This window comes from Gavia stellata, chromosome Z, assembly GCF_030936135.1.
Source record: "Gavia stellata isolate bGavSte3 chromosome Z, bGavSte3.hap2, whole genome shotgun sequence".
NCBI lineage: Eukaryota > Metazoa > Chordata > Aves > Gaviiformes > Gaviidae > Gavia > Gavia stellata.
Window position 1 is genome coordinate 11,898,703 of NC_082637.1, and position 126,624 is coordinate 12,025,326.

At 60.0% G+C, this 126,624-nt stretch overlaps 11 protein-coding genes across 12 annotated transcripts in view; 5 read left to right on the forward strand and 6 right to left on the reverse strand.

Annotated features, from left to right (window-relative positions):
• The first annotated feature begins 19,147 nt into the window (after nucleotides 1-19,147).
• Nucleotides 19,148-33,519, forward strand: LOC132320772 (receptor-type tyrosine-protein phosphatase kappa-like). The gene is made up of 26 exons (XM_059834145.1): nucleotides 19,148-19,216; nucleotides 20,100-20,342; nucleotides 20,914-21,204; nucleotides 21,463-21,560; nucleotides 22,102-22,294; nucleotides 22,516-22,627; nucleotides 22,760-23,006; nucleotides 23,257-23,296; nucleotides 23,813-23,918; nucleotides 24,099-24,157; nucleotides 24,435-24,595; nucleotides 24,736-24,823; nucleotides 25,441-25,511; nucleotides 25,934-25,970; nucleotides 26,726-26,823; nucleotides 27,018-27,134; nucleotides 28,253-28,410; nucleotides 28,490-28,625; nucleotides 29,366-29,515; nucleotides 29,692-29,791; nucleotides 30,328-30,407; nucleotides 30,974-31,108; nucleotides 31,563-31,688; nucleotides 32,292-32,449; nucleotides 32,714-32,849; nucleotides 33,436-33,519. The coding sequence occupies exons 2-26, from the start codon at nucleotides 20,102-20,104 to the stop codon at nucleotides 33,508-33,510; spliced, it is 3,213 nt and encodes a 1,070-aa protein (XP_059690128.1). The 5' UTR covers nucleotides 19,148-19,216; nucleotides 20,100-20,101; the 3' UTR covers nucleotides 33,511-33,519.
• Nucleotides 33,520-35,850: 2,331 nt separating this feature from the next.
• On the reverse strand, nucleotides 35,851-42,771 carry LOC104253375 (uncharacterized). Its single transcript, XM_059834342.1, has 10 exons — nucleotides 42,660-42,771; nucleotides 41,086-41,328; nucleotides 39,431-39,721; nucleotides 38,933-39,030; nucleotides 37,367-37,559; nucleotides 37,034-37,145; nucleotides 36,655-36,901; nucleotides 36,365-36,404; nucleotides 35,972-36,083; nucleotides 35,851-35,893 (listed from the first exon to the last, which is right to left on the reverse strand). The coding sequence occupies exons 1-10, from the start codon at nucleotides 42,769-42,771 to the stop codon at nucleotides 35,851-35,853; spliced, it is 1,491 nt and encodes a 496-aa protein (XP_059690325.1).
• A 2,473-nt stretch (nucleotides 42,772-45,244) lies between these two features.
• On the reverse strand, nucleotides 45,245-54,661 carry LOC132320676 (uncharacterized). The gene is made up of 9 exons (XM_059833409.1): nucleotides 54,550-54,661; nucleotides 49,833-50,081; nucleotides 47,648-47,938; nucleotides 47,307-47,404; nucleotides 46,875-47,067; nucleotides 46,132-46,234; nucleotides 45,676-45,722; nucleotides 45,452-45,523; nucleotides 45,245-45,315 (listed from the first exon to the last, which is right to left on the reverse strand). Exons 1-9 carry the CDS (start codon nucleotides 54,659-54,661, stop codon nucleotides 45,245-45,247), a joined length of 1,236 nt encoding a protein of 411 aa, XP_059689392.1.
• A 13,147-nt stretch (nucleotides 54,662-67,808) lies between these two features.
• TESK1 (testis associated actin remodelling kinase 1) lies at nucleotides 67,809-78,881 on the forward strand. Of its 2 annotated transcripts, none has more exons than XM_059833602.1 (10): nucleotides 67,809-68,027; nucleotides 74,989-75,110; nucleotides 75,249-75,297; nucleotides 75,527-75,673; nucleotides 75,849-75,931; nucleotides 76,272-76,362; nucleotides 76,610-76,693; nucleotides 77,166-77,255; nucleotides 77,418-77,568; nucleotides 77,810-78,881. In XM_059833602.1, the coding sequence occupies exons 1-10, from the start codon at nucleotides 67,809-67,811 to the stop codon at nucleotides 78,850-78,852; spliced, it is 2,079 nt and encodes a 692-aa protein (XP_059689585.1). In that variant the 3' UTR covers nucleotides 78,853-78,881. The 2 variants fall into 2 exon arrangements, with proteins under 2 accessions (XP_059689585.1, XP_059689587.1); XM_059833604.1 differs by having other exon boundaries at nucleotides 67,996-68,027; nucleotides 77,954-78,881.
• Nucleotides 78,882-81,454: 2,573 nt separating this feature from the next.
• CD72 (CD72 molecule) lies at nucleotides 81,455-84,849 on the reverse strand. The gene is made up of 7 exons (XM_059833410.1): nucleotides 84,765-84,849; nucleotides 84,590-84,679; nucleotides 84,277-84,366; nucleotides 83,424-83,738; nucleotides 83,029-83,177; nucleotides 82,532-82,683; nucleotides 81,455-81,596 (listed from the first exon to the last, which is right to left on the reverse strand). The coding sequence occupies exons 1-7, from the start codon at nucleotides 84,847-84,849 to the stop codon at nucleotides 81,455-81,457; spliced, it is 1,023 nt and encodes a 340-aa protein (XP_059689393.1).
• A 1,120-nt stretch (nucleotides 84,850-85,969) lies between these two features.
• LOC132320678 (B-cell differentiation antigen CD72-like) lies at nucleotides 85,970-89,268 on the forward strand. Its single transcript, XM_059833411.1, has 7 exons — nucleotides 85,970-85,998; nucleotides 86,495-86,703; nucleotides 86,814-86,909; nucleotides 87,887-88,201; nucleotides 88,332-88,480; nucleotides 88,713-88,813; nucleotides 89,121-89,268. The coding sequence occupies exons 1-7, from the start codon at nucleotides 85,970-85,972 to the stop codon at nucleotides 89,266-89,268; spliced, it is 1,047 nt and encodes a 348-aa protein (XP_059689394.1).
• Nucleotides 89,269-92,178: 2,910 nt separating this feature from the next.
• LOC132320679 (B-cell differentiation antigen CD72-like) lies at nucleotides 92,179-94,072 on the reverse strand. The gene is made up of 5 exons (XM_059833413.1): nucleotides 93,922-94,072; nucleotides 93,716-93,811; nucleotides 92,780-93,094; nucleotides 92,501-92,649; nucleotides 92,179-92,268 (listed from the first exon to the last, which is right to left on the reverse strand). Exons 1-5 carry the CDS (start codon nucleotides 94,064-94,066, stop codon nucleotides 92,179-92,181), a joined length of 795 nt encoding a protein of 264 aa, XP_059689396.1. The 5' UTR covers nucleotides 94,067-94,072.
• Nucleotides 94,073-95,124: 1,052 nt separating this feature from the next.
• Nucleotides 95,125-98,205, reverse strand: LOC104258702 (killer cell lectin-like receptor subfamily G member 1). Its single transcript, XM_059833227.1, has 6 exons — nucleotides 98,157-98,205; nucleotides 97,582-97,692; nucleotides 96,982-97,062; nucleotides 96,152-96,300; nucleotides 95,829-95,932; nucleotides 95,125-95,320 (listed from the first exon to the last, which is right to left on the reverse strand). Exons 1-6 carry the CDS (start codon nucleotides 98,203-98,205, stop codon nucleotides 95,125-95,127), a joined length of 690 nt encoding a protein of 229 aa, XP_059689210.1.
• An 85-nt stretch (nucleotides 98,206-98,290) lies between these two features.
• Nucleotides 98,291-102,141, forward strand: LOC132320680 (uncharacterized). Its single transcript, XM_059833415.1, has 11 exons — nucleotides 98,291-98,310; nucleotides 99,000-99,067; nucleotides 99,204-99,294; nucleotides 99,341-99,762; nucleotides 99,881-99,955; nucleotides 100,069-100,146; nucleotides 101,082-101,132; nucleotides 101,212-101,247; nucleotides 101,335-101,379; nucleotides 101,568-101,711; nucleotides 101,804-102,141. Exons 1-11 carry the CDS (start codon nucleotides 98,291-98,293, stop codon nucleotides 102,139-102,141), a joined length of 1,368 nt encoding a protein of 455 aa, XP_059689398.1.
• An 11,920-nt stretch (nucleotides 102,142-114,061) lies between these two features.
• Nucleotides 114,062-121,611, reverse strand: TMEM8B (transmembrane protein 8B). The gene is made up of 13 exons (XM_059833421.1): nucleotides 121,578-121,611; nucleotides 120,724-120,913; nucleotides 120,001-120,208; nucleotides 119,713-119,846; nucleotides 119,320-119,579; nucleotides 118,706-119,061; nucleotides 118,297-118,393; nucleotides 117,965-118,088; nucleotides 115,416-115,558; nucleotides 115,047-115,225; nucleotides 114,812-114,958; nucleotides 114,621-114,737; nucleotides 114,062-114,397 (listed from the first exon to the last, which is right to left on the reverse strand). The coding sequence occupies exons 1-13, from the start codon at nucleotides 121,609-121,611 to the stop codon at nucleotides 114,062-114,064; spliced, it is 2,325 nt and encodes a 774-aa protein (XP_059689404.1).
• A 4,844-nt stretch (nucleotides 121,612-126,455) lies between these two features.
• The window catches only part of TAF1C (TATA-box binding protein associated factor, RNA polymerase I subunit C), a 4,517-nt gene continuing 4,348 nt past the window's right edge, over nucleotides 126,456-126,624 (forward strand). The window contains exon 1 of the mRNA XM_059834122.1: nucleotides 126,456-126,587. Coding sequence (XP_059690105.1) covers nucleotides 126,456-126,587 — 132 coding nt within the window. The remainder of the gene's footprint in view (nucleotides 126,588-126,624) is intronic.

Here is a 126,624-nt window from a genome sequence, read left to right on the forward strand (position 1 = left end):
GGTGGGTTGTACCGGGCCAAGTGGCCTGGAACTGCCACGCTGCAGGGCTGGGGCTGTGCCTGGCCACGGCCAGGGGAGGGGGAGCAGGGTACATGTGTGCCTGCAGAGCAAAGGGGTGCGTGGGCTCGTGAGGAAGGCGCGTGGATGTTCAGTGTTACATGGGTTGGGGATGGGTAGTGCCAGTCTGTGTGGAGATGGGTGCTTTGGGGGGTGGCCCCATGCCCTCCACACTGAGCAGGGAGCCAGTGCCTGGGAAGCCCTGGGATGCTCAGTGGAGGGGGGTTGGAGGGGAGGGGGTGAGGGCAGGGTCCCTGACTGAGCTAGGGATTCTTTTTGGAGTTGGGGGCAGTGCTCCCTGCAGGTAGATCGGGGCTTGCTCCCAGAGGGAGCTGGGGAGGGAGGGGTGGTGCTCCCCTTGGCATAGGGTTTCTGGTTTTGCGGAGCAGTGCCATGGGGTTGGGGGGACGAGTGTTGTGCACGAGCACAAGGGGCTGCTGGGGGTCCTGGGGTCCTCAGTAGGGGCAATGCCAGTCAACCCCTTCCTTGCCATGTTCATGCCACCTGCTGGGGTGGGAATCTTCACCTGCCCGTCAGGTGGGGAACAGTGTTAATGAAAGGCCATGCCAGTATTTGGTGCCTTGGCCGGGTTGACGCTGCTCACAGCGTCCTGCCTGGGCTGGCTTCCCCATGGCGAGGGGCTCTGGTCTTGCAAGGTTACCTCCTGCTTGTACATTGCTTAGCAGACGTTGCACCATATTTAATTTGTATTTCCCCATTAGAACGAGGTGTCTCGCCTTTATTTATTTCTTTATTTATGATGCATATTAATAAAAAAGGTGCTGATTGAGCTCCGTGCTATGCAGCCTTGTGATTTCAACCCGACCCTGGGAAGGGTCTGAGGGTTACCTGTGCTGGGACATTGCACTGCAGGCTTCATCCTCTCTCCACCGCAGCCAACACCAGACCTTCAGAAGGAGATAGGTTGCCCCAGCTATCAGACCTGTCAGTTCAGGCTTGGGGGAGCTACATCACATCATCAGATGATGGTATGTCTCAGGGAGGCAGTGTTGTTCGATGTTCCTTGTCTTTATTCCTTGTGTATGCTGGCGGGGGACCAAGGAGGTTTCAGACAAGACTTCACACCATTTCAGTCCAGCATCTGCTTCCCCAGGGTGCTCCAGGCGTTGTAGGGCCTGAGCAGCATGGGAAGGAGGTGGTGAAGGACAGGTTGCAGGTCTGGGACCCAGAGCCTGGGAAAACCTGGCCATAAGGCTCAGTGGCTGCAGGTCACTCCCAAGGAAGGGCTCCGGGGCTATTAAACTTAGACTTGCACGATCGTTGGACCTCCAGATCCAGCGGGAATGAGTCCCAAGAGCCCATCCCTTCCCTTTACACCTCGGTAGCACCCAGGAGAAGGGAAAAGCTCTGCTTGAGGCTCCAGCTTTTCCTGCAAGGACACCGTGCTGGAGCTTGTTGCATCCACGTGGACAAACAATCTGCAGTGGTGAAGTGAGTCAAAACAGATGAAAAAAATCCACAAATGGAGTAGTGTAAGCCCCTGTCCCAGCTTGGAGAGGCACGGAGCGGCCAGGGCCGGCACACGGGCTGCTTTAATAAACTTCTCAGAGGGGCTAGTGGTCAGGGCTGTTTACAAAATGCACAGGGCCAGGCTGCTCTCCCCACGTGCACAGGCTGGCCGAAATGGGGAAGGGGACCATGTGCCGACACACAGCCCCATGGGATGCTGAGTCAGCCCCAGGGTGGGAGAGGGGATTTCCAGCTGCCTGTGCTGCCAGCACCGATGTGGAGCAGCTCGCTGGGTGCTTGCTGCTGGGGCAGCCTCAGATGCAGGGGAGGCATAGTGAGGTGGTTAGGGTGTCAGAGGCTGGATTTGGGGTTCCTGCTGCAGGGTTCACAGCTGCTGAAGTCTTCGGGGTCATCTGAGTAAACTCAAGGAGGTCCCAACTGGTGACTATCAGATAGCCTGTCCCAATCAGGAACTGGCCATGGGGCATGAAGCCCTTGAAGCCTGTGAGGCTGGAGGGCATGCAGCAATGTGTATGGGGCAGTGGCTGCCAGTGCTGCTGCTGTGGCTGGCTGGCCATGCTGGTGGCCAGGTCCTGGAGGGTCAGCTGCAGGATCCTGATGGGGACATGGGGCCGTAAGCACCACTGAGGGCAGGCTGAGCAGGGAGAGGAGCTGCTGGGTGCTGCTGTGTCCTGGAGCTGGCCCTGGTCTGGGGAGGGCAGCTCAGCCAGCCCCGGATACAGGGAGCTCAGCATCCCTCGGTACCCGTTTGGCTGGGACATAGCAGCAGAAAGGTGGGTGCTGTGGGGTGTGGGTGGCAACGGAGAGAGGGGCAGGTGCTGGCCCACAGCCTTGTGAACACCTCGAGTAGATGGGAACAAGTAAGACGGTCATGCTGTGTGCATGACACCTCCTGGACGCTTCCCTGAACCCAAATACAGCAACCCTTTGCTAGCAAACAGTGCAGGTCCCTGGCCTTGTTACTGCACCAACTAGTCCCTTCTCAGCCTCACGGTCGCAGGCTGCCTGCCAGGGCCAGCCCCACGTCCCCCTGCCCTCCGCGGGCACACGGCAGAGCAGTTGCCAGCCCCAGCACCAGTGCCCACCATGCACGTGCTAAGGAGCAGAGTGAGGCCGGGGGCAGCTCTGGACAAGCAGCGAGATGCACGCTCAGTCCTGTCTGTCTCATGTCACCTGTGTGGGGTCCTGGAAGAGCGTCCGTGTCCTTCACTCCTGCTCCTTGCAGGCAGCTCTCAGCCACCGCTCAGCGAAGTTGCTCCTGGTCTCAAAGAATCACAGAATCATTAAGGTTGGAAAAGACCTGTAAGACCATCAAGTCCAACCATCAACCCAACACCACCATGCCCACTAAACCATGTCCCCTCGCAGGTCTCAGAGTAGGTCTTAGTGAAGAAGTGCTGGGCTCTGGGGATGAACCCTTGGAGTAGAGCATCCGGCATGCAGGAGGCAAAGAGGAACCCAGCTTCATGGTACAGGGGTCTGCTTTGGAGTGGTGGGGGGGGTACTGTGGGACCCAGCGGTGGGGGAGGTAAAGGCATGGGGTGACAACGTGGCTGGGAGTGGATTAAGGGTGCAGTGGGAGTCCAGATGTGGATGACAACCTGAGGGACATGCACTAGCTGAGAGGTGGAGACCTGTTGGTGCCGAGTGCTAGGGGGTCCTGGAGGGTCGCCTTGGACCTTCTCTGCCCAGGTCATCAGGACCTGGCTCATCTTCAGGGCAAAGGCTGTGACCATGGCCCCTGGATGCCAGCCAGGGCTGAAGCAATGCTGTCAGCTCTCAGAGGCTGCTGTGGGAGACTGGGAAGGGAGGAGGCACCTGAGCACCAGCAAGCTGCCTTAGGGACAGGATGGGAGAGCTGAGATGGGAATGCTTATTTGGGCAGGACAGGCAGGGAGAGGTGGGACAGGGATGTACGTGGAGTCAGGACGGGCAGGGAGAGGTGGGACAAGGATGCACCCTGGGCAGGACAGGCAGGGAGAGGTGGGACAGGGATGCACATCAGCAGGCAGCCCCAGGGTGAGCACAAGGCCCTGGGAGTCTGTAGCCACAGCAAGAGAGCTGTCTTCAGAGGGGGAACCCTATGGCTGAGCCAGGATGTGATGAACAGTTTCTAAGGACAGACCTGCAAGCCATGCCAGCCAGCAAGACTCACAGGAAAGCAGAGGATGTTTCTTCGAAGACTCAGTAGCAGCCAGTATCAGGTCTGGGAGAGGACTGTGACTGTCATGTCACCGCGACTGCATGACATCTGACAGAGGACAAAGAAGGTACCGCAGTAGTGTGGCAGCTTTTCAAGGCACTAAAAGCTGACCAAGCGGGGAAGTGTCAGCGTGGTGGGAAATGGGCTCACGCTCTGCTGTGATTGACCCTTCTCTTGCAAGGGCTGCAGGCAGCACGGAGCTTGAGGGCAGCAGAGGGGCAGACGTCTGCACAAGGGAGCATGGGGCGCAAGCGGGCACATGTGTGTCCAAAGGAAAGGCCCACGTTTTGGGGGAGAGGAGGGAGTGCCTTTCCTTCCCATGCCCCTCCTGGCAGCCAGACCTAGTGCTCACCCTGCCACCGTCCAGCAGGCAGTGACACATCCCCAAATCCCGCAAGGGTCCATGCAGCAGCCATGCCATATAGACCAGGAGCTGCCAGTCTGGAGATGGGCACACATGTGGCTCTGACACCTCTGTGACCACTGCCTGGGGGACATCAAGCCGTGTATGAGCTCATATTAACCCCTGAGAGCTTCGTGCATGCTCAAAGCAGCTGAACATCCAGCTTTTAGGCTAGACCAGATGCAGCACAGCCCGGGGACAGGCCACAGTGGCTATCCCAGCCTGGGGTCACAGAAGCTGCTTCCCAAGTCCCTGGTTGGCGTTGTCCAGCTCGCGGCAGCAGCCCAGGAGTGCTGAGGCAGGACCAGATGCTGGGGTGCAGCCCAGTTCTCTTTCAGCTGGAGGAAGGACAGTGCTCTGGTTGCGGCATCATCCTGGGACTCAGCACGGAAATCGGCATCTGCCATGCAGACTTCCTTCCTCGGCCCGTTTGCTGACTCCCTTTCTGCCTCAGTGACCCCATCTGTACAATGAAACCCACGAGGTTTCCTCTCAGTGAACTTCAGTGGCAACGTTGCTCGTGAGTGGCTTTCACAGCCTGGAGCCCCTGTTTCCCCCCGCCGCGATGCTCATGGGGAAAGAGCCAGTCTCTGCGCACCAGCAGCTGCGTGCAGTCCATGGGTGACAGCGCAGGGGAGATTTAGGTGAGGACTGGCAAGCTGGGTGCTGCTCCTGGAGAGCATCATGCAGGGGAGTAGCACCTGTGGGTGCAAGAACCGACTTCCAGCTGCGGGCAGGAGGCCAGGAGCCGGCAGGACCCCCTTCTGCAAAGTGTGGCCCCAGCGATGGGGTCCCCGATTTAGAAGAGGGATGCAGACCCCTTTGCACTACAGCTACACCTTTGAGAACAGGAATCCTGAACAAAAGGAAGAGGTAGGGTGTAGTAGTACTGCCGTTGGTCTTCAAGCATCCCAATGGCTGGTTTGCAATGCCAGGCAGAAGCAAGAAAGGCGTTGGTGTGTGGCTCCTCTATGTGCACCACAGGGCCGGGGGGGAAGATGGTGAACTGAGCTCTGTGCAGGACTGGACTGAGCACGTTCTCAGGAAAGGGCAGCCTGCTGGAGACAGCCACATGCTTCGTTTCCATGACCCTGCGTAAGCACCAAAGATTGGAAAGTCCAGTGGCATCTTGTTCAGCTTCAGAAAGGGGAAATGCATGAAATGAGGAAACTTGGATAAAATGAAACTAAAAGAAGCAGCATGGTCACACAGTGTCCAGCAACATTGCAAAGACTAAAGGCAGCCTTTCAGGGCTCCTGGTATCAAAAGGCAGAGAGGAAGCAGCAGGGCTAACTACCAGGGCCAGAGGTTATTTGAAACAGAGAGGACCCTTCAAAGAGCTGAAGGCCTGTCTTGATGACAAAAAATAGTATCAGGCAGGTAAGATGTAAGAGCTCTGTAAGACAAGCAAAAAAAGAGAGCAACGAAGAGCCTTTAGAAGCAGCCATCAGTCCTTTTTGCAAATCCTTCAAGAGTTCCAAATCTGCCACGAGGTCTGTAGGGTCGATAGGAGAGTGTGTCCTCGCAGCAGAGCAGTGGCATTCCCCCGGGGTGGCAAGTGTGCTGCGAAACGTGCCTCAGATGCCAGCGCTCTGTGAGGTTTGTGGCAAAATGGCACACGCGCATAGCAGCGTGCCTGGACCCTGGCATCACAGCAGGACGCGGCTCCCTGCCTACACCCTGCTGAAATACACCCTGCTGAAATACACCCTGCCGAAATACACCCTGCTGAAATACACCCTGACCATCCTCCCAGCTGTGCCAGATCTGCCGGGTGCGCTCTGCGACCGGGTGACACAGGGGAGGCAGCGGGACCTGCCAAACCAAGAAGGCCAGGGACACCTGTGCCCTGCCTTGCTTCAAACAAGCCAAAGCTGTCTTTGTGGCTTTGGGTTTGCCTTGTGTGACCGGCACACGCAGCTGCTGGACCCGCTGGGGAAGGTGGCGCTGGCTTGCAGCACCCCTCCGTCCTCTGTGCAAGAGCCCAGGTTACACTCAAGGCTGGATTTTTCCGATGTGGAGCAAGGGGAAGTGTGAAGAGTGAGAGAGCGAGAGGGCTTCCTGGCAACTGCTTGGGCCACACTTCCTCCATGGCTTTTGAGGTTTCAGATGGTGTAATGAAGGGCTTTTGGACACGCCATATACTGTTAACATGGGAACTGACAACCGTCGGGAGTGGTGCACAGAGAGACTGGTGATGTGGGGTTTTTTTAGTCTTTTTTAATTTATGGAATTTCCCTACTCATTTTCCAAAGATCCTCCAAATGAGGAACCTATTCCTACCGATACAGTTTGCTGTTGCAGCCCCTTAATTATTTCTTGAAAGACGCAGAAGCACCAAGGGGCAGAGAGAGGTGATGTCTGAGTTGGTGCTGTTGCTGGAGGCAGAGGACCAGTTGCTCCCCCCCACCCCACAAACCTCCCACCCGAGGTGGAGCACAGCCACCTCCCAGCTACCTCCCAGGCTGTGCCCTGCTGCGATGCCAGGGTCCTGAGTGTGCTCTTGCAGCCCCAGGGCACTTCTGCTAGGGCAAGCGCGTTTGAGTATGGTAAACTCTCTATGGGTGAGCTTCATAATCTGAGCAAAGGAAATAAAAAGGGATGTTCCTGGGGGGGACCACTGGCCCTGCCAGCTCTCGTGCAGGAAGAGGTGAAACATAGACAAGGGAGAAGAGGCTGAGACTGCTTTTCTGAGCGTAGGGGAGCACAAAGAAGGTGGCCAGGCAGGCTCCAGCTCTGTCCCTGAGAGGTAAAAGACTGCTGGAGTATCTGCTCTCAAAAACCATCGTTGCAGAAAAAAAAATAAAACAAGACTTCTACCACGTTTTGCTCTGGGTCAGATTTTTGGGGTGGCTGGGGAGTGTGTTTCTGGAGAGGGCCACCCCATGCTAGTCTGCCTGACGCTGCCAAATAAAGGTGTTGCAGAGTGTGCACATCAAGCAAAGGATGTGCACCAGCAGAAAGCAGAGCCTGACCCCGGGCTTGGGAGTTCCAGGCCTTCCTGAAGAGCACAATAAAGACGAAGGCCATCACAAGGGGCTGCAGCACTGTTGCAAAGCCTCAGAAGAGATTTCAGGGCTTGTTTTTCTCCCAGCTGCGTGTTTCAAACACATCCAGTACATTCAAGCACATCAAGCACATCCAGCAAGGGCTGCTGCATGGCTGGGGAGGCTGGAGGGCAAATTCATCAACTCTTGCCCTGGGCCACCTCTGACGGTCAGGTCTGCTGCCGTGGCCCGTGCCACCAGCCTCCAGCCACACAGAGAGATTCACCAGCAGCCCCTTCCCTGCCCACTGCCATGCCTGTGCCGCCTTCTCACCCCTTCATGGTCATTCCTGCTCCCAGCACATTTCAGCAACACAACCTGCCACAACACTTGGGCCCCAGGTCCCCAGGGCTCTCACCAGCTTGTTCCTGAGCATCTGCTCTCAGCCCAGTCTTGAACACCCAGCTGCTTCTGCCAAAACCTTAGCTCTCCTGCCCATGGCAGGCACTGACAGGTAATTAGATCATCAGCGCACTTCAGAAGTCCTTTTTATCACAATCCTTCTCAGGCAGTAACAAGGTGAGGGTTGTCCTGATGTAGTCTCTGCTTGACTTTACTGTATGAGTACGGAAGCTACCTCTTCCTGCAAAACCCCAGTCATGAACCAGCACAGCTCACAAGTCCTTCTGGGACCACTGAGATCTGTGCTGGGAGAGGAGGCAACCCCGCTGTTGTGGCTTGTAGCTGCTCCTGCCAGAAAACCTGAAAACTGTAGTTCTCAGACAAGAGATGAGGGAGCAGCAAGGCTGCAAAACGGGAGTGAAGCTGCCCCAATGCACAGAAGAGAAGAACGAAAGTGGCACTGACACTGGCGGAGGTTCCCTCTCCAATGAGGAAGCCTCTTGCACCGTATGTGATTTCTCTGCGTGGCTGTTTCCTTTCTGTGCTTGCACCTCTTGTAATCAGACGTGTGTGCTGTGAGGCAACTGGAGGGGCTGAGACCTCAGTCCTGCCCTGGGAGCATACTCCAACATGGCCCTGCGATGGATATTTCTCCTGGTCCTCACACCTCTGCTGGCAGCACAGGAGCAGGCAGAGCCAGACCCCAACCTCTCTGGAGAACCCCAGGGAACAGGTAAGAAGTGCTCACTCCTCTCCCTGCAAGAGAAGGTTTCGCTGCTGTCCTGCAGCAAGGTTGCTGTGTATCTATCTTTACCATGTGCAGGATGCAGTAGCTGTATCAGAGAGGACTGGAGCTGATGTCCATACCAGGGCCCAAGGCACTTGGGCACCAGTCGGGTTGTGGCAGGGTGAATTTCTGTTTGGGGATGGAGGGCAGCAAACCTCAGTGTGCTGGGAAAGCCTCCGCAGGGGCTGTATCATTCCTCCATGGAGCGGGCAGTGTCCCTGGGAGCAGCAAGTGGCTGTCTCTCTTCGCAGAGTGTGCAGATGCCATGTCCTCACCGCAGTGGAGATGGGTGCTGATGCCCAGAAAAGACCTGGGGAGCTGTGAGCTGAGCCCCTGTGTCTTCAGGACATTCTTGGGGGCAGGAGTTACAGTGTGCTGGGATTGCTTTTTAATGGGCTTCCTTGGTGCCGGAGGGGCAGGGCACCCCCAGAGCTTTGCTGGGCTTTTCCTATGCTGGCTGCACACTTCCAACCCAGCAGAGTCACTCAGTGGGTATCTGCAGGCTCACATGTTATCTGACCTCCCAGGAGGCTGGTGAATCAGTCCAACGTGGCACTGTCTGGGGTTTGAGCTGCGGTCCAGGGGCAGTGACTTTGCTTTGCTCTGCATCTATCTGAATTGGAGTATTTCTCCAAACTAATCTTGCTGGAGCTAGACGATAAAAATCATTACACTAACATCTACTCCTTTTGTCCCGACCCACTGCAGGGATGTGTCTGTGCTGACGCAGGCTAGAGAAACCTGCTGATTAAGGACCCTGGCTATGATAGGGGCCAGGGAATCTGATCAGGATCTTTAGTTGCTGATGTGAAGTCACGGCAGGGTCTGTACTGTGTGATATGAGCCACAGAAGCATCTTCCCAATGGAAATGTGCCCATGTGGTTGCACGAAGCTTAAGCACAGCACACTGTCCCTCAAAAACCAAGGGCTGAACCTGCAACAGAGGATATCCTCCTGCCCAGAGTGGCTTCCCCTTGTCCAGATCCACCACTGAAGCTGTTCTCCCAGGCCAGCATGTGCGACCATGCCCAAACGTTGTGTGGCTGTCCAGCTTGTCTGCACGGTGCACACTAAGGCCAGGACCTGGCCATACCACGTGCGGTGGGATGCAGCGGGGACCCAGTGGCCAGCAGACCCTTGGCATGCTCTGCACATCTCGGTCACGCAGCCATCCCTGGAGGAGTCTGGGGCTGCCTGCGGCAGAGATGGTATTGCTGAGTTTGCACCTTGGTGTTTGTGAAAAGAGGAACCAAACCGAAAACATTTGGCAGCCGCACCCAGGAGCGCGAGCAGCCCTGCCTGCACCCTCAGCACGTGGGCTTATACCATCCCGGGACCTATGCTGAGGTCCCCACCTGATGCATTGGGGGCCTTCTCTCACTGAGGGACAGGACAAGGGGGATGGCCAGGATGGGGCAGGAGGGTCGCTCCCATCCCTGTTAGGGTGGAATGGGCCTTGGTGGGGCAGGTAGTGATGGTGGGGCAGGGTAAAGCCATTGGGCAGAGAGGGAGGACATGGGGACAGGACACAACCCAAGGGTCCACCTTCCCAAGGGTCCCTGAGCATCTCCCATGACCCTGGCCGATGTAGGGTATGATCAGGGAGTGGGAACAGCCCAGTGGAGACAGTGGACAAGCTGCTCCCGATGCACATTGCTGTCCCCTTCCAAGCACCCACAAAGCCCCTTTCCACGCTTTGGGGACCAGGGTGCTGGGCAGTGCGGGGCTGTCCCTTTTCAGCAGGGCTCTTGCACACCAAAATCGCTGGACCAGCTTCCCCTCCCTCTCCCTGTCCCCCAGCATCGAGCGCCAGCAGCGCCGGTTCCTGAAGAGCTGTAGGCATGGCAATAATTTTGGGGAAGGGCCGTGGACCACGGGCCTGGCACTCGCCAAGGAAACGAGGGCAGATGGCAGAGCTGTGTCCCAGCGCTGGGCGGGAGGTGAGGGCACACGGCGATGCCGCTGACAGCCCGTGGAAAAGCAGAGCAGCTGCAGGCAGAGGATGTGGTCGATGTGTGTGGTAAAAGTGTGAGCCAACACAGCACTGCTGCTCAGCTCACCCCGCCACGGGGGTACCGTGCACTGAGCAGGGTGCAACGTCTCATTGTCCTATTGTCACCTTATTGTCATGCTGTGCTGTTCTTACAGGGTTTTTCTCCCCCCTGAGATGCTGCACCTGTACAAAAGCCCCATCCCCTTACAGTCCTGGTGCTCCTGGGAGGCAGGTGGAGAAGCTTCTAGGGGATGTTTTCCCTGCAGAGGCAGGTTCTGTGATCCAGGCTGTCCCCAGCCCCTTTCTCATCAGTCTTGCTTGACGTTACCCAGTGGTTTAGCAGCAGCTGACAAGAAGCCCTAACTAGGAGCGTAGCTGCAATGTCCCGTGGGTGGGAGGGTGCCAGGTAAAGTAAGGCCACACTCAATCCAAAAGGTTTTGTGTCAGCGGTACTCGAATTTCAAACAGTGCCTAGAGTAAATCCTGCGGGGAACACAAATGCTAAGAGACGCTGCAGAGGAGCGTCTTGGGTCTGGGCAGCCTTGGGGCTGTGAACTGTGTGCTCTGCTGTGATTCCACCTCCCATTCCTTGCTATGATTCCACCTCCCATTACCAAAGTATGGATTCAGGAAACCAGTATTTCACCTCCTGTTCTTAAAACCCTGTCAGATGCCCTTTTGCATGGCAGAGCAGTACAGGTTAAAGCACTGCCATTTCCTGCTTTTCCCACGGTGCCTTGTTCAGTGACCTGCTTTGCCACCTCCTTTCCCTGGCACAGCTCCCAAGCAGAGCAGCCCTGAGTGAGGTCTCTCTGCCCCTTCCCCACCCTCACACTGCCCATCGCTCTTAAAGACCCACTTAGCAGCCTTGGTTGCTGATGATGATGAGTACAGGGATGCTTTAAGACCTGTGCATGGCTTCTCTGTGGCTTGCAATACCACTCTCCACTGGTGGAAACGGTGGTTGCTTTTCTTAGCTCCTCTCAGCAAGCACATGGCATCAAACGCAGCAAGACTCCAGCGTGCTTTGCTGTCACCTCTGTTAGCTGCTGAGCTGCCATGCGAAAAGGGTTGAACTTTGTCTGCTGCTCCTTAGATTTCACCTTGCCTTTTATTCTTCATGTATGGGATAATACAATGTAAGAAAGTACATCTTTTGCTGGTAAGCAAAGGGCTGAACCCAGGAGCCTGACCTGAATCACCAGCATAGCTATTTCTCCTTTCTCCTGATTTCCCCCGACCTCTGCTTCTAGGGCATGCTGGGGCTTTGTGTTGCCTGCCAGACTGGTAACTCCTTTGCAGCAGGGACAGGCAGTCCAGATATTTCTGTAAAATTCTGACTATATTCACAGTTATTAAACAATATTAACAAAGAGGGTATTTCATATTCAATAGCATCAACGGAAGAAAAACATAATAGTTAGTCGCTGACTATATGAGGTGAATAGACTATCCTTTTGTTACCACTCCTGCCTAGGCATTCAGCATTCTCCATTTTGCAGTGAGCACACATCGCATGTTACAAGAGGTGCCTGTTTGGTCACGTCTACACCATATTTTCCATGCTGAAATTTCACTTGTCTCAGCCTCTTTCCTATCGCTGGGGGCAGAGGGCCTGTGGGCAGCTATCTGCATACCACAGTGCAGGGGGAAAAACAGTGTCTGATGACTGTTTCTTTACTCTCCCGGATGCTGTTAGTCCCTACAAGGCTAAAAGGTGAGTGTTTCTTTCCCCTTTCTCTCTGAGCACCCTCCCTTCTCCAGCAGTGCCCCGTCCCCCCGTGCACAGGCATGTGCATCCATCTCCATTGCACAAATGGTGAGCTCCAGCCTGGTGAAACTGGGGCAGATCCGACACCCTCTGATTCACGTGTGTCATGCAGCTTCCCACGGCCACCACCAAAGCACACAACCAACCACCCTGGGTTAGAGCAAAGGCTCCTTTCCTCCAAGGGGCTCTTTTCCCACAGCAAATGTTACGGAGTGGTTGGGGACAGAATGTAAGAAAGAGGGCAAGGACAGAGGTGTCCACCCTAACCTGTGCATCTCTACTGCACCCAGCAGTCATGGATTAGCTTCTCCCACTGAGTCTGAAGTGGTAATCACATGCCTGCCAGGTTTGGGCTTATTGGAGAAGTGAGGTTGAACTGGGTTGTATTCAGGGATGTTCTTGAGACAAAAATAGATATGGACTGAAAGTGTCTTCTCTTCCCCCTTCTGTTGGGGAAGCAGACTTCTAGGCTTCACCCTCAAGCAGTCACCAGAAATGCCACCAGGAAGGGCTCTGAGTGGCTGCAGGTGCCTGAATGCGGATGGTGTTGGTGCTCTGACACCCTGCATGTCTTCAGCTCCTCTGCAGCAGCAGGGGTGTGGGTAGGAGGCAAGCCCTGGAGGGGCTGTGATGGCACGGGCGCTGCTAGCAGGATGCTCTGTGTATAGGAGGTAAACAGGCTTTGGCAGCCTCCCAGGCTGCCTCTCTCGTGTATGCTACCCCTGTGCAAGGCGAGCAAGCTCATTTTGTCATACCCGTCCCTCTGTCAGACAGCATTAATTCCCAGGCTAATTTCTGAGGCTCACTCCCCTACAGCAGCGCTCTCCAGGCTCTGGCTCCTCTGAGGATGGGGATGAGCTGTGGGCTCTGCCTGCCTTTTCTGATGTCTCCCACCCTGCCTTCGGGCTCTGCCTGGGTCTCCCACCCTGCCTTCGGGCTCTGCCTGGTGTGGTCCATGCCCAGCCTGGGTCTGGGTGCTGTATCAGCCCCTGCCTGCTCCACGCATGAGCGCGACAGGGCCACATCTGGCAAGCCAAAGTGCTCAGGGGAGACTGCGGGGAATTAAAAAGTGGCTGAATGCTCACCCCCACAGCTCAGAGGGCTCAGAAAGGAAAGGATGAGTGGCAGAGGACGGGCAGCCCCACGGCGCTTGCAAGGGGCTCTGCAGGCACAGCTGGGTCCAAGAGGGAGCAAAAGGGTTTGCACGCAGGACTGCTCATTGACGGACTCCTTGTGCCTGAAGGACAGATGTGGCCACTGACACACGGCTGGCACACGTGTGGTCTGCGCGGAAGCATGTTTCAGCCGTCTGCCCTTGCCTGATGCCACCCTGGAAACCATGACAGATCACAGCAGCATCCCGCCACCCCCTCCTAGCAGATGCCGACAGGAGGACTGGGGAAGCCCTGGAGAAAATCTATGCCTCTGCCAGGCCTTTTTCACCTGAAAAAAAAAAAAAAAAAGAAAATGGAAAAGATACTGGCATCTCTGGCAAAGGATTAGGGCTGATAAATGACCAGGTTTAAGAGAATTGATTCATTGGGGTTCTGATGAAGGTGGCCAGCCTGGTCAGAAATACGTGGCTGTTGTGCCAGCTCAGTCTAAGGGATCCCTTCACACTCACTTCCAGCCAGGCAGCCTTACACCTATTTACTTGTACGTGAACCACCCATAACTAAGGGCTGAATCAATCCTAAGTGCCTGTCAACAATAATTAGTATAATGCTGAATGTGCCTGATTTGAGCATGCAGAGGCTTCACCTTTTAGTAAAAAAAAAAGTCATAAATTTTAAACAAAGAGTAATTCTCCTTTGTACTACAGTAAGTCTGCACTGTATTACACCTCTAAAGCAGCAACCATGAGATGTGGCCTTTTTAAATGTAGCGTTACCCCTGGCCTCTGTAAGGAAGCACCATACAAGGCCAAAAAATTCTAGAGAGCTTCCTTCATGGTTGCATCAGCAGCAAATGCCTTGCTACATGAAGGGCACTAGAAGTTTCGCTGCGAGGCTCAAGGAGGGCTGGGAACAAGGCAGAGCTCTGGCGTACAGCTGCAACCACCCCTGCCAGCAGAGCATCGGTGTTTGTTGGAAGACATTGTCCCAGATACCTCTCAAAATCTGCACCTGTGCCAGCGGGCTGCATGCGAAGGAGAATTTCTCTTTCCCTCCTCATTTCCTGCCCAGCAGGTTGCCATGTCCTGTGCTGCCGGTGGGTTTTGTGTCACTGCGGGGACCGTAAGAGCTACCAAGAGGTATGGAAGCACTTACAAAAGGAAAAGCGATGAGCCCGCTTTGCACTGAAGGTCAAGACTGGGGCAGTCTGGGAGAGGCCAGCCGTGCCCTCGAGCTCTTGCAGCCCCCTCGGCTCCTGGGGCTGTCTCCGCTGGAGGGGTTTCATCCCCTCAAACTGCCTCTTGCTTGAGGTCAGGCCCCGCAAACCTCTTTTCACCCAATGATTGTTCACGTTTCTGCTGTGACTCTAAGCTGGAAGGATCCCCATCAATGAATAAACTTTGTACAGGCACGGTTTTGGGCCCTGAAATGCAAAACGGAACGCTGGAAATGCCTTCACGAGTAGCTCTCACCTGCCTGAAATAATTGCTGCTCAATTTGCCAGTCTGGTGGAATTCTATTATTTCATTTATTTGTCAGGGGCTTTGTTCTGGCTGAGGTGATGCAGCTGTTGTGGTCTGTTGTCCTGCTGCACGAGGAGTGCAGAGCAATCATGGTTTCACGGCGAGTCCTAATGCCATCTGGGTGTGTCGGGAGCCCGTGTGAACTTGCTGTGCCTGCCTGGCTGCACCCGGGTAACTCTGGGCAATGTTTGGGTACTTACAGCTGCCTTTGTTGGATGAAGAGAGCTCACACAGAGGTACATTTCTTACTACATGAAAACTGGTATCTGGTCAGAGGGTAGAGATCCAAATTGGTGCCGTGCAGAGACACAGCAGCACTCCTGTCTAGAAACTAATGGAAAACAAATATGAAGATCTACTTCCACCAATTGCCCAATCTACATGTTGCAAAATGCAACTAAACATGCAGCTGGTGAAGTGTGTACCTGCAGTCCCTGTCAAGTCCTTTCTGCCAAACCAGATGTGAGGGCATTGCCGCCCTGGGTGAGGATGGGAGGGATATGGGACAGGAGGTATCCAGTCCTAGGAGCCAGTCAGTATTTTGGGCAAGGGACAAAGACGAGAAAATGACAAGTGTATCCTGCAGAGCAAAAGCAAACTGGCAACTTGAGTGAGCTTTTTGCTGCAAATAAATTGTGCAGATGGGTGTGAGCAGGTAGTGCCCAGCAGGATGACGGGAATGCAGAGACCCACTGGGTCTGGTGCCCCTCCACAGCCCCTGTCTTTGGGGCAGAGAGCGCAGGAGGGAGCAGCACCCACTGGGCTGCTGGATCCCGCTGGCTGGGATCCCTCCGCAGAGCGTTGGGTGGGCAGGAGGGCCTGCGGGTAACCCTCCTGCACTGCACCTGGGGGTGCAAGGAGGGTTAATGCACCTGGGGTCTGGGGCCTCATCCTGGGAGGTGCTCGTCTCTGCCTCCCCTCTGAAGTGAGGGGGACCAGCACCCCTCTGGACGGAGCCTCCTCACCCCCGAGGACGCTGCCGGAGCCCAGTGATCCTCAGGGCTCTCCCTCATGGCCTTTGCACACAGGAAGGTGTAAAGCTCCCTCCGACTGGGACCCCAAGCTGCAGGTTACCCCAAACCAGAGCAGCTATGCCTTGAACGATTTGGTGCAGCTGAGCTGTGCTGGGGAGTATGTGCCACCGGTCCCCCAGATCAGGTACATTGCCAGCGGGACCCAGACCTTGTGGAACGGGACTGCTACCTGCAAGGGTACGCACAGCCCCGCATCACCCTGACCCCGGGGTCCTGGGCTGGCAGCAGACCCTCCATGACATGGTCGTGCTTCAGCCCCACACGGGTGACAGTCGGGGAATTAGAGACCTGGATGCCTTGGCTTTCCCCCCTGTCCTGGCAGTGCCGGGGCACCTTTTGTCTCAGCACCTTGCTGTGGGCAGCTGCTGGGGGTCTGTGCTTCTGGGGAGGGATTCAAAGGCAGGAACAAGGGTCCTGGCACTGGGGACTACTGTAAGCCCCATGCCTTCAAATGGTGCCTGGGCATATGGCCGAGGTGATGGGAGTGGAAGGACCTCTGTGTGAAGGCTGGGGAGGAACCCAGTCCCTGATCAGCCTTACCCAAATGGAGCCTGAGTGGGGAAGCCTACCCATCTGTAGGGATCGATGGGCCTGCTGCCACCCTTAACTCTGCTCTAGGCTGCAAGAGAGGGATTTGGAGTTGAATCTGGTAACCAAAGGAGATGGACACCGGCACAGTCAGGGCAATAGACCCCACAGCAGGCCCCTTCCCATAGTGCTTACACCTGCTCTTTATCCTCTGTGCAGAGAGATGCCAGCAGCCCCAGTGGGACTCGAGGCTCCGCTTTACCCCAAAGCAGAGGTTTTATGGGTTCAATGAAGAGCTGACGCTGAGCTGCTTTATGGAGGACCTTCCTCCCCTTGCTGTGATCAGATGTGCAAAAGGGACGTCTCCAGGTTGGAAAGACGCTTGGGAGGTGAAGGACATTCAGGGAATATGGCATGGGGTGTCAGAGAACCTGACCTGCACCACGGGTAAGTGGGGGAGCAGACAGTCTCCCCTACTACATGCGCTTGTCCCCAAGGAGGGACCCTGGACATCCTGCTCTATCCATGAGACCCCTTGGCCACAGCTCAGAGATAGGACCCAGTGGGAAGCAGTCTCCAAGATGGGGAGAGACAGAAGCCTTTGGTGTGCGACAGGTTCTCTCACTGTCCCTGAATCTTCTCCCAGTCTATTCCTGAGTTGCAGGCCATGGGGAAGTTGGAGGAGGCCAGATCCTACCCCTCAGCTCACCTCTCCCAGTGTCCTGTATCACCACCTTGCCCAGGCAGATGCTCCTTCCCTGCACTTGGGGCCCTTGAGTTTCCTTGTGGTGTTGAACACTGACACCACAGTCAGTCATAGCAAAGCCTTGGTCCCCCTCATGCCTGAGCACCCCCCGGCCCTTAGAAGGACTCTCACACTTTCTCCCTGACAGGAAAGTGCCCAAAACCCAAGTGGTATAAAAAAGTCCAGATTGCACCAAGAAAAAGCAGTTACGAAGAGAATGAAGAATTGACGCTGACCTGCCCTGGAGATTTCAAGCCGTCTTTCTGCAAGGTCAAATGTGCAAGGCAATTTCTAAAAGCGCATTCTGGAAAACCAGTCTATAGAACTGCCTGGTGGGTCAAGAACAGCACAGGTGCCTGGATGCATATTGAGAGGGCCGTAGGGTGTATTGGTAAGTGAGGCAGTAGCAGCTCTCCCATGTCCCCTCTCCACCTTCACTCTCCATAGCTGGTTGTGACATTGCCCAGCTGAGCTGCAGGCACACCACAGTCCCTCCTTAGTGCTGTGTTGCCCATACAAACGGTTGAAGCAGACAGCCCAGGCGGAGACAAGAGATAAGATAGTGCCAGCCAAGCAACCTGGCAACTCCTGCAGTGTTTCTGAGAAGTACAGAAGGAGACCCCCCCTCCCAATATGCCTTGTGACGGGTCATGTCCTGGCTGATGGACGTGTCACCTTCCCCCTCCCTTCAGGGGCTGGAGGATTGCTGGGGACTGCTGATACCCCACCACCTACCCCTGCCACACCTCCTCAGCACTTTACACCCCAACTAACACCCACTTTCAACTCTGACAGAAATGTGCCAAAGACCCCTATGGGACTCAAGTCTCCGTATGGAACCAGACCAGGAGAATTACAAGAAGAATGAAGAAGTGATGCTCAGCTGCCCTGAGGGTTTCCAGCCACCCTTCACCCATGTCAAATGTATGGGAAAAGTCCTGTTCATTAGCAACGGGAAACCTGTACACAGAGAAGCTTGGAATGGAAGGGACAGCAGAGGCAGATGGATCAACATTCAGCCCACCTTCAGCGTGGAGTGCGATGGTAAGGGAGGCATCAGGAGCTCTCCTGGCTGCCCCATTCTGCCCTTCCCGAGCAGGGGAAGGCAGGCTGTGCGTGCACAGGAGGTTCCAGGCTCTCTGCCTGCCTGGGGAAATGGTCGGTGCTGCTGAAGGCAGTGTCGAGGCAGCCCAGGAGCCTGCCCCGTACTTGCCCCGGGGCTCCAGGGGAGCCTCTGCAGAGCTGGGTCTGGTGCCAGCCTCAGTCCCTGAAGGTCCCGGCAGGAAGGGGCTGTGGGATCAGGGTGGGGGGCAGTGGCCAGAGCTGCCCATGCCAGGCCAGGTCAGAGCCACCCTGCAGTGCAGAGGTCTGCTTGTCCCCCTGCCTGCCCATGCAGGTGAGGGATCCTGGGGACATCTCCTGCAGCCCCAGGAGCTGGAGCGGAGGGGACCGAAGGGAGGTCAGCCCTTGGCATTGGGGCTGGAGGCTTTGGGGGATGTACCTGGGGGAAAAGTGATGCCCTCCCTCAGAGGATGGGCATTTGGGGCTGCCCTGGGAAGGGACAGAGCTGTGCTGAGTGTGGGGACGACCGTGCGCAGGTGGCCCAATGCTCAGGGGAGGTGGACAAGGAGAGGCAACGTGGGAACCCCCCTGCTGCGGGCTGTGCTGTGGCCAAGAGTGTCCATGGACACAACAGTGGATGGGGGAGTTTCATGGATGAGTCATCCTTCACGCTTTGGGTGCACAAGGAGAGCCCGCTCCCAACACTCGTTGTGACGGGTCATGTCCTGGCTGATGGACGTGTCACCTTCCCCCTCCCTTCAGGGGCTGGAGGATTGCTGGGGACTGCTGATACCCCACCACCTACCCCTGCCACACCTCCTCAGCACTTTACACCCCAACTAACACCCACTTTCAACTCTGACAGAAATGTGCCAAAGACCCCTATGGGACTCAAGTCTCCGTATGGAACCAGACCAGGAGAATTACAAGAAGAATGAAGAAGTGATGCTCAGCTGCCCTGAGGGTTTCCAGCCACCCTTCACCCATGTCAAATGTATGGGAAAAGTCCTGTTCATTAGCAACGGGAAACCTGTACACAGAGAAGCTTGGAATGGAAGGGACAGCAGAGGCAGATGGATCAACATTCAGCCCACCTTCAGCGTGGAGTGCGATGGTAAGGGAGGCATCAGGAGCTCTCCTGGCTGCCCCATTCTGCCCTTCCCGAGCAGGGGAAGGCAGGCTGTGCGTGCACAGGAGGTTCCAGGCTCTCTGCCTGCCTGGGGAAATGGTCGGTGCTGCTGAAGGCAGTGTCGAGGCAGCCCAGGAGCCTGCCCCGTACTTGCCCCGGGGCTCCAGGGGAGCCTCTGCAGAGCTGGGTCTGGTGCCAGCCTCAGTCCCTGAAGGTCCCGGCAGGAAGGGGCTGTGGGATCAGGGTGGGGGGCAGTGGCCAGAGCTGCCCATGCCAGGCCAGGTCAGAGCCACCCTGCAGTGCAGAGGTCTGCTTGTCCCCCTGCCTGCCCATGCAGGTGAGGGATCCTGGGGACATCTCCTGCAGCCCCAGGAGCTGGAGCGGAGGGGACCGAAGGGAGGTCAGCCCTTGGCATTGGGGCTGGAGGCTTTGGGGGATGTACCTGGGGGAAAAGTGATGCCCTCCCTCAGAGGATGGGCATTTGGGGCTGCCCTGGGAAGGGACAGAGCTGTGCTGAGTGTGGGGACGACCGTGCGCAGGTGGCCCAATGCTCAGGGGAGGTGGACAAGGAGAGGCAACGTGGGAACCCCCCTGCTGCGGGCTGTGCTGTGGCCAAGAGTGTCCATGGACACAACAGTGGATGGGGGAGTTTCATGGATGAGTCATCCTTCACGCTTTGGGTGCACAAGGAGAGCCCGCTCCCAACACTCGTTGTGACGGGTCATGTCCTGGCTGATGGACGTGTCACCTTCCCCCTCCCTTCAGGGGCTGGAGGATTGCTGGGGACTGCTGATACCCCACCACCTACCCCTGCCACACCTCCTCAGCACTTTACACCCCAACTAACACCCACTTTCAACTCTGACAGAAATGTGCCAAAGACCCCTATGGGACTCAAGTCTCCGTATGGAACCAGACCAGGAGAATTACAAGAAGAATGAAGAAGTGATGCTCAGCTGCCCTGAGGGTTTCCAGCCACCCTTCACCCATGTCAAATGTATGGGAAAAGTCCTGTTCATTAGCAACGGGAAACCTGTACACAGAGAAGCTTGGAATGGAAGGGACAGCAGAGGCAGATGGATCAACATTCAGTCCAGCGTGGAGTGCATCGGTAAGGGAGGCATCAGGAGCAGGATGATACTTTGGAGGGGGGGGGTGCTGGGAATGTGTCTGGGTGAGAGTCAGCATGGGAAGGTCATGGTTTTCCCCTGGGGCCAGTGCCGTGCGGTTTGATGACCGCGGAAGCAGCTCCTGCAAGACCAGGATGAAATGTGTCCCATTGTGCTCTCCTGTGTTACCAAAGGATGACTCCAACCACACAACTCAGAGGGTGTGAGGGCAGAAGGACCCTTTTGTTGCTCCCTGTAAGCTGTGATGTAGCCCAGCTGGTGACACACTGTCCTGTGCTTCCCACTTTTTCCCCCACCATGTCCTGATGTGTGACTGAATGGGGGCAGTTGCCTCACTGGGGGAATTCTGCCAAAAGGTCATGTCCACCTTCTGAGCGCACCATGAACCCAAACTCCTCCTGATCCCCTACCAGAGTTGGAGTGACCAGTTTTCGCCTCTCGCTTTCTCACCCACCCAACTGGATGGGGAGCTGGGCTGTCTGACCGCAGAACCCTTGCAAGGCTGGGAGGGGAAGGGAAGAAAGTGACCCTCTGGCAATGTTTCCTTCACAGAGATCCTCCAGGTTGTCCCCGAGACCTTGGAGATTTCCAGCACCAGCATCAAACTGAACTGGACCTGCAGGCTCACCGACACCTGCCAGCGCATTCGGGCCAGGTGCCGGCTGGAAGAGCGTTCCTCCCCTCCCTGTAAGGCTGAAGAGGTGAAGGGAGAGGAGATGTTACGCGGCCAGGAGGGAACATTTACATGCCCCCCTCTGCAGCCCTTCACTGTCTACAGAGTCACCATCTTCCTGCCCCCCAGCACGATCCTGTACACACGGCTCCTCACGACAAAGGAAACGGGTACGTGTCCTCCTACATGAAATGTAAAGATGGCCTTTGCCCGTCAACTCAGTCTGATCATTCACTCCCTGCAGTGACAGTCCTGAGATCAGGGCTGCTCGGATCCTGTGGGGCTCAGAGAAAGGGGCTGTGCAGGGCTCTGGAGCACAGCATGTTCCCTCCTCACTCTCCCCTGGGCCAGGAGCTGCCTGCACCCTGCTCTGGGCTCAGCCCCTCCTCACTGGCCCCGTGCGTGACCCCGTCCTCCTGTGCTTCCAGTGCCGGACAAACCCAAGAAGCTGTGGCTGGATCCCAGCACGGGGTCCCTCAGGTGGGAGCCGCTGCCTTCCTGCAAAGGGGAGATCATCGGATACCAGGTACCAGGGGACCAGGGACTGCCCACAGTCCTCCTCACCTTGCCAGGTGCCTCCCTGCCTGGAGCTCTGTGCAGGATGCCTAGGGGAGAGTTGGGAAGGGAAAGCCATGATGACCTGCAGGAGGAAAGAGAAGTTCAGGGCTCCTTTTGTGGGGGATGTCACTACGGTGGCTGCGGTGTTGCAACATCATGCCAGTGACCTGGCCTCAGCCTCTTTACACCTATATCTATCTCTTCAAAGGAACCGCCTCCCTCTTGCTCTCAGCTCTTCACAGAGCCCTGGTCCTTTGCTGATGGAGGCAGCCCCTCTGACGTCTTCAGCGTTGGCTCCAAATGCCTCCTCTCCTCCTCTGGCCTGCTTTGCGGTCCGCGCATGGGGCCAAGGCTCCTGCTGGTTCCGCTCCAGGAGCCTTCCACAAGCGGGGCAGTCGCAGGGAAGGGCAGGCTTGCAGGGGTGCTTCGCTCTCTCTCATTGTGCTGTGGGCAGTTTCCCAGAGGGCAGCTGGGAGCTGCCACCCTCCAGCTCTGCCTCCTGTCCCCAGCTGAACGTCACGGCCAGGAGCGCGCAGGACGGTGCCTTCCTGGAGGTGCAGCGGCTGCGGCTGAGCGGCTCCGTCACTGAGCACCCGCTGCCCGAGCACAGCCCCAGCAACAGCTACGTGGTGACGATGCAGGGACTCACGGCCGCCGGAGCCGGGGCTGCGTTGCTGTGGGAGTTTCAGACCAACAGCTCGGGTAAGGCTTGTTGTGCCCCGGTCCCTCCAGAGCGGCCACAGCGTGCACCCTGGCTGAGGCAGCTCTCTGTCCCCAGCCCCGTGGCCGCCTGGCCGGCATGGAGGAGCCTGGGCACAGAGGAGCTGTGCTCTGCAGCCTGCATCGCCCGGGGCTGCCCCTGCTCCCCACACAGCCCCTGCCCTGCTGCCCGCTGATGCTCGTGCCCCGCTCTTCCCCTCCAGACACTCCGCACCCTCTTGACATCGGCTGCCACAGCGCCCGTGACATCTCCCCAGCCCAAGGGACAGCCGTGCTTCCACTCCGCCCCATCGCCCAGCTCCCCGAGGCGGCCAGGTGAGTGCAGCCCCCGGCAGCTCTGCTCTCCGCAGCCCCGAGATGGGTTTCCCCACCTGCAGCGTCTGCCCGCAGCCGCCTCCATCCTGCTCTCCCCGTCTGCCCTGGCCCTCTCACCACCCTGCCTTGCAGGGAGTACCAGCTCATCGTGGCCATGACACACAACGGCACGGCGGTGGAAGGCGCCTGCTCGGGGGAGCCGCAGCCCTTCAACGCCAGCCGGCAGCCCGGTGCCTACGTGGCCGCCGTGCTCAACCTCACCGCCCCCACGGACTTTGTGCTGGGCGACGGGACCCGCGGGCAGGGTTACCACAACGCTGCCCTCCGGCCGGGCTCGGACTACACGGCCCTTCTCCGCCTCGTCCACCGCTCGCAGCAGGTACCTGTTGTGGGGGGCTCCTGCTCCCCGGGGACGCTGCCAGCCGGGGCCACCGATGGTGAGCGGCAGTGCTGCACAGACTCCACTCCCGGTCCCGGCGCTGAAAGCCCAGGTGCCTTGGCAGAACAGTGTCCCCGGGGTCCTTGGCCACAGCTGGGACTTTTGGTGGTTGTGGCTGGGAGGTCTTTGCCCCCAGGGTGGGCAGTGGGGCAGGAGTGGCCTGAGCTCTCCCGCCTGTCTCTTCCAACAGGCAGAGAAGTTCACCTGCGTGTGCTACAGCTTCTCTACTGGTAAGTGGGCTCCTCGCTCCCTGTGCCCGAGCCTCTCCCTTTTCCCAGACTGGCCGCTTCCCTTGGAGAGGAGCTGGCCCAGCACAGGATTGGTGGGGTCTCATTGTCCTACTTCCATATTTGTGGAAGTTCTCTGAATCTTGAGGCTATCCGTGGTAGATGGGATTTGGGCAACCGCGGGCCACTTGGGCAAGTGTGGCACTGATGGCAGCTGGACACTGCATCATCCCTGCCACGATCACATATTGCATCTTAGTCCTAGTGCAACCCCAGAAATGCAAAAAATACCTCACCAGGCTCTGGCCATGCCTGGGGCAGCCAGGGAGACAGGGTCCACGCTGAAGGGTATCACACCGAGCACCAACCTACTGTTTCTGCAGCAGCTTAGCTATTCTCCCATGCAAATCCTGTGGGGGGAGATGAGGGAAGCTGCTTTTCACCCCACACCCCTATGGGATCTCCTGACGCCTGGTTCAGGCTACGTGGGAGCATGACTCTGGGCTGTGCTGGTTGCAGGACAGGAGCCGGTGCCTCTGCTAAGCAGGATGCCCGTGGTTATGGCAGTAGCGCTTGTCATTGCATTCCTGGCACTGGGGATTTTGCTGCTCTTCGTGCTCTTCAGGTCAGTATGTGCCTCACCTCTCCTGCTCTCTGTGAGGCATCCAGTACCTCACGCTGCCAGGGAGTGTCCAAGTGGACCCTGAGATAAAGCAAGGTAGGAGGCAGGGCTGTTACACAGGCAACAGCCTCTCCTCTGTCTGTCTCTTCTGCTCATCTATGGGCCTGATTTGCTGTTTTGCAGGCGAAAGTACAACAGTTCAAAAACCTCGGAGAACAACAGCACTATCCCCCTGCGAAGATTTCGAGGAGGTGCAGTATTAGCAGAGGGCCTGCATGCCTTTTCTGGACAGGCTGTCTGTTAAAAGCACAGGCAGGGTGCTTACAGGGTCTGTAAGGTCCTTACAGGAACAAGGGGACCAGGGCTGGCTGGCGTGGGTTAAGGGACACCTCCCAGGAGAAAGGGACATGCGTGGGGAGGGACAGTCTAGGGTTCGGTGGGGTCCTGACCACCACAATGCCAGCTCAATCCCAGCTACAGAGCTCCAGGGCCAGACATCGGGTGCATGCTCAAGTCCTGGCCTCGTGGTCTCCATAGGTGCGTGCAAGCTGAACACTCAGATCCCGGTGGAGGAACTGCTGGAGGCTCTGAAGAGGTTTAAGAGGGCAGAAATAGAGGCAGAGCAGATAGAGGATGAATCAGTCGACAGCCATGGTGCTGGGCGTCTGAGGGAGTATCAGGTCTGGTTTAGCTTTGCTTTCCCACCTGTCTGCACTGTCCACGCAGTGCCAACCCCTTCCTTGGGTGTGCAACGCAGCTGGCCTTGGCCAGCCTCAGAACACGTGCCAATGCAGAGTGGGCTTGTCTTCTTCCTCTGCAGCAACTGTCCTCCACTTTGTTGCATCCCTGCGATGCTGGGAAGGAGCTGTGTAATCAGAGCAAGAACCGCTACAAGAGCATCATCCCATGTAAGCAGAGCTCTCCAGGGGTTGGCACAGGCACTTGGAGGTGGTTGGGCAGTACAGGGTGCTGGGCTGGTGTAGGTGCCCCTTCGGCTACTCAGCAATGCTGAGCTCCTTGCCTCATCCTCTATGGCCGCTGAACCCCAGAGGGATTTTCCAAAATTGTCATGTTGGTCCCACTGTTTTATATCCAGTTGGAGAATCCTTGTTCTGCTCCTCAAATCTTCCTACAAGCTTAATCATTCATCATTGTATTCCCGTTCCTGCTCTTAGTCATTGCTGAACACTGCCGTGTCCCATGCAGGTGTGGCCATTTGTGGAAAAGCAGAGGGAGTGGCCCAATTTCTATCAAAACTTAAAGCTCCTCTGGGCCCCACATGGTGTGGACATTTAGCCATTGCATTAACAGTCTTCCCCAAAAACACATTGCATTTTCTGCTGTGCCATGTCACCTTTTGTGTCATTAGCTGTTCTTTACCTCTGAACATGTCCTGAGGCCTGGAGTGCTGCTGAAGAGGGAGCAGACAGTCCTGGGCTTTCCTAAATTACATCCCTCTCCTTAAACAGTCATTTTCTTGCTGCCCCAAAGAGACAGTCCACCGACTCCCACTCTTCTCTTTCAGACGATCACTGCCGTGTGGTGCTGCAGCCCTCTGACACGGGGAATGGCTACATCAATGCCAGCTACGTGGATGTAGGTAGCAAGGAATTGCTGCCCTGGGCAGGGTAGAGGTGCCTGAGCACGGTAGGAGGGGTGCTTGGCTGTGCTGGGTGCGGACGGTCCTGCTCACATGGGTGGCCCCCGGGTCTGGCACTTGTTGCCCTCAAGTGCTGGCAGATTTTGGGATGTCACTTTCCTTGCGTCCTCTCTGAGCTGCCCAGCGTACTCTGGGTTTGTGTGCAGTTCTTATCCCTAATGAAAAGGGACCTGTGTGGGGGGACAGGAGCCAAGATGCAGCCCCTGGGTACCCACTCTCCGTGGTGGCCAGGAGTGGTGCCGTGGGACACGTGCCGAAGGCTCTGGCCTCTGGTGCCTGTGGCGTTGGGTTCTTTGTCTCATTCCGTGTTAAACGTTTAACCCGTGTGATCAGAGCTGTTTGAACCTCTCCCCCACAGACCTACCGGAGTCCACGCTTCTTCATTGCAGCTCAAGGTGGGTGCTCCCAGCTTTCATGCTCAGGAGATGCCAGTCCCTGCCCTGAGCATTTTGGGGAGTGCGGACTGGTACAGCAGCCTAGGAGCTGTTAATGGCTCAGTCCAAGGCCCTGTATCTCTCGGGCCTCTGTCTTGGACAGTGATTACGGCTGCTGTAGGGCATGGAAAGCCTCAGTGGCAGTTTAGCAGTGGCCAGCTGGAGGCAGTCCCGGCACTGCACAGGCTGAGGACATGGTCCTTCCACCCACAAGCCTGGTCTGTTCCCTTTGGTGGCTGGCATGACAGGGACAAACCTGCAAATACCTGACACGTCTGCACTCAGTGCACTCAGAGGCTGTCTCCAGTGGTGCAAAGCCGAGATGTGTTAGTCTGCTCTGTGCAGCATGCGGTGGGGATGTCTCAGGCTCCTTGCAAAAGCTGCAGAAATGCTCTTTAAGAAATAGGACCCTAAATGCGGGAGCTGCTCATGGTCGTCTTGAGAGTCTGGATGGGGAAGCATCAGTGAATCCCTGACATACCCTGGGCTCACCTGCCCTCCCGCTTCCCTGTCCCAGTTTCTAATACGGGTGATGATCCAAGGTGCCCAGCACCCCCTGCCAGGTGCTGCTGTGCCCAGGCTGTGCAGTGTCAGTCCCTGAGCAGAGGGAAGCCCAGGGCTGCTCGTAGCCTGGGAACGTCTGAGCTGTGTCTGGGAGCAGCTACACCCCCATGGCTTGGGGTTGAGAACACAGGGTTCTCCTCTTCCTCCCCAAGGCCCCTTGCCTGGGACGGTGCTGGATTTCTGGCAGATGGTCTGGCAGGAGAAGACCTCAGTCATTGTGATGCTGACGGGCTTAGTGGAGCAGAACAAGGTAGAGAAACCATCTCAGCCTGTGCTCAGCTTGGGCCTCCCCAGAGCCCAAGCTTCCTTGCCTGCTTTGCTTTGCTTTGCTTTGCTCCCAGTGCAGCTGTCAATGAGGGCAGAAAGCAGCTCCACACCACTGCTGGCTTGCAACGCTCCCCTCATGAGTTTGCTCGTGCTTAGCAGTCTCGCTGCTGTTGACAGACCAAGTGCGAGCAGTATTGGCCAGAGCAGGAGCAGGTCTACGGGGACTTCACCGTGACACTCAACAACACCAGGACCACCACGGGCCTTGTCACACGCATCTTCTGCCTGCAGAAGGTAAGCCTGGCGTGTAGCTGAGGTGGGGATGCAGGATGGTTTTGGGTTTCAGCAGCTGGTGGGAGCTGTTGGCCACAAGACACTGTGGGGAGCCCTGCCTGGTCTCCAGAAAGGGCAGGTCAGCATTGCTATCACTGGATGCCATGCCAGGGCATCAGCCCCAGGTTTGTGTACCAGGCAAAGGCAATCGGTCAGCTCCAGTGGTCACTCCAGCTGAGTCTGGACTGATGATGCACATGGGCAGATCATGTATCCTTGAGGGCTTAGGTGAGGTCATAACAAAGGGTATAAAAGCAGCTAAAGGGTATAAAATGGCATCTCTGTACATCCAGGATGATGGGACAGGTGCCTGCCTGTCACCTGGACCAGTCTGCAGAGGGTCCACACTGAAGCTCCGTGGTCACTTACAGCTCCTAAACCTGAACAGATAGTTTATGATTTAAGATAATTTACGTGATGACATTTCGCAAGACGGGTACTTCTGCTGAAGTTATACCTCAGATAATAAGCAGAAACTGAAGGAGCTGCAAGGAGGGGAGAACAGGTACAATATAAAGAAATTGCAGCTATGCATATTCTTGTCTTTTCTTGTCTTGCCCAGAGCAAAGTCTAGCTGAAAGGTAAAGCTCCAAGAGCACCTGATAGCGGGACATAGCAGTTCATTAGTTCAGGCCAAATGAATGTGATGTTTGGGGAAAAATACATGATGGGCTGGTAACAAAAGTGACTACATTCACATCAGTGCGGTACCAGCCTTAGGAAATATCTTATTTGGGGAAGCAGGGCTTTTCAATGACTGTGGAAACACTCTACGCTCTATTTTTTTTTCCCCTCTGGGGCACAAGCTGCATTTACTGCCCTGAGTTCACTGTTCACAGCATGGGGAAGAGGAGAACAAAGTGAATTGTGTGGCAGTGTGCTGGTGAATTTGCCCTTTGCCATCTGATGAGCTATAGTGGAGCAGTCATTGTGGTAGGGGTGCTGGGGGGGGACACTGTGTGCTTTTGCCCCCCTGAAGTGGTTTTGTCCACTGCTCCCTACTTGTTGGCATGCAATTACTTCACGCAAGTTTCCAGGTTGGTTCCTGCTTCCTGCTCCCAGCCATGTCTCCTTTGCAGGCAGGCTGTGCTCTCCCAAGAGTGGTGGAGCAGTTTCACTACCTGCTGTGGCCAGACCATGGTGTCCCCACAAACCCTGCTCAGCTCCTGGGCTTAGTGGAGGTGGTGAACAAGAAGGGGTTGGAAGCACCTGCTGGACCTGTGCTGGTGCACTGCAGGTACTGGGACTGGGAGCGCTTGGGTGCTGGGGCAAGGCTGGCCAGGGCAGCACTGACCCCCGATTTTCTGTGTCCTCAGCGCAGGGATTGGGCGAACAGGTACCTTCATTGCCCTGGACTTCCTCCTGAAGATGGGTAAGGCCGAGGGGAAGGTGGATGTGTTTCACTGCGTGCAGAGGCTGCGGGAGCAGCGCGTCAGCATGGTGCAGACAAAGGTGAGGAGTGTTACTTGCTCCCTGCACACTGTCAGGCTGCAGATCTGCTCCCCACCCTTCCCAGGGATGTGGCATGCAAAGACACACTGGCCATGCCCTTCATGGTCTAGCCACAAGGACTGGAGCTGCCAGGTGATGGAGACGGCAGGACCTTGTTTTCAATGCCATGTCCAAACCTAGTCGGGATCCATGTTCCCTTGAGACCCTCTCAGGTGCCAGCAGCATTCATATGCACCAGTTGCCCTGGTATAGAAGGGCTGTCTTGTAGGCAAGGAGCATGAACGAGAGTCCACATGTCCTTCAGGCTTTCTGGATGTCTGCCCTCGTGGCATCTTCTAGGCAGCAGTGTCCCAGTCGAGGGACTACATCCCCATGGTCTTGCTCAGTGCTGGGACCCTTTGGAGGAAACTAGGCAGGGTAGGACCATCCAGCTGTTTGTAGGATTAACTAGTTCACTGATTTTCTGGGTTTCCTTCCCCAGAGCAGAAGTCTGGTCTGAGAGGGAGCATTAAACCACAGGAAGATGGTCTTGGCTGGGTTGTTGCAGTTGCTGGCTGTTTCTCAGAGCAGGGCTGTCTGCACTGAGAGGTGTCTGGCCTCAGGGCCTGACAGCAGGAAGGTGAAGGGTGGACCTGGCTCATTCCTGGCACAGGTCGATGCCAGTGAGCTGGTGGTCTGGAGTCCCAGGGCTCCTCATGGAGCTGCTCCAGACTGTGGAGCTGACCCATGTCCTCATGCAGGAGCAGTACATCTTCCTGTACGAGGTGCTGCTCGAAGGCTTGCTCTGCGGCAGCACCGGGGTCCCAGTGGAGAGCCTCACCAGCCATGTCCGCTGCCTTCGAGAAGCTGAGACCTCAAGGCACAACAATGTCCTTGAGAAGGAGTTCAAGGTACCACCAGGATCTGGTGCACTGGGTGTGGTGCTGCAGGGACTGGTCTGCGGTGCCTCCCCCCTACTGCTCCCCTCCCCAGCTGTGGGATGGAGATGGGGGAGCATTTCTCTGGGGTGGCTGAAGAAGGGGAGGAGCTGACAGGCAGGACTTCCTTGGCTGAATCATCCCTACAGGCCCTGCGGAAGTTTTCCGAGTTGTTCCAGCTCCTGCCATGCAGAGAAGCGGAGAAACCCAGCAACCAGCCAAAGAACCGCAAGCCAGGGATCCTGCCAGGTACCACTGGCAGGGCCGGGCAGCCCCTTGCTCTGTGACCCAGCACCTGAGAGCAGTGGGGGGGGAAAATGCTGCCCTGCTGCTTCCCTCCCCAGCACCATGCTGCTAGCAGGTTCTGCCCAGGGTCCAATCGTCATTTTCTGGTTGGTAATAAACATAGATTAGGCTGGTCCCTCCATGGGAACAAGACCCTATCCCTGCTTCCTTCTGGGCTTGCTGGAGGCATGTGCTCATGGGGTACACCTGGCATAAACATGCCCCTGGATCTAATCTGTCCCAGAGGAGGAGCCCAGATGAGGCATCAGGGAGCAATGAGGAGGGTGGACCTGCTGCGCCTCTATGCCTCCGCCCATGGGGTTTTGGACATCCCACGTCAGGCAGCCCTGAGCTGTCATAGCCATGGGGCTGGTGGGGCCTCTTCATCCGAGCCTCTCCAGCTGTGCCGCAGGGAGCCACGCTGACCCCACCACTTGCAGGCAAAGTTGTGTGGGGAGAGGATGGCTCACCATTTCACTCTCTGCCCCTTGCCTCTGCAGCGGATTCCTGCCGGCCCATCCTGATGTCCTCATTGAACACGGACGGCTCACCAGGTTACATCAATGCCGTGTTTGTCAACGTAAGGCTCCAGCCCCAGCCAGGGGTGGGAGCTGCTGACAGCGGCAGCCACCCCCCCAGGCACCACTGCTTAAGGCAGGGGTAGACCATCCCACCCTGGTTTGAGGTGTCCCAGCTCTGGGGCTTCTTCACAGTGACTACTTCCCAGCAGCTGGGGCCCGGCTGCCAGGAGATGGCCCCCGTGATCAGCCTAAGCCCTGCCTGCACAGGCAGCTCAGCGGGCACAGCTGCTGGCTTTTGCCTGCTGGGAGCAGAGCCCGGGTGTGATGAGCTGAGAGGGCAGCGAGGTGCGAGCCTGCTCCAAGCAGAGCCCGGGTGTGATGAGCTGAGAGGGCAGCGAGGTGCGAGCCTGCTCCGAGCAGAGCCCGGGTGTGATGAGCTGAGATGGCAGCGAGGTGCAAGCCTGCACTAAGCAGGGCTGGAGTGCCCTGCATCTCCTTGTGCTCTGCCCCGGTCTGCAGAGCCCTGGCTATGGGGAGGTGAGGAGCCGCTCCAGCTGTCAGAGGGGCTCTCAGGGGGATGGATCGTGTGACTTTGTCCTCCCCCACACCCCGGTGTGTTTTGCAGACATACATGGAGGAGGACAGACTCATCATCACCCAGCTGCCTCTGCCCACCACACTGGTGGATTTCTGGGCTCTGGTCTGGGATTACACCTGCACATCGGTGGTTGTGCTGAACCAGATCCAGGAGCTGGATGAGGTCAGCAGCCCAGGCGCAGCCCTCCCCTCTCCCGGCTCCCCATGGGCTGGGCAGTATGCTTTCCGCCTTTGCCCCTGCACAGCTCTTCCCACGGAGAGCCCTGCTTTCTGCAGGAGCTCACGGTAAGCTTGTGGGCTCCACCTGGGAGAGCCCTGAGGACAGTCCCAGCACCATGGCACTACAGAGGTGGGGTGTCCCCAGTCTTACAGCAAGGGAGCATCCCTCAGGTTTTGCTTACCCCTGCTCAAGCGTCCTCTCTGTGGGAGTGTTATTTTTCTGACTGCAGCACCACGAGTTGGTCCCCAGGAAACGGCAGGCAGAGCACCCACGTGCACGCTGTGGCTTATGGGCGAGGGGCTGGTGTGAGCACACCCGTACAAGGTGCAGAGCTCTGCCACGCGTGCAGGATGGGGCTATGTGTGATCACATGCGTGTCTTCCCCCCCCCACCGCAGACATACATGGACTTCTGGCCCACCCAGGGCGAAGCTGCTTACGGCCGTTTCCATGTCCACCTGATCTCAGAGGAGCCCGGAGCTGGCTTCACAGCCTGGACACTTGCCCTCACCAACAGGCAGCAGGTGGGCTCTTTGCACAGAGACAGCGAAGTCCTTTGAGAACAGCCCTTGCAAGAGCTGGGAGGACCAGCCTGGCTCCAGCATCAGCAAGCTTTGATTTGGGGTCAAAGTCACAGCTAGGGAGGGCAGAGTCCACAACAGTCAGAGGGATCTGATGGGGTCCTGGAAGGGCACTGGCCGGAGCAGGGCCTTTCACCTGGGGAGAGAGGTTAGTCCTAAGAGGGTGAGGCTGCAGGCAGAGGTACAAGGCAGTGGTACGTTTGTGTACCTTTCTAACTCGGAGGACAGCAGCTGTGGATAGAGTTTGTGCATCTTGGTGGTGGTTCGTGGATGGGGACAGCTATTACAGGTAGCTGGGAGCTGGACTGGCATAAGTCTGAGCTGCACCTGGTGCTCTGCTCTTATCTTGTGCTCTGTCTGTCTGCTGATCTTGGCGCACTCAGTGGAGAAGGGCAAAGTCTGGGACTGGGCCATCCCACTGTGGAGCTGCTCCCTTGATCCAGTGTGCATGGCTGAGCCAGGACTGATACACGCTGTCCCTCCCTTCCCTCCATGAAGCCAATGGGTTTCTTCTCTTCCCAGACCACTGTCTTTCTTCCCCACTAGCCCAAGAAGTCTGCACTGGAAGTCCGGTTCTGGCAACTGAAGGACTGGCCCATGCAGCAGCGTCTTCCCTCGCACCCTGCCACTGTCATCAGCCTGCTAGGGAAGGTGGAGACTCACCATCGGCAGAGCCAAGATGGACACATCCTCGTCACCTGCTGGTGAGCAATGTCTCTCGGAGGAGCAGCTGTGGCACAGAGCTGTCTCAGCCCAGGCTGCCTCAGTGAACTTGGTTCACAGCTCCATCTTGGGTGGACACACGGTCATGAATTCAGCTGTGTTCAGGGAGGAAGGCTTCACTGTGGAGGCTGGCTGGGTGCAGATCATCCTGATAGCCTGCATATCTAGTGGGACACCTCTGAGGCTCTGAGGCTCAGCCCTGGTGATCCCAGAGCAAGTGACTCTACCCTTGCTCTCCTCCGCAGGGATGGTGCCAGCCGGAGCGGAATCTTCTCTGCTGCTAGTTTCCTCTGCGAGCAGATCCAAAGCGAGGGGCTAGTGGATGTATCCCAGGCTGTGAGGATGCTGAAGAGGCGGCGGAGACAGCTGATTAAAGATGTGGTAGGTGCTGACTTCAAACCCAGTTAGGATGGCAACACCGGAGCAAGAGCCATAGCCTGAACTGTCCCAGCAGCTGCCCTAGCACCTATGTGCTCAGATCATGGGGGGGCAGCAAAGGCAGATGAGACCTCTGAAAACCCTGTTTTCTGCCGCTGGGACATACCCACTCACTCAGGGGCAGGTTCTGCAGAACTGCATGGGCACCAAAGCATTCTGCAGGCTGAGTTGCCCCTTTCTGGTCCACCTGGCCTGTGCAGAGGGGGACTGCACGGGTGGGTGCTCAGGTGCCTGTTCTGCACCGACCTCACCACCCGGTCTGGGTGCTAGAGGCCATCATAGGGTGAGCACCCCAGATGGGAGTGAGTAGCAGACGCTTCATGCAATGGATGCTGGCTCTCCTCCTGAGACCAGCTGGCTCCAGCATTGGGGTAGCCCAGCTCTTGGCTACTGGAGCACGTGCCTATGATTCCTCATCAGGGGAAGGTGGGCTCCGACTGGAAGGAGGAGAAGCTGTTGGCAGCCAAGACTGGTCTTCCACTGCAGGTTTTGGTGCACCAGGTTCTCATGCGTATACTTCTGTCCACAGGAGCAGTATGGGTTCTGCTATGAACTAGCCCTCAGTTACTTGAATTCATTTGAAACCTATGGGAATTTCAAGTAGAGGCATGGCCACAGGCCTTCTCTGGCCAGGACTTTGACTCTCTTGACAGCCCTCCATCGGTAACAGTGGAAACCAGAGGAGACGAGGTGGGGTGTGCACAGCCCCAAGATGCTTTATTCCCCTGAAAAGCCACCCCAAGGGTCCTCTGAGGCTGGAGAGCACAGGCTGGACTGTCTCCAAATTGTGGTCAGGCTTTGAAGTGGGAACCTGACCCTTTGCGCAGGGTTTGTGCAGGAACTTACCTGGAAACACAGCCTGAGTATGCAGACCAGAGCTGAGGCACTAGGACCTGTCTGTGCCAGGGATGAAGAGAACCAGCTGTCCCATCCAGGCTCCCTTGTCCCTTCAAGCAGCCCCAGGGAAAGTGAGGTAGCTCCACCAACACCCAAATTGTGTTTTGCCAGGGGAGCATTAAACCTCTGTAAGATCCATGGGGCTCAGGAGCACAGGCTATCTGTCCTACTTTGGGAAAAGCATGAATCCCAAGGCCAACAAGAGCCAAGGGAGGGACAGTCCACAGCCCTGTAGTGCTAGCCTGGTCCTTCCCACCCCACGCAATCCCTTTCTGCAATTCCATCTGCCTGATGCTGACCTAGGTGCCACAGCCCTGCCAGGTCCAGAGAGGCTCCCTCACCAGCCTGTCTGGCTCCACCATGGCAATCACCAGTTGTAGCAGCTCAACTCAGATACCCTGAATGTTATTCTGGCAGTCTACAGCCCAGGAAAGGCTGCTGCACCATGGAGACTGGTTCTGCTTTTGCTGCTCAAGGGCAAGGGGCCTCAGGGACGGGACTGACCCCATGGCTCTGTTCTGCATCTCACCAATAAAGGTTCTGTGCTGGCCTTGGTGGTGGTGGTGACCTGTGATCTTCACTTTTCTTCGAGGTTTGACCTGGCATGGGGGCCGCAAAGGAGCTGAGAGCATGCAGGTCCCTCAGCTCTGGCCTCAGTATGGGCATAGAACACACTTCTGCCCAAGACGTGCGTTGAGGGATATCACCCTTCACTGATTCCCACCACGCACCCCATCTAAACGCACATGACAGCTGCCCAGCACAGCGCTGGGGTCAGGAAGGCTGTCTGGCACCACTTGGGGACACGGGGTCACAGCAGCCCTGCTCATGGCCTCCCCTCAACAAGGTGCAGTCAGCTCCCTTGCATGGGGATGTGACCCCACAAGGGCAGTGAGGGGACCAGGCAGGAGCTGTAGTGGGGCGGGCAGCCCCCTCCAAACCTCAAGTCTTTATTGGTTGTCCAGACAGAGCAGGCAGAGTCACGAAGGCAGCCCAGTCAGCAGAGCCCTGGGTTTGGCTTAATATCAGCAGACAGAGCAGGAAGAGGGTTTGGGAACCCCAGGCATGGCAGGAGCATGGACCATCCCTCAGCATGAGCCTATGTGAGTCAGTGAGTGGGAAATCTGGTGTACAGTTCCTGCTTCCAGGAAAGCAAAAATGAAAGCAAAGCCTAAGAAAAGGAACTACAGAAAGTCACATTCAAAGGCCTTAAAACAGCGGTCAGTGAAACCTGGGAGGTGGAGGGGGTAAGGAAAGAAAAAGCTCGCAACCCTCCTTGGCCTCCTGTTTTCCTCTTGCTCTGCTGAATTGGATGGGACCCCCCGTGCTGGTCACAGTCACAGGAGAGCCAGGGGGCCCGGCAGCCGTCAGCACAGAGCTGGCATCATCCTCCCCATCTTCTCCGCTCCCTTACTGCTCTGAATGTCTCCAGTGGTCCTGAGCAGGGGCTCCTCCTTTACCTGTGGAGACCAAGGGCACCCTGGGCAGAGGCTGCTGCGTGCCCTCGGCTGTGTGGGGACCTCACGCCACCACAGCTGCCTGCACACACGAGTGTCCGAGACAGGCTGGAGCACAGGGCAGCGCCTGCCACAGCCCGACCTCTTCGTCCCAGCTGTGCCCAACCCCAGAGGTGCCCACCTGTGCCCAGGTGAGAGCAGCAGTCCCCCAGCCTGACCCTCCTGAGACCCCTCCCAGGAGATCTCTCCCCTGGGGGGGGTGTGACACAGCCATAGGTCCCTCAAAGGCCTGAGCTATGAGCCACCCTTTGGGATGCCCGTCTTTGCCCGCCCCTGCCCCTGCTCCAGGCTGGGAGCACTGCCTGGAGCTGCGCTCTGCTGCGGCGTGGGGCTTAGCAGGCAGAGCCGTCCTGACCATCCCGGCACCACGGGGCTGGAGCAAGTGGGGAGGAGTGTCAGTGAAGAGGATGAGCAGATGTTTCTCCTGAGGCCAGGCTCTCCTGGGAGATTTCTGCTCTCCTTCCAGCTGCCACCCAGCCCTACAGCCCTTTCTGTGATGGCAGTCCAGAAAATTGCATTTTCCTACCTTTTTAATTATCCTCCTTAGTTTTGCTGGGCAAAGACTTCCTTTTCCTGGAAATGTAAAGGGAAGTCCGCAGTAAGAAAGTGGTGTTGCCCCGTCCCTGCTAAACCTGTCCCCTTCCTACTCACCTGGAAAGCACCAACCACAGGATCGCTGCAGACAGGAGGAGGAGCACCAACAGCACAACCATCCCAATCACAGTCCCATGCCACTGACCCGGACCCGGAGGCTGCCCTGCAACTAACACACAGCCAGGAGTGGGTGCTACAGCCTGGGCCACTGCCGGCAATGGCCCCAGTGGTGGCAAAGCGTGTGTGCAAGTGTGCAGATGTGTGTCGTGGCTTAGGTTTCTTCTGGGATGGAGGATCACCCCATGTATGGTGAATAAAAGGTTTCCTATGCCCCCATGGACCCCACCGCTCCTATGCTGGGCCAGCTCCTCTCCACGGGAAGCGGCCAGTCTGGGAAAAGGGAAGATGCAGGAGAGAGGCTCGGGCACAGGGAGCGAGGAGCCCACTTACCAGTAGAGAAGCTGTAGCACACGCAGGTGAACTTCTCTGCCTGTTGGAAGAGACAGGCGGGAGAGCTCAGGCCACTCCTGCCCCACTGCCCACCCTGGGGGCAAAGACCTCCCAGCCACAACCACCAAAAGTCCCAGCTGTGGCCAAGGACCCCGGGGACACTGTTCTGCCAAGGCACCTGGGCTTTCAGCGCCGGGACCGGGAGTGGAGTCTGTGCAGCACTGCCGCTCACCATCGGTGGCCCCGGCTGGCAGCGTCCCCGGGGAGCAGGAGCCCCCCACAACAGGTACCTGCTGCGAGCGGTGGACGAGGCGGAGAAGGGCCGTGTAGTCCGAGCCCGGCCGGAGGGCAGCGTTGTGGTAACCCTGCCCGCGGGTCCCGTCGCCCAGCACAAAGTCCGTGGGGGCGGTGAGGTTGAGCACGGTGGCCACGTAGGCACCGGGCTGCCGGCTGGCGTTGAAGGGCTGCGGCTCCCCCGAGCAGGCGCCTTCCACCGCCGTGCCGTTGTGTGTCATGGCCACGATGAGCTGGTACTCCCTGCAAGGCAGGGTGGTGAGAGGGCCAGGGCAGACGGGGAGAGCAGGATGGAGGCGGCTGCGGGCAGACGCTGCAGGTGGGGAAACCCATCTCGGGGCTGCGGAGAGCAGAGCTGCCGGGGGCTGCACTCACCTGGCCGCCTCGGGGAGCCGGGCGATGGGGCGGAGTGGAAGCACGGCTGTCCCTTGGGCTGGGGAGATGTCACGGGCGCTGTGGCAGCCGATGTCAAGAGGGTGCGGAGTGTCTGGAGGGGAAGAGCGGGGCACGAGCATCAGCGGGCAGCAGGGCAGGGGCTGTGTGGGGAGCAGGGGCAGCCCCGGGCGATGCAGGCTGCAGAGCACAGCTCCTCTGTGCCCAGGCTCCTCCATGCCGGCCAGGCGGCCACGGGGCTGGGGACAGAGAGCTGCCTCAGCCAGGGTGCACGCTGTGGCCGCTCTGGAGGGACCGGGGCACAACAAGCCTTACCCGAGCTGTTGGTCTGAAACTCCCACAGCAACGCAGCCCCGGCTCCGGCGGCCGTGAGTCCCTGCATCGTCACCACGTAGCTGTTGGCGGGGCTGTGCTCGGGCAGCGGGTGCTCAGTGACGGAGCCGCTCAGCCGCAGCCGCTGCACCTCCAGGAAGGCACCGTCCTGCGCGCTCCTGGCCGTGACGTTCAGCTGGGGACAGGAGGCAGAGCTGGAGGGTGGCAGCTCCCAGCTGCCCTCTGGGAAACTGCCCACAGCACAATGAGAGAGAGCGAAGCACCCCTGCAAGCCTGCCCTTCCCTGCGACTGCCCCGCTTGTGGAAGGCTCCTGGAGCGGAACCAGCAGGAGCCTTGGCCCCATGCGCGGACCGCAAAGCAGGCCAGAGGAGGAGAGGAGGCATTTGGAGCCAACGCTGAAGACGTCAGAGGGGCTGCCTCCATCAGCAAAGGACCAGGGCTCTGTGAAGAGCTGAGAGCAAGAGGGAGGCGGTTCCTTTGAAGAGATAGATATAGGTGTAAAGAGGCTGAGGCCAGGTCACTGGCATGATGTTGCAACACCGCAGCCACCGTAGTGACATCCCCCACAAAAGGAGCCCTGAACTTCTCTTTTCTCCTGTGCAAGGTTGGACTCTGAAGGCTTTGTCTACACCAAAAGGCAAAGACAGAATTCCCACAAGGGATACAGATGGAGGCTCTCTATTTGCCAATGCATCATCTGAATTTCTCCTGTGATCCCGGGCCATCCTCAGTGCTGTCAGGGTTTTTATAGAAATGGCATCTTGGGAATATGCCAAAAAGGAGCTAACTGAAACCAGAAAAAAGGGTTCTTTTCACAAACTGAGGTGTCTGGGAGTAGGGAAGCAGCTGGAACAGACCTGCAAGCCATGCCGTCAGGGCCCCTGTTTGCTGGTTTCTCCAAGAAATAGCTAAGAGCGGCACAAAGAACCAGCATGTCTGGGTCCCTGTCACCCCACAGTGAGGTCCGTCCTCAGAGAGGGCATAGGGCACACTGGTAAGGGTCTCACACCCTCTCGGTGCTAGAAAGCAGGTCTGCACTGTGGAAAGAGCCTCAAACCCACAGACAGAAGAGGTGCTTTGAGCCGCGCACTGAGGAAAACTCAAAGGAATGTTGCAACTCTCCCAGAAGAAGAGAAGTTTTCAGAGAATGACTCAAACCACAGGCTTACCTGTGGCAGGAACCGGAAACAAGCACGCAAGAGGCACAGGAAACCCTGGGAGGCCACCCCAGCAGACACATCACCAAGAGCTGCACACCAAGCTGCAAAGTCTGCCAAACCCCAGGCTGAGCAGACCCAGGGAGGAAGCCCAGAGGGGGGGGAGCACCCACCACCTCTCCGGGCAACTCAACAGCACAAGGAATGTTGAGGGTGAGACAGAAAATGCTCCTGCTCATCACAGACAGATATTCACCTGGACTGGCTGGGAACTGAGGGTCATCACGGCTTTCCCTTCCCCACCCTCCTCGCCCGCCTGCACAGAGCTCCAGGCAGGGAGGCACCTGGCAAGGTGAGGAGGACTGCGGGCAGTCCCTGGTCCCCTGGTACCTGGTATCCGATGATCTCCCCTTTGCAGGAAGGCAGCGGCTCCCACCTGAGGGACCCCGTGCTGGGATCCAGCCACAGCTTCTTGGGTTTGTCCGGCACTGGAAGCACAGGAGGACGGGGTCACGCACGGGGCCAGTGAGGAGGGGCTGAGCCCAGAGCAGGGTGCAGGCAGCTCCTGGCCCAGGGGACATGCTGCAAAGGGATCCCCCAAGCAGGGTTTTGTCCCCTACAAAGGCTGCAGGTCTCGCACCAGCAGCAGGGGCAGCAACGGTGTGGTGAGGAGCGGGAGAGTGAGGAGGTAACGTGCTGTGCTCCAGGGCCCTGCACAGCCCCTTCCCCAGAGTCCCACAGGCTCCAAGCAGCCCTAAACCCAGGACCATCAAGGCAGGGAGCAGATGATCAGGCTGAGTTGCCAGGTGAAGGGGATGTTTATCCACCTCCCCGACCTGTGACACAGCCCAGGACTGTCCCTTTTCTCCTATACTTGTGCGCACATACCTGTTCCCTCCGTCCTGACCAGCCATGTGAAAAGGATGGTGCTGGGGGGCAGGGAGATGGTGACACTGTAGTCGGTGAAGGGCTGCAGAGGGGGACAGGTGAATGTTCCCTCTTGGCCGTGTAACATCTCCTCTCCCTTCACCTCTTCAGCCTCACAAGGAGGGGAGGAAGGCCCTGCCAGACGGCACGTGCCCTGCATGTGCTGGCAGGCGTCAGTGAGCCTGCAGGTCCAGTTCAGTTTGATGCTGGTGCTGGAAATCTCCAAGGTCCCGGGGACAACCTGGAGGACCTCTGTGAAGGAAACATTGCCAGAGGGTCACTTCCTTCCCTTCCCAGCCTTGCAAGGGTGCTGCAGTCAGACAGCCCAGCTCCCCATCCAGTTGAGTGGGAGAGAAAGCGAGAGGCTGAAACTGGTGACTCCAGCTCTCTGGTAGGGAAGCACGAGGAGTCTGGACAGGAACAAATGTGGGTGAATGAGTGGACTGCTATTGCTCAAGGCAATTTTCCCCACCAAGTCAAGACTGAGGTGTCTGTGGGTCCCAGCATCTCTAGAGTCCAACAGATGCAGCTCTTAGAAAGACCTACCCTTTTCCTGCTCTGCATAGATCCCAGGAGAAGGGTTCATTTTCCCTGTTAGTGTATTGAGAGATGGAGCTCTAGGACAGCAGGCAGAGTAGCCCTCCTACACCAGATCCCCAGGAAGGGCATAAGGGGAAAAAGGGCCCCAAGCTGCTTCCCCCAGGCCTCCCAAGAAAGGCCAGGAGAAGCAGAAGCTCCAGGGACTGGAGCACCCATGAGGGGCTCATACTATGCACAAAGCTTTCACAGGGTCTGATGGACCAGCATTTGACCCTGGTGCCTTCTGGCATCATCTAAGAAGGCAGGGCTATTTCACGTCTTAGGAACCTTCCACATGAGGACAGCAAAGCACCCAAGGGGACCAGGCGAGACACCCCGAAAGCCTGGGCCATGCATGGAACTGTCCCCAGGGGGCATGTCACAGGAGAAGCATCCCCTTCCCCAGACCTCCCCATACTACCCATGCCCACAGCTGCCTGCAGGGAACCAGCCCCGAGCCCTCTTCCTGCGGCCCAGGTCTCAGGGCACTCAATGAGCTGGGGAGCATCAGAGGACTATTGTTTTCAAAACTTCAGGGACCTCTCACCAGGTTCCCAAATCAGCCCACTACTGCCCTGTTCTCCCTTGAAGAGGACCAAGCTGTGAGAAGATGGTGCAAGACTGTGTCCACCAAGAAGGGGTGGTGGGAGGGGGACCAGCCTACAGTAAGCAAGCTGTGACACTCACAGCTGCACGGTCTGAGAGGACACAGGCAGCAGAGCCCTCTGATCCCCCTGCCCCAACCGTGATGCCATGCAGACCGCAAACTCCACGACACATAGCTCTCCCATGCTGCTTTCCTTTGTGCACATGCTGTTGCCAGAAGCCCTCAATGACACCCTTATCGCCCGCACCTTCAGCAAGAACCTCCCACCCACTGGTGAACTGCAGGCTGCCTCGACACTGCCTTCAGCAGCACCGACCATTTCCCCAGGCAGGCAGAGAGCCTGAAAGCTCCTGTGCACACACAGCCTGCCCTCCCCTGCTCGGGAAGGGCAGAATGGGGCAGCCAGGAGAGCTCCTGATGCCTCCCTTACCAGTGCACTCCATGTTGGACCTAATGCGGATCCAGCCACCTCTGCTGTCCCTTCCAAGCCAAACTTCTCTGTATACAGGTTTCCCATGACTGATGGACTGGACTTCGCTCGAACATTTGACATGGGTGAAGGACGGCTGGAAACCATCAATGCAACTCAGCATCACTTCTTCGTTCTTCTTGTAATTCTCCTGGTCTGGTGCCAGCTGGAGTCTCGAGTCCCACCGGGGCCTTCGGCACATTTCTGGCAGAGGTGAAAGTGGGTGTTAGTTGGGCTGGGCGGTGATGAGCTGGGGCAGGGGTGGGTGGTGGGAGACAAATCACCAGCAATCTCTCCAGCCCCTGAAGGGAGAGAAAAGGTGACATGTCCATCTGCCAGGGTGTGACCCACAGGGAAGGCTTGTTGGGAGGGGGCTCCCCTTGTGTACCCGAACCGTGAATGATCACTTATTCATGAACCTCCCCCATCTACCCTTGTGTACAGGGACGATACATTCCCTCCTCTACAGCCCACAGCAGGGAGTTTCCCAGGACAATCACCCCTGAACTAGGAGACCCCCTCCAGTCACTCATTCAAACATGTCACCCACCCCAGCTCCGGCTGCCCTTGATGGCCCACGGTTCACCAGCCCTGCTGGGGTGCATTCTCTCCAGCCATGGCTCACCCCTTTTACAGGGATCAGAGATGCCCCTGTTACCCTTCTGGGGTCTCTGACTTGGTTCAGTCAGTCCCTTAGCTACTCTCCTTCTTCCACACACCACCTTGCATTGGGAAATGGGGATGAGCAATGCCTTTTCCATTCACATCCCCTGCTTTACCACAGCCTCTGCCCCTTTTCCCTGCCACAAGCCCTGCTGCCTCCTCCACATCCCCTCCTCACCACATTCACCATCCCCTGGGCTGAGCAGGCACAGCCTGTCCCAGCAGTTTGCTGAGTGCTGCAGGGGGAGGCTTTGTGGCAATGATTCCTACAGGCAGGGATGTTGGCACCTGGGAAGGTGCACATCCCTGTTCCAGCCTCTGCAAGGGCCTCTGGGAGGCCTCAAAGCACTTAAAATGCAAACTTTCTTCTCTCAAAGGGGCAGGGAAGGGATCTTACAAGGTTCAGACCACCTTCTGAGCAGCCACGAAGAAGTACAAACGTGCTGGTGAACTAGCCACTTAGGGCCAGGCTTTGCTCTCAAACAACCCTGATTACAGAAGGCAAGACATGCCTTCTGCCCTGCTCTCTGAAGACCCTTCCCCTGATTCACGATGCGTGAATTCATGCCTGATTCATGCCTGCAGCCTCCAGGAAACCACTGACAAACAGGCTCGGTGCAGGGCATGACCTATCCCTGACCATCCAGCCCCAGCCCAATCCCATCCTTCCCACAGCACCCCCATTGCACCCACACCATAGCTCTTGCCCCCTGGGATCTCCCAGAGGCAGCAGGCACCCCAGCTGACACAGCCCTAAGGGGTGCGTGCCCCTGGGCTCCAGCCCAGGGCTGCATGCGGTGAAGTTGTATATCAAACTTGCAGGGGGAGAAGCAGCAAAATCTCTCCAGGGGAGAAGAGGAACCGCTTCTTACCTGTTCCCCAGGGCACTCCTTGGACCTTGGGATGAGGTTCTTCCTGGCCCTGTGCTGCCAGCAGAGATACAAGCACCAGGAGAAATCTCAGAGCCAGCAACTGCAGAGCCATGCTAGTACAAGGTCTGCAGGCGGGACTGAAATTTCAGCCCCACTGAGCCTGGGCATCCGCAACTGACTGCAAGACTTGCAGCCACAGGAAGGAAACAGACACATGGGGAAATCTTATGAGATACAGGAGGCTTCCTCTTTGCGGAGGGAACTTCCCATCCAGATCAGTGCTGCTGCCTTTTGCTGCCTTTTTTCCCCAGGGGCATCCAGGCTCTGGTACTCAACAGAAGAACCCCTGTCACCAGGATCCCAGAGTTTCTCCCCAAAACCCTCCTAGTTACCAGAGTGCGTTCAAGAAGCACTGCTCCTATTTCTGAGGCAAATTCCATTCCCAGCGCCACTGGATGGGTTTTAGAGTTGTGATGAGTCACTGTACTTCCCCTCAATGATCACAGGAGATGGAGGACCCTTGAGAAAGCACAAGAAGAGCTGGCAAGAAGCGGGGGTAGGAATGGGGACATGAACTTCAAGGAGTACCTCAAGGCCTGGAACAGTCCTTGGTCCTTCTGAAAGACACACTCATCCCACACCCTCTCGCATCCTTCCCTGCTCCTCCATCCCCAGCCTGGCAACACTCCTCTGTCCCCAGGTGTGCAAACTACCCTGCCCTCCAGTGCCAGCTGAGTGCCTGAGGAAACTCTCAGAGCTACTAAACCATCTCCCTTGCTTCTCAGCAGCTCCTGCTCTTCTCTTCCTCCAGAACCTCCCATAGGCCCACCTGGGATATCCCCGATCCCAGAGGGCTGGGTGATCAGACACGGGGGCTGCGGAGGAGCAAGGACCACACTTGTCCCTCAGCTTTGCCTGGGGCACAGGCACAGGACACACTCCTGCCCAGGACATACTGGGGGGACCACCACCTCTCACTGGTTCCCATACGCACACCCCATCCAAATGCACATCAGAGCTGCCTGGCACGGCCATGTGGGTTTGGGGAGGCTGTCAGCCACAGCTCCAGGCTACAGCAGCCATGCTCATGGCTTCCCCTCAACAAGGTGCAGTTAGCCTAGCACCCCACAGGGAACACGACCCCACAAGAGCAATGAGGGGACCAGGCAGGAGCTGGCGGGCAGGGTGGGGTGCGGTGGGGTGGGTGGGCAGCCCCCTCCAAACCACAAGCCTTTATTTCTTGTCCAGACAGAGCAGGCAGAGTCACGAGGCCAACAGCCCAGGGTCTGACTGCATATGGGGATATGGAGCGGGGAGTGGGCAACCAAGGAGGTGGCAGGAGCACAAACCAACTGTTTCCCCATATCCCAACCCTGCACATTCCCCTTTCTCAACCAGCAGCAACCACATGGGGCTAAGCTCCCTCTTCCCCTCACTGCTCGATACCCATTGAGAGCAGCTCCATCAGGCATGCAGGTCACACCAATGAGAGCCCATGGGAAGGAGATGCTTTGGTCCCAGGGACCAGTTACAGGTACCACGATGATGGTCAGACACCTCATATGAAGGACTGTCAAAACATGTCTTTACTGGCACATGTGGGTCATCCCACACTAAAAAAATGTCTGGAGAAGAGAGTGGTTGATTGTCTCATCATCTTCCACCAGCGTGCTCCTCACCAAGGAGAGCCTTCAGGCTGCACCTCAACTCCAGGCTGCACCAGGCACCTGCATCCCACAGTGTGGGAGATGCAGTGGCTGCTGGAGGCTGCGCCGGGGCAACAGCAGCAGCTGAGATTGAGCAGATTCCAAAGGCTGCAGGATGGGGATATCCCAAGAGGGCCAGGGCCAACTGCACCTCACAAAATGGGCACCAACACCAACAGAGGGGTTCACAGACCAACACAGAAGTCCAGCTAGGCCTAGTTGAGACCGTCTTTCTTGTCGGATGGGGAGGGGGGAAAGTAGGAACATGAAGCATTGCACTAGGAGCGTGCAGCTCCTCAGGTGTGCTTCCTCAGGGCTGCCAGGAGATGGAAAAGCCTAGCGCAAGCTCCTCTGTGAAAATTCATAGGGACAGGGCTTTCACACACAAAACAGGGAGGAACCACAAGACAGGAGCTGTCGCAGGGTAGGCAAACCAGAACAATTTATTGGTTGTTCAGACACAGCAGCACAGCTGTGAGGGCAGCGCAGTTGGGTCAAAGTCAGGCAGAGGCTGGGGTCTAGGTGGATATGGGGATACGGAGGGGAGAAAGAGGGGCTGGGACCCAGAGAGCTGTTTTGGTTTCAGAGGACAGTTGCAGGCACCAGGATGTGGGTGAGATGGCTTTGCCAGAGCACTGGAGGATTACCAGAAAACATCCTTGCTGGCACAAGCAGGTGGTCCCAGGCTTTGGGCTTCTCCTTCTCTGTGACAGAGGATGCTGGAGCTTGGTGAGGGAGGAAACCTGAGGTCAAGCAATAACCCAGCACAAGCTATATGAGGTCCTGCTTCCAGTGGTGGAGGACCGAGCCTCAAGAAGGGGCTATGGGAAGTGTCATCAGCACTGAGCCTCAGATATCCACCGCATCTTCTCCTCTCCCTCACTGTCTCACTGAGGGCTCCAGGACAAGCGAGGGCTGGGGCAACGGCTCTCCAGCCTGGCCACCTTCACCTGTGGAGACCAAGAACACCCAGGGCAGAGGCTGCTGTGTGCCCTTGGCAGCGTGCAGAGCTCATGCTGCCACAGCTGCCCCTCTCCACCCTCTCCCTGCCATGTGTGGGAACAGGCAGGGCACTCCATCTCCTACCTGCATCTTCTTCTGCCCAAATAGTCTCCTTGATCACACAGTAATTATCCAAGTTTTCATAGGGCTGGAGCTCTGGGGGGGGCAACATGACAAAAACAGCCTGAGAGACCCAGGGGCTGCGGGAGACGGAGCAGGGCAGACCCAAGCAGGCAGCAGCACTGGGGGCTACTCTCCTCCCAGTTCCAACCCCAGCCCTACAGCAGTCTCTGTGATGGGGACCCTACCTGTGTAATGATCCTCCTCGGCTTTGCTGGGCAAGGCCTTCCTTTTCCTGGGAAGGCAAAGGGCAGTCCTGAGTCAGGGGAGAGGCTGACATGGCCCAGGGTCCTGCTGAACCCAGCAGCAGAGGCATGGAGGGCTCTGCACACCCTCCCTCTGGGCCTCTCATGAGCTGGCAGGCATTGCCCATCAGCACCCCAGGCGACAGCAGCAGTGGCAGGAACAGCAACAACGGAGCGGGGCTCTTAGCACACACGGTCCCTGCCCCAGCCCTGAGGAAGATGCTTATGAGCCCCAGCCGGGAGCCCTGCAGCCGAGCTATGGTAGGACCAGCCAGCTGCACCTTCCACACCTGGAGAGGGATGGGAGCAGCTGGGGGAACCCCTTCTCCGTCCCCAGCCACCCCACAGCATAGCATGACCTGAGGCAGAGCAACAACTCCAAGTCTCCTACCTACTCACCTGGACAGCACAAACCACAGGATCCCTGCTGACAGTGGGACCAACACCAACACCATCACCACTACCGTGACCGCCAACCGAGGCCACGGGCCCAGAGGCTGCCCTGCAACTAACACACAGCCAGGAGTGAGTGCCACAGCCTGGACCATGTGCCAGCAATGGCCCCGACCTTGGCGTTGGGTGTGTGCATGTGTGTAGACACATGTGTCCAGGCTCTGCTGTCCTGGCTGCTGCAGGGACAGGCAGCGAGGCACAGTCTTCCCCTGCTCCCACGTCTGCTGGGCAGGGCAGGGCAGAGGGAGGCTCTGGAGCACAGGGACTTGCACCATCTCCCATACACAACAGAGGGTCTGGAAGCCCAGTCAACCAGCCTGTGGACAGCAAGAGGACACACAGGCCCAGGCTCAGCAGCCCTAGTGCTCTCTGACATCAAGCCCCCCCTGCCTCCGTGCACCCGAGTGCAGGGATGGGTGTCTTTGTCTTCAGTGGAAGAGTAGAGGGGCCAGCTCTGCTCTCACATGCACGAACAGGTGCATGAAGCTCTGGGGACCAGGCAATGCACCCCCTCGAAGCAGGACTCACCCAGCCCCACAGCCCCCACTGCTGAGTTGGGCTCTCGGGGTGACCACGCTCTCTTGGTGGGGACAGAGCGGGTGCACACACAACTCCGAAAGCTGCTCCAGGCTCAGCACTCACTCCCAGGGAGGTCACCTCAGCCAGACCCAGGGCAGAACAACCATTACCCGAGACATAGGTTTGAAATTCCAGCAATGAGGCAGCCCCAGCACCAGCCACTGTGAGGCCCTGCACCGTCACCGTATATTTGCTTCCAGGTGTCTGACGAAGTGGTGTGTACTGAGTGACAGACTGGTTCACCAACACCTGCTTGAATTCAAGGAAGCTGCCATCGTGTGCTCTTCTGGATGTGATGTTCAGCTAGAGGAAGGACAGGGAGCTGGTGGGGAGCTGCTCCTGCAGCTCTGCAGAGAGGGGCTGCTACTGCTGGCTGGGGACAGGTCCCCTCCTGTCCCCACCAGAAACACCAGCAGTGTAGAGCTGTGGGCCCTGGCTGAGGAGGGTTCACCCCTCTCCTCAGACTGCCTGCACAGAGCTCCAGGCAGGGAGGTGCCTGGCAAGGTGAGGGGGACCACGGGAAGTCCATGGTTCCCAGGTACCTGGTATCCGATGATCTCCCCTTTGCAGGAGGGCAGCGGCTCCCACCTGAGGGACCCCGTGCTGGGATCCAGCCACAGCTGCTCCGGTTTGTCTGGCACTGGAAGCACAGGAGGACCAGGTCACGCATGAGGCCAGTGAGGATTTGTCCCCCACAAAGGCTGCAGGTGCCGCAGCAGCAGCAGCAATGGTGTAGTGAGGACAGGGAGAGTGAGGAGGGGACGTGCTGTGCTCCAGGGCCCTGCACAGCCCCTTTCTCTGAGCCCCACAGGATCCGAGCAGCCCTGATCCCAGGACATCACTGCTAAGGCCACCTTTACATTTCATGTAGGAGGACACGTACCCGTTTCCTTTGTCGTGAGGAGCCGTGTGTACAGGATGGTGCTGGGGGGCAGGGAGATGGTGACACTGTAGACAGTGAAGGGCTGCAGAGGGGGGCATGTAAATGTTCCCTCCTGGCCGCGTAACATCTCCTCTCCCTTCACCTCTTCAGCCTTACAGGGAGGGGAGGAACGCTCTTCCAGCCGGCACCTGGCCCGAATGCGCTGGCAGGTGTCGGTGAGCCTGCAGGTCCAGTTCAGTTTGATGCTGGTGCTGGAAATCTCCAAGGTCCCGGGGACAACCTGGAGGACTTCTGTGAAGGAAACATTGCCAGAAGGTCACTTTCTTCCCTTCCCCTCCCAGCCTTGCAGCTGACCTCTGTCATCCCCACCACTCCCTCACTAGCTTGTCCCTGGCACGGTGCAGACAAGGCCATCCCGCCTTCTCCAAGACTACACTCAGGCACTGCCTGCACCTTCCTCTGGCCCTGGACGGTTCCCAGGGGTACTCTGGGTGCTCCAGTGATTGTGGGAGGGTAAGAGCAAGTACTTGTGGCCTCTCTGCAGCCACCACCCTGGGGCTAGCAACTGATCTGGTGACTGCACCCTTTCATACCAGCAATGACTTAGCCAACAAATCCAGCAGCCAAAGCAGGGCACTGCCCTCCTGCTCCTGGGCTATCGTGCCCTTCTCCAGGCAGACCCATCTGGCTGTTCTGGGCACGCTGCCTGGGGCCCTATGGACAGTGGCGAGGACTTGACCCCCTCGGTGCTGTGCAGGGTGCCCCAGCTGCCAACAGCACAGACAAAAACCTGGGATGCATCAGCAGCAGTTTTCTCTGGAGTGAATGCCCACGCCATGCCCTGACCACCCCGAGCACAGGGCACTAATGCTGTGGGACATATGCAGCACTGTTCTCCGTGCTTGGGGAGAACAGACTGAGAGCACTGGGAGAGTGGCTAGTTCGCTCACTTACCCACACAGGTCATGTTCCCCTCCATCGGGTGCCAGTGGCCTGTGCCATTCCTCACAATCCAGCCACTGCGAGGAATCGTGGAGACTTTCCTTGGGTTCAGCTTCACACATTTGATCTCCATGGGGGGAGGCCAGTGCCCCTCAGGGCATCTCATCTTTACCACTTCATTTGGGTTGAAGGTCCCCCGTTCTTGGTCAAAGATAAACCTGGGATCCCACTGGGGCTTCTGGCATTTCTCTGCACCAACAAGAAGGGAAGGTGTTAGCAGGGCAGAGGGTGGCCACGCAGGGCATGCCAAGGGGTGGAGCAGGGGATCCCCTTCCCTGGCACAGCAGGGTGAGGGACGGAGCTCCAGCACACCATACGGAGCAGCCCTCCTGCACCACATCCTTGGCAAGGGGATGAGGGCAAGGAGGGCCCCGAGCTGCTTCCCCCAGGCCTCCTGGGAAAGGCAAGAGAAGCTGGAGTTCCAGGGATTGGGGGCACCCACAAAGGGCTCGTACTATGCACAAAGTCTGCGCAGAGACTGATGGGCCAGCATTTGACCCCGGTGCCCTGTTTGTCCCTCACGGAGGACAACAACCCCTGAGTCCTCCTGAGAAGGCAATAAAGCCTAAGCCCAAAAGCTGGCTGCTGCAGTGATGGCATGCAGCAGAGACTGGGAGACCAGCACATGAGGAGGACGCCAGAACTTTACCCTGCCTGCACAGGCGGAGAGGACACAGGGAGCAAAATCCTGTGATCCCCCAGATCCTGATGCAATGCTTTTGCCACAAATGCCTGTCAGACCTACACCACTGTAGCCCCCGTCTTTGCTGCACATGCTCTTGCCAGAACCCTTCAGGGAGACCCATGTCACCCACGCACCTCCACTGGGAACCTCCCACCCACCCATGAACTACAGTCTGGAGCCCGGCATGCCGGGCTCCTTGCCCTGGCCTGGCATGGGCAGCTCTGGCCACTGCCCCCCACCCTGATCCCACAGCCCCTTCCTGCCGGGACCCTCAGGGACTGAGGCTGGCACCAGACCCAGCTCTGCAGAGGCTCCCCTGGAGCCCCGGGGCAAGTACAGGGCAGGCTCCTGGGCTGCCTCGACACTGCCTTCAGCAGCACCGACCATTTCCCCAGGCAGGCAGAGAGCCCGGAACCTCCTGTGCACGCACAGCCTGCCTTCCCCTGCTCGGGAAGGGCAGAATGGGGCAGCCAGGAGAGCTCCTGATGCCTCCCTTACCATCGCACTCCACGCTGAAGGTGGGCTGAATGTTGATCCATCTGCCTCTGCTGTCCCTTCCATTCCAAGCTTCTCTGTGTACAGGTTTCCCGTTGCTAATGAACAGGACTTTTCCCATACATTTGACATGGGTGAAGGACGGCTGGAAACCCTCAGGGCAGCTCAGCATCACTTCTTCATTCTTCTTGTAATTTTCCTGGTCTGGTGCCAGCTGGAGTCCTCGGCCCCAGCGAGGCCTTTGGCACGTTTCTGGCAGAAGTGAAAGTGGGTGTTAGTTGGTCTGGGAGGTTTCGAGGAGGGGCAGGGCTGTGTGGTGGGGTATCAGCAGTCCCCAGCAATCCTTCCAGCCCGTGAAGGGAGGGGGAAGGTGACACATCCATCTGCTAGGATGTGACCCCTTGGCAAGGCTTGTTGGGAAGTGGCTTTCCTTGTGGGTCAGTGTCAGCCAGGGCTGGGGCCTGACAAGGCAAGTGATGAACAAAGATGTGCCAGAATTCAGTGGGGGAATGGTCTCAGACATCAAAACCAGGAAGATCTGAGTGGCCCCAATCAGGCATCAGAAGTGCATCCCTGGACACAGTGGTGATGGTGGAAGCTCAGAGATGGATGATTGTGGCAGGATTTGAGCACAGAGCTCCGTAAGAGGCACCTCCTGACACCCTGCTTACCAATGCACACTACGTTCCCCTCAATGTGGATCCAGGCATCACTGCTTTTCCTCCCCAGCCACACATCTCTATTTAGAGATCCAGAATAATTAAATGGCTGCGCTCCCCCTGCACATTTGACGTGGGTGAAGGAAGGCTGGAAACCATTGTTGCAGCTCAGAGTCACTTCTTCGTTCTTTTTGTAATTCCCACGGACTGGTGCCATCTGGAGTCTCGGGTCCCACCAAACAGGCCTTTGGCATGTTTCTGTCAGAGGTAAAATTGGGTGAGGAGTATTTTTGGGAGGTGACAAGAGAAGGCTTGGGACGGGTCTCTGCTCCCCGTGACTCTGAGCAGTCACTCATCCTGACACACATAAGTCCCTCTACTCCCACGATGTGCCCAGGCACTGTTCAGAGGCACAGGGCTTATCGTCACCCCTATCTCCAGGAATCCCAAGCCTCCCCTGGGTTCTACCCACCCATGGGGTGCTTGAGACCCCATTCTCTTGCCCCACTCTATGCCCAGGTGAGCAGTGCAGCAGTGACAGCCTCCCCCACCAGCGCTCACCCAAACCCCAGAGAAGCTTCCCAGGGAAACAAGGAGCACAAAGTGCCAAAGCTTCAAGCTGAACCCCTCCAGCTACTCCTCCTCCTCCCAGCTTCACATGTGCAGCTCTCCATGTGGAGGCAGGAGATGCTGGCCAGGAAGGGTTCCCACCTTTGAATCCCTCCCCAGAAGCACAGATCCCCAGCAGCTGCCCACAGCAAGGTGCTGAGACAAAAGGTGCCCCGGCACTGCCAGGACAGGGGGGAAAGCCAAGGCATCCAGGTCTCTAATTCCCCGACTGTCACCCGTGTGGGGCTGAAGCACGACCATGTCATGGAGGGTCTGCTGCCAGCCCAGGACCCCGGGGTCAGGGTGATGCGGGGCTGTGCGTACCCTTGCAGGTAGCAGTCCCGTTCCACAAGGTCTGGGTCCCGCTGGCAATGTACCTGATCTGGGGGACCGGTGGCACATACTCCCCAGCACAGCTCAGCTGCACCAAATCGTTCAAGGCATAGCTGCTCTGGTTTGGGGTAACCTGCAGCTTGGGGTCCCAGTCGGAGGGAGCTTTACACCTTCCTGTGTGCAAAGGCCATGAGGGAGAGCCCTGAGGATCACTGGGCTCCGGCAGCGTCCTCGGGGGTGAGGAGGCTCCGTCCAGAGGGGTGCTGGTCCCCCTCACTTCAGAGGGGAGGCAGAGACGAGCACCTCCCAGGATGAGGCCCCAGACCCCAGGTGCATTAACCCTCCTTGCACCCCCAGGTGCAGTGCAGGAGGGTTACCCGCAGGCCCTCCTGCCCACCCAACGCTCTGCGGAGGGATCCCAGCCAGCGGGATCCAGCAGCCCAGTGGGTGCTGCTCCCTCCTGCGCTCTCTGCCCCAAAGACAGGGGCTGTGGAGGGGCACCAGACCCAGTGGGCTGCTGTTGCCATTGCACACCCTCCTGACTTGACCCCACAAGGCAGCTGCCAGCACCAACAGTCTGCCCTCAGACCTGCACATGCATGTTCACAGCATTGGCCACAATGACCCCACTCCATGCACCCAGACTTTTCTGTGCGCTTCACCCAAAATGAACCTGCCTTGTCCTACCCTGGTAGACAAGTCACCCAGACTTGCTCACCCCGTGCAAACCAAGTCCATGAGGAGGCATCGGGGTCGGAGGTCGCCTCCCCTAAATTAGGATGAAACACCTCTCCTCAGCTACACGCATCTCTACAGCTGCCCGCTTCCTGCCAGCCAGCACTGATGGGGCTGCACTCCCTTACACTGGAACAGGGGCATCACCACACTTCCCTTATCTGGTGGCAGGTCTTCATGCCATCCTCTCAACCCGGCACCCTGGGCCCTCCACCACAAAGGACAGTGGCCACCACCCCCGTCCTTTGAGACCACGTGTGTTGTCCAGATAGGAAACTTCTTCCCCGCAGCTGGATCCCTCCCAGTGCCCTCAGATCACACACTTCACTGTGACAGCCAAAAGCCTTGACAAACCTGAAACCCTTGACTCAGTCCAAGCCTAGTTAGGCATCCCCAGCATGCACCTTCCCTCCCATCGTTAAAACCCCCTGAAGCAGCGCACACACCCTCACACTCCTGCCCCAGGGTCCTTCCCCCCCCCCAGCAGAGTCCGGGCTACCTGCCCAGCACCAAGCCTTTGACCAGGGACACCAGCCAGCCAGGAGGAAATCCCTCTGCTGTGGGAAAATGAACCACGCTTCAAAGAGCAGATTTCCACCTGTGGGGAGGAATGTGGTTTTCCTATTGGTACTTGTCAGGAAACAGGTCCCGAAGGCTGGGTGTCCCTGAGATGCTCTACGATCTGAAAGGCTAGCCAGAAACACCCTTACACAGAAGGAGGACGGGGGATGCAGTAAGAGCACAGCCTGGCTCAGTCAGAGGCTGTGGTAAGCAGGTTGCACTCCCAAGGGAGTAGGAATCAACAAGAAGGGCCAGTGAGGAAACAGCTGGCAAGGCCAAGCCACAAGAAGGGGCATAGCAAGCAGGAGCAATGGGAGCACGAGGCTGTCTCGTGCAGACCTCAGTGGGGAAAGGAAGGTGAGCAAAACTGGGCCATAGCAAGTAATGTCAACTGTCAGCAAGTAATGCAAGCCTTTGTTGTCTAGGTCTGCTCTAGAAAATGCATGTGGGTCGTTCAGATGTTGATGGCTCTTCCTGAACAGCAAGGACACAGGCCACAAAAAGAAAGTGAAAAAAGCACATGTCTATGGCAGTCATGATTCCGTGATGATACTTGCAGAGCACCGACTGCAGCAAAAGCAGGGGCTTTCCTCTCAGTGCAGGTGGAGGCAAGCTCAGCCCCTGCCTGCAGCTCTGCCAGGCCACCCATAATCCAGACTCCAACAGCCTCATTTGGTGCTGCAGACATCAGCGGCATGGTACAGGACAATGGTCAGAACCCCAATTTGGTGCCCCACACCTCTTCTGCAGACACAGATTCAAGAAAAATCCTCCAGCTGCCCAGAGCCAATGCCTCCCCCGAGCCCATCACAGCCTCCTCCAGCTGGGACCCCTCAGGCCAAGGAGGGGAGATCCATGACTATCAACAGGGCTTGTCCGGGATGGGCTGTGGGGAATGGGAGAACGGGGCAGGAGCTGCTACTGAGTCGAGGGGAACAGGCTCCATCCTGCCCCTGATAGCTGAGGGCTGCCCATTGCTGGAAGGGTAGCATCCCTCCAGCCACCAGCGATGGGTAATGTGACTCATGACCCATTCGGTGACTTGGCAAGCCACTTCTGCTCCCATTTCCCTGCGGAGAGAATGACTCACACCTCAGGCCCCCTAGCCCCTGCTGCAAAGAGCAACCGCTCCCGCTGTGCTCCATGGGAACCTCGACAGGTGCCGGCAATCCCAGGGCACAGCACACAGTCTCTGTAGAAAAGCCCACGTTCTCCATAGGAAAGCCCTCATTCTCCATAGGAAGAGGCCAGCAGAGACCCAGGAGGGTCTAGCCCTAGCCCTCCTGGCACAGAGAAAGAACAGAACACTGGTAAAGAACAATCCCACCGAACTACAGCTCCCCCAGCCCAGGGACTCCAGGAGAGAGCATGCATCCCAGCTAACATAGGGATCCATCTCGCAGCTCCCCACATCTTTGCTGAACACCACCCCCCCTCTTCCCTTCCGGTAGGGATGCTGCCTGGATTGCACCAGGAATGGCACCACTGCTCTGACTGTTCTGGCTTCATCTGTCCACCGTGCAACAAGAACGAGCCACGTCCTGCTCCCAGGGACACTGCCCACTCCCCGGAGGGACACTGCAGCTCCCGCACCCATGGAGGCTTTCCCAGCACACCGAGGCTTGGTGCCCTCCATCCCCAAACAGAGCTTTGCCCCAGCACAACCCAACGGATGCCCAAGTGTCTCAGGACTGATGCAGACACCAGCTTCAATCCTCTCCAACACAGCCGCTGTGGGCTGAACAGAGTAAAGCCACATAGCAAACGTGCAGGGAGGAGCAGCAAAACCTTTTCTGTAAGAGAGAGGCGCAACCCACTCTTACCTGCTTCCTTGGATTCCCCCTGGTTCTTGGGACCAGGGTTCTTTTGGCCCCATGCAAGCAACAGAAGGGCAAGGACCAGGAGAAAGGCCAGAGCCAGTCCTCGCAGGGCCATGCTGGCACGAAGTCCCCGGGCAGGGCTCAGTCTGAGCCGCTGCGGAAAGGTATCTGTGTAACCCAGCATAGGAGAGGTGCAGACACAGAAATGAAACAGCCACGTAGGGAAATTGCATGTGGTGCAAGGAGCTTCCTCTTTGGAAAGAGAGCATCCCACCGGCCGCAGGGCTGCTCCTCACCCATCTGCCCACAGGCCGTGGGTCCAGGCTTGATGGGGTCTCCTGGGTGCCTCGTTCCAGCCTTTGTACTGGTTACTTCAGGCCCCCGTAGCCCTCCTCCCACAAACACCCCCAAAACTTTCTCAGGTCTGCCTCACTCCTCTGTCCCTCCAGATCCAGCGGTGGATGTTGAGGAAAACACCCCGGTTCATGTGCCCACGCCCACCCCAGGCTGCTCTCATTATGCATCACTTTTGCCTTGAAATCTCTCTACTTGTTACCTTGAACTGTCCCAGCTGCACCAATCTTGCTGTTGAACCCCACCAATAGGCCTTCCAGATCTGAGAACCTCCTGAACCAGCCAGATGTGGCCCATCTCCTTTCTCCTCCAAATCTTTCCTGCTACCCTGCTCTGAGCTCCACTTCCTCAGTGCCTTCTAGGATGTGAAGTGCCCTCAACATGGACAGTGCATACCGCACTGTGGGTAGGAGGGTCTTCCTGGAGCTGGTTGGAGAAGACTTATTCCTGTCTGTGGCTAGGCCAGGCAGGGTCTTTGGGTATGGGAGGGATTTCCCTGGGTGTTCCTCTTTTTGGGCCATAACCCCAAGACCAGCTTGCTCACACTCCCCCAGTCTCCTGTCCCTGAAGATGCCACCACCAAGCTCATCTCTGAGCCTCCTTTCCAGCTCACACACCGTTGCATGGCCTCAAGCTTCCATGAGTCCCGGCTGCTGTGCTATTGCAGCTCTCCTGGGCAGATCTTTCAACTCTGTGGTTTATACGGCCTCTCTGTTTCCCTGGACAGAGGATCATGATTGCTCTACGGTCCAACACAATCAGTGTTCTGGGAATGGGTGCTGTCACCCAGGGTGCTCTTCACCACCCGGCTGGGACTGGTTGGCCCAGAGCTCCATGGCAGATCCTTTCCCAGGCACCACCATGGCAGATCCTTTCCCAGGACAGTGCTTGGTGTACCTGCATTACCCCGGTAGAGCAGCAACACTGAGGGGTTTCAGGAGGCTCGGTCTCTCCTAAGATCCATTCAGGAACATCAGTACATCAAGTCCAGCTGTCTCACACACAGCTGTTTTGAGATCAATGGGGTAAAGTCTTCTAGCAAGCTTGCTGCAAGAGAAGCAGCAGCACTAAGTCATGTCCTCCCTCTTTCCTTGGTGGTTCCCTGGGCTTTGGGAACCAGGCTTTTTTTGTCCCTGTGCAGCCAGCAAAGGTGTAAGCACCCAGGAGAATGGCCACAGCCAGCACTCACTGGGTAATGTCCTCATAAAATCCCAGCGCGTTAGATGTAGACACTCTCACTGCCTCCCTTTGCCACATGAAAGAAGCAAAAACAGTGAAAGAAAACAGCCAAGCTACAAAAATGTTCATGTGGTGCAAGAGGCTTGCTGTGGCAGCTGGTGTGAGTATTTATTTTCTTTTCCCCTACCCTGAAATGCAGTGGAGGAAATGCACTTCCTCCTTAGAAATGTATAATTTTTTGAGATTTGTTGTCTTGGTGTATAGCACGCACTAGAAAAATTTTGGAGAAATACTGAAAGCCAGCACACCTAGTCATATGCCTAGCTCTTTCACAGTCTAACATTAGAGCTGCTAGTTCAATTCATGATGCCTTACTTCACTGGGAACCACACAGCAGAGTTCAAATGAGAGAAGGTTGCCAAGGGACTGTCAAGTCACACAGCAACTCATGAATCCAAGCTTGGCATGGCATGATCAATGGGAGGTGATGAGCTCCAGCTCTGTGAGACCACTCACTGAGCTTCCAAGAGCACATCACGTGTGGGCTGCACATATTCTGCGTACACAGCTCTAGCCCTTGCATCAGGACTAAGCCTCACAAAGCAAGTTTTACTTCTGATAGGGAAGAACGCTGAGGGCTCAAAACCATCCACAAAACCACAAGTAAACGAGAAGTAGCTGTGGCTTTTGAGGATCAGGTTTTGTGGAAAGCACTGCTGACATATCTACCACGTTCCCCTATAGTAAAGTCTATTCTTGTGTCAGACCTCACAAATAACAGAAGTATATTTGGGGCTCATCCCCGTCCCTAACACATACCTGTCCTTGAGGGAGCCCAGTGTGGGGCGTATCTAGAAACCATCAGACACGGCCATGGTGATGGGGGTGGGCTGAGGCCAGGCTGGGACGTCATTCCCCAGGTGGTGGGTCAGGATCAGGCCTGGGGAGGGCAACCCAGTCAGATCCGGCCCCGAGATGGCCAGGCAGGGGTCTGGTCCCTGTGCAGAACCAGCACATGACCCGGTGAGATCTGGGGGGCTGGCTCCCAAGGCTTCCTCTCCAGGACGCAGCACCTGCCTCAGTCAGGGCTGCAGCCTGCGTTGCTAGAGCCCAGAGGATCTTCTGTCAGGGAGAGCTGGAAAATGCCCACAGGATCCCGGCTAGAGCCCTGCCCCAAGCCCTGCTGTGGCATCTTCCTCATCCCTCCAGCAACCTTCCCAACCCTACCAGCCCTGAATCTTCTTCCACGCGGGGATCTTGCAGTGCCATGGTGGGGACAAAGGCCAGTGCACCATGCCACCCTGAACTTAGGAACCCTCCAGCCCCTTCCCCAAGGTGACGATAAAACCCAGACATCCCTGTCCCCTACAGCACATCTCCCCCAGAGCTGAGGGGACAACCCCCAGACCTACGGGCAGCAGGAGGGTAAGGGGAGCCCCAGTAGTGCCAGGATGCAGAGGGATCCCTCCAGGATGACAGCCTCGTCATGACGGGTTATCACAGTCTGCCTTGGGCCCAGCAAAACACCTGGGAGGTCTGCATGGAGCTGCGCTGGCCTGGGATAGGGGTGGCATTGGGGCATCTTGGCCATCACCCAGTTGGCGGCAGCAGCCAGGGCAGGGACTCCCTCTTGTGGCATTGGCCACCCAAGGCTGCCATCTCTGCTCCCGAGGTGGCTTACAGAGCTGCCAGGTCTGCCCCCCCTGCCATGTCCTTCTCCCCAGAAGCATGGACCCAAGCCAAGCAAGACTCTCTGCCCTGCAACTGCTGCCTTGAGGCATGTCCCTCTGCAGTGACAGCCAGCCCACGGCCCCCCACCCAGCCTGCCCAGGCCCATCTGGCCTTGTGCTGCAGCCCACACCTACCCCAAATACACCCCCGCTCCCCTTCGCTCTCAGACTGCAACCCTTTCCCATCTGGCTGCACATTTGCTGACCACCCAGAAAGATATTTTTAGCACACAAAATTGGACATAAGCAGTTCGCAGCTGGGAGCAGGGTGGAGTAAGGCTGGAGGGGTGTGGGATGCTGCGTTTTGGTTTGAGGAAGATGTGCTCAGAAATGGGGTTTCCAGCTCTGACCTCCAAGCAGTTCCACATCTGGTCCAGCCATTCCTGCTCCCATCCCCAGGGCCATCTTCAGCACGTCCCACCCTGGTTCTTGGACAGGGAACCTGGCTAAGCCCAGGAGGTGGGAATTGTAAGATTTGAAGCAGCATCTCAGGCCAGACTAGCTTTCCCCCCAAAACTGCTGCCTGAAGATGCTGCTTTCAGGGCAGGCTGTCTGCACCAGGACCAATGCTTCTGACCTCCTCTTTCTGCCTCCGTGTTTCAGACCCACATCCCCCCATCTGCCCTCTGGCAGGGGCAGCATATTGTGCCTGTGGTCTCTCTCTCTGCCTGAGTGGAGCAGCTCTCTATCTCCTAGACAAACCCTTTGCCCTGCACCTCCTTCATTGCACAAGCCTCTCTACATTGCCCCCATTCAAATGCTCCGCCCAACCCAATGTGCTGGCCCCACACGTCAGAGCTCTTTTTCATAGGCAGCTGATGGAGTGCATGTGTTTGGTGGAGTCATGAGTCTCTCCTTCCATACACAGGTCTTAAATAAAGGGCTTGGCATTTCCCCTTTTCAGTTCTCAGCCTGTACAGCTTCCAGAGGAAAGCAAATCCTGAGGAACCGCCTATGCCACCCAGGGTAGCTGGGAACAGAGAAGTGCCCAAAATATCCTGAGCCCGGAAGCAACCAGATGAATAGGGAAGAAAAAGCCAAGTAGCTGTTTCCCCAATGAACTGAAGTCAGTGGCCCAGTGGAGGGGGGAAGGTGGCACAGCTGGAGGTGTTAGCTGGTCTTCTGGGGGCTGCACAGCCCCATCATCATGCCTGGTGCTTCACCAATGATGCCTTGGGGGAGGCATCGCTGCTGCTGGGGGGACCCCGAGCTGGCACAGCTCCCGCCTGACCCATCCGAGGATGTCTGTCCATGTCCTGGCTGTGCTGTTGCCATCAGCAGCGTGCTGTGCCTCCCCAAAGCAGCTTCCCTCACACATGGGGCACTGGAAAGCCAAGGTCTGCGCTGGGCCCTGCTCACCCTTTTTCTCAGTATGTGCCTCTGCAGAACCCCCGGGAGCCAGCTGGCTTCCCCCAGCCTTCAGCCTCTGACCAAGGCTTGTGGTGGGGTGACTTGGTTCCCCACAAAGGCTGGGCAGGTGGAGGAGAAGGAGGGAGGCAGGCACTGCATCCTGGTACGTCAGAGAGAGTGGTGGGGATGGCACGGTGCCCAGGGCACAGGGAGCAGCTGCCCTTTGTTGTATAAACACGTGCATAAAGTCATGTGCATTTCCAGCCCAGGATCAAGCCAAGGGGGAACCCTGAGCAGACCTACAGCAGTGCCACAGCTGATGGGGGGTAAAGGGAAGGTCCCATCTCATGCCACAACCCACAACCTCCCATGGGGAACCCCCACTTAGCCTGGCCCGCTCCCCCTTGGCCAGCAGAAATCCCGTGGAGCTGATGGCCATGAGACAAGCAGGCTGGGGAGGCAGGTTCCCAAGCTGGAGGCAGTGGGGAGGGAAGTTGAATGCTGCTTCACCTCTGACACAGGGGACGTCAGGTCTCTGGCTGGCACTGGGAGGGGGATATCAGCCTCCCTCCGGTGAGCCTGGCGCGATGATGCCTGTGATGGTCCCTCTTCATGAAATCCCAGGCTACAGGGCATCCACACAGATGCTCCCGAGTGTCCCGTAAGAAAGGACTCATGGTGTGACTCACATGCCAGGCGCTGGACTGGTGGTGACACACTTGGCTCACGCACAGCCTGCAACACCGGGTCTCTCCTGGCTGTAATTACCCCAGGAGACCAGTTTGTCCAGTGCTGGCGCAACCAGCCACTGTAGAACAAGGGCTCAGCAGGGTGGGGTGACCAACCACCCATGACACAGGTGGACAGAAATTAGGCCATGGTAATCAAAGGTTTTAATGTGTTGTGGTGGCATGCAGGTGCTGCCTGGGAACAGGGCACAGCAGGATCAAACCCCTGCCCCATTCATCTCAGCTCTACCTTTTGCTGGAGCCAGCAGAGATCCCAGGTCAAGGCAGCACTACCACCACTTGTCCTGGCTCAAGTATCATTTGCTTCTACTGCTGCCAGCCTGGGACCATCAGCCTCGCATGTTTGCCACTAACACAGCTGAGTAGGACCCGCTCTCCTTCCTGTTTTTTACCCACCGTGGGGTACAAGGCTGCTGTGTGTGGACAGCCCTGCTCCCTCGCTTTGTTGTGTGGTAGAGATGTCCCCACACAGAACACCACCACACCTCCTTTCCTGGTCCTTGTCTTCGTGACAGACCCTGGCACACCTTGTCCGTGACAGACCGGTCCACGTACACCAGGGTGCAGGAAGGTTTTTTGGCCCAGGCCCCATGGAGAGTGCTGACGCAATTCCTTGGAGGTCAGGGTGCCTTGACTCATGGGAGAAGGCAAGAGATGAGAAAGGCTGGCAGCGCTGCTCACAGAGCTCGCTAAACCTAATGAGATTTGCAACAGCCGGGAGAAGCAATAAAGAGTTGTGCTTGAATCGGCTGCAAGCAGCAGCACGACGGCGACTTCCACGCCAAACACAGCGCAGCTGCCTTCCCTCCCCATACTGGGCCATGCTCCAGCCTGTGCTGCCTCAGCCTGTCCTGCCTGGACAGGGTCTGGACAGGGCTCGGGGACAAGGGAAAGGGCTGGGAAGTGCCCCCGGTCACAGGGAGCTCCCGATGTTGCTGGTGCGCAGAGAGCTGATGCTCCGCTTTCCAGCCCCTCTGACACAGGGGCAGAGCACCGCTGTCCACACATGGCTGTGGCATCGGTGACCTCCAGGCAAAAGGCTCCCATGGACATCCAGAGCCCAGCACCGTCACCCTGCTCCTCTGTGCCCTGGCACAGAGAGGGGAAGCTGAAGGGGAAGGCAGCAGCTACAGGAGGACAGGCACACTGCTCAGCTCTCCTCTCTGCGTGGAGGTGGCCGTGTCTGTGTTTCCTCCTGGGAACGGCGCCGGCCCATGACCTCCCTTAAACCTGCCCTATTTAGCACAAGCCAAAACTGTGTCAGGGAACCAGCCGGGCAGTGTGGATGATTACAGGGCCATGCTCAGGCTGAGGAGTTACTCAGAGAGGTGTAGCCTGAGTGACCGCTGGCTCAAGGGTGGGGAGCCCCTTGCAGCACCTACCTCTTGCTCGGGCATCTGGGAGAATAGGCAGGGCTCCACAGCCTCTACTTGGGGGCAGGAGAGCAGAGGGAGCTGAGACCATCTCTCTCACCCATGCTGCTGTGGCCAGGACAGGAAGCGCCCTTCCCGAACAGAAGCTCGGAGTTCACAGGGGAATGGTTCTCCAGCCTGATGCATTGCTTTCCTCTAGAAGGTTTTCCTTTTGTCAGCTCCAGGATGGGTAAGGAAGCCAGGGCAAGGCTGAGGATGTTGGTTTGTTAATGTAGGGTTTCTGGGGTGGACTGCGCACGTGGGTTTGTTCTGTAGGGTCTCTGGCAGGCACTGTGCTGAGCTATGCATGCCCTCACCAGCCTTTCCCTCCACATTGCTGTGCTGCTTCTGAGTTCCTCCCTGCAGCAACGCCAAGCCGTGCAGATCAAAGGGCAGCGATGAACCTCAGGTGAAGGCTCTTCCCCAGAGCCATAGGCCAAGACCCACTGAGCACTTTCAACCCTGTTCCCTGCCCCTGCTCTCCTGCAGCGGGTGCCGTGGGTCACAGGGCTGCTCCCACCAGCTCAGCCAAGGCCAGTCCTGGACCTGCTCTGATGTGGTGCCGCTCGGCCCATCACTGCAGCCAGACCAGCTGCTTGTTGTCTCTGCTCCTGGCTTACGTCTGGCAGAACCACAAGCGCTTCAGGGACGCTGCGCTGTGGCTGGGGAGTATTACAAACAGCCTGTCAAGAGGCAGGAGATGGAGCAAGGCTGGCACAGCCTCCTGGGATGAGTGTGGAGCTGCTGAGAGCCGCATTTCCCAGGGCCAGGGCAAGAGGGCAAGAAGCAGCCCTGTTACCTGCTGGGCAGCCTTGGAGGATGGGAGCACGGCAGGTTTTGGAAGTGTCGTGGTTTAACCCCAGCCAGCAACTAAACACCACACAGCCGCTCGCTCACTCCCCCCCTGCCCCAGCGGGATGGGGGAGAGAATCGGAAAACTAAAAGTGAGAAAGCTCGTAGGTTGAGATAAGAACAGCTTAATAAATGAAATAAAATATTATTGTTGTTGTTGTTGTTGTTGTTGTTGTAATGAAAAGGAAAATAACAACAACAAAAAATAAAACCCAAGAAAGACAAGTGATTCAAATGAAAGCAATTGCTTAGCACCCTCCGACCAATGCCCAGCCTGTCCCCAAGCAGGGGTCCCCCAGCCAGCTTTCCCCCTAGTTTATATACTGAGCATGACATCATATGGTATAGAGTATGCCTTTGGTCAGTTGGGGTCAGCTCTCCCAGCTGTGTCCCCTCCCAACTTCTTGTGCACCCCCAGCCCACTCGCTGGTGGGTGGTGTGAGGAGCAGAAAAGGCCTTGACTCTGTGTAAGCACTGCTCAGCAGTAACTAAAACATCCCCGCTTTATCAACACTGTTTTCAGCACAAATCCAAAACACAGCTCCTTACTAGCTACTGTGAAGAAAACTAACTCTATCCCAGCCAAAACCAGCACTGGGAGATAAGCTGTTCAAGCTGGTTCAGGAGCAGGGTGGGAGATGCTGGAGGTGGTAGCATTTCCCCCACCTGTGTGGCACAATGTGACCAGCTCCTGGTGACCAGTGAAACTCTGCAGTGCTGGTTCACTGCAAGGATGTAGTTGCGTTCACATGGCTACATGTCACAACACCGTGTGTCACAGGTGGTGCAGGCATGGCCAGAGCTGCCTGTCCCTCCTTTTCAGAGGTGGTGGTTGGTTTTGTTTTATCAGTGTTCTCAATGTTTTCAAATTCACAGCCTACAGGTCTTCCAGCAGGTATGCACACAGCTGGGCTCAGGCATCAGCTGCTCAGTCCCCTGCCACCCTGTTGTGCACCCTGGCAAGGTCACCGGGGCTTGTTTGAGAAGTAGAGCAGGAGGCTGAAATCACTGCCAACCCCTAAGAGACAAGGATGGGATGCGGATGCTGCCTCCACAGATGTCACAGTACCAGCACCGAGGCGTAAGAAGCATCAACAGGAGATAACAGGAGGCAGTGAGCACATGCTGCCAGGTGCTGTGCTGACTCTGCTTGTAGAAAATTTATGACCCAATGTCATGGTTTAGTCCCAGCCGGCAACTAAGCACCACACAGCCACTCGCTCGCTCCCCCCAGGTGGGATGGGGGAGAGAATCGGAAGAGTAGAAATGAGAAAACTCATGAGTTGAGATAAAGACAGTTTAATAGGTAGAGCAAAAGCTGTGCAAGGAAGCAAAGGAAAACAAGGAATTCATTCACTCCTTCCCATCAGCAGGCAGGTGTTCAGCCATCTCCAGGAAAGCAGGGCTCCATCACGTGTAACGGTTGCTTGGGAAGACGAACGCCATCACTCCGAATGTCCCCCCTTTCCTTCTTCCTCCCCCAGCTTTATATACTGACATCATATGGTATGGAATATCCCTTTGGTCAGCTGGGGTCAGCTGTCCTGGCTGTGTCCCCTCCCAGCTCCCCGTGCACCCCCAGCCTACTCGCTGGTGGGGTGGTGTGAGGAGCAGAAAAGGCCTTGACTCTGTGTAAGCCCTGCTCAGCAGTAACTAAAACATTCCTGCTTTATCAATATTGTTTCCAGCACAAATCCAAAACACAGCCCCATACAATCCAAAACACAGCCCCATACAAGCTGTTATGAAGAAAGTTATCTCTATCCCAGCCAAAACCAGCACACCCAACAATTATTTGCCACCCTCCTGCTGCAGACAGCCCCGCGTTGCTCTTGCAGCTGGAGTGCTGGGGAGGGAACGGGGCAGGCAGCAATATGCCTGCACAGTGGGGAGCTTACCAGTCCCTGCTCACGGCTGGACATGGGCTGCTGCAGCTTGCAGCCACGGTGCTGGGTGAGATGCGTGCACGGCCCTGTGCTCGCCAAGCTCAGCAACACACAGCGCTCTGGGAAATGTAGTCCTGCTGCATCGCCTGTACCGTGTGATGTTGGGCATAACCAGACTGCACATGAACCACTGGGTCTGGGACCTTCTCACATGTACTCTGGGCTCCTCACACTGACCAGGCCTCCTAGCAGGTTGCAACAGACCCTGCTGCATCCCCATCTCCTGTTTTCTATGGTGCAGAAGAGGGAGATGTTTGTCAGGGATCAGCCCTCTCATAAGCAGGGCACGGGCAAAGATGCAGGACACAGGCAGGTGCAGAGATCTGCTGGGTGATATGCGGTCATGTGGGAAAAGAGCAGAGGTTGTCGGGGGACAGGGGAGAGAGGATACCTGGGACGAAAAGGGTGCACCCACATTCTGGAAGAAAGCACCAGAGGGTGTAAGTCCTCTGAGTCAGTCAATGCTCCTTGTCCTGCCCACCTCTGGGTCTGCACAGCCCCTCCAGGCTGGAAATCCCTCCTGCAAGGAAGCCTTGTGCCTGCTCTCGCACAGCTTCAGGCACTCACTCCCTGCAGGCGTCCCTGGACCCCCTGCAGCAGCAGCCATTGGTTTTCCTGAATGTTTGCAGAGAAGAAGCCTCAGGTACGGATGGGCTCTCGCACATGGGTGCAGCAGAGAGGACTGTTCCAGGTCTGGCTCAGGTGCTCTGAGCAGGACAAGCCTTCAGTCTGGCTGATGCCAACCAGAGCTGTGCTGCATGGACCTGGTGCTGCAGGTGCTGGTGTGAAATAGAGGTGGGGGTGCAGCGAGCACCAGGCTTTCTGCATGGAAGCCCCCCTGCATCCCTCACTACCCTGAACACAGCCTGGCCACCCGACAGCTGTGGTGTGCCCTGATCCTTACAGGACACCCCCAGCCCCTGCACCGCTCCAGCACCAGCATCCCTGGGCTGTTTGAAGGCTCCTGCCCCTGCCTTGCCTGGGTGATGCACCATCCCCAGCAGGCAGGGAGATGTTTGTTAATCCCTGAGCCTTCTCCCGGTGAGAGGGGGAGGGTGCAGAGCCCAGATGGAGAAGGGCAAAGAGGACAAAGCCCCCCTCCTCTCCGCCCTGCAGCTCCACAGGAGCAGAGCACAGCCGGAGAGACCTCCTTCCTGCTCTTCCTCACTAGGTCTTGAGGAGCCTAATTCAGTGTTTTCTGCAGGCTCAGCCCCACCTGGCTTTGCACCCAGCTGCCCAGAGTGTACTTGCCTGCACCACAGGAGGGATTTGGGGCACTGAGGACCTTTAGCCATGTCCCAGCTCAACGCTGCTGTGCCAGGCAGGAACAGAGAGTGGTGGAAATAGCACAGTAGAGTTACTAGCGCTGATGAGAGAAGGGACCGTAAATCCTGCAGCAGCAATTTCCACAGTCAGGGCTGTCTCCAGGGCTTTAATTTATCCGTTACAACTTAATTGGATGCAAACCCTGTCGCTTGTAAGCAGCAGGAGCCCTGAACAGGCGGTGGTCCTGAGCTTCTCTCAGCAAGATGCCTCGCCAGGACTCCCCATCCCTGCTGCAGTGCCTTGACACTCAGGGGGCTGCGGCTCATGTGCACTCAAGGGAAAGAGATAGGCAATGTTCACTCTCCTTCTGGCCCCATCTCAGCTGGCTTTGCTCCTCTGAGCGGCTCCCTACATCACTGAGGAGCTGGAGGTCACTGGGCTGTGGGCACAGCAGGGTGCTCAGATTTCGGGTACCAGGCAGGAAAGGCACCCACTGCCATCTGAGCAGCTGCAGCTGGCCGTCGTGGAAGGGCAGAGCCTGCAGCCTCCTGTCCCTACACACAGACACTGGTCTTTCCCGTCTGTGACTATCACAGCAGGCCCGTGAAGCTGCTCCTGTCATTCTGTCAGGCTGTTGTGAGTGGGACGGATGCATGAGGCCTGGGAAGCCTGAGAATGTGGTCTGTTGCACAGGGTGTTTCCCCACAGCTGCAGCAGCCTCCCTGGCTTACGCCGTCAGTCACTCTGGCAGGCAGAGGCACCAGGCTGGAGAGGTACTGGTGAGGAAAGGGATGGCTCAGACCCCACCAGATAGGGACTGGCAGAGCCCTGTTCCCAGGCTCTGCCTCCCCACACGCAGGAAACTTGCCTCGCACCGTCCCACTCCCCTCTGTGGACCTGGAAGAGCAGAAATACCGTGCATTTCTAGGGGTGGGCAGGGGGCTGCTCCGACTATAAGGAAGACAAGCTCAGTTCCCCTGCTCTAGCCCACAGGGTTATTCACCTTCCTGGGACAAGGAAGAAAACCCAGCGCTCGTGGTCCGTGGTGTTCACACTGTGTTTGGTGGCACCTGGAGCACAAGAACTGGCCAAAAAATGCCACACCAGGAGACACTCCATGTGGCTGCTTTTCCCAGCAGAGAAAGCAGCTAGAGCGGTGCGGGGCATGTGGAGCCAGCCGTACTGCACAGGGAAACAACTGGAGCAGAGCAGTTGTGGGGTAGCTGCGGTGACAGGGCAGCACAGGAGGGTTGTAGCAGCGCCCAGGGAGGCAGCTGGGGCAGGGCTGGGCCAGCACAGGCAGGTAGATGCCGAGGAGAGCAGCAGCAAAATGTGTGGGACAGAACAAGGGCAGATCCAGCTGCAGGGACTCCCTGGGCAGGAAGGACAGGACAGATCAGCCTCCGAGCAGGGAAAAGGCCTGCGGGGGAGCGGGAAGCAGGAGAAAACCAGAGAGAAGTGGAAGAGCTCAGAAAAGGGAGAAATGCAAAGGGGTGCAACAGGCATTGGGCATACTGTCACTGAGAGGCTGCACTTCCCTGCTCCTCTGGAGGACAGACCCCACAGCCCCTGGGACACTGTCCAGGCAGGGGTGGGTGCAAGGGGAGAATCAGAGCCCCCACAGCTTCTATCCAGCCTAGTGATGGCTGTGAGGAGAGATCTGAGCCTGTACCAATGGGGTCCATCCTGGCATCGGCTGCTTGTATGGGGGAATTGCACCCACGACACTGCATGGGGTGGGGCTGGATACATGGGGAGATCAGATCCGCATGCCCGTGGTCCATCCACTCAGGGACTGGGTGCTGTGAGGAAAAAGAGTCCCGCGGCCACAAGGAGCATCCAGGCAGGGCCCAGTGGAGGAAGACAGTCCTGCATTTACAGTGCGCATCCAGGTGGGACCCAGGGGAGAAGGAGTCCCACCTCTACGAGGACCATCCAGGCAGGTCCCGGGGTGGAGGAGGATCAGAGCACTGCGTCCAGGGGGTCTGCCCAAGCCCTGCACCGGGAGCTCAGGGCCCCACAGCCCATCTAGGCGCGTACCGAGATGCCAGCTCGGCACGCACGGACCCTGCAGGGGCCGGTGCTGGTGCCTGCGGACACAGGGCTTGCGGGAGCCCCGCTGCCCGCCGCTACGGGGTGGGGGCCTCCGGCAGGTGTCGGCGGCGGGTCCCAAGGAGTTAAGGGCTGTCCCCGCCCCGGCTCCGCCCCGCCGGTGCCAGCGCTCGGGGCGGCGGCGGCGCAGCGCCGGGCGGCGGCGGAGGTCGGGGCGCCGCTGCCGGGCCATGAGCGCCGTGCGCCCCGCCGCGCCGCCCGCCCCGCACCGCCGCTAGCGTCGGGCCGGGGGCCGGGGGGGGGCAAGGCGGGAGGCGGCGGCGCCCCGGCCGCGGGGCTGCCCGGCCGCACCGCGCCCGGCCGGGGATGTGAATGGCGCTGGGGGTGCTCGGCGGGACCGACATGGAGTGGGAGAAGCTGCCGCGGCGGCCCGGGGAGGGCGAGGGGGAGGCGGCGGGGCCCTGGCCGGGCTGCGGGCGGCTGCGGCCCTCCTCGTACCGGGCGCTGCGCAGCGCTGTCTCCACCCTGGCGCGCATCGACGACTTCTACTGCGAGAAGATCGGGGCCGGCTTCTTCTCCGAGGTCTTCAAGGTGTGCGGGGCGGGAGCGGGGATGGCGGTCCCCGAGGCATCCCGCCGGCTTTGGGCGTCCCCCGGGGAGCGCGGCTCCCGGGCAGCTCTGGGGTGCGGCGGGGGGGGGGGTACGGCCGTCAGCCCCGGCAGCCGGGCGAGGCCGGGGGGGTGATGCGAGGCGGTGCCGTGCGGCGGGGACCGGGGTCGGCGGGGACCGGGGTCGGGTCGGCGGGGACCTGGGTCCCCCGGGGAGCCCCGTCCCCGCCGGGGGTGTTGTTCCTCCGTCGCTCCGTGCAGGGGGAGGGGAGCGCCGGCTCTGTTTACACCCCGAGAAGGCTGAGCGCTCCGGAGCGCTGCATCGAGGATCGCGGCGGGGCCGCGGGTGGGGAGGGCGGGTGGGCAGCCCAGCCCCGGGGACCCCTGTAAAAAGCCTGGAGCCTCGACCCCGCCAGGCCCAGGGTGTGCCTGTGGCAGGGGATGCAGGCAGTGTGTGCAGCCGGTCCGGGGTGTTTTCCAGCGTTGCTGGGCCTGCTCCAGCCTGCACTGGGCAGGTAGATGTGCGGGGCATCCCACCGGAGCCTCCGGAAGGTGTCCGGGTCTAAGGAGAGGGGTGTGATGCTCCAAATAGGGTGGAGGCTGGCCCCCGGCTGGGAGCCCGGAGCTGCCTTTGTCCTCCATCCTTTCTGGGACTGCCAGAGTGGGGACACCCGTCCCTGGGGACGACCCTGGTTAGGGGTGGGTGGGTGCTGGTGGGGAGCTCAGGTTCCCAACAGTGTGGCAGAGGTGCGTGGTGACAGTACCTTGCCAGCCCACACAGTACTGCCAGGGTCGAGGGCCCTGCCCCGATGCCACGGCCACCTCTCCCTGCCCGAGGGGAGGTGTGAGCATGGCTTGTTTTTGTCCTGGGCGTCACTTCAGGCGCCACAAGCCATTGGGCAAGGACTGCCCGTAAGAGCAGCTTTGGGCTGGGCAGGACCATACCACCTCCCACCAGAGTCACTGGGGTCCTGGGCAGCACTGTGCTGTGTCCCCTGCATGGGACCATGCTCCCACGTGCAGTACACCAGGGTGGCCGTGACCCAGCAGGACCCTGGGGCCCTCTCCAACCCTGCTGCTGTTCCCCATGCAGCAGAGAGTCCGCAAGACCCAGCTCCTCTGCATCCAGAAGAGAGGTGTCCTGCGAGGGGCTGTGGCAGGCATGCAGAGGGGTCCCTCTCCTCCATGCTCCCTCCTGCCCCTGCGGAGCCGTGGCCTCTCCGCTGGCCGGGTTCCTGCTATTGATCTCTGGCTTGGAGCGCACAGCAGCACCTCAGAGCAGAGGGAGGCATTTAATAATGTCAGGCGTGGATACAGCTCTTTAATAATGGATGCTTCTGTGTCTTGGTCAGGCCACGATCTCTCCTTGCCTCGCTGTTTCTGTTTCCCCAGGCCCTGCGGGAGCCACAAAACGCTCCTTCTCCCACCCGTTGTTCATGTTCTTGCAGAACCACTTGCACGTAGGATTTGGGGGAGCAGTGGAGGTTAGGGGGTGGGAGCAGGATCAGGTGGCAGGAGCCGACGTGTGTGCATGCCGGAGAGGAGGAAGGGGCAGGAGGGGGCCAGATGGGCTTTGTGCTCGTGCGGTGGGTTGCGTCCAAGATCTCAGCAGGATGGTGGGGCAGGCCCGGGATCTGAGCTGGGGTTTGGCTGCCTGAGCTTGTGAGGAGGAAGGAGCTTGGCAAGGCAGTGCAGGACCCGTTTTCTTCCCACCTCCCTTGTTCCTGCCGTTGCTTTCCATGGCCGTGGGCACTCATGGCTCCCTCCTCCGTCTGGCTGCTGGGTCCTGCTTCATTCCAGCCTTGGTGGGTGTGGGGGACGGGGAGGGGACCTGGGCATCTCTGTCCCTACACAGGTAGCTCAGCCCTGGTGTGCAGCCGAGCCAGAGCCAGGTGGGGTGCTGAGGTACCAGCACGGGTGTCTGATTGTGTTCCCAGCATTAAAGCCAAAGGGCTCAGCGTGTATGAGCCCTGGTGTCCCAAGCTCGCCCCTGGATGGAGCCTTATCCCACTCCAGTCAAGCGCTTCTCTCAGAAAGGCTGTCTAGAGTGGATAGGAGACACCAGTGATGAAAAGCTGCACTTTTCCCTGGGCTTTGTTCCCAGCTGATCCCCTGCTGCGCTGCAGAGCTGGGCTGTTTCCCTCTGGAGCAGCTGGTTCCCATTGCCTTTCCCTGTGCGATTTCAGAGACGCCAGGGCCACCCATTTTCTTGGGTACACGGGCATTGCAGCGAGCTGCCTCTCTTATCTCCAGTAGACTGAGCAGATTGAGCCGGGTGTGTTTGTGCCAGACATTTTCTCCAGCCCTTAAACCACTGTTGCATCTCTTCCCCAAATCCCTCTCTTACTTTCCTGTGTGCGGTCTGCAGCAGACACGGGGGCTGTGGGCAGCATCCTGGCTTAGCTCTCCTGGGGGCTGTATCCAGGCATCTTTGCTCACCGTACTCTCCACCTTATGCCCCGCTGTCACACATCCTCTTGGAGACGCTGCTTCCCAGGGTGCAGCCCTTCAGTGTGCTCAGCCCAGCGCCCCATTTCCATGGTGCCAGGGGGGATTAGCAGCTCCCAGCACTGACAGAGCTTGGGAGAGGGCTTCGGCGCCGCTGCCACCCACCCGTCTCTGCTCGCTTCCCCGCCAACCTTTGAGATTTTGTGTTTACTCCCAATTTACCAGCGCAACTAATGACACAACTCCCTCACTCTTATCTACTGCCCTTCACCAGTGGACCTTGCCTTGTTTTACAGAGGAGGGTGGAGCAGCGTGACACAGACAGGGAAACTAAGGCAGGCAGGGAGGAAGTGGATTTGCCCAGGTCAGCCAGCCATGGCGAGGCCGGGAGCAGCCCAGGCCTCACTGTTGCCGCTCAGGAGCCCCGGGCACTGGAAACGTGTTGTGCTGACTACCCTGGGACCCACTGGCAGCTCTCCTGCGCTGTCATGGGGCATGCTCCGGGATTGCTGGTGAGGGTTGGTGATGCCCCGGCTCCTGGTGTGCCCATGGTGCCACACCTGGGAGCGCAGGAGGTGAGGGCTGCTGATGCTGATGCATCATCAGGAGTGGGTGCTGCATGCCCTGCTCCTTTCACTTTCCCAGAGGAAGTCTGTCTTGACTGGTTCTGCCTTTTCTGTGTGATGAGCAGGTTTTCCAGTCCCCCCCGGTAAAAGACCAGTTGCGGTACCGGGATTCCCGCGAGCTCAGACGCAGCTGTCACGGGTGGCTATGGGGTTACTGGTGGTGTAAGCTCCCTTACCTGCCCTCCTGTCTTTCCCCGCTGGGCTCCCCAGGGCAAGGGGTGCAGGATGATGTCCCTGTGTGACTGTGCCTTGTCTGTGTCAGGCTGCAGCAAGGGGACGTGCGCTGAGTGGGGTGATGTGCAAACCTGTCCCTGGCATGGGGTGCAAGGGGCCTGGCTGCTGAGATTCCCCCGGGTGGGGGACTAGTAGGGGGGTTCATCCCACGTCTAGACAGGAGCGCCGGCTGCATGGGGGGAGCAGGCCGTCTGCTCGCTCTGATTAGCATGCTCTTTAAATAAGACTCTAATTTCCGCTGTTAAAAGAGCTCAGATCCCTTGTGCCCAGGCTGGGGCCGCAGCCAGCCCCGTCCCATCCCCCAGCCCTGCACGCTGGCAACAGATGGGATGGGGATCCACATGCCGCAGCACCCCAGCTTGGCCACGGTGCCCCCGCAAAGCACCCAACGGAGGGGCCGTGTGGGGTGCTGGGGGGCATTGGCGAGGGTTTGCATGGCTCCTGGGTGGGGGCCGGTGGCTTGTCCTCCTCTTGCACCCCAGCGTGGCTGCCCGGCTGAGCTCAGCTCCGGGGAATGCGCTGGGATTCCTGGGCGCCATGCCAGAGCACGGAGAGGAGAGGGCGGATGCTGTCCTGCCTGGGGAGGCTCTGCTGCCCGCTGCCTTCCCCAGACGGCGGCGGGGAAGGAAACCCCCTTAGCAAGGGGCTACGTCCCGCCTGGAGTCGTGGCTTGCTCCCTCCTCTGTTATGCCTGCTTCTGGAGGGTGGCTGGGGCTCTGTACTGGTGCTAGCACCTGGCTGGACTGGGTAAACTGGCCAGCACATGTGGGAGGCTGTGGAGAGCCCAAGGGAGCATAACCCTTTCCCTGCCTGCCCGGGCAGGTGCTGGCCTTGAGCCACAGAGCATGAGGGGGAGATGGCAGGACAGACCCTCACAAACAAGCTCAGGGCGCTGGACGCCCTTGAGGAGGACATGCCCTGTGTGCGAGGAGCTGTCCTGGGAGCCCCCTTCCTGTCCCTGGAGATGGAGTCCTGGAGCAGAGCACTGGGGCAGGGTTGTGCTGTCCGGGGGGCTCTTGGGGTCCCTGGGAGAAATCCCGTGGAAGGGGCTTTCATTGGACATTCCCTCCCCCAGGCTGCCTCTCCTCCAGGATTAAGGTGTTAGAGGCCGTGCGGTTGCACTCAGACCTGACCCAGCCTATTGCAATGGCAGAAGGCTTATTAACGAGGAATTAAGCCATGGACGCGTAGCGACTATATGGGGCTGAGCCAGTGCCTGCCAGGGGCTGCTCCCTGACGCAGAGGCACTGCTGCTGACGGGGACCCGGCCAGCCCCACGGTGCGTGGCCACTGAGTGCCAGCACTGTGCGTGCCACCCATTGTTCCCGTCGTGGGCGCATGGCGCTGGAGCCTCACCACCCACAGCCATCCCAGTGGGACCGAGCCTGCCTGCGCCATCAAGCCGGGTCCTGGCGCCTGGCAGCTGCCGGTGCCAGCCAAACCAACCCAGCCAGTCCTGCCAGCCCCATGCAGCGTGGGAAGGGCAGGCAGCACTGCTGCGGGGTGAGCTGGGTTGGGAGCGCTGGGCTTTGCTGGGCAGCATTGAGCGCCTGAGACTTGGCAGAGCCGGGGGCTCCCGCTAGCCTTGTCCAGGCTCTGACTCCCTTGGCCCCTGGCTCTGCAAGGAGCTGGAGGGGCGAAGGGTGGGCCAGGCAGGTCCCCTCCTTAAAGCCCGCACAGCCACTGAAACCAGATTGGGAGCCCTGTTTGTGTGTCTGGTGCTGCCTCCAGCTGTCCTGCACATGGGGATGGGGGGGAGGGAAGGCAGTGATGATGGGGATGGGGTGGGGGTTCCCCTTGCCCTGCCTGCTGGTGCAGGTGTAGGCAGGGAGCCCCCAGGCACCAGGATGTGACTGGCAGCAGTGACGGGCGCTGCAGGTGCTGGGGTGGGCTGAGCAGGGTGGTGGGCACAGGGACGGCCTGCGTTACCATTAGATGGGGAGCCCTGGGTGCACACAGGGCTGGAGGAGCTGTGCTCCCCACAGCAGGGACTGCGCTGTCCCCCTGGGATGGGCTCTCCCCGAGACCAGGCATTTTGTCTGGTGCTCAGTGAGGAGGAGGCATGGGGGAACGCATCCTCCCTTCTCCCCGCAGCGTGGTGGGGGGATGGGATGGGGACCCACGGTGGCAGGTGTCTGGGGTGTCCCCTTCTCCCTCGTCCAGGGTCTCTGGATGGCTCCTGCACACGGGCCAGGAGTCCTGGCTGGCTGGCTGGAGCACGCTGGAGGTGACGCAGGTGTAACCGGAGCGGGGTGCCCGTGGGCAGGCAGCTGCTGAATTATTCGTAGCCTCTCCATGAACTCAGTGAGCTGGTGGTGGCACAGCAGGGTCGTCGTCGAGGCAGGCTACTGCCTCTTGCTTCCACTCTGCCTGGGGCTGGTGTGGCCTTGGTGCACCCAGACTTGTAGAGGGATCTTTATAAAGCACTTACTCTACCCTACACCCTTTGGTGGGGGGGAGCTGCTGCCCATCCCCTGCATATTGGGTGCTGGATGGGTCCCCCTCTCAGCATGCACCCCAGGACAACTGCTCCCCAAAGCAATGTCAGCTGTGGGATGGGAAGAGAACCCCGGAGGGTGCAGCACACCAGCCTCTCCCCCGTTGTGATGGGGACAGGGGCCAAGCTGTGAGCAGGGTGCGGGCACTGGGGACCCTGCCTCTAACCAGCCCCCCATGTTTTGCCAGGGAAGGTGATCCCTGAGGCGAGGCAGGGTGTGGGGCTGGCCAGGGGCTGGCACCAGCACAGCAGCCTCAACCAGCATCGACTAAAAAGGAGAAGAGCCGGGAGCTGACGGCAGCACCATGGAATGCCTGTGCCTCCATGCACAGCTCAGCGTGTGCTGGGGGGCAGCTGGGATCCACTGGGTTGTCCCCCACACCGGCTGCTGCTCCAGGGGGGTCCCATCCCACCTCGCAGTGCCCATACAGGAGGGGACCCTCAGCACCGGTTTGGCCTCCATAGTGTGGTGCTGGGGCAGGGGATCCCGTGCTCATCCCTCGCCCCACACATGCCTGGGGGCTGCAGAAGGACGGGGTGTCCGTGCTTGGCCACGCTCCCAGCTGCTGTTCCTGGCAGGAGGCCAGGCACCCAGCTCGCATGACAGCGTCAGGCTGGGGACTGCTAAATATACAGCCTCGTCCAAGTGCCGTGCCCTGCCAAGCTGGGGTCATGCACCGCGGCAGCATTGGCCACCCCTGGGGCTGGTTCAGGGGGCAATGTGCCCCCTTTGTCCTCCACCCCATGCTGGTGGTGGTAGCTGGGTGGTACTGACCCTAAAAAGTCCTCCCTGGTGTCCCCAAATCCTGCACTGCCTGTCCTTGCAGCAGGGTTGGGGTCATAGCTTGCACGAACTGCCATTGCCTCTCCGGGAGGTCTGGGCAGTGTAGTGCGGTGGGGTGAGCACGATAAGCGGGGTGCCCCAGGGAGGATGGGGATGTGCGTCATTGACACTGGGGGTCCTTGGGGTACCGTTGTGTTGGGAGAACCCCATCTAGTCCTAGCGCACCTTGGGGTGCAACATGCCTCAGGTGTGTGGGGTGCTCAGCTCTTGGGCTGGGGCGGGTACCAGGTGCAGGCTGGTGTCCGCGGGGGCTGCGGACACATGTGGGGCTTAGCCTCCCCTGCACCCCCTCCAGGTGCGGCACCGCCAGTCGGGGCAGATCATGGTGCTGAAGATGAACAAGCTGACCAGTAACCGGGGCAACATGCTGCGGGAGGTGCAGTTGATGAACCGCCTCTCGCACCCCAACATCCTCAGGTAGGACCTGCTCCCCCACTGCCATCCCTATCGCCCCCCTTTTACCTAGCCTGGGTGGTTTGGAGCTACCACGGCACTGGGTGAGCTCCTGGGGCTGGTCCCTGCCGTGGCCACCCTTAGGTCCCTTCTGTCTTGCAGGTTCATGGGGGTGTGCGTGCACCAGGGACAGCTGCACGCACTGACGGAGGTGAGAGCGGGGCAACAGCCGTGAGTCTTGGGGTTCCTGCAGGTGTGGAGAGGGGACAGTGATGGCTATGGGGACACTTTCTCAGCCCGTGGCACATGTGCAGGGCAAGGTTTACCAGGGGGCTGTGCCGTGGGGCGGTTAGGGAATGCGTTGGTTTGAGAGATGGGCATCCAGCATTGTGGGAGGGAGGGGGGGCGCAGTGATGCGATGGCCCGGCTCTTCCCATCAGTACATCAACGGTGGGAACCTGGAGCAGCTGCTGGACAGCCCTGTGCCCCTGTCCTGGTCCATGCGTGTCAAGCTGGCCCTCGACATTGCCCGTGGCCTGCGCTACCTGCACTCCAAAGGCATCTTCCACCGTGACCTCACCTCCAAGGTACGGGATGCTCCAAGGCATCCCATTGCCCTCATTGTCCCATACCCACGTTGCTGCCCTATGCATGGCTGGCTGGGGAGCGGGAGGCTGCGCTGTGCCGGGGCATCCCAGGGGCAGTGGCCGGTGAGGCAGGGCTGGGGCAGTCGGTGTGACAGGGGTCCTCCTGTGCCCCCAGAACTGCCTGGTGCGCTGCGAGGCCAATGGCTACACGGCTGTAGTGGGTGACTTCGGCTTGGCGGAGAAGATCCCCACCTACAGGTGCGTGGGGCAGCATCCATCCCTATCGTTGGAGTAGGGGGGTTCCAGCCCACTTGGAGCAGGAGCTGGGGAGGGATGGACACTTGGGGTGCAGCTAGAAGAGCAGGGATGGGAGCGGTGGGGACTCATGGGGCAGATGGACACATTTGGAGCTGGCTAGGATGGGATGGAGAAGGGGATGGTGTGGATGAGGAGAGATGAGTTTGTGGGGTGCATGGAGGAGGATTAGCCCAGGAAGGGAGATGGAGATGGTGATTTGGGCTGCCCCCACGGGAGGATGGGAGGTAGGAAAGGGGCAGGGGACTGCGGGCAGCCCCTGACATCTCACTGTGTCCCCCAGCGAGGGCAGCGAGAAGGAGCCGCTGGCTGTGGTGGGCTCCCCGTACTGGATGGCGCCTGAGGTGCTGCGAGGGGAGATCTACAACGAGAAGGTGAGGCTCCATGGCTGCCGTGCACGGGGCTTTATCCAGGCTTGCGCTGCCAGCGGTTTGCAGGATTTGCAGCCCTGGGGGCGTTTGGGCACACAGAGGGACGGAGCTGGGCATCCCTCAGGTGGCAAGGTGGCAGGGCCCCTGGTGTGGCTCTGCAGAAAGGAGGGGGGCTGTGGGTTCACAGAATGGTGGGCACATCGCCTCGGGGCTGCAGGGCCCCCCCCCCCCGACTCTGTGCTTTTTGCAGGCTGATGTGTTTGCGTACGGCATCATCCTGTGCGAGACCATCGCTCGTGTCCCCGCTGACCCTGACTACCTGCCCCGCACCGAGGTGACTCCCTGGGATGGGGACAGGGAGGGAGGGTGGTGGGCAGCACCGCCGGGGCTGGGACCACTTCACCAAATGAGGGGGACCATCCCCCTGTGGTGGGCAGAGCCCCACGTACAGGAGCTGCCCCACATCTCAGGGCAGGGGTGCTGTGTCCCAAATCACAGTGTTGCCTGGAGAGGGATGCTCTCTGCCAGTAACCTGTCCTCAGAGCCCATAGTTGGCCTGGGTGGGAGAAAGGGACAGTTGGATTCAGGCAGAGAGCGGGAAGGTCCCAGCATCCCCTCGCCTTGCCCCAACTTGGGGTGACCCCAGGGTCCCTCCTTGCTGTGCCCCAGCCGAGGTGCTGCCAGGTCCACAGCACGGAGTGGCACGCAGTCAGTGCGGGGAGGGCTGGCCAGGCCATCCTGGGTCCCCCGGGCTGTGTCGTGCCCCAGGGGACCCAACCTCACTCTTCCTCCTTTCCCCGGTGCAGGATTTTGGCCTGGATGTCACCACTTTCCGCACCATGGTGGGAATCGACTGCCCGGTGGCCTTCCTCCAGCTCGCTTTCCACTGCTGCAGTGTGAGCCTCCCATCTCCGCTGCCCTTCCCTGCCAGGGCAGCCAGGCAGGACAGGCAGCCTTGCCTGCAGAGGGGGAGAGGCAGGGAGCTGCCTTTGCTGGGCAGGGCTCCCTGGGGTGCTTGGGGGGCTGCAGACCTGATGGGGAACCCCTCCTGCCCGCAGATGGAGCCCACCTCCCGCCCCTCATTCCTGGAAATCACACAGTGCCTGGAGGGCGTCCTGCAGCACCAGCCGGGCACGGAAGGCGCCGGGGCCACCCTCTTCGGTGGTGGGGAGAGCCTGCCCACGCCTGGGACTGCAGCCACGCTCGATGGTATGTGGGCACCCCGGGGACAGACCACAGAGGGGTGCAAGGAGGGGGGATGTGAGGTGTCCCATCCTACCCCGGCAGCTGCAGGGGAAGGAGATGGGGGTTGCATGAGGTCTGCAGGATGGAGCCGGTCGCTGTTCCCCCCTCAGGGAGCACCCCTGGGTTGTTGGGTGCCCGGCACACCGTAGCACCCTGCACTGGCAGCTGCTGGCAGCTGGTGACCCACTCCTGTGCCCATGCCCAGGGGTAGCCGGGAGGGCGGCCGGCCATGCCGAGCAGCTGTGCCTGCACGAGCTGGGGACGCAGCACCTGGAGCCGGACCAGCGCCTGTCCCGCAGCCAGTCCGACATGTTCTCCCCCAAATCGCCCACCCTGCTGCGGTCGCCAGAGCCTTACGGTGCGGCCAGGACCAAGGAGACGCTCCCCCGCGTCAACCCCTTCTCCCAACGCGAGGACCTGAAGGGGGGGAAGATCAAGCTCTTCGACACACCGAGCAAATCTGTCATCTCGCTCACCTTCGACCTGCCGCCCCCCGCCCCACTCCAGCTCGGCACCCCCGTGACGCCTGAGCCCGCCGTGGAGGTGCAGTGTGACTTCTCGGCCCCCTCCGCCGCCCCCCGCAAGTGCCACTCGCTGCCCGCCTCCCCTGAGCTGCCCCGCCGGGGGGGCCTGGTGCTGGATGTGGAGTCCCCTCATCCTGCTGAGAACCCCCAGTCCCCCACCCTCCTCCCGCCCCCAGCTTGGGGACAGGGCTTGCCCGCCAGCACCGGGGCGGAGGAGCGGATGGACTGCGGCCCCGACAGCCCTGAGCCACCGCAGCCCCCACCACCACCCCCCAACAGCAACTTTATCCGCACAGCATCCTCGGGCGCCCGACCCTGGCAGCCGGAGCCACAAGCCCCCAGTGGGCTTCTCTTCAACAACAACCACGTGGTGGTCAGCAAACCCCTGGCTTGGGGCAGCGGGCTGGAGCACGGCTTCTCCGAGCTCAGCATCCCCTGCGCAGCGGCGCTGGAGCGGATGGAGCGCACAGCCATGCTGCCTGGGCACAGCTCCAGCACCATGCTGGAGCAGGACGAGGTGCTGCCCTGCCCCGGCTGCTGCCTGGGTCCCTTCAGCTTCGGTTTTGCCTCCCTCTGCCACCAGCCGGCACCCAGCCCGCCTTGCTACCAGAACCTCAACTGCGAGGCCAAGAGTTTGCTCTACCACGACCGGGGCCGCCACCAGAAAGCCCCGGGGCCGGTGCTGGCGGAGCCCAGCCTGAAGCTGCCGGAGTCACAGTCCTAGTGCTGGGGACCGCTGGGGAGCGGGGCTGCGTCCGGCCGCCCCTCGGACCCCACCGTGGCCACAGTGCCGAGCAGGCGTGGGGCCCCAGTGTGTCCCTGTGGTCCGTCCTCGCTTGCTCCGTGCTTGGTGGCCTGCGGTGGCCGCGGTGCCCTGTGCCATGGCTGCCACGGCGCTGCCCAGGCGCTTGGGCACCTGTCCCGCCGGGATCGGCCTCAGGGGTCTGCGGGGAGCCCCGGGGGCAGGCTGGGTCCCTGCCAGGGCTTGAAGTGCAATAACACCCCTGCCCCGGCCACGCTCCAGCACTGCCCTGGGCAGCAGGGCTGGTCCCCCGCGGAGCCCCCGGGGCTCAAACCGTGGATGCGGGACCCCCCCTTCCCAAAGGGCTTACCCCTCTGTGGGCTCTCGCAGAGGGGTGTACAATGAACCTGCTCCCTCGGGAGAACTGGGAGCCCCCCGCAGTCCCCCGGGCTGGGGGCTGAGCAGGGGCTGGGCTGAGGGCAGAGGGGTCAGTGTGTGTATGTGTGTTTTTGGGGATGCTGTGGGGCTGGTGGGTGTCCCCGTGCTTCCCCACCAACTTGGGGAGCGCAGCCAGTCCCTGATGCGGGGGGAGGCGTGCAGGGGGCTGGGAGAGTCCATGGGGCAGCGCACGGGGAGGATTGGCAGCACTGGGGTTGCCCCAGCCCGGCCAACGCCGAGGGATGGGTGCTGAGCCGGCATGGTACTCCACATCCCCCCGGCACACAGGGTCGGGAGTGAGGCGCTGGCAGAGGGGCCAGGGTGCCATCCTGGCGCTGGGGGGAAGGGGATGGTGGGCAGCACAGCCAGGCTGTGCGGCCCCTGCCAAGGGTGGGAGCCGGCTTTCCTCCCTCCTGCACAAAGCACTGGTGAATGCAGAACTCTTGTGTTTTTTATTAATAATTGCTAGTAATATATACCCAGCTTATTTAAAGTGTTGAATAAAAACTGAATGTCCCAGCATCTCAGGCTGCCGCTTCTGTCTTTTGGATGCACATCAGTTGTGGAGGGGAGACTAGCCCCAAAAGGTTGCATGGGCTTGCCTGCGGCTTCTGCGGAGCCCCTCAGGGACCACAAGCCAGCCTGGCTCAGCCCAAGATCTCAGTGCCCCCAAAGTGGCCATCTCGGTTGAAATGGCTTTGGTCAAATTCTCATCTATTATTTAGGTTCGTGCCCTTGAGTCCATGTTTGTGGTGGTACACAAGAAAGCAAAGAGCAGACAAGCTGTGTCTCTTTATTGCTGCAAAGTGGGTTCAGCCAGCGGACAAGACAGAGGAATGACACATGCCACTTCCAAAAAGCGTGCCTTTAACACCCTTTTTCTCTTCAAGCAAGCTAATTCACACAGCAATTAATCAACTATATATGGCACACATGACCCCATGATAAACTGAGAGCATCTTCGCCTGGCTGAACATGACTTCCTCTGCTCTTACCTGCCTGCAATGTTACATCAGAGCTGTTTTGCTTAATCTTCCGCGTGCACGTGTGTAGTAACTATTTAAAGTCGTGATGACTTGTCTCGCAAAGCGTCAGTCTGCTGCAAGTGCCAGAGTTGCTTTTGCTTTTGAAAGGTGCCATTGCATCATGCAGTCCTAAAGGTCGTTGCTCTACTTCCTAATTAGCAAAAAACCTCAAATCATCAGCACAGGCGCTGGCTGGTTCAGGCGCAGTTTCCCTCCTTGGGTGCTGAGACTTTGCCGAGGCCGTTGCTTGCTGGCTTGCCTGAAAGCTGTGGCCAAGCTGCTCCTGGGATGAGGCCAGGTGGAAAATCCCTGCAGTGGGGAGGGGACCTGGCCAGGTGTGGGGCTGTGCCATCCCCTGCTCCCGCTTCCTTGCACCTCAGCACCGCGGCTCGCTCCATGCTGGGGATGTTGCCTGGCTGCAGCGCTGAGCATCAGGGCTTGCTCTGCTCTGCAGCCCGCTCCGGGCTCCCCATCGCAGACCAGCCCCTGTGCTCAGGAAGACCCAGCGTACTCTGTGCAGACGTGGGGCTGGGCTGTGGGGCCTGTACTGCTTTGCTGAAGCACATCAGATGGGGGGGAACGGGCACTGCTGCCACCTCCCCCAGCCTGTGTGATGCCAGAGCATCACTGGGCATCACTGGGAAGGACCTGGGCAGGAGTCTGTGAGAGGGAATTGCGTTGCTTGCGTGGATGGGACATCCCGTGCAGGGGTGCGGCAGGGCTGAAGCGGAGGCAGTGCGGGGTGCAGGTGCTGCAAGGGAAGGCAGAGGGTGAGGGTGAGGTGCTGCCCAGCCTCCACGGCATGCAGCGGGGCTGGGAAGGCAGCTTGCAAAGGGGTTTCCCCCATCTTGCCCCTTTGCTGCCCCATAGCTTGGGTGGGGTCTCTTGAGCTACCACAGACCAGGGGCTCCCATGGCAGCAAAGGGATGGAGGCAGGCTCCATCCAGCACAGCGAGGTGCCTGCATCCCTCTCCCTTTCCAAGGGAGGGGGTCAACATGCCCCACACAGAGGCCCAGGCTCCCCACTTTTCCTCCTCACACACCCCACGGACCCGAACCCCAGGCCTCGGCAGAGCTTGGCACGGGCATGCTCACCGCAGCAGTGCTGGGGTCAGCGGCCATCATCCGATGAAAGGGGAGCTCGGCCCCGCCGCTTTCTCGCAGATCCAGAGGTGCAGGTCTTCGGGACCAGCGCACTGGGCAGGTTTGATGTTCCCGCGGCTTATTATGGCACAGGACCCGTTCGACTTCGACTGCCACGGCCTGGATGGGGACATGACACATCAGGGGGCTGCCACCGCCCTATCCACCACCCCCTGCCGAGGCAGCCGCGGCTGCTAAGGGCTGCCTCTTGCACGCTTGCACTGGAGGATTGAATGCTGCAGTCAAAGCGGGGATCCCCCAGTCCTCCCCTACCGATTTCACAGACTGAAGCCTCAGCCGACACATCATTGCCCTTCCTCGGGCAGGCTGAGAAACCTCTCTGCAAAAGGTTTGCATTGCTTGCAACTCCCCTTAGCCTTCCCCCCGCCCGCTTAAATCTCAGCCTCGCTGCTGGGGGATATTTCGCCCCTGCAGCACCCGGCAGTGGGGAGAGCCCCGTCCTTCCTGAGAGCACATGGATGGACGGAGGAGCTGCCCTGGGCCGTGGCACTGCGGTGGGGTGCAGCCCCCCACGGCAGGGCTGAGGATGGAGGGGCAGGCAGCGGGCAGGGGCTGGGTACCCAGCACCCGGCCAGACGGGTCTGTTCCTCCCCACTGCTCTCAGACACCGCAAGAGGAAGCGGTGGCGAGCGGGGAGGGGGTGCACGTGTCAGGGAGGAGCCTGGGACCCTCTGCGGGCGGGAAGGATTGGTTTCCCCTCGAGGAGGGGCCGGGGAGGCACGTGGGTGATAGAGGTGATGCTCGAATACTTTGTCTAGACCCCAAATAAAACTTGCGGTTTCTTTTGTCCCCTCTTGCTGCCTCCTGCTTGCGCATGCCCTGCACATGCCCCTCCAAGTTTTGGCTTTCCATTTGCATGGCCTCTAAGCATCTCATCACACCATTACACCCACCTCCCCTCGGCCTCAGCTGCTTTGATGCTCTTTGTTGCCCAGTGCTTGTGCCTGGGACTGGGTACCAGTGGGATTTAAAACTCTTCCTAAAGCTGTGATGGAGGAGAGGGGGTTTTGGCAAGAGGCTGTGCTGCTGGGTACCTTTCATAAAGGGAGCCGTCCACCCAGAACCAGGCATCCGAGACCCCCTCGCCGTCCGGGTCCTCTTCCTCCAGCCAGCCATAGTCGTACCAGGGGAAGCTGCTCTTCTGCAGCCCAATCCAGTATGGGATGTCCGCATTCTTCAGGAAGGTCTGGGGAAGGAGAAAAAGAGCCTTTTAGTGGCTTTTCCATGGCATCTATGTGCTCCGGTGTTTGCAGTGGGTGGTCATCTCCCCAAGGAGCCCCTGGGGCTGGAGCTCCTTGGGGCAGGACAGCTCAGCAGCCCTGGTGCCCTGCTTCAGCTTGGGCAGCATCCAGGTGTGCCAGAGCCTCTCTGCCCCATGTCCACAACCAGTCATGTGCTCCAGAGGTCAGCCTTGCACCTTCCAATGTTTTGGCAGGCCAGGGCAGGGGGGACCCCGGAGCAGTGCTGGCCCACCTGGAGAGCCCAGGGCTGGAGGCACTAGCTCCTGCCCTCAGCTCCCCCGGCACCCTACCGGCACGGTCCAGCGACTCCAGGATTTGGTGACCAGGAGCTGAGAATATTTCTTCTCACACTCATCTCTGCTGTCCTCCCATGTCTTCTTCTCTGATGAGATGAAGAGGCACTTGCCCCTGTACAGCAGCCAGCCTGAAGGGCAGCAATCTGGGGACAGGGGCACAGCTCAGGTGCTTGCTCAGGCACAGATGCCCTGGGAGGGACCGGGAACAGCCCCACATTTTCCCAGCAGACATCACAGGCTCAGCCTCTGCTCCAGGCATAGTTTCAGCCTTTGGACCACCCTGTGCCCACCATGTGGCCAAAAAAGCCAATGCTTGTGCCTTGGCACTGCACCTGCTGAGGGGTGCCATTCACTTGGGGCACCCCATCCCTGCTCCACCATCGCCCTACCTATAGCCGTGCAGGAGCGCAGGATGGCCACAGTGCTCTCGCTGTTGTTGAGCTTCCCCTGCACCTCCTGCATCTCCTTCTCCGTCTTCCCCAGGACCCCCATGATGCGCCCCAGCTCGGCGTTCAGGCTCCCCAGCTCCAGCTGGCTGCTGTTGCCCTCCCGCCACGCTCGCTGCAGCTCCGCTCTGGCCCGTGCCAGCTCCAGCCGCGTCTGCTCCAGGCTCTGCTCCCGCGCGCTCACCTCCTGCGAGAGGCGGCCCTGCTCGGCCGCGTGCTCCTGGGAGGTGACCTGCAGCCTGCGGGTGACCTGCCAGTCTGGGGACAGGGCGGGTGAGCTGGGGCACAGGGATGGGACAGCCCAGGCAGGGGGACCTGGGACTGACCCTGCTCAGGGGGTAGGATGGACAGGGCAAGGCAGGGAGGTGTCCATGCTGGATGGAAAAGGATGGGAAAGACATGGCAGGGAAGTGTACGGTCAGGGGCTGGGCAGGACGTGGCAGGGGAAAGCATGGCAAGGCAGGACTGGGTGTAGGAGCAGACAGAGCACAGCAGGGCCAGGGAGGGTACAGCAATATGAGGCTGGGCAGTGCCTGGAAGGGAAAGGAGCAGAAACAGAGAACGAGGTGAGGAAGGTTGGTGATAGGAGGCAAGGGAGACACCCATGATGTGCAAGGGATGTAGGCCAGCTTGCAGCAGACAGGACAGAGGGACCCAGCCACTAGCAGGGCACGTGGGCATGCCTCCATTCACCCCTCCCCGTTCAGCCACGGCACCAGCCCCAGCCCAGCTGCCTCCCTTTCCTTGTGCCACCCAGGCACCCCCAGCTCTAGAAGTGCCCACCGCCCCAACTCACAGCAAGCCCCCAGGGCCACGGTGGCCACCAGCAGCAGCAGGCAGGTCACCAGCAGCCCCACAAGGATGCACCATCGCCAGGACCAGCGCTCTGCAAGACACAGCCGACCACAGGCATCACCTGGTGACCCAGGAAACCCCTGGCAGCCCCCAGACCTCCTGCCTGCAGGCAGCAGAGTGGTAGCACGATGGCACAGGTGGCATGGTGTGGGTGCTTCCTCTCTTCAAGGATGGGAGTGGGAGCATCCCAAAACACCACCCACTACCTGCACCAAGACCTCCCTGGGTCCCCTGAGCTCCAGCTGGGCACTCACCTGGGTTGGGCTGGGCGCCATCCCCATCCTGCCCCGCCGGCGCCGACTGCATGTTCTCGTAGGGGCTCTCTGCCTCATCCATGCCAAGGGCTGTTGGAGGAAGGCAGGGGAGAGTGGCTGAGTCCACAGGGCTGGGCATGGCGGCGGCAATGTGCGGGGTCCCGCGGGCTCTCACCTGCCTCCAGTGCCTGGCTGGCCGTGCTCCGGCCCCCCATCACCTTGGCAAACCTCAGGTCAGCATATACCACGCTCTGTGCCATGTGGGCAAGCGCTGGGCAAGCCCTGAGCCCTGCTGGCTCCCACCCTGCCCTTGGGATGCCTTTCTGGGATAGTCCTGCTCCACAGTGATTGCACCGTCTCTTGGGGGTGCAAAGGAGAAGTGCAGACAGCGTCTGCAGAAGCAGAAGTTTGCTCTGAGCTGTAGCAGATGGGACCAGCGAGGCACAGCTGTGGGGACCAGCACCCTCTCATTGGTCCCAGCACCACCTGCCCATCCCCTCCCACGCCCCGAAAGTGCTCACAGTCCCCCCAGGCATGCAGCAGGGCCGGGGCAGCACAGCCTGAGGTCAAGGCAGTGGCAGATCAAGGATGGATACAAATCCCTGGGCAAGGGGAGAGCTGGGGGAGAGCACGGCCAGCCTGGACACAGGAGTACGTTGCCGTGGGGACAGGCCTGTGCAGGGCTGAAGGTCTTCACGGATGCAGATTTCCTGTCCCGTCCTCTGGGAATGGGAATTTCCCCATGATGCAGCTTGTGCTGCTGCCTCTCACACTCTCCCTCCTAAAGACTACATCTTTGGTATCACTCCAAACTGCCCCCAGATACTTGCATAGAGCAATGACACCCTCTTTGCCTTCCCTTCCCCAGACCACAACCCCAGCACTCACAGCTTCTCCTCCTCGGTCCCAGCCTCCAGCCCCTCAGCATCTCAGAGGTCTCTACTCAACTGCATCCAGAGAAAGGCAGGTTTCACAAGGGGCGCTGGCTTGGGGACCAGCTGGGCACATCTGGACACAGCCAGTTCCTGGGACAGGACTGGAGGTGTGCGGGGGTGCTGGTGGAGCACAGCATTGCAAGGCAACTCTCCATCATCTCTGCAAGAGCAGGGGAAGTCGTTCATCACCGGAGAGAGGCAAAAATCACTGCCACCTTCAAAGGGGACAGGAAGAAGGTTTGGAATGCTAAAGGTTGAGCAGCTTCGACGCAATCCCCAGGAAGAAAACGGAGGATGTCCTCCTGGGTACACAGTGGTCCAGGCCCAGGGAGGACATGGTGTTGGCTGGGGGGATCCCAGCAGGATTTACCAAGGGCAAGTGGCACCTGCCCAACCTGCCTGCCTGCTGCTGTGGGAGCACTGGGCTGGGGACGCGGGGAGAGCAATGGGGGCCATTTATCATGACCCTTCAAGGTCTGGGACATGGTCCTCTGTGGTCTCCTTGCTGGCAGAGCGGAGAGATGTCACCAGGAGAAGGGGAGAAGAGCAAGAGCTCACACTGCAATGTTGAAACACCTTTTAGGCATCAGGGCAAACATTTCTGCACAGCAGTGATGCTCAAATCCCAGAGCAGAGCACAGAGACGGGGGACGTCCATCCTAGATGGGACCAGCCCCAGAGCCACCAATTCCCACAAGGAAGCCAGCCCAGCTCTCCCCTGCCCCAGGGGTTTCGGTCAATTCCCAGTAGGCTGAGCCCTGCAGCTCTGCCTAGTGCCCCAACCCCGAGCTGCAGTGCCCCGCTGCCGTCCTGGGGGAGCCTGAGCAGTTTCGGGGTGTGGAAGGGGACAGGATGGCGGCACTGGGGCCAATGGCAGGGCGACAGTCCCATAGCTGTACTTTCCTCCTCCTATCTGCGCGCCTCACAAACTTCTGCTTCTGCCGAAACCAACCACACTTCTCCTTTGCAGCCCCGAGAGAGGGGGTGACGGCAGCGGAACAGGCGCAGTCAGGGCCATAGGAGCAGCCCAGGGCATGGCCCAGAACGTGGTCTACGCTGATCTGAAGTTTGCCACGGCCCCACCGCTCACCACCCCCACCTGCCCCACAGCCCCTGATGAGGATGACAGCCCCTACGAGAACGTGCCGCGGGAGCCGGTGCCCACGGCGCCCAGCCCAGGTGAGAACCCGGCCACGGCCACTGCCACGGGGATGTCCCTGCACAGGGTGGGCACCGCGTGGTGGCAGTGGGACCACGGGGTGATGCCCGTGGGCACTCATCTCTTGCAGGGCGCTGGCTCCGGCGTTGGCACATCCCCGCGGGGCTGCTGGCAGGCAGCCTGCTGCTGCTGCTGCTGGTAGCCACTGTGGCCCTGGGGGCTTGCTGTGAGTCGGGGCGATGGCCGCGGGGTGGGGGGCAGCCGGGGAGGGGGGCACCGGGAGTAGGTTTGGGACTGGGTGAGGGCTGGGCTGCTGGGGGGCAGTTGGGGTGGGGGGCTGCTGGGGCTGGTGGCCCAGGGGTGGAGCTGCTTCCTGTGTGTCTGCCCTGAGTTGCCCTCCGTCTGCCTGCACTGCCTTCCCACTGCCTCCCACTGCCTCCCACTGCCTTCCCACTGCCTCCCACTGCCTTCCCAGTGCCTCCCACTGCCTTCCCACTGCCTCCCACTGCCTTTTCATTGCCTTCCCAGTACCTTCCCATTGCCTCCCCATTGCCTCCCATCGCCTTTCCCTTGCCTCCACTGCCTCCCACTGCCTTCCCACTGCCTCCCAGTGCCTCCCACTGCCTTCACACTGCCTCCCACTGCTTTTCCATTGCCTTCCCAGTACTTCCCCATTGCCCCCCCATTGCCTCCCATCGCCTTTCCCTTGCCTCCACTGCCTCCCACTGCCTTCCCACTGCCTTCCCAGTGCCTTCCCACTGCCTCCCACTGCCTTTCCCTTGCCTCCACTGCCTCCCAGTGCCTTCCCACTGCCTTTCCATTGCCTTCCCAGTACCTCCCCATTGCCTCCCATCGCCTTTCCCTTGCCTCCACTGTCTCCCAGTGCCTTCCCAGTGCCTTCCACTGCCTTCCCATTGCCTCCCACTGCCTCCCAGTGCCTTCCCATTGCCTCCCCATTGCTGCCCCATTGCCTCCCACTGCCTTTCCATTACCTCCCACTGCCTCCCAGTGCCTCCCTTCCCCTTGCCACCGTTGGGGCTTCCTTTCCCTTCCTGCTGGTACCCCAGGACAGACTCCGCTCACAGTCAGACACTCTTACCCCACTCCCCTTAGCAAGGGCCATGCCCTGAGCAGGGTCAGTCCCAGGTCCCCCTGCCTGGGCTGTCCCATCCCTGTGCCCCAGCTCACCCGCCCTGTCCCCAGACTGGCAGGTCACCCGCAGGCTGCAGGTCACCTCCCAGGAGCACGCGGCCGAGCAGGGCCGCCTCTCGCAGGAGGTGAGCGCGCGGGAGCAGAGCCTGGAGCAGACGCGGCTGGAGCTGGCACGGGCCAGAGCGGAGCTGCAGCGAGCGTGGCGGGAGGGCAACAGCAGCCAGCTGGAGCTGGGGAGCCGGGACGCCGAGCTGGGGCGCGCCAGGCAGGAGCTGGCTGTGCTGCAGAAGGAGATGCAGGAGGTGCGGGGGGAGCTCAGGGCCAGCGAGAGCACTGTGAGCAGCCTGCGCGCCTGTGTGAACACAGGTAGGGCCGTGGCGGGGTGGGGGTACGGGCGGTGATGCTGCCGGGGAGATGTGGGGGCTGATCACGGCCAGGCTGGGCCCCCCGAGCATCTGTGGGAGGCTGAGTGCCTGAGCAGTGCCCCTGCTCCCAGATTGCTGCCCCTCGGGCTGGGTGCTCTACAGGGGCAAGTGCCTCTTCATTTCGGTGGAGAAGAAGACCTGGTGGGACAGCCACCGTGACTGCAGAGGGAAATCTGCTCAGCTGCTGGTCCAAGGCGACTGGCCATCATGGACAGTGCCGGTACAGAGCAGGGGGGTTGCGGCACCCCAGGAGGGTGGGGGCAATGGTGGCACTGGGCGGACCCCCGTGGGGCCAGCAGCAGCGGCATCTGCAGAGGTGCTGGGGTGGCACCACGAGCCCTGGTTGCCCACCCCGGTGGTCTGCGGGAAGCAGCACGTCCAGCCCCGGGGCTCCCAGGCACCAGGAGGGTGCTGTGTATGGGGCAGGTGGTCGACAGCTTCTCTCCCCCCAGCATTTTGTGAAGGCGCATAATGCCATGTACTGGGTTGGAGCACAATTTTCTTCTGACACGAAGATGACTGTTGTATGGCAGGACAGCAAGCAGTTCTACTTGTAAGTGCAGCGGTCCTTGGCACAAGCATCTGTCCTTTAGTCATGCCATGGAGGTGCCATTTCATCCCTGTGAGACCCCCCTGGCAAAGGGGGTGACACTTCAACGAGCAGTGCCCCGAAGGAGGGGGCCCTGGGAAGAACCCAGCTGCGGGGTGCACTGCCAGACCTTCAAGTGGCAGAGCAGGAGGTCGGGGCGGGAATGTAGCCTTTCCTCCTGGCTTGCCCCAGCGACATTGGGACCTGTGGGAAGAGATGTCCATGGTGAGGATGCTATCACTGCCCCTCTGAAACATGCCCTCTCTCCCAGGCACAACCATTCTGCAGACTGTGGGCTATCGACTAACGGGAAAATGGAGAGTTCAAAATGCAGAAGAAAGTACCAGTGGATCTGCGAGCAGCCCCCGAAGCTAAGCAGTGCACCCAAAACCCTCCTTCCTTTCCTGGTCGAAGCCTGACTATGTTGCCACCCCACCCCATCTCAGGACTCAGGGGCAGGAGCTGGGGGTGCTCCCCGAGACCCTCTCCCCTGTGTGTGCATTGCCTCAACCGTGTTGCAAAGTGCTGGGAAAGGGTGTCTGTATTTTAAAGCAAGGCTCATTGAAAACAGACCTTATTCCCCTCTCTCACACTCATACACTTACACCACCTTGCACTGGCCCTCTGCCTGTCCCTGTGTGCCCTGGCCAGCGCAGCTCACAGTGACTCGGGACTCTGGTGCGGAGCCCAGATCCCACCTGCTGTTCTCCCCCAGGGCTGCCGGTGGTGTGCTGGTGCAGGATGTGCCATTTGCATCATTTTGGAGCTGGGGGATGACGGATGACGGCACCGTTGGTGTCCTCCACCTGTCCTCTTTGAGGAGACCTGTGGATTTGCTGCCTGTCCCTTCCTCCAGCATCGACAGCTCCCATCTTGCCCTTTCTCCTGCCTCCATGACCTGGCCAGAGCTTTGGGCTGCGCCTTACCTGAGGAGGGTGCAAGCAGCAGTGCCATCAGCATAAGAAACTGCTGGGAAACCCTGAGACCATTTGGGAGATGGGGGTGCGTTGGGCAGACCTGAGACCATGGGGAGTGAATGAGGGAACCCTGAGACCATGGGGGTTAAAGGGGTGCAATGAAGAGCCCCGAGACGTTGGGGGGTGAATAATGGAACCCTGAGGCCATGGGGGAAATGGGGGTGCAGTGAAGATCCCCAACATCATGGAAGGCAAATGAGGGAGCCCTGATGCCATGGGAGGAAATGGGCGTGCAGCAAGGAGCCTTAAGACAGAGGGAGGGAGGGGGCACTGGGGAGGTTTGGGAACATAGGGGAGAGGGGAGACCCCTGCCACCACAGGCGAAAGATCCCTAAGGCCATGGTGGGACCTGAGCTGTGAGGCGGACGATGAGGAAGCCCTGTCCCCGACCTGGCTGGGGTGGGTGGGGGAGCCCACGGGCAGCGCTGACCCTCCCTGTCTCACTCAATGTTTCTGCAGAGAGGGGGATCAGGTGGGGACCACTTTGCCAAGCTGGATGTGGGCAGCTCCTGGGAGAGGAGGTGTGGAAGGAGGCTGGTGGAGCCAGCCCACGGCATGGCGAGGCTGGGAGGCTGGGAGAGGATTGCAGGAAGTCCCCTGCAATCTCAGCTATCACACGAAACGAGGACTTGCAGTGTCTGGCTTGTCCTGGGGAGCCCAGACATGGTCTCCCTGGTGCCCGCAGAGCAGGAGGCTCCCTGCCCCTGGAGCCCTGAGCTCCAGCCACCACTGCCCACAGTGTCATTGGGCTCTGCCACCACAAGGACACACTGCTGACTCCTGTCCAGCCTCTGGTTCGTTCCCCAGGCCTGTTCAGCATGGCTGCTTTCTTGCCCATCTTGACACATGCGGTTTCTCCTTCTTCCCCAGCTGCAGGACTCCCCCTCTCCCCCATCCAACATCAGCAGTCTCCCATCACCCGGTTTCTCCAGGCCCTTCTGAACACCAGTCCTGCCCTCCAGTATACCCACTACTGCCCAGTTTGGTATTGCCCCCCAGCTGGCTGAGGCCATCCCCATCCCATCATCCAGGGCACCGGTGAAGGCTTCAAGGAGCATCAGCCCCAGGATTGACCCCGCAGGGATGTCACCAGATGGACGAGGGTGTCGCTGACACCCTCCTGCAGCCCTCCCACCATCCAAATTTCCACCCACCACCTTCTCTTCTCCTGGCCACATTTCCCCATTCTGCCAGTGAGGAGATGATGGGAAACCATGTCCCAGACCTCAAAAGTTCATGATAAATGGCACTCATTGCTCTCCCTTCGTCCACATCCCAGTGTTCCCACAGCAGCAGGCAGGTTGGACAGTCATCACTTGCACTTGGTAAAGCCTGCCTGGCTTTTCCCATCTGCCAGCATGTCCTTCCTGGGCGTGGACCATCACATGTCCAGGAGGACATGCTCCATCTTCTTCCTGGGATCAAGGCTCTTCTTCAACTGGGAGAACAAAGCTCAGCTCTGGGACAGGCTGTGGCCGAGGGCAGGTGATGGAGGGAGGAGAAAGAGCAGGACAGGAGCCAGCAGTAGCCAGTGACAGAGGCGAGGGGCAGCCAGTAAAACTGAAGGGCTCCCCGAGGGGGACACTTTGAGGACACCAATGGTACCATCATACCCAGCTTCACAAGGTGCAAGAGACACCTCCCAAACCAGCCTCAGCAGAAGGCAGCAGAGGTGAGCAAGACTCAGTACTGGCATCTCCTCCCTGGGTCACAGGAGCCAGGGCTGGAGGGCAAGGGCTGGGGATGTAAGCATGGGCATGAGTGTGGAACACAGAAATACAGTCTCTTTTCCCTAAGTCTTGTTTTAAAACGCAGACACCTTCTTTCCCAGCCTGTATCCCCATAGCTTTGCAATATGGCTTAGGCAACGGTGCGCAGGTATGTAGCTGTGCAAGAGGGGGAGGGTGTCTTTGCTGTGCACCCCCAGCTCCTGTCCCACAGTCCATCAATGGAGAGGGGGTTTCAGAGTTCACCCCTTGGCTGGGAGAGGAAAGAGAGTCTCAGATGGGCTGCTCAGATCTGGGAGCTTCTCACAGATCCATGGAAAATTGGTAGAGCAAAAGGAGGAGCTTATCTCCCCATACGATGTTCTTGCACACAAGGGGTACCAACTGTTCCTAGAAAGGAAGGAGCATGTGAGAGGTGCCACCACCATGCTCCCAGCCCACTGCCAGCCCCAGCCCCCCCGATCAGCTGCAGTCCCAGAGCCCCTGAGCCTGGGCAGGCAGGCCAGAGCACTGCCCATGTCCTAGCATCAGTCCCATGGCTGGGACAGACACCCGGGCAGTGCATAGCCCCTCTACCCATGGCTGGTGAAGGTGGGAGAGGTGCAGGTGGCCAAGATGGAACAACTTACTCTTCATATGACTCCTCAGGTATATCATAACGATATTGATTTCTCTCTCCAATCCAATATACAGCACCACGCGCCTTCACAAAATGCTGGGGGGAGAGAAGCTGTCGACCACCTGCCCCATACACAGCACCCCCCTGGTGCCTGGGAGCCCCGGGGCTGGACGTGCTCCTCCCCGCAGACCACCGGGGTGGGCAGCCAGGGCTCGTGGTGCCACCCCAGCACCTCTGCAGATGCCGCTGCTGCTGGCCCCACGGGGGTCCGCCCAGTGCCACCATTGCCCCCACCCTCCTGGGGTGCCGCAACCCCCCTGCTCTGTACCGGCACTGTCCATGATGGCCAGTCGCCTTGGACCAGCAGCTGAGCAGATTTCCCTCTGCAGTCACGGTGGCTGTCCCACCAGGTCTTCTTCTCCACCGAAATGAAGAGGCACTTGCCCCTGTAGAGCACCCAGCCCGAGGGGCAGCAATCTGGGAGCAGGGGCACTGCTCAGGCACTCAGCCTCCCACAGATGCTCGGGGGGCCCAGCCTGGCCGTGATCAGCCCCCACATCTCCCCGGCAGCATCACCGCCCGTACCCCCACCCCGCCACGGCCCTACCTGTGTTCACACAGGCGCGCAGGCTGCTCACAGTGCTCTCGCTGGCCCTGAGCTCCCCCCGCACCTCCTGCATCTCCTTCTGCAGCACAGCCAGCTCCTGCCTGGCGCGCCCCAGCTCGGCGTCCCGGCTCCCCAGCTCCAGCTGGCTGCTGTTGCCCTCCCGCCACGCTCGCTGCAGCTCCGCTCTGGCCCGTGCCAGCTCCAGCCGCGTCTGCTCCAGGCTCTGCTCCCGCGCGCTCACCTCCTGCGAGAGGCGGCCCTGCTCGGCCGCGTGCTCCTGGGAGGTGACCTGCAGCCTGCGGGTGACCTGCCAGTCTGGGGACAGGGCGGGTGAGCTGGGGCACAGGGATGGGACAGCCCAGGCAGGGGGACCTGGGACTGACCCTGCTCAGGGCATGGCCCTTGCTAAGGGGAGTGGGGTAAGAGTGTCTGACTGTGAGCGGAGTCTGTCCTGGGGTACCAGCAGGAAGGGAAAGGAAGCCCCAACGGTGGCAAGGGGAAGGGAGGCACTGGGAGGCAGTGGGAGGTAATGGAAAGGCAGTGGGAGGCAATGGGGCAGCAATGGGGAGGCAATGGGAAGGCACTGGGAGGCAGTGGGAGGCAATGGGAAGGCAGTGGAAGGCACTGGGAAGGCACTGGGAGACAGTGGAGGCAAGGGAAAGGCGATGGGAGGCAATGGGGAGGTACTGGGAAGGCAATGGAAAGGCAGTGGGAGGCAGTGGGAGGCAGTGGGAGGCAGTGGGAAGGCAGTGCAGGCAGACGGAGGGCAACTCAGGGCAGACACACAAGAAGCAGCTCCACCCCTGGGCCACCAGCCCCAGCAGCCCCCCCGCCCCAACTGCCCCCCAGCAGCCCAGCCCTCACCCAGTCCCAAACCTACTCCCGGTGCCCCCCTCCCCGGCTGCCCCCCACCCCGCGGCCATCGCCCCGACTCACAGCAAGCCCCCAGGGCCACAGTGGCTACCAGCAGCAGCAGCAGCAGGCTGCCTGCCAGCAGCCCCGCGGGGATGTGCCAACGCCGGAGCCAGCGCCCTGCAAGAGATGAGTGCCCACGGGCATCACCCCGTGGTCCCACTGCCACCACGCGGTGCCCACCCTGTGCAGGGACATCCCCGTGGCAGTGGCCGTGGCCGGGTTCTCACCTGGGCTGGGCGCCGTGGGCACCGGCTCCCGCGGCACGTTCTCGTAGGGGCTGTCATCCTCATCAGGGGCTGTGGGGCAGGTGGGGGTGGTGAGCGGTGGGGCCGTGGCAAACTTCAGATCAGCGTAGACCACGTTCTGGGCCATGCCCTGGGCTGCCCTGGGCGACAGCAGTCGGGGGACTCGGTCCTGCCCTGCTCCCCTGCAGTCAGATGGCAGGCTGTGCCTAAGACCACGTGGGGTGGAGACACTTCTTCATGGGCAGAAAAGCAGAAGTAGCTGCTTTATTTGCAAAAAGTGGTTTTATTTCTGAGGCCGCTGTCGCTTTGGGGCATGGGGGTGTGAACGAGCTCCGTCCTGGCCATCACGCTCTGCATCGTCCTACCCAGACAGCAAGGAGCCCCAAGAGCCTGTGTGTACTGGCCACAGCGGGGCCATGCTCCCCCATGCATCACCTTCCCCATCCCAGCCCCTGCTTGGGAGACAGGATGCAGTGACTGTGGGGGCTTGGTCCTCCACATGTGCCACAACAGACTCCCAGGGATGTCCTTGCCAGACTTGCGTGCTGCTGGCACAACCCAGGTGGTCTATATCAAAACCATAACAGCCCCCAGGACCAAACCCCTCCAAGTCAATCCCCAGCAGGCATTTTAGGCTCTCATACATCACCCAGCCTCACAGCAAAGTGAGGGTGTTTGCTGTGAGCTCCTCAAACTGGGCAGGCGTGAGGCGACAAGCTGCTGCCCAGCCCAAGCTCTCCGTGGGACCAGGGAGGCAAAGGGTCACCGCTCAGCTTCCTTTCCCAAGAAACATAAACTCTGGGCAGCCACCATGGTCAGAAAGCCCAGAGCTTTGAGGGGACATGCTCCAGCCTGCACAGGACCTGCTCCATGCTGCCACCAGGCCAGGAGGATGCTCTGATTAATGCTGGCTCCCAGACATTTCCTTCAGTGCCACAGCAGCTGCAATTTCCAACCAGGCAATGATGCGACTGTGTCAGTGAGCTGCAGGATGCACCTCCATCCCACCATCCTCATCCCCCAAAGCCAGCCACAGCGTCCAATTGCCAGACTTTATTGGCAAAGTGCCGAGATCAGGGGAGGGTAAAGAGGTCTGAGTGAGAAGGCAACACCACCAGCAATGCCCATGTGCTGGGGTCGGGCAGGGAACAGGATGGTGGGACAGGCTGGAGGTCCCTGCAGTCGTCAGGGCCCCACACAGGCATAGGTGGTGTTTCCCCAGAGGAAGGCAGGAGGTGAGGACCGGAGCCACTGCAGGGTGGCCGCACTCTGCTCGCAGACCCAGCCGAGGGCTTCCCTGCACAGACCGCCTGACAGCCCCAAGCCTGACACCCTGCCACAGGCCAGGAAGGAGCTGGTGGACCGCTGGATTGGGAAGATCCTGCAGAGAGAGAGTGGGCTGAGATGGGATGGGCAGGAAGGTCTGGGGTCATCCCATCAGCAACTCCTCCAGCCAGGGACCAGAGGCTCAGAGGCTGCACAGAGATGCTGTGGGGGCAAAGCTCGCCCTCCCCATGGAGCACTGCCCCCTGACACCCTCCTCCCCATTAGGAGATGTGCTCTGATCCCCACCCACCCTACCCCTGCCTGACATGCAGCCCCCAGCACCATAATGCACTCAGCACCCCCAGGTCCCTCCTGGCAGGACTCAGCACCAGCTGCGCCAAGGAAAGCCTGGGAACCTGCTTTTGGAGGACCCCCCAGCCCCTCACCCAGGCAGAGTGTGGGGACCAGGATCAGGCCCCTGCAATCTTCCCTTCCCTAAAATGCGCAGCCCCGGGAAGACAAGAGGTGGCCAAAAATGTGGAGCACATCCCTGCATGCCAGTAGGCTGCCTGTCCCCCCGTCACCTCCCTGAGCCCTGGCTGGGGACAAGCTGACAGCCTCACCCCTTCAGTGCGGTGCCATCCAGCCACTTCCAGTCAGACCTGGAGCCATCCCGCTTCAGCCCCACGTGGAAGACCTCCATGTTGGCTGTACGCACCAGGAAAGCCTAGCGCAGGGGAGGACCCACATGAGCTCCCTGGGGGGACACCCAGCCCCCCAGTGGGGGCTGCGCAGTGCTGGCACAGCATCGCTGACTCCCTGCCTGGAGGCTTGGCTGGGCTTTGGGCACATGGGCCAGAGCCAGGGAGCTGAGACGATGCTGGTGGGACCTTGAGGTGGTTACCAAAGCAGCCCAACGTTGGCCAGGCCAGGCTGGCTGACTCACCAAGGTGGCGTTGGCTCGGATGGTGACCAGCTGTGCCCCTCTGGAGCAGCAGTCCTCTCTGCTCTGATCCCAGCTCTTTTTGGCAGAGGAGAAGTAGTAGCACTGCCCCGCATCCCAAAGCCAGCCGGCCGGGCAGAACTGGCATCGCCCTGCACACCAGAAACTCAGCCTGCGGGAGCAGCCAGGACCAGGTAGCTGGCAGGGGCAGCCCCCAGCCCAAGGGACAGGAGGGTGACAAGGGGCAGCCAGGGTACCAATTGACCCAATGTACTCCTATGGCTGCCCCACAGAGAGGACCCTCTTCTTGCCCTTACTCTAATGTCCATCTCCCACAACCCAGCCCCAGCTCCCTAGCGGGAGCCCCAGGAGAGATGGGCTGGTTACACGAGGGTGTTGGCATCTGGCAGGTGCATCAGGGAGGGGAGCCCCAGGTTTGGGGGTGTGATACAAACATCATGTGCAAAGTGCTGGGAGCGCAGTCAAGATTTCAGCTTCACCAGAGACTGCTTGAATGAGAGTACCCGATGCCAGCCAGCACATGGATGCTCGTGGCAGCCATGAGCCTGGTGCTAGTGGCGAGCCCAGGCAACGCTGAGCCGTGTGGGGGTCATCTCTTCCAAAGGGGTCCCAGCAGTTCCAGCAGTTCAGCCTGTTCAGCAGTGCTGGGGCAGCTCTGCATGCCATGAGCCAGGGGACAGGCAGCAAGGATGAAAGAAGGCTTGGGGGGGCTTGGGGAGGACACATTCTGGAATAGGAGCAGATCCTGCCTCTTGAGAGGAGCAGCCAGGCCCTCTCCAAACCACACCCAGGAGCCCGCCAGCCTCTCCTACCTCGCCGTGTCTGTTGCCCGTAGCTGGGGCTCTCCTCCATGCTCCAGAGACCATGGGTGCAGCTCGCCTGTTGTCCTAAATCTATAGAGAAAGAGCACAGGAGTGTCCCTGCCAGCCCTGGGCTCCTGCTCCCAGCAGCACCCAATGCCCTCTCCCACAGGACAGCCCCACAGCTGCGGCTGAGGGCCTACCCCCTTTAGGTGACCTGCCAGACAAGCCCACCACGGTTCTTGTGGCTTTTGCTGAGCTTGGAAGCCCATCACACAAGAGGCTTTCAGGGAAAGTGCTTCTGCCTTTCGTTTTCACTATCACCGCTCTCCCTCCTGTCTTCATTTCGTTGCCATGTGATGGAGCGGGATGCCCCAGCGCCGTCCCCGAGCCCACGCTGTTCCCCCGCCTTCCTCTCCCAGCCAGGCAGGTGAGGTCTTGCCTCACCAATTTTCCTGCTTGCCCCAGAGCCCACAACATCCTTGGCCCCAAGCAGGAGGGCCCATCTCTGTGGGCAAGCTGCAGCTCTGTCTGTTGGTACACGGGCCCCGTGGTGGCAACCCTGACCCCAAGACTCCAGCCCAAGAGGTCCGGGCACAAGTGGGTACTCACAGTGGAAGCTCAAGCTGGCGAGGATGATTTGTGCCAGCAGGAGCAGCAGGGAGAGCAGAGCCAGGCTGAGGGCTGCCCAGCACCAGGGCAGCCGCACCGACTGCTGAGGAGCTGAGAAAGGGAGTTAGTCTCAGTCTTAGGGCTCGGTGGGAGCTGTGGGGACCACCCAGCCGGGAAAGGTCTCTGCACCCTGGGCAGGATCTCAGGAGGCAGCAGGGGAGCCCAGGAAAACTGAGGGAGAACCCATTTGCAGCACCTTGACCGTCCTAGAAGTTGCCTCCCTGCAGACAGCACTTGACACCGGGAAAGAGCAGAGCAGGGGTGTGCTTGTGTGTGCTGTGGCACTGGGGTGCAGTGGGCATCCCGCACCTTTGAGCCCCTCTTGCGCCCCACCCAGAGAACAGGCAGTCTGCAGCAGGGCTGGAGAGGATATGTTTGGGAGAGGGTACCCGAAAGGAGGGAGCAGGGGGAGCGGGGCTGGGAAAACGGCCCTGCAGAGGTCAAGGGGCTGCAGGCAGGCAGGGGACGTGCCAGGAGAGCTGGGGTGCCACGGGCAGGGAGCAGCAAGGCATTACCTGGTGTGGGGGGCAAGCGCAGATCGGCGTACGTGACCCCCTCTTCCATCCCTCCCTCGGTGTCTTCCTCTGCACCCCGCGGGGGAAGCAACAACCCCCTCCCAGCCCCCTTTGGCAGCCGGGTGTGACGCGAAATGGAAAGTGTCACTTCCTGGCGGGGTCCCCAGAGGCACCACCTGGGCCGCAGCCCTGGGGGGTCGCGGTGCTGCCAGCAACTGGGGCGAGGGGGAGCCCCAGCCAGGCCACCACCCAGGCGTTCCCAGTACAAGGGAACCCCGCACCCCTGGCTTCGGGGCAGTGAGCGGTGGGGATGGGTGCTAGCTCAGACATGGGGCCAGGGCTGCACCGGGCAGCCGTGTTGAGGCGGCTTCCCCTGCCCTGACCCTTCGATGCTCAGTCCATCTGTCCTACGGACTGTGCAGGGGACCTGGGCATCCCTGGGTAGCTGGACGAAGGACCCTGTCCACGTCCCCAGGCTCCGTGCTCTCAAAGCAGCAAGGCCGCAGGGTGTTTGCTCAGACGTGGTTTCTGCCGCCTTTTTTGCATGGGGCTGCAGCTGCATCTCAGCCTTGGAAAGCGGGGGGGCTGGGATGCTCCTTCCCCTCCCAGAGCCTTGAGGGCTGCCGTGATTGTCACCCCTGCTGTGCCCTCGGGAGTGGGGGGCACAGTCCCCCAGCCCCTCCAGGGTTGGTCCTGCCCCGGGCTCCCCGCCGCACCGCACCGCACCGCACCGCACCGCCACCCCTGCGGCCGGGCAGGCAGGGCAGGGGCCGGGGAGCCTGCGGGCAGACAACGACCCCTCCGCCGGGCTGGCGGGTGATGGGGGGGAGATGGCGCGGCCAGGACTACGTTTCCCAGCGGCTCCTCCCGGCGCTGCACATGCTCGGTGCGGCTCCCGGCGACTCCCGGCAGCTCCCGGCGCGGCGCCCGGTGCAGCAGAGGGCCGCTTGGTGCGGCTCCCGGTGCCACCGCCGGTGCGGCTCCCGGCGATCCCCGGTGCGGCTCCCGGTGCAGCTCCCGGTGCAGCTCGCGGCAGCTCCCGGTGCGGCTCCCGGTGCAGCTCCCGGTGCAGCTCGCGGCAGCTCCCGGTGCGGCCCCCGGTGCGGCTCCCCGTGCGGCTCCCGGTGCGGCTCCCGGTGCGGCTCCCGGCTGGGCGCAGCAGACTCCGGTTGCGCCCTCGGGAGCGCACGGCCGAGTCCCGGGGCTGAGCCCTGCCCATCCCAGCCTCACCACCGGCCCGGGCCCCCCCCACCCCGAGCCCCCGGCAGCATGCCCCGCGGGCGAGCCTGGACGCAGGCGGAGGTCAGCAGCCTCCTGGCGCTGGTGGGGGGCTCAGGGGAAGCCGCCCTGCTCATGGCCTCCACGTCGCGACCCAACGAGGCACTATGGCGGGAGATCTCCCGGGGGCTGGCTGCGGCCGGCTACGGGCGCAGCGTGGCCCAGTGCCGCTCCAAGTGGAAGGCGCTCAAGCAGGCTTTCCACTCGGAGCGGGAGACACGCCGGAGGGCCGGCTGCCACTCGCTCCGCCTTCCCCCACACTACCGAGCCATGAAGAGCATCTGGAAGGCAGCCGGACGGCCCGTCTTCGGCGAGCGGAGGATGCCCGGTGGGTGCTGGGGACGGGTGGGTGGGCTTGGCAGGGTGGCTGGATGTCAGATACTGGGGGAGCACTGGTGCCGCACGGCCACCCGGGGTCCCTTGACAATCTCTTTCTCTTCCTCTAGACCTGGTGAAGCTGCCCCCCAGGAAGCGCAGGTCAGCCCTTGCCGCCCGTTCTCCATCCTCACCAGAGCCGCCAGGTACCTGTGGGCTCAGGCAGCCAGAGTGGGGCTTGTCCTGGCTGTGGGGTGGCAGGGACCCCTCGTCTCCTTGTTACTGAAGCTCTTTTCTGCACCCCCCCACCCTCCTACAGAGCACGACGTTGGGGGGGACACCTCTGGAGTGCTGCTGTCCCCACTACTGCAGTGCACGAAGGATGAGCCAGAGAGCCGTAAGTACCAGTCTGCCCCGCTGCACGGCCACGACTCCAGCCCAAGCCCTGCCAGCATGATGGGAATGGGGGGCTTAGGGTCGGGGGGCCCGTCACGAGTCCCTCAGCAGGGATGCTCACCGATGGGTGTGTTGGAACTTCTTTGGCTCCAAACCAGCCCCAGAGCGTGAGGGGATGGGCACGACTGGGACGGGGTAGGAGGGGTCCCCAGCTCTGACCCAGCCTGAGGGCATGGCAAGGCTGCTGGCTGCCCCGGGGCAAGTCGTGGGGCTCAAGGTGTCTAAGAGACAGTGGCCCCAAACTGGCCCAGGGGGCTCTCGTGGCTGTGCGGCACTGCAGGGCATGTGACTCCCCTTCCTTCAGCAGGTCCTGGCTCCCCCCTTCCCCAGTAGCACCATAAAGCTTCAGATGAGTTAGGACTGGGTGTGAGGGACAGAGGTGCCTGCAGCTCCCCTGCCCTGCAGCCCACCCAGAGGCAGATCCTACGCCCCCCTCACTGTGCACATACCCAGGGGTTTGGCACTGAGGTGATGCAGGATACATCCCTGGGTCTCATTTGTGTGAGGGCCCCAGCCAGCATCCGCACTGGGTAATTACCTTCTGTCTCCCTAAATTCCCCCTGCAGTTTCAAGTGGATGTGGGATTCTCCTTCACTTCCAGTCCTAATCTGTTGTGTAGCGTTGCTGCGCGCTGCTACGCCGCTGCTGCCTTCCAGCCCAGAGGTGGCTGCATTGCAGTGGTGGGTGAGTGACTCCTGCTTTTGTATCTAGCTCGTGAAACGCTTTGGGGCCCTGCAGGGCGCTGTGGAGCTGTGGCTAGGGCATGTCGGGCTGCAGGGCTGGCCGAGGCAAGCCGGGCAGACCCCGGGCTGGTGGTGATAACACCGGCAGGTCCCGTCAGGCAGCGCATCTCTCCTCTCTGCTCTCTCCCAGCAGCCAGTGGGGACCACATCGCTGGAGTGCCGCCTGCTCCTCCCGCCGTGCCACGTAAGGCTTCCCTTGCCCTGCTCAGCCCAGTAAACCCTCTTGGCCCAGTGAGCTGGGTCTAATATGGTTCTTGTTGCAGACACTGGATGCTGCTTCCCTCCCCTTCCCCTTCTGGGTGAGTACCGTGCCCAGGTGGCCGTGCTTGTGCACCATGGGACAGGAGGCAGCTGCAGCTCACAGGCTGTGTCTGCTCTCTTTCCAGGCTGTCGCGCCACGCTGAAGCAGGAAAGAGCTGAGCAAAAGCCTGGTAAGGGTCTGCAGCTTCGAGCAAGTCCCCCTGCTCGGGGGGCAGCTCTGTCCTGTCCTGCCTGTGAGGACAGAGGGCAGAGGCTCCCGCAGACAGTGCCCATGCAGGGCTCTACAGCAGAGTCAGGATGAGCACAGGGCTTGCTCCAGCACCCTGGTTGCTCCCTCCATGCCAAACTATCGTGGCAGGTTTTCCTGGTGAGACGTCCCCAGGGATGGGAAGAGGAAACCGAGTGCTGCCAGTGGCCGCTGCAGCCCCAAGCTCCCCTGGGATGGCTGCTGTGAGCGAGCAGCCAGCAGCGGGTGAAGAGGCGTCGGATGCGAGTCTGCATGGTGGGTCCTCCCTGAAGCATCCCAACAACCTCACAGGGGGCTCTTGGAGACGTGTTGAGGGTTTGCTGCCACTGACCCCCCTTTCGCTGCAGGCTCCAGCGTGGCAGGCTTGCTCCAGAGTGTCCAGCAGCTGCTGGTGCAGATCCTGCAGACGTCGCGGCAGCAGCAGGCGCTGCTGGAGAGTCTGGCCAGCGACACCGTCTCCCACCTCCACCTCCTCTCCCACAGCCTGGTGCAGGTGGGCGAGACCCTGCACCAGCTCCTGCTCCGGCCACAGACCCACCCTGGTCCCCTCAGCCACTATATCCCCCACGTGCCCCTTTTTGAGGGCAGCCCCAGGGTGCCCTGTTCCAGTGCCTCTCCCCACACCTCCCCAGATCACAAAGAGGAGCCTCGGGTGTCCCCTGCCGCCAGCTGCACCCCTTTGTGAGTGCCACCATCCCTGACCCCAGGGTTGATGGCTTCGCTATGCAGCCGCGGCACAAAATCTTTATAGCAGAGGCCCCAGATATTTTGGAAGTTTATAGAAGAGACACATTTTAATAAAATTAAAAATAGCTTTCATACCAGCGATGGCAATCGACCAATTCTTTCCCCCTCTCTGGGGGACGTTCCCCTTCTCACTTTCGAGATGAGCAGAAGGGGAACTCGTCTATTTACAGCCTCCGAGAAACTCCCAGGCCACACACCACAGGGCAAATATATTTTCTCTGCCCCTGCCCACTCCCTGATGGTTTCCAGCTGTGCCTGGGGCTGGCAGGACACCAGCCCAGAGGACATGCCGCCGGGCTGTGGAGGGGAGCAGGGCTGCCACTGTGGCTGGGGAACACAGGGAGCCCGGCCAGGGCAATGGCTGCATCATTCTGCAAGGGAAGGGGCTGAGCTGGGCGATGCTAGGAGGCACTGGGGCTGGGGATGCAGCACATGCTGGAGCCATGACCCCTTGGTTCCCAGCTCCTCTGCAGGTCACTTCCAACCAGCGAGCTGGGGCTGTTGCAGCTGGTATTGCAGGCTTGCAGCGTGCTGCAGTGAGCCCCCTCCTGCTGCCGGGGGCTCAGGACGTGGGTCACCATCAGGTAGCGTAGTTGCAGGTGCACCATGGCACATTATGCTTGGCAAAATTGTCACTGGCTCTTGGCCGGACCTCCACCACCTCCACCAGGATGCCCACATCCTCCATGGAGATAGGGTGGACGTGCCAGCCGCCTCCAGGATCTCTTGGCCACGTCCAGGGAGAGGATGTAGCCAATGCCACTGGCGTAGGGCGGATAGCCATTAGGACAGTAGTCCTGCCATGCCATGTGCCACTTGCTGGAGGGCTGATGGATAACCTGCCTCCTCTCCTGGGAGAAGAGGGACCCCACGTAGAGGCCGGCCCATGCCAGGTCAAGCCCAGCCAGGAAGGTGGGCAAGCAGTCCATGTTGAAGCAGTCATCATCCATCTTGACGATGTAACGGGGCCAGCACTGCTCAGATGCCATGCATGACCACGGTGAGGTTGCAGTACATGTCCCTGTAGCTCCTCAGCAAGATGTCCTTCCTGCCCTTCCCGCTGCACACTCCAGCCCACTGCTGCCTTGGATGCCTGCCCCACCAGAAACATCATCTGCCAGGGGCTTGCCAGGGCACCCCACATCCGCCAGATGACGTGCCAAGCCTCAGCATGGCCCACCATGGACATCACCAGGATAAGCAGCCCACACCAGCTGGCTGGAGCACCCCATGTGTGGCCAAGCCATGGAGAGGGGCCAGGGGCATGGCCAACAGGGCTACCAGCGAGGTGGCTGGGGACAGCAGGTGCTACAGCACCAGCGAGCAGCAACATGACAGCCCAGATGGCATCTGGCAGGGGAGAAGCGTGGGCGAGCAGTGCCGGGAAAGCCCGTTACCTCTCATGGCACCGTCCCTCGTCCCACGCCAGCTGTGGCCCTGCGTCAGAGAGAAGGGCCATGCTGCAGAGGCACACGGGCCCTGTGATGCAGCAGGTAGGGAGATGGGGCCCGTGGGGGCTGCCAGGAGTGGGGCCAGCCCCGGTGGGGATGGTGCTCCCACAGCCGCACACAAACCCTCCTCTGTGCTCCCGAGCAGGGAGCAGAGCTGCTGGCTGCTGGCCACCAGCTCCGCCCCAAACCTCACAGCCGTGGGGCCACTGCCTGCAAATAGCTGTGCCCTGGCTTTACCCCCCGCGGGCCAATTGGGGTGGGTGAAGGTAGAAAGGTGGTATCTCCCTTCCTGAGCCCTGCGGCTTGCAACCAGTGAGGTTGCAATGGGAGGGCACCTTTGGGCTGTGGTTGCCCACGCTCCCCCCCACACCCTGCTGTTCTCCCTGTCATCCTTCTGTGCTCCCCACTTCCCTGCCATGATCCCCATCATCCCACTGAGCTCCCCACCACCCTGCCATGATCCCCATCATCCCACCACACTCCCCACCACCCTGCCATGATCCCCATCATCCCACTGAGCTCCCCACCACCCTGCCATGATCCCCATCATCCCACCACACTCCCCACCACCCTGCCATGATCCCCATCATCCCACTGAGCTCCCCACCACCCTGCCATGATCCCCATCATCCCACCACACTCCCCACCACCCTGCCATGATCCCCATCATCCCACTGAGCTCCCCACCACCCTGCCATGATCCCCATCATCCCACCACACTCCCCACCACCCTGCCATGATCCCCATCATCCCACCACACTCCCCACCATCCTGCCATGATCCCCATCATCCCACTGAGCTCCCCACCACCCTGCCATGATCCCCATCATCCCACCACACTCCCCACCACCCTGCCTTGCTCCCTGCTATCCTGCCGTGATCCCCACCGGAGGCTGCAGCCTCCTCCCTCCAGCCCTGGGTCACCACGGCACCCATTCCTGGAGCCCTGGGGGTGCCAGTGCAGTGGGACAGGCTGTTCCGCCACACAGAGGTCCCCAGCAGGAGGTGAACTGCAGGGAGGGGTGCCCGGGATGGGGTGCAGCAGGGGGCTGTCTGCAGAGGAGGGGGGGACTGCAGCAGGGCCTGCAGTGGGGTGCTCTGGGGGTCGCAGACCGGAGGTCCATGGGGTGGCATTGGAGGTGCAGTGGGGGACAGCGGCATGCAGTACCGGGAATTGGGGGCGTTATACTGAGTGTGCAACGGGGTGCGTGGGGTTGCAGTGGGGGTGCAGTGTGAGCGCGCTGGGGTGCAGTAGGGCGGCGGTGGGGCTGCAGAGGAGGTGCAGTGGGGTGCAGTGGAGCCCAGCGCTATGCACTGCCCATGCGGCCCGGCCCGGACTAGAGTGACAGCTCGGCAGCCAGTAGGAGATCAGGGAGGAGAGGCAGGGGCGGGGTGAGCTCAAGGCCCGCCTCACCGTCAGGGGCATGACCGAGAGGTGCTTTACCCAATCGCAGAGGCTGCTTGCGGAGCAAAGGCGGCGCGGCCAATCATGTAGCGGGGCGGGGCGGGGCGGGGCGGGATCCCCCGGCGGCGCGGGGTTCGCACCCCGGCGCCGTCTAACCTGCCCGAGGGCTGGAGCATCGCCGCCCCCCCCCGGGCTCGCCCCCTCGCCAGAACAGAGGGTCGCCCCTCGGTGCAAAGGGGGTGAGCCCCACCCAGGGTCTGCTTCACCCCCACTCCGCCGTGCAGGGGTGCGTGGAGTGGGCTGCTGGGCAGGCGGGGGGGTGTCCTGCCAGGGGCACGCTGTGACACGGCACCCTCTGCTCCCTTCCCTGCCCCAAAAGCACCCCACGCAGCACGGCTTGGGGTGCCCCCTGCCCACCCCAGCTTGGGCACAGCGGCGTGCCAGAGGGGCAGTGGGGCAGGGCTGGACCCCAGCCCCTTTCCAGCGAGCCCCCGGCCCTGGGACGCAGGCACCGGGCGGTTTCAGCGAGGGGAACGGGGGCTGGCACCAAGGGGACACAGGTGTGGAGGGGTCTGAGACAGCCAAAGCCGTCGCCTATTCCTGTCAGTATCCATCTGAAACAACCCCTGTGCCTGGTGAGGTCCCTCCTGCTCCAGACACAGGCAATCTGCCCGCGCTTGCAGGGCTGGGTGACAGCGAGAACACGGGGCAAGCCTGGGGAGAGGAAAGCAGGCTCCTTCTGGGGCATGCAAGGCCTTCTCCAGGCTGGAAATGGAGGTGAAAGCAGCAGATCTCAGCAGGATTTCAATGCTGCTGTCTGGTGGCCCAGGGACCGTGAGGGTCCAGCTCTGGGCAGCCAGATATACAGCTCTTTCCCCCTCCATCCCAGACAACAGCTTACAACAGGGCAGCTGCAGCACACTGAGCAGGCCCCCTGCACTCCAACAGCCATGCGACCCCCAAAGCAGCTAGAGCAGACCCTGGGGGTAGTGGGGGCCTGGGAGAGGATTTTTGCCTGGATTTATCCCACTCTGGAACAGGTCAAAGCTGCACCACCCTCCTGATCCTCTCCTTCCTCCATGGCCTGCCCCAGCCCAGAGCCTATATATAATGTCTGGAGGAATTGAAATAATATTTTTACCTGCCAGTGGAGCAGGCAGTGACCCCTTTTTCCCTGTACCCTGCTCCCAGCCGTCACCAACACGTGGATCCCTGGAGGCGATGCCATGTGCCCACTGGAGCCCTGTCCCACCCCACAAAGCAGAGGTACCGGCAGTGTGATCCAAATGACTGAGCTGAGAGCAGCTTTGGACTGTGTCCTGTGCTTGCCTGCTCCTGCCACTCAGCCCTGCAGCTTCCCCACTGCACCAGCCCCTCCACTTCGCTTTCGTGCCCCAAGGCCTGGGGTGACCTGCTGAGGGGCACACAGACCTCCTGGCCATGGCTCACCTGCAGCCCAGCTCTGATGGCCACCCTCCTAAAGCCCCTGGCTGCGGCAAAAGCACTGGGTGCTGGCATTAGGAACAGTCCCCTGCCTCTCGAGCCTTGCAGAATCCTTCTCATCAACTCCAAATGCTGAAGGAGAGGTTTACCATGGGGTAAATAGGGGTGCAGGGTGACTCCTGCCAGCACCCCATGCACACACCGCTCCTACCTCCTCACGCCTCTCCCTGTGCAAGTGGTCGGCATTTGCACCTCGGTGCTTTCTCCCAGGCTGCTGAAGGATGGACCTGCTGCCAGAGATGGGTCTGCAGCCTCTGCCGGCGGCATGTCCAGAAGGATGGACACCTCCAGGCACGGAGGCACCTGGGTCAGCCCTTGGGCACTTCTCTAGTGCACTTTCTTTTAAAACCATGATGTTTTGCAATGGAAATAGAGTCACTTTCATCAGCAACTCCTAACTCTTCATAGGTGGGCCAGAAGGCAATGATGGAGTATTTGAGTTTGCGGCCATGCCCTGAAGGTCTCACACGCTGCAAAGCAGCACCCAGCATCTCCCTCCCCAAACAACCACCCAACTGGGGTACGACGCAGGACCGATTAGGCAGAAGTATAACTCCAAAATCCAGAACTGAGTGAAGCAGGAGAGGGTGTCTAAGGACAGGGAGCGGAAACTGCTTTGAAGTGTGTCAGGATGTTTATCTTGATGTCAAAAGCCCTAGTTCACTTTTTTAATGAAGCGGCTTTCCACTTTGAAGTGGATCCTCCTTGCGCTGTGCTTGGCAGTGGCTCAGGGAGATCCCGCACAGACTTCACCCTCGTCAGACGTTAATTTTTCTCATGTGACTTGCCTGAAAAAAGCTCCGTGTTGCAGCAGACAGGATGAGCCAGAAGTGAAGACTCAGGGCTGAGAGCAGCCAAGCTGCATTCGGACCTGCCAGGCAGAGGATGGGGTCGGGTGGGTTTTTGAAGGTAGCCCTTAGCCGGAGCACACCTGTGGTCTGAGATTGAATTTCAGTTGAAGGCGTGGTGCGGGGAGACGCTCGGTGTCTGGGAACACTTGGCAGCTCCCTGCATCAGGGGCTGCACCCTGATCCTCGGGGTGTACTAATGCTTATGGGGTCCCTCGAGAGGAGCTGGCTGTTGCTCCATGTACCCCCCCAAACAGGGACGAAGCCTCCAGCTCAGATTATCCATCTTTCCGCAGGAGATGCTTCATTAGTTAATTAGAACAACAATCCTCATGGGCTCATCTGGGATTTGTAGCTGTGCTGGCAGGAGATTTGCTGACTGCAGGCAAGCCCTAGGGCAAAGCTCCTCTGGAGGATGCGGCACCAGGAGACCACTGGGACTTACCTTCCATCCTGCTGAGCCGGGAGCCTCTGGATTGCCCTTGTTCCAAGTCCATTTAATTTTAGCCAAAATACTCTTCCTCAAAATGTGGAGCCCTGGGTTTTAGCCCTGGAGGTGGTGAAGCATCTTCATATAAAGTAAGAATAAACTGTAATATTCCCCTCGGTGTAGGCACCACTCACACTCCAACAGGAAGATTCAATGTGATTTCTTTAATACAGCTTCCATTGAGAGCACTGTTCATACATAACAGCATATTGCTTAGCACTTGGCTCTCTCAAGGGAAATTTTAGTGGTGGTATTTGAGAGGGGGGAAATGGTTTTTATGAGAAAACTTTAATCTGCAAGCCATAAAGGGAACAGTGTCTCTGCATCCCATGGAAAATGTTCTCAGCCTCCGCTAACATGGTTTTATCTTCCTCTGCAGGCTTGCTTCTTAAGATAAATTTATCCAGGATTGCATTTGGTGTAACAGTTTGATTTCTGTTGGTGCAAGGCTGATTTCTCACGAGAGTAACTGCCTTAATTTCCAACCACTTGACACCGAGCGCAGATGCACTTTGTACTTGTAGACTTTGTTCTCGCAATCGCAGCCCATGGGATAACCTGCACCTGCTTGCCGGTCACAATGTGCCGAGGCTGCTCCTCCAGCAGCATCTTCCTGGGTTGATATATGGGCCCTGGATGTCTGCTCCAGGGCTAGAAATGTTTGACTTTCTTGTCCTAACACAAAAGTCAAAGGCTTGCAGGACAAGCAGGTCCTACCCCAAGATTCATCCAAAGGAGGTAGATCCAGGTCACAGCACTCTGGTGCACCTCTGGCCACCCCCGAAGTCTCATTGCTACAGCAACACCTCGAAGTTGGCATTGCAAAATTATTTGCAATTTTATGCTGTTGCCAAGATCTTCCTCAAAGCCTTTGTGGGTTTTATTTTGCTCCGGTTTTCCATGTAACTTCATCCCCTTTCCCATGCTCTTCATTTTGACCCAGGTCCCCTCCTTGAGGAATGACCTTTCCCACCCGTTCGCCCGCTTCACTCCACTCCTTGGCCACTCTGGCCCTGCAAATCTCGTTAAAGGATGCATTCATTTACTGGAAGTCTCCAGCATGCCGCTCTGAGCAATTCTTGTGCTGTCTGCAGGCGCTCTGCCCTCCTGGCTGCTCTATTAATTTATTTTAGCAAGCTCCCTGATTTCTATGCAGTTCCCTTGATGAAGTTAAGCACAGCTGCAGTGGTTTTTCCGCTCAGCAGAGCAGCTCTTCAACAGCCCTCTTCTAAATTGCATGGGATAAAGTCCCAAGTCTGGCCCTCCCATGAGTTCCCCCACTAGCCTCTACAAGAAACTCAACTACCAGCAGCTAGAAATTGTGGTGTTTTGCATCACCACCACACTTGCCTGGTCTCCCATGGCACGGTGTCCCCCTTCCCTGTCCACTGCTCCGCTCCGGCCGTGTGACCGTGGCAGCCCCTGTTTGTCCCTCGACACAGTCCTTCTGCAATGCTACAATCCCTGTGAGTACAGCTAAGCCATTTGCCCCTCATGTCCATGGCCCCTGCACCCCTATCCTCATGAAAAACCGGGCATGCCCTGCCGCCCTGCTGCTTTCTCACACCTCCAGGTGTTGTGGCACAGGGTGCTGCTGGGGCAATGCTGGTTCCTGATGCCCTGGGTCCATCTCTGAGCCCCTTGTCCCTGCTCTGGACTGGCTTTGTCATGCTCAGCTCTGCCCCAGTTGCATAGGATAGGTACCCATGGCATGCTGCTGCCCTGGAGCAGGGACCTGGAGAGATGCCCCATGGCAGGAGCAATGCAGGGGCATGCAGTAGGGCTGGTCTTGCTCCTTTTGCAGCTGTATCTCCCACTTGCGGGTGCCTGGCTCCCACCTGACCCTCGCCCAGCACCCTGCAGACTGGGGCTGAAGCTTTGAGGGGTTCCTGCCATGGGATGAGGGCTGGGGATGGCAGCGGGGAGGGTGAGACACAGGGCTAGGTGACAGGGAAGAAGGAGGAATGAGCAAGCAGGCTCCCTGTGGGTTGCTCCAGGGGAAGCAGGGTCCCATTGCATGCTCAGAGCTGCTCCCTCCAGGCTGGCCGTGGTGGGGCCACAGTCTGCAGGGCTGAGGGACGGCTGGAGACAGAGCAGGGCAGGCGGCTCCAGCGCCTGTGATCTGTGCAGCGGTGCCAACCATGGGTGATGGATGGGTCTGCGTTCAGAGGGCGGTTGAGCCTTGCTACTCTGACGAGAAAATCATCGAGTGGCTGCAGGGTGCACTGGGCAAATTGCAAAAGAAGAGAGCAGCCAGGCCATTCTCCGAGCCTTTCATCATCCCCAGTGTGACATGGTGACAGCCGTGCTCAGCCAGGGAGCAACCTCTGGCTGCACCCTCGGTGGGATTTACATTGACTGTGGTGGAAAGGCTTCATCTCGCTGGGGCCTGGCAGCAGAGCAAGCAGGAGGGAGACGAGGACCTCCCAGGGCAGCAGTGGGGGATCTGTTGCCTCTGGCCATGGAGTTTCATGAAGATGCAGGAGCAAATGCCAAGGTGGGGGCAGAACGGAGTTGCACATCCCTCCCCACACACCTGTCCCTGCACCCTGCAGTGATAACACCATGCTCGGGGACCACCAACCCCCAGGTGACCAAACTGGTGGCACCAACAGCCACACTACCACCTGCACCTCGCAGCCCCTGGGACTAGCAAGGGGCACGGCACCCTCCTGCACCTAGACAGACCTTAAAGGCTGATACCTCCACCAGCCCCCACCCGCTGCTGCCCGCTCGGGTGTGCATGGGCAGGGAGAGGAGGAGGGATGATGGGTCCTGCCTGCACGCACGCAGCCTGCTGCAGGGCTCAATAATTCAGGCCTGACACATTAAAGTTGCATGGCGTGCAATTGCCATCTGCAATGACAGACGGCATCAGGGCTGCTGTCTGGTGAGTCTGGCCCGGCAGACATGGGCAGGCAGTGGCGGGAGGGCCCAGCAGCCTCACGGGGAGGGCAGGCTGTGGGCAACAGACAGAGCATCCCTGCCGTGGGAGTTAGGGGTGGGAGGAGGTTGTGGACGGAAGCACAGTCCCGGCCTTTGGGATATGCATTTGCAGGGAGCATGTATTGGATCAGGGAATGCCGGCCTGACAGCACTGACAGCCCAGCAGGCAGGACAGGGCTGCTGGGACACAGGTGGCTGAGCCGGGGCGATGCTGTCCCCGGGGTCACCCCCTTCTCCTGCATCACCCCTGTCCCTGGCAGCCTCTCTGGCAGGACAGAGGCCACGAAGTCTTGTGCTGCCCCAGGAACCCAGCCAAAGCCTTTCCCAGCTGTGTCTGTCCCCACATCCCTGCAGCCACCTGCCCTGGTGGGGCTCGAACCCGCCATCCTTCCCCAGCACCGAGGAAGCGAAGCTCTTCACCGGCTGTTCGGGGAGCTGGTTGCCATGGGGATGTCAGATGTACCTGGTTGTTATAGGGACACTGTTGCCATGGTTATGCAGTTGCTGTGCCTGGCAGACGCAGGGATGGAGCATCAGGAAGGCTGTTTACACTGGACAAGGATGGGAGTCACAGAGACCCCAACTCTCTGAGCAGTGGGGGAAGGCAGAGTCCAGCCTTTGCCACAAGCGCATCCCCACGGGGCTGAAGCTGGAGATCATGGGGATCCCACTGGCAAAGCTCACCCAGCCCCGTAGGGATGGACAGGCTATTGGATGGGTTTCTGCCCCATTGGGGCTGGGGGGTTGAGTGGGGAGGGAAATTCCCAGCTCTCAGTGGGCAGCCTATGGGCCCTGGGGGATGAGCTGTGCTGGCTGGATCCCCTCCAGCGCTGCTTGGCCAAGCTCCCTCCCCGGCAGCATTGCCCACCACTTGGCCTGTCCTTGAGATGAAAAATGCAGTTGCAGGTTTAATTAAAACAAGAGGGAGCACTGAGCCGCCCCGGCAGCCTGGAGAAGCAGACTCCAGCAGAGCCTGTGTGTGGCTCCTCTGGGCTTCCCTGGGCAGCTCTGCCAGCTAAAAACCCTGCCTGCCTCTGCCAGGACCCCTCGGGGGTCCAGACCTGCATGTGCCACCCCATCGTGTCTGCTGTGGGGCAGGCCAGGGGCTGCACAACTGCTTTCAAAGGAACATGCATCCCACCACATGCTCGCTAGGCTCAGTTATTGTAGGGTCTACACAAACTTGGCAAGCAGTGGGTTTGCACTTCAGCCCTACAGCACTGAGCCAAGGGACGAGCGCGAGGCGTAAGGATGCTGCATGGAGCACTGACACCTCCATGAAATTGGGGTGCATTTGTGCAGGACCACCCGCCAGGCTGCTGCACACGCCGGGGCAGCACAAGCCCTGTGTTCAGTGTGAACCACACTCCAGCGTGTTGCTGATGTGAAAGCTGAAGATGAGCTCCTTGTTCTCTGGGGGCTGCTACTGCCGGGGGTGTGTGATTGGACTTGGTGAAGTGAGTAACGTTTTTAACTAAAAAATTAATCCTTAATCAGCTGCCTGGCTGGACCAGACAGGGTATTTTGCGTGGCAGAGAAAGGGCTGGAGGGTGAGCTCTCAGGGCAAGGAGGGTGACAGGTGCAGGTCCCCCAGCCCCCTTGCACAGTGACCGGGGCTCCTGCCCAGCCACCCCGGACTGCCCAGCACACCCCCATGTCAGCCTGGCTCCCCACAGCCATCACTCCCCACAAGGCCCAGAGATGCAGGCAGCAAAGCCCTGAACCCGCCACTGCCGCTGTGGCCCTCGCCAGCTCACCCCTCCTTCTGCTCTGCCCACCCCATCCCCGCCATCCCCTCCAGCCACCCGCGCAGCCCCCCGAGCCCACCCCGCTCCAGCCAGCTGGGGTCCAGCTCCCAGGCAGCAGGTTTAATTAGATTGCAATCCTATTACATAGCTGCCTGCCCGCCCACAGTTGCTAATCCTGTTAGGCATCCAGTAAATCTCCCTGTGCCGGGCTCTGTCCCTGGGGTATGGGGAGGGGGGCTACTGGCGGGTAGGCTCTGCTGAGCCAGGATGTGACTGCCGGGGTGCAGAGCATTGCCTGACAACTCACCCCTGAAGACTCCTGCGGGGTTGGGAAGAGCCCAGGGGGCTGGAACAGTTCCCAGAGGGCTGAGAAGGGGCAGTGGGGTTCCCCTACTCCTCTCTGGTCCATCTTGCCCCCTCTGAGCTGCAGGAGCAGGGTGGAAATGTCCTGTCCTTGAGCCATACACACAGCCCTGGTGTTTGCCACCACACCATGGTCATCACTGGCTCCAGTGGGTGCTAAGCCCATTGGCCTGACCACGGGGCAGGATGAAGAACAGGGGCTGAGACAGGGTTGTCCCAACCATATGGCGGGGTACAGTCCATGCAATGACCCCTCCCACTGATGCTCAGTGCCCTGCAGAGACAGGGCAGCTGCTCATGGCTGGTGGCAACAACAGGGACACGGGGTTCCTGCTCCACTGCTCCTGGGTGGGTGCACTCACATGTGGGGCATCGAGAGGGGCTGCTCTGGGCAATGGGGTGACACCAACGGGCTGTGGGATCCTGGAGATGTGGCCCTTGCAGGCAGTGTGCTCTCAGACCCGTGCATCGCCATGGCAGGCAGCACCAGCACCACTCCCCAGGGGCAGTTTCTCCCAGGGCTATGGGCTCCCTGCTGTCCTGCTGGCCTTGGGGGGACCCCGGCTGCCTTGGCATAGCACAGCTGCCCATGGCCAGGCATTACAGCCATCCTGTGAGAGCACAGTGCCACGGCAAAGCCATCCGAGCTCTGCAGCCTGCCCTGCAGCGAGCCGAAAGACTGCAGCCACTGGCCCCTCACCTCTTGCCGGCCACCTTGCTCTATGCCGGAGCTGCGTCAGCCCCAGAGCAGCCCACCATAGAATAGCAGCTCTTGCTACAGACCCCTGAGCAAGAGCCAGAGACTGTTGCCATTCCCCTCTCTCCACCCGGCCACATCCCCTGGGCACCTCCATGACCCAGCAAAGAGAGGAGAGTGGCCCCAGCTCAGCTTTGAGCCCCTCCAGCTCTGCATCAGACTGAGCCACAGCAACTCCCGGAGACAAGTTCAACCAGGCTGTAATTGCAAGAACAGCAGCACGGGCAGCTGTGAGCCCACCCAGAGGAGTCCTGGTGCTCCCGGGGATGGGCAGCCAGCAAAGAGAGTGGGTGCCGAGTCCTGCAGGGCTGCTGTCCGTGCCAGAGGAGTCCGGGGTGCCGTCGGCATCAGCTGGTACAAATGCTGTTGATGGAGGCCACGGCTGGGTCAACAAGCCCCAGCTCCTCCTGTTCATTGACGCAGAGCTGGTACCCACAGCCCTTGCGTCGGGGCAGTGGCCCCAGGCGCCCGCTGGGCTTGGCACGGGGCGGCAGCAAGAAGCCGACGCTGCCAGCAATGAGCAGGTGCCAGATGCTGTGGATGTAGAAGTAGTTCTCCTCTGTCTCCACAAAGGCATAGAGCAGCACGGCAGCCGCTGCGATCAGCGCTCCCGGGCACAGGTAGAAAGCCCAGCGCTTCCAGGTTGGTGGGTAGCAGTGGCGGCGCCGGATGGTGCGAGCCGTCTGTGGTGGGGAAAGGGGAGGTTGGAAGAGGCAGCCCCGGCAGGGACGGGCATGGCCTCTGCCATGGTGCCGCATCCCCCAGGAGTCAGGCAAGGTGGTTCATGGGGAAAGCTGAAGGCAGCAGAGGGGAGTTGCTGGCAGGGGAGTGGGGCTGGCTGGCTAGGCAGGATGCTGCGCGCAGCCGTGATGGAGACATAAGAGGACAGGGGCAGCTTCTTCTTACCCAGGCAACAGCCATGATCCCTAAGGCGAAGAGGCTGGGCCCCAGCAGGTTCCAGAGCCCATGGCGGTCCATCTGCAGAGCCATGGAGAGCAGCATGGCCCCCAACAGGTACAGCACCTGTGGGGCAACAGGACACCCATCAGGACGGGTCACCTCTGTGCCCGCCCCGTGCACCCTCTCCCCGCACTTGCCTGCTTGACCACAGGCTGGAGCCGGGCCATGGCGATGACAGTGACCCAGACGGACATGAGGGAGCCCAGGAAGTCACAGAACTGCAGCACATCATACTCCATGATGCAGAACACCACGATGCCCGGCTGGTCGCAGGCGTGGTAAAACTGGGGTGGGAGAGAAAGGGTGTGAGAGTCACCCTGCACAGTCCCGGCCCCTCACCTGCCCCCCCAGCCACCCCTACCCCACACTCACAGTGGAGAAGAACATGGTGAAGATGTAGACGGCAGCTTCCAGGAGGTAGTGGCTGCGGACAGCGATGGCCACGGGAGGCACAAACATGACATTGCTGAGACACAGCAGCAGTGTGGAGAGGAGCTGGAAGCCATAGGAGAAAGCCTCGGCATTGTCTGTGCAGCCCCAGCCGTTCCAACCTGTGGCCAGGGAGAGCCACTGTCACCCCTGCAGCACTCACAGGGGCTGGGGAGGGAGCAAGGAAGCCCCTTTCTGGCGCCCTGGGGAGAGCTGGCACAGGGGGACTAATGGGGTGCACAAGCCCCATGGAGGATGCCAGGGGGGTCTCTGGGTGCAGCAGGCACCATGGGTGCCCGGGGCAGCTCTCACCAGCTTTGCACTCGCAGGCAGCATACAGGTAGTTGTTGGTGCGCAGCAGCTTGCACTGGCCATAGATGCCGCAGTCGTTGATGCAGGGCGAGAGGTAGGCACGCAGGTACACCTCAGCCGTCACGTTGGTGCAAGGCTCGAACCTGTGATGCGGAAGAAGGGGGTCAGCCCTCGCCCTGCACCCCTCGAGCAGCTCCTGCCTCTGCCAGAGGCACCCATCACACCCAGACTTGGCAGAGGCTGGGCGAGCGCAGAAACAAGCTGCTTTGGTGCTACATAGGGCAGCTGAGAGTTGGTCCCCAAGGATCTTTGTGTGCTGCAAATGTCTGTGCCAGGCTGGGCGAGCGGGAGGAACGTGGCCACACTTAGACCCACTTTGCCTTAGCAACGCACTCAGCTGGCTCCTATTTCATTTGGATTTTGCTGTGCAAACACCGTGCCCTGCAATGCCTGCATGTGACCGTGTCACAGAATCATATAATCACAGAATGATAGGGGTTGGAAGGGACCTCTGGAGCTCATCTAGTCCAACCCCCCACCAGAGCAGGTTCACCTACAACAGACTGCACAGGAATGCAGCCAGGCGAGTTTTGAATATCTCCAGAGAATGAGACTCCACAGCCTCTCTGGGCAGCCTATTCCAGTGCTCTACCACTCTCAAAGTAAAGAAGTTCCTCCTCATGTTTAGATGGAACTTCCTATGACCAAGTTTGTGCCCATTACCTCTCATCCTGTCACTGGGCACCACTGAAAGAAGACTGGCCCCATCCTCCTGGCACCCACCCCTTAAGTATTTACAAGCATTAATAAGATGCCCCCTCAGTCTTCTCTTCTCCAGACCAAAAAGACCCAAGTCCCTCAGCCTTTCCTCATAAGAAAGATGTTCCAGTCCCCTAATCAGCTCTGTAGCCCTTTGCTGTACCCTCTCCAGCAGTTCCCTGTCCTTCTTGAACCGGGGAGCCCAGAACTGGACACAGTACTCCAGATGCGGCCTCACTGGGGCAGAGTAGAGGGGGAGGATAACCTTCCTCGACCTGCTGGCTACACTCTTCTTGATGCACCCCAGGATGCCACTGGCCTTCTTGGTCACACGGGCACATTGCTGGCTCATGGTCATCCTGTTGTCCACCAGGACCCCGAGGTCGCTTTCCACAGAGCTGCTCTCCAGCAGGTCAGTCCCTAACATGTACTGATGCATGGGGTTATTCCGCCCCAGGTGCAGTACCCTACACTTGCCTTTGTTGAATTTCATAAGGCTCCTCTCTGCCGAACTCTCCAGCCTGGCCAGGTCACACTGAATGGCAGCGCAGCCTTCCAATGTGTCTGCCACTCCTCCCAGTTTTCTGCCATCAGCAAAGTTGCTGAGGGCACACTCTATCCCTTCACCCAGGTCATTGATGAATATATTGAACAGGACTGGACCCAGTACTAACCCCTGGGAAACACCACTTGTTACAGAAGTGTTGGGGAAGGACCAACTGCAACTGGCAACTCAACATGAACTAGAAATGCAGCAGAGGAGTCAGAGCAGGCACAGCACCCTCACTGCCCCGCGCTGCCCACCCAGACAGCTCTGGGCACAGTCAGCACCTCGGCAGCCCTGGCACGCAGGAGCACAGAGAGGCCCACGTCCCAACAGCACCCGCCAACTGCTGCCTGTGCACACACAAGCACCCCAACATGCACAAACATGCACACAACGCCATCTGGACGCATGCACAGGGCATGTCTGCACGTGTGTCTGCTGTCAATGCGTGTGCTCACACAGTCAAATCTGCACACATGTGCATGCAGAACACACACAGCCCTGTTTGTTTGCAACCCAAACATGCATGCGGAGCTGTCTGCACGTGTGCACATAAACATGTATGCAGTGCTGTTTGCATGCATGCACCAAATGTGCATGCAGCACTATCTGCATGCATGCACTGAACACCCAGTGCTGTCTGCATGCAGGCACTGAACATGCACACAACACTGTCTGCACGGCACAGAACCCGACATGGAGTCTCGCATGTACAGACACATGCACACAACAGCCCCTCTCCTCCACAGAGCTCTCAGGCAGACACAGGGACCAGGAGCAGAGCGGCAGACACTGTGTCCCTGAAGATGCTGAGCAGAGCAGGGGCACAGCAGCCTGACCAGAGATGCCTCTTCATATACACAGCCAAGCCCTGTCCTCGCAGTGACAGCCCAGTCCCCAGTCCCCTCCCAGGCATGGGTACAGATGGGCACTGCCGTGGAGACAGGCAGGCACCAACAGATGCATGGCGTTCGCAAGCTGACAAGCACTTCCTAACTGAGAGACAGAGGGAAGAGCCGCAGGGACCCACAGATGGTCAGGAAGGCGCAAGATAGAGCCATCCGTGCCCACGCTGGCACTCACATGGTGACACACAGCTCGCGAAGCCACGTGTGCACACGTGAGTGGTGACATGCAGCGCAGGGGCCAGGCACACCCTTGGACCCACAGTGCACATGGATGCAGGCCATGGTGGGGACATCCTCTCCGGGGGTGCAGGGAGGGGACAAGCTGGGGCTCTTACCCGTGCTCTGTGGCACAGAGCGAGCGCAGGCTCAGGTACCAGCTGCCCGTCTGGGGGTAGGGGATCCGCAGGCGGCTGAGACTGGCTGTGGCATTGACCGAGAGCAGGAAGCCTGCCAGGGAATCTGCAGGCAGGGAGAGCTCCAGGTGAGCAGGGCAGGGGGCAGCCCCTTCTCCTGGGCAGAGCTGGGACTAGGACAGAGCACCCTGTGCCAGGCTCCAGGGCCAGATGCCCCCATGGTCTCTGCCATCTCCCACCCAGCCTCTTGCCAGACACATGGGGGGTGTGACCCCCACAGCCACAGCAGGATGGACACACACATCCCAGCCTACCCGTCTCGCAGGTGACCGATGCATTGTCACTGGACGTCAGCGGGACTTCGTGGTTCAGACACCCGAACACTGTCACATTCTCACCACACAGGGAGCTCTGATGGCAGAGGAGATGGCTCTAAACCAGTGCTGGGGACGTTCCCCGCTCTGACAGCACCCGGATCACGGCACACCACCTACCAATGCCCTAACCCCCTGCCCATCACCCATAAACACCCCAAATCCAGGCCATCATCCTGCCCTTGGAGCACCCTAATCTGTGCTCCATTACCCAAGAGCTCCCAAACCATGACCCATGAGCACCCCAAATCCAGTCCCTCACCCTGCTGCAGCCCTGACATCACCCATCTCCCAGCCCATCCTCCCCGGGCCACCCTGCCATGTCCGGGGCACAGCATGGCCACCTCACCACATTGAGCCGCAGCTCCAGGTTGAGCACCCCACCGCTGTCCAGCACCGGTAGGAGGTTGATGACGAAGACAGCGGGGCGATCGGGTGGCACAGACACGTTGGGCCCGAAGAAGATGTAGAAGTGGACGGAGAAGGTGTCCAGCTCATTGCGCAGTGTGGGACGGACTGGCCAGCACCGCTCGCCAGTGGGTGAGGCGGTGCGGGTGGGGATCGGGTGCTTCGTGCCATTGGGGCTAGCAGGCGGAGGGCTGTCCCCCAGCGTCAGACCACCCGCAGATCCGAAGGAATGGGGCATGTTCATGGAGGCGCTGGATGGCAGGAAGGGTGGCCGGGCCAGGCTGGGTCGGGAGCAGTCTGGGGGGCAGAGCCATCAGCCTGGGTACTGCACACCTCCTCCAGCCCTCTTTTAGCTCCCACCTCCCCTTTTTGCGCACTGCTCACCTCCGTCTGCAACCCAGCCCCAACACCTCCAGTGTCCCCATCCCAGCAGAGCTGGGTATAACCCTGTGCCCAGCAGGGGACAGATCCTGCAGGCATCTGTTACACCCCCACCAGTGACCCAGGCAGAATCAAGACCATGCCCCCCACCCGGACGTCCCTGTGCACCCTCACCTGTGAGCTGCACGATGACCTGGAAGGAGACAGTGCCCGGCACCCCAGGGTGTTTCTCCACCAGCACGTAGTACCAGTGCTGCCAGAAGGGCAGGTCCAGCGCCAGCTGGCAGGGAGCGTGCTCCCGGCAGTCCAGCGCCGTGGAGTTGTGCAAGGGGGGAGCCTTGGCCCGCACACGCAGCCAGAGCGGGCAGCCCTCGGCCCCGCGGCACCGCAGCACCTCCACCAGCACTCGCGATGTGTAGCTGGGCACAAACACCCTGCAGGACAGCAGTGTCAGGTCCCGCCCCTCACCATGGACCAAAAGGGCTGGGGAGGCAAGTCGGAGGGATGGGGCACCCTAAGATCCCCTTCTGGGGATGCCCCCTCCTTAGGAGACCCTCTAGCACTCACTTGTAGAGGCAGGAGCGGTTGTGGGGGGCCATGTTCTGCTCGGTGACATAACCAGGGTACAGCACGGCAATGTTCACCAGGCGTTGCACGATGAGCTGTGGCTGGAAGAGATACTGGCACTCCTCGTAGAGCCCCTGCGTCAGCAGGACAGTCAGCACAGGACAGGGGGCACGAGGCACTGTCCGCACTTGGGACACCTGCCCCGGGCACTGCCAGCCCAGGACAGCCAGGCCCAAGCAGAGCCCTGCAGTGGGTCCTGCCACCCCACGGTCCCCCCAAGCCATTCACCTTGACAGAGATCTTGCCCTCATCTTTGGGCAGGTGGGCAGCCAGGAACCAGTCCCCAGGGAGCGGGCTGGTGACATTGAACACCCCCGTGGTGCGGTTGGGCAGGGTCCAGGTGAGGGTCAGTGCAAAGGAGCCAGGGACAGCCGTGTCCCTGGGGAAGTGCGTGTGCAGCGGGTTAATGACGGAGGGGGCCCCTGAGCGGAAATACCTGCAGAAGAGAGAGCAGTTAGCAGGGTGCCTGCTGGGCATCATGGCAGGGCCTGCGTGTGGGGGTCTGTTCTCCATGCTATTAGGAAGCTCAAAGACATCACGGGAAGCCATCTGTAAGCTAGGACCCTGCTGGAGGCTGTGAGCTTCCCTGGGTGGGTGTTGAAGCAAAACTGTTCATGTATGAGATGCACAAAAGAGTGGAACCTGCAACAGTCTTTGGAAGATGAATCATGGGGAGTGAGCATGCATGTGTGTGTGTGTGCATGTAGGTGCATAGATGCATGTGTGCCTGCATCTATGCACACATGTGTGCCTGCATACAAGTGTCTGTATGCATGTGCATCCATGAGTGCTCCTCTATATGTGTGCATGTGTGTACATATAAGCATATGTGCACATGCAAGCGAGAAGCAGACAAGAGCAAGCCGACTCCAGGGCAAGTCCAAGAAGGAGGCAGTAGGGGCAGGCAGAGGCAGGCAGGAAGGAAACAGACAGGGCAGGCTGCTTACTCACACGGTGATGCTACGGTCTGGGCATTGGTCCCCGAATGTGCCACCCTGCTCCTTGAAGGTGATGAGGTTCCATACAGCAATGACTGTGTCCTCAGGGATATGGAAGTGGAAGAGCTCGATGCTGGCAAAGGAGCGGAAGGGGCTGAGCTTGCGTGGTGTGCGGGTGAAGTAGTCAGTCACAAAGAGCCCATCTGCAGAGGAGACCCAAGGGACTCTCAGTGGGTTGAGGGACTAGGGGGGTGCAGCATCTCTCCCTGACCAGGCCCACCCACCCAGGCTCTGAACATGTCCCAAAACCAGCAGCCCAGAGGCAGAAGGGGCTGGGGCTGTGCCATTTCATTGTGTCCCCAGGGCTGCTGTCAGCTGTGCCCAGCTGCATCTCCCAGCCCTGGTGCAGTTTGCATCATGCCTGGTTCAGCATTGCCTCAAGCCCAGTTCTCTGAGCTGTGGGGACTCGTCCTCTGGAGCCTGACAAGCTTTCGGCCCTGGCTGCTCAGGCTCTGACCAGGTGCAGCCCACCTCTTTCAACTCATCATCCTCTTCAGTGAGGACCTGCTCCCTGCATTTTACCTCTAATAAAGGGACATTTCTTGTGGCTCCAGCCCTGCCCCAACAGGTCAGCTCCCACAGGGATACAGATTCCCCCCTTCTCTGCCTGACAAGGAGGCTCAGCACAGAGACCATCATAAACCGCAGAGTCCCATCCTAGAGCCACAAGGAGCAAGCAGTGCACTTCCTGCACAGCCTCCCAGCTCTCCCATGGTTTGCGGAGGAGGAATGGTGCACATATGTGTGCACATATGCACACGTGGGTGCTGTCTGCATGTACGGCAAAGTGGAGGCGTGCACACCCACGTGCATGGGCGCGCATGGCTGTGCACAGCCCCATGTCTGCAAGACACTTCCTGCAAGCCCACAGCACGCAGTGGGGCCGACTCCCCCTGCCCAACTGTCTGACAGTTTGATTTCCAGGGATTTCCAGAAGCCCCAGCAGGAGAGGGGCAGCCTCTTCCTTGGCACAGTAGAGACAAGGGAGACCTGGTCTCCAGACAGCAGCTGTAACTTCACCCTACCATTGCCACAATTCCCCAGTGCCAGCCTGAGAGAACCATCCATTATTCCCCAGAGATACACCAAGAAAGAGATGCACCTCTGCACAAGCTGCCAGCAAGGAGGATGCCAGCAGAGGATGGGCTGGGAGCAGGGCTGTGCCCAGGAGGACTCGTCCAGTGGGGAGTGGGATAGCTGAGAAGAAGGGCTGCTTTGCACAGCATGTGCCTGGCTGGGAGTGCGCGCATGTGCTTGTGAGCACATGTGGTTTTGCTGCGTGTGTGCAGCCCCAGCTGGCTGTACACTGACATGCATCTGCTCCCTTGCCTGGAACAAAGGCAGCTCCCCCTCCCCTTCCCTGACAGTTGACACAAGCCAGACGTGAAATACCTGTCTCAATGCAAGAGCAGCCGATCCCAATTTCCCCATCATGAACCACCAAGCCACTCCACAGCTCCCCTGCCCACGTGGGGACAGTGACCTGGCAGGGGACCCCAGGGAGGAGGGGATGTTGAACGCAACTCTAAGAGGTGGCACGGGGGGAAGCACTCGGAGCTTTCCGATCCCAGCGCGGTTTCCCCCATGCCCGTACGCCTGGGGCAAGGCGGGGGGAGCCAGCTGCAGGCAGAGGATCAGGCTGAAGCCCCGTGGTGGTGTGGCCAGAGCACGGAAGGGGTTGCTGGAGGACGGAGCGGGATTTCCTATCCATGGAGGGCGGGTAAGGAGAAAGCAAGTGCCCCTCTGCCCCAGGCCAGCGGCCGGAGCCGTGGGACCCCCCACCACGGGACCACAGCCTCAGGTCGCGGCCGGCTGTCAGCACCGCGGACAGCTCCCGCGACCGCGGTCAGCACCGCGGACAGCTCCCGCGGCCGCCCCGCCGCTGCCCCGTGGCGGCCCTCGCCCCGCGGCACCGGCAGCCCCCGGCCAGCTGGCCCCCTCCCCAGGGGATGCCCCCTCCATGCCCCTGGGTACCCCTCCGCAGCCCCGTCACCAAGCCAGCTTCCCTGCCCCATCTCACGCTCATCGCCTCACACAGTCCCGCCGGCCTCCCCCCCGCAGATCCCGATGTCTCGCTGCGCGCACGTCCCCCCCTCCGCCGGCTGTCCAGCCCTGCTGCCCCACTGCAGGCGCACAGCGCTCTGCCCTGGGAACCCGCTGCGTCGGCAGCCCCCCAGACCCACTGCCCATGCACCTGGCCCCCTCGGGTGTTCCACTGCATGTGCACCGCCTGCGTCCTCCTGGCACGCACACCTCTGTGCCTCACTGCACTTTTGTCTCCGTGCCCCACTGCATGGGTACCACGTGCCCCACTGCATGCTTATCGTCATGCCCCACTGCACGCACAACCTTGCACCCCATTGCATGGGCACGTGGTACCCCCTGCACATGCATCCCCAGGCCCCATTATGCAAACACCCCATTGCATACACATCTCTGTGTCCCGTCGCACCCACCTCGTGCCCTATTGCATGTGCACCTCCTGCCCCATCGCACACGCACCCCGCACCCCACTGGGCACATCTCTGTGCCCTGTTGCACACGTGCCCCAAATCCCACTCCACACGCACCCCATCCCTTGTTGCACAGACTCACCATGTCCCATTGCACGTGCATCCTGCATCCCACAGCAGGCCGACACTGCGCCCCACTGCACACACCCCCCTGTACCCCATTCTCACCGACCCCGCGCCCCACTGCCCGCACATCCCACATCCCATTGCTAGTGCACCTCATACCCATCGCAAGCACATCCCCCTGCCCCACGCACGACACGAGCACCCTGAGCCCCACACCACCGCCCCCCCCGGCCCCACAGCATGCCGACCTCCTACCCATCGCACGCACCCACCCCACGGCACACGCACCCTGCGCCCCATTGCGTACGCACCCCATTCCTGCTGCACATGCACCCCTTAATGTGCACCGCTGTGCCCCACGGCACACGCCCCCCGTGCAAGTGCACTCCTGCGCCCCACCCCATACTCGTCCCTGTGCCCCGTCGCGCGTGTGCCCCACACCCGTGGCACGCACCCCCCCGCGCCCCCGGCCCCGCGGCACTCACCGGCGGGCGGCGGCAGGAGGAGGAGCGGCAGCAGCAGCAGCGGGAGGCGGAGGCGGGGGGCGAGCGGCCGCCGCTGCCCGCCGCCCCCGCCGCCCCGCCGGCCCATGCCGCCGCGCCGGCTGCCGTGGGGCGCGCGCCTCCAGCAGCCCCGCCGCGCACCGGAGCCCATGACGTCACCCGCCCCGCCCCCGGGGCCGCCCCCGCGCGGCCATTGGCCCCCACCCGCGTCACTCGCGGCCGGCAGCGCCCCGCCCCCCTGAGCGACCCGATCCCCCCCGGGGTGGCCCCGCCGCTGCTGGGGGCACCGGCGGGCAGGGACACGGGTGGGGACGGGGAAATGGGGCAGGGGGACAGGGACACAGGGCTGGGGACAGAGGTACGAGGCTGAGGGGCAGGGACATGGGGCTGGGGACAGGGGCATGGGGCTGGGGACAGGGACACAGGGCTGGGGACAGAGGTACGAGGCTGAGGGGCAGGGACATGGGGCTGGGGACAGGGACACAGGGCTGGGGACAGAGGTACGAAGCTGGGGGACAGGGACATGGGGCTGGGGACAGGGACATTGGGCTGGGGACAGGGTCACAGGGCTGGGGGACAGGGACACAGGGCTGGGGACAAGGATACAAGCTGGGGACAGACTTATGAGGCTGGGGGACAGAGGCGTGGGGCTGGGGACGGGGATATAGACTAGAGACAGGGACAATGACTGGGGACAGGGATACGGGGCTGGGAACGGGGACACGGGCTGGGGACAGGGGCACGGGGCTGGGGACAAGGATATAGGCTGGAGACAGAGATACGGGGTTGGGGGACAGGGACATTTGCTGGGGGCATGCACTGGGGCTGGGGACAGGGGTATAGGCTGGGGACAGGGACCTAGGGTTGAGGACAAGGATACAGTTTGGGGACAGGGATATGGGCTGGGGGACAGGGGCACAAGCTGGGGTCAGGGACGTGGGGCTGGGAGACAGGGGACATAGAGCCAGGGTGCAGGTGGCCATGGGACCAGACTACAGGGGGGACACAGGACACAGGTGAAAGGGGCTGTGGGGCTGGGACACAGGGGTCATGGGTCGGGGGTGTAGGGGGACAAGGAGGCCACAATGCCAGGGGCAAACAGGGTGTCTTGTGGAGAGGGGATGGGAGGCAGCAAGGGCTACCTATGGGGGCTGGGAGGGGCTACCTATGGCGGTTGGGGAGGGCTACCTATGGGGGCTGTTTAATGGGGGCTGGGTGGTTTTCTAACAGCAGCTGCCATCTTACTATCATAAATTATATTTATCTTACAGAGGAGGTGTGCGGGAGAGGGGGTCTGCGCACTGCCTGCAGGGATGAGGGCATCCCGACTGGAAACAATCTCATCACGCTTCCCCAAACTCCCCTGACATCATCCCCAAACTCCCCTGACATCACCGTCCTCCTTGGCTGTGGTGAAGGCAGGCAGGTGACTCGTGGGCACAGCCCCACTCCCGCGGGTGCTCTGCCCTGTGCCAGCCCCACTCCCATTCCGTCCCCCCCCATCACGGAGCACCCCAGGAGCTGCGGGGGGCACAGACACCCGGCGGCCCCTCCCCAGAGTGCAGCCCCCCTCCAGGCATGGCTGGGGGTCCCCTCCCCAGTGCAGACATCCCGGGGCACGGCTCCAGGGTCCATGGCCGCTGGCACAGGGACCGTACGAGGCCCGTGGTCCCTCCAAGAGCAACCTGGTCCCACTCTCCCTGAGAAGGGGACAGGGGAGCCCGTCCCCCTCAGAATACTCCCCAAATGCCCCGGGGTCCCTCCAGAGCTCCGTGGGACAAAGACCCGTCCCCTGTAAGCGACACGGGTGGGTGTGGGTACCCGTGGGGGTGCTGGGCCGGGCGGGACCCTCATGGGGAGCCTGCAGCTGCCCCGGGGGAGGAAGAGGGACCGGAGCCGGGGCAGGGGGGGGCGGTCCCCGGGGCCAAGCCGGCGTGGGGTCACAGGAGAAGGGCATGGGGGCTGGGGGGGCTGGAACAGTCCTACGTCCCCCAATCCTCCAGGAGCTGCCCTTCAGCCCCACGTCCCCCGGGTATTTGGGACTGCCCCACGGCCCGACATCCCTCAGGTAGGTGGGGTGCTCCACGGCCACGCAGCAGCGGGGCCAGGCCGGCCACGGAGGACGAGGCGTGCCCACGGCAGGACCCGTGGGGGGGTTCCCCCTCTGCCATCCTGGCGTGGAGGAGGGGAGGACAATGCCCGCGCCACGCCTGTCCCCCGGCGTGGTACGGTCCCGGTGGCTCCCCCACTGCTGGTCCCGGTCCAGCCCGGTCCCCATCGCTCCCTCCGCCGGGTCCCGTCCCGGTCCCCGTGGCTCCCCCCGGTCCCTGCGACCGAGACGCGTTTGCTCCCTCCGGACGACAGGGGGCGGCAGAGCTCCGCGTTGTGCTGCCGCCGACGCCGCTCTGGCTCCACTCCGTTGCCGGGCGCTGATTGGTGGGCGGTGCCAGTAGCGCGACGCCGTGGCGACGCAGCTTCCGGTGGCGGTGCCGTTCCCGCGCGGGTACTGAGCGGCGGCCGCTCTCAGACCCCGGGACCCTCCGGCCCAGACCAGGCCCAGACCAGGCCCGCGCCCGCGCCCGCTACCGGTGCCCGCCGGGACCATGGAGTTCCCGGCCACGCTCTTCCCCTCCTACTTCGGCGCCGGCCCGCCTCGGGAGGAGGGGGGCCCTGCTCCGGCCGCCGGCTGGGGCGAGCACGGGCAGGTGCTGGAGGCCGGCTCCGGCCGCCGCCAGGTGAGACCGGGGCGCAGCCCGCCCTGCCCGGGCCCGG

Coding starts and splice junctions, on each gene's coding strand:
- LOC132320772 (XM_059834145.1), top strand. CDS start 20,102: ATGTGCCAAAGACCCCTATGGGACTCAAGTCTCCGTATGGAACCAGAC. Junction 22,295..22,515: donor GTTTCAGACCAACAGCTCGG/GTAAGGCTTGTT, acceptor CTTCCCCTCCAG/ACACTCCGCACCCTCTTGAC. Junction 23,007..23,256: donor TCGTCCACCGCTCGCAGCAG/GTACCTGTTGTG, acceptor CTCTTCCAACAG/GCAGAGAAGTTCACCTGCGT.
- LOC104253375 (XM_059834342.1), bottom strand. CDS start 42,771: ATGGCTCTGCAGTTGCTGGCTCTGAGATTTCTCCTGGTGCTTGTATCT. Junction 39,031..39,430: donor GGTCAGGACGGAGGGAACAG/GTATGTGCGCAC, acceptor CTGTGCTTCCAG/TGCCGGACAAACCCAAGAAG. Junction 37,560..38,932: donor GGGAGATCATCGGATACCAG/GTACCAGGGGAC, acceptor TCCTGTCCCCAG/CTGAACGTCACGGCCAGGAG.
- LOC132320676 (XM_059833409.1), bottom strand. CDS start 54,661: ATGGCCCTGCGAGGACTGGCTCTGGCCTTTCTCCTGGTCCTTGCCCTT. Junction 45,723..46,131: donor CTGTGGTTTGTGCTGTCCAG/GTGAGTAGGTAG, acceptor TTGCCTTCCCAG/GAAAAGGAAGGCCTTGCCCA. Junction 45,316..45,451: donor TTGGGCAGAAGAAGATGCAG/GTAGGAGATGGA, acceptor TGGTCTCCACAG/GTGAAGGTGGCCAGGCTGGA.
- TESK1 (XM_059833602.1), top strand. CDS start 67,809: ATGGCGCTGGGGGTGCTCGGCGGGACCGACATGGAGTGGGAGAAGCTG. Junction 75,674..75,848: donor ACCGTGACCTCACCTCCAAG/GTACGGGATGCT, acceptor CTGTGCCCCCAG/AACTGCCTGGTGCGCTGCGA. Junction 75,932..76,271: donor GAGAAGATCCCCACCTACAG/GTGCGTGGGGCA, acceptor TGTGTCCCCCAG/CGAGGGCAGCGAGAAGGAGC.
- CD72 (XM_059833410.1), bottom strand. CDS start 84,849: ATGGCACAGAGCGTGGTATATGCTGACCTGAGGTTTGCCAAGGTGATG. Junction 83,739..84,276: donor CGTGGCCCTGGGGGCTTGCT/GTGAGTTGGGGC, acceptor CCCTGTCCCCAG/ACTGGCAGGTCACCCGCAGG. Junction 82,684..83,028: donor GGAGTCGCTGGACCGTGCCG/GTAGGGTGCCGG, acceptor CTCCTTCCCCAG/ACCTTCCTGAAGAATGCGGA.
- LOC132320678 (XM_059833411.1), top strand. CDS start 85,970: ATGGGGGCCATTTATCATGACCCTTCAAG. Junction 85,999..86,494: donor ATTTATCATGACCCTTCAAG/GTCTGGGACATG, acceptor TCTCCTTTGCAG/CCCCGAGAGAGGGGGTGACG. Junction 86,910..87,886: donor TGTGGCCCTGGGGGCTTGCT/GTGAGTCGGGGC, acceptor CCCTGTCCCCAG/ACTGGCAGGTCACCCGCAGG.
- LOC132320679 (XM_059833413.1), bottom strand. CDS start 94,066: ATGGCCCAGAACGTGGTCTACGCTGATCTGAAGTTTGCCACGGCCCCA. Junction 92,650..92,779: donor GCGCGCCTGTGTGAACACAG/GTAGGGCCGTGG, acceptor CCCTGCTCCCAG/ATTGCTGCCCCTCGGGCTGG. Junction 92,269..92,500: donor GGCCATCATGGACAGTGCCG/GTACAGAGCAGG, acceptor CTCTCCCCCCAG/CATTTTGTGAAGGCGCGTGG.
- LOC104258702 (XM_059833227.1), bottom strand. CDS start 98,205: ATGGAAGAGGGGGTCACGTACGCCGATCTGCGCTTGCCCCCCACACCA. Junction 97,693..98,156: donor GCGCTTGCCCCCCACACCAG/GTAATGCCTTGC, acceptor TCCCTTTCTCAG/CTCCTCAGCAGTCGGTGCGG. Junction 97,063..97,581: donor CGCCAGCTTGAGCTTCCACT/GTGAGTACCCAC, acceptor CTTTCTCTATAG/ATTTAGGACAACAGGCGAGC.
- LOC132320680 (XM_059833415.1), top strand. CDS start 98,291: ATGGAAAGTGTCACTTCCTG. Junction 99,295..99,340: donor CTCCCGGTGCGGCTCCCGGT/GCGGCTCCCGGC, acceptor CGCCCTCGGGAG/CGCACGGCCGAGTCCCGGGG. Junction 101,133..101,211: donor TGCTCCTCCCGCCGTGCCAC/GTAAGGCTTCCC, acceptor TTCTTGTTGCAG/ACACTGGATGCTGCTTCCCT.
- TMEM8B (XM_059833421.1), bottom strand. CDS start 121,611: ATGGGGCTGTGCACAGCCATGCGCGCCCATGCAC. Junction 115,226..115,415: donor TGCCTGCGAGTGCAAAGCTG/GTGAGAGCTGCC, acceptor CCCTGGCCACAG/GTTGGAACGGCTGGGGCTGC. Junction 114,398..114,620: donor GGATCATGGCTGTTGCCTGG/GTAAGAAGAAGC, acceptor TCCCCACCACAG/ACGGCTCGCACCATCCGGCG.